Source organism: Arachis hypogaea, chromosome 14 (assembly GCF_003086295.3).
Source record: "Arachis hypogaea cultivar Tifrunner chromosome 14, arahy.Tifrunner.gnm2.J5K5, whole genome shotgun sequence".
NCBI classification, from domain to species: Eukaryota; Viridiplantae; Streptophyta; class Magnoliopsida; order Fabales; family Fabaceae; genus Arachis; species Arachis hypogaea.
The window spans coordinates 13,652,757-13,796,935 of record NC_092049.1 but is presented as its reverse complement, the minus strand read 5'-3'; the positions used below and the strand labels follow the sequence as shown (position 1 = coordinate 13,796,935).

At 31.7% G+C, this 144,179-nt stretch overlaps 3 protein-coding genes, 1 long non-coding RNA gene and 1 other non-coding gene across 6 annotated transcripts; 1 reads left to right on the top strand and 4 right to left on the bottom strand.

Annotated features, from left to right (window-relative positions):
- Nucleotides 1-9,816: 9,816 nt before the first annotated feature.
- Nucleotides 9,817-13,609, bottom strand: LOC112741608 (transcription factor MYB78). The gene is made up of 4 exons (XM_072213793.1): nucleotides 13,268-13,609; nucleotides 12,546-12,675; nucleotides 12,162-12,448; nucleotides 9,817-10,520 (listed from the first exon to the last, which is right to left on the bottom strand). The coding sequence occupies exons 1-4, from the start codon at nucleotides 13,425-13,427 to the stop codon at nucleotides 10,090-10,092; spliced, it is 1,008 nt and encodes a 335-aa protein (XP_072069894.1). The 5' UTR covers nucleotides 13,428-13,609; the 3' UTR covers nucleotides 9,817-10,089.
- A 54,392-nt stretch (nucleotides 13,610-68,001) lies between these two features.
- LOC112742268 (uncharacterized mitochondrial protein AtMg00810-like) lies at nucleotides 68,002-68,451 on the bottom strand. The gene has a single exon (XM_025791505.1). The coding sequence runs from the start codon at nucleotides 68,449-68,451 to the stop codon at nucleotides 68,002-68,004; it is 450 nt and encodes a 149-aa protein (XP_025647290.1).
- Nucleotides 68,452-70,983: 2,532 nt separating this feature from the next.
- On the bottom strand, nucleotides 70,984-71,970 carry LOC140178485 (uncharacterized). The gene is made up of 2 exons (XM_072215581.1): nucleotides 71,544-71,970; nucleotides 70,984-71,243 (listed from the first exon to the last, which is right to left on the bottom strand). Exons 1-2 carry the CDS (start codon nucleotides 71,968-71,970, stop codon nucleotides 70,984-70,986), a joined length of 687 nt encoding a protein of 228 aa, XP_072071682.1.
- Nucleotides 71,971-97,815: 25,845 nt separating this feature from the next.
- Nucleotides 97,816-119,078, top strand: LOC140178263 (uncharacterized). Of its 2 annotated transcripts, none has more exons than XR_011870654.1 (2): nucleotides 97,816-98,168; nucleotides 110,698-119,078. It is a non-coding gene; the product is annotated as an uncharacterized lncRNA (long non-coding RNA). The 2 variants fall into 2 exon arrangements; XR_011870653.1 differs by lacking the exon at nucleotides 110,698-119,078 and adding an exon at nucleotides 100,138-104,159.
- LOC112745507 (small nucleolar RNA R71) lies at nucleotides 111,307-111,412 on the bottom strand. The gene has a single exon (XR_003173432.1). It is a non-coding gene; the product is annotated as a small nucleolar RNA R71 (small nucleolar RNA).
- Nucleotides 119,079-144,179: the final 25,101 nt, after the last annotated feature.

Genomic DNA, 144,179 nt, shown 5'->3' with positions numbered 1-144,179 from the left:
TGGCTTATAAACTTTATTCCACAAATTATGGTAAAAAAATCACTTTTGAGAGGCATTGGAACATGCTTCGGTTGGAGCAAAAATGGAGAAGCCAACTACCTACACAGAATGGCGGCTCAAAGAGAATCAAGGTTAGTGCAACTGGAGCATACTCATCCTCATCAAACCCAGAAACACCGTTGGCTGACGAGTCCGGTGTGGACTCTCCCATTCGTCCACAAGGATCAAAGAAGAGCAAGCGAAAATGTAAGAGAAAAGCACAAGTATTTGAAGATTTTAGCGAAAGAAAATCATCGGTTGTTAAAAAATTATCTCTCATGGAAGATATTAAGAATGTTAGAGAAAAGGAACTAATGGATAGGGAAAAAGAAAGAGAAGAGGAGAAGGAACATAGAGCAAAGATTATGGCTATCAAAGAGAAGGAGTTACAAATTCAAGCGGCAATGAAAGAATAAGAATTACAAGCTCAAGCGGCAATAAAAGAACAAGAATTACAAACTCAGAGGTATGTTAAAGAAATGGAGATAAAAGCAAAAGAAAGGGAAATGGAAAGGATGGCCAAGGAAAGGGAAAGTGAGATGGATATGCAAATACTTAATGCTGACATGTCTACAATGAGTGAAAAACGACGAGCTCTTCATGAGATTGCATGTGAGAAAATAATCGCCAAGTGGTTTACTTAATGGTTCCTTGTATTCGTAGAGTTATGTAGTATGTTCTTATTTTTATTGCGTATTACTGGTATGTGATGTAGTTTGTTTTATTTATTTTTGATGTTAATTTTTAAATTAGTCAATATTATTGTGCCGTTATTGTTCATGAAAGTGACCGTTGCAAAACTAACCGTTGCAAAACTAGCCGTTAAGGTACTTATTGCAGACACACTTATAAATATCAACTATCAATGACTTTGCAACTCCACTTTAACTCTTGTTTCTCACCTCGAAAGAGAACTAAAAATTACATTTCTAGATATGGCTAGAAATTTTGATGATATGTTTAATGAAGCTTTGTATGGCAAAAGAAGACGGCAAGATAACACACTCATAGATAATTGGATCGATGAGTATTTACTCAAAGATTCAGAAGAAGAAGATATCGATAGAAGCTCTATCCCAATTACTCGTAGATGGATCAACAGAGATCGAGAAGCAGGACATGATCGCCTTTTCCAAGATTACTTTGCAGATGAACCGGTGTATAATGCTGACATTTTCTGACGGAGATTTCGAATGAGAAGACATGTGTTCCTTCGGATAGTAGATGCTCTCTCAAACGTCTATCCGTATTTCCAATAGAGGGTTGCTGCAACTGGAAGAAGAGGCTTGTCGCCACTCCAGAAATGTACCGCTGCGATACGGATGTTAGCATATGGAGTAGCAGCTGATGCTATTGATGATTATATGCGCATAGACAAGAGCACTACAATTGAATGCTTGGAAAAATTTGTTGAAGCTGTCATTTCGGTGTTCGAGGATGAATACTTACGAAAATCCAATCCAAATGACGTACAACGCCTGCTACAAATGGTGGAGGATCATAGCTTCCCTGGCATGTTGGGTAGCATTGACTGCATGCATTGGCAATGGAAAAATTGTCCAAAGGCGTGGAAAGGTATGTACATGAGTGGTTATCGTGGGGTTGCAACCATAGTACTTGAGGTTGTAGCATCTTCAGACCTTTGGATATGGCATGCGTTCTTTGGAGTTTCTGGTTCAAATAACGATATCAACGTGTTAGATCGTTCTCCAGTGTTTGATGATATTCTAAATGACCGTGCTCCGGAGGTAAATTATACTATTAATGGTAATAATTATACAATGGGATACTATTTAGCATATGGTATTTATCCTGAATGGGCCACATTTGTCAAATCAATCTCAAAGCCACAAGGGGAGAAATGCAAGTTATTTACACAATACTAAGAAGGGCAAAGAAAAGATGTGGAACGAGTATTCGGAGTGTTGCAAGCACGCTTTGCAATTATACGTGGTCCAGCTCGTTTTTGGGAAAAGAAGAAGCTTGCCAACATAATGAGAGCTTGTATTATATTGCATAATATGATTGTTGAGGATGAAAGAGACACTTATGCAGGAAATTTTGCTCAAGGCTTAGAGTATGATGATGTTGAAAATGGCTTATCACAACCTCAGCTGGGAGAAGAAGATTTTGCACCATACCATCAATTTCTCCAAAGAAATGCCCAACTTCGAAATAAGCAGCAGCATAGACAATTGAAAGAGGACTTGATTGAACACATATGACAATTTCACAATGCTTGTCGTCAACTATAGAGTTTAATTATGTTTTTCTTTGTATTAAGTAATTTTACAAATTAGTGTAACCCCGAATTATATATTGTGTATTATTGTTATATATGAATTTATTTAATATTAATATCTTTTAATAGTGAATTATTTTTAAATTTAAATATTTAAATTACATTATTGAAAAAAATTAATTACATTAATTTCAAATATTTTAATTAATTAATTAAGTGGGACCATAACAGGAACTAAAGTTAGTTCCTCCTAATGGAGAAAAGAGAGATGCTTTGAGTTTCTATTTACTATTTATGACGCAAAAGCTGATGTGGAGTTACTTTTTATGACAGGTGGGCCATAAACAGGAACTGGGATGAGTTTCCTACTGGAGATGGTCTAATAGCCTAATAGACTTAGCTTTGTGTTGAGTCATTTATCCGTAAAAAAGGAAATTGATGGATCTAAATGAGTCATTAGCTTCCATACAATGGAGACATGAGGGTTTATATATCCGCAATAGACCTAAAATGAATTAAAATAAAGTATTTTAGACTTCTAACAAGTAATTTTATGTTTGAGTTTTAAAAACTAAAATGAATTTTTTTTTGAAAAACTTCTATTTTTTAAAATAGAAATTTAGTAACACAGAATCAAATTAATCATATTCTTGACAAAAAGATTTGGATGTTGATGCTTCAATTTCATAATATATACCTGTTCGGTTTGTCGGGTACTGAACGGGTCGGATGCTCTGTGTATGTGAAGGAGACTGGGGACCTGAATCCGGGTTGCTTACACGTGATTGGACCTCCTAAGCAGGCGCTGGAAGGAGAGGGATGGAGCTTCACAACCTCCCGGGTTGTTGGAGTGGTGAAGGGAGAGCCATCTGCAAAAGGGACTCCGACGCTCAAGTCAGAATCCATATATACAAGGTGGCAGTAAAGGTGGGAGTATGGTGACGTACCTGGGGGAGGGGTAGGGCCCTCCCCTTATATAGTCTGACACATAGGGCGGGTCCCACAGGAGCAAACTCAGCTTCCAAGAAACTTCCCTCCCCAGCTGTCATGTGCCTCGCAGGGGGAGAAGTGGTGTGTTGGATTTCTTCCCAGTCCGAGTGTTGCATACCCGTAGGGTCGGTCAGCCGGGTCGGTTGCCTGACCATATGGGCTGGGCCGGAACAGTGCCCCCAACACGCCAAAAATGGTCGTGACGTGTGCGCCGTTGTTGGCGCGTTCCATTCTACCTTCTCTGCGGTTGGATCCTCGCGGGGTCGGTCGCTCGTGATGGGGCGTGTCCCCTACGCGCGAGTGCGCTTTACAATTTTGAGAGAATATCATTCGTCGCCTCGTTCTCCGCACTTGTCATTTAATGCCATTATGGCTGATTTGAAAGCTTGGAAAAAAGTCAGTTTTACCCCTGACTTTCGTGCTTCCCGATAGAGGCAGTTACTCCTTAGTGTCCTCTTTCTTTCCCCCATTTTCACGTTCCATCTTCTTATTTCTGCCTTTTGCTCTATTCCTTCTCATCTTTTCCCTCCTACTTTCTGGATTCCACTGCCATTATCTACTTCTAATTTGATTGCAACTGCATTCCCTCAAATTTTTCCAGTTTTCTTTGACAACAATCTTTCTGGTAAGTGCTTCTTTCTCAATCCTTTGTAAATGAATGCTGCTATTGCTATTGTTGCTACTTCTTTGCTTGGTAGTTCATAGGTTGTGTGCGCTTTTCTACTTGGATGATGCCGCTGTTAGTTAGACTTTTAGGGCCGGGGGGGGGGGGGTTACCACTATATCTCTATTTTTTGTTTTTATTCTTTGCTTAACTATAGATAGGCTTGCTGTAATGCGCAGTGCTAGTTCCGGATTAACCGATTTTTTGACCTATCGAACTCGTTGACTAAGTGGTGCCCCCACTGTAGGTATGGCACAACGTCCTGTTGCGAGGGCTCCCGTAGACCGGTATGCTTGGGTGACCTCGGATGTGAAGGAGACTCCTTCGCGAATAACTTTGGAGGAGCTCACGGAGTTTCGTCAAAACGACCAATTGTGCAGAGGGGATCCCAAGGAGGATAATTATGACGTGTTTGTTCCCACGGACCAGAAACGAATATGCCACCTTAACTTAAACACTCTCCGGATTGCTGATTGGATGTGGTTGTACAAAGCTATGTTTACCATCTTGGGGGTTCGCATCCCCTTTTCTCCCTTCCAAATGGCGCTACTAAACCGATGTGACGTGACGCCGTCGCAACTACATCTGAACAGTTGGGCCTCCATTCGATGCTTCGAGATGGTCTGCGAATATCTTGAGCTACCGGTCTCGATGGAGGTGTTCTTGTGGTTCTTTGTCTTAACGAATCCCTCCAAAGAAGGGAGAGCCAAGAAGGGATATATGTCTTTCCGGGCAGCCCAGGGTAGACGGATTTTCGGGTTGTTCAAAGACTCCTTTTACGGTTTCAAAGAAAAGTACTTTAAAGTGCGGCCTGTCGAAGGTTGACATCCATTCTGGTTGACTTTAAAGGGAGAACGCCGCATCCCAACTTATTGAAACTTTAAAACCGGGGCCAATGTATTCACAAAGGTGACTTACAAAGATATGACAACCCTTTTTGGATATATAATAAATACTAATATATTTTAGAAGAATTGGTTTATGTCGTATCTTTAAAAAAAATAATATTTATACTATTTTTAGTGTATATATATATATATATATATATTATAAAAACAAAATTTTAATTTTACTTCATTTTTTTATCAATTAATTTTAGTATCAAAAGTACAAAAATAATACATATATTTCTTCTTTATAAAAAATAGATAATAAGTGTGTTTTTTACGCTCACATTTCATTTTTTTGTTAACTTTAAAGCATAGTTTCATGGCAGAGATGGAATGGGGAGGCGTTTATAGATGGTGTTTGCGCTTCTACTCAATAATTTTGATGCATTAATACTATAAAACTTTTTATATAATTATTTAATCGTATTTGTTTTTTGATAATCAATTACGTGATCAATATAAAAGGTATTTTTTCGGCTAATCAGAGAAGTGTTACACATACAAGTCATTTTGGTTTACAAGTCATATAAATTGGGTCAAACCCAACAAAAAGGACGCTCACCCATACGAGCGTGTTAACACGCGCGCTACTCAATGGTTTCCATAGCGCGTTTCGCGTTCCTCCTCCTCCTCCTCCTCTTCTTTCTTCTTCTCCTTCTTCTTTGCGTTTCTCCTCCTTTTTCTTCACGTGTTTCATCTTCATCGTCGTTTTTTACTACTGTTGTTGTTGTTGCATTTTTTTCCTCATTCTCTTTCTATTAATTTTGTAACATTATGTATTTTTTTTGTTTGATTTTTTCCTCTCAAGAAGAATGATGAGAATATGAAATAAGAAGATGAAGAAGAAGAAGTAGTAGAAGATGAGAAGGAGGAAGAGGAAGAGTTTTGAATTATGCAGAATTTATCAGAATAAAAATACACCCAAATATCTTCGTGTTACATCCAAATTTGCTGCAAATACAGAAAAATATTTCCTCTAATGCTGCATTTTTTTTCTTCTTTTTTTTCTTATTTCTTTCTTTCTTTTAGTTAAATGAATGTAAGTTCATCATCTTCCAAGTAATTTTGTAGCATTATGTATTTTTTCTTCTTCTTTGTCTGATTTTTTTGTTTTTATTCTTATTAAGAGAGTAAAACAAAAAGAAACTTGAGAAGATAAAACAAAAAGGAAAAGATGAATAAAAAAAAAAGAAGAAGAAGACGGTGATAATGATAAAAAAATAAAAAGCAGTAAAAGACGAGGAGAAGGAATAGGAAGAATTTTGAATTATGCAGAACTTATCAGAATAAAAATACACCCAAAATTCTTAAAATACATCCAAATATCTTCTTCTTGCACCCAAATATCTTTGTGTTACACCCAAATTTACTGCAAATACAGAAAAATATTTTCTCTAATGCTATATTTATTTTCTTCTGAATTGAACCATACCTCAGTCACTTGATTGGATTCAAAACAATAATCAATTTCGTTCTGGTTCAATTGACAATCTGAATAAAAATTATTCATTATCTTCAACAACGAGATAGCTGATGATGGAGGAGAAAGAGAAAAAGAAAGGAGGAGAAGAAATTCTAATAAAAAAAGAAGGAGGAAGAGGAGGAGGAGGAGGAGGAAGAGGTGGTGTTGATGACGACAATAACAAAGAAGAAGAACAACGTATAGTAACAAGAAGAAAAAGAAGAACGTGCAGTAACGGTATGAAGCGCATGAATATAAATGACTTGTAAAGACTTGTATGGGAAAAACGCTTGTATGTGGAGAATAATTCATGTAACCTTACGTAATTTGATGCACATGTAAAATTAATTTATACCGATAGTTGTATCAAATTGAATTTATATATATATATATATATTATATTTAGTAGTTTATTATGATTTATTAGAATAAATTTTGCTATTTTTATAGTACTGAAAAAGCCTTAAATTCATAATACTATTAAATTTATTAATTATATTTTGCTAATAAATTACAATTTTACATCTAATGATCTACATGTTAAAAGTCCAATTTTTTTTTTTAAAAAAATCACTTGTTCTACATACATTAGCCACTCTTTTTTCGTTTTTAAATTTGAAAGCTCACAGATCGATTGAAAACCTTAATTGAAAAGGAGAATGAATCTTGTTAATTTTTTTAAACAAATATAAAATAATAAAAGATCACATTTAACAAAATAATTAAATACAAAAAATTAAGATAATTTTTTTTATGCACACGGTATTCTTCAATGCGATAAGTCAATGACTAGTCATCGCAGATCTAAATTCTATTTAAATGTCTGCTTTCGAATTCACGATATTTATTTAAACGAACGAATGAACTAACCGCTCGACCAATTTAAATCGGTTAAATTAAAAGAATTTATTTCCAATTAAAAAGTCGCATGTTGGGGTTGTGGAGTCCAGTTATATACGCTTGTGGATTACTCAAGTTGTGGTGGAATACATTTCTCATACGTATCCATACTATTTTTGCTGCAAACAATATTTCTGACTTTAGCTGAAAAGGAAATGGGAAATCGTCTAACTTAATTAATTAATCTCACAAAAACGTTATCATTATTTTTTCTACTTCTCATTATAAAAGAGTTTGAAAATCGATCTCTGTCACGCATATTTAAGAATTTTCAAAATTAACAACTATATATACGACATCAAATCTTAAAAAGTAAATGAAAATAATTAAATATAAGCCGAAATTCTTTTATCCTACTTAAAGTTACAAATTTATTTTGAAAATAAGTGATTCCGGTTTATTTTTGTTTATGTATTTGTTCTTTTTATGGTAAATTCTTAACAATACCTAAAGAATTATATATAAAAAATTAAGTTTATTATTTTATTTTCCTAAAAGAATCTGATTTAAATTTAAAATATTTAAAATAATTGTCTATTTTAAATATGAATATGATATTAACAATTTTTTCAATAACACATTTACTTTAATTATAATAATTGAATAAACATTAATTATATATGTTTATTATTATCTATTTAAAAATAACTTTATTTATTCATACAATTTTAAGTATTTTCAAATTGCATATATATTTAATATGTGAATTATTTATTTTGAAGACTTATTTCACATTAGACAGAGTAGAGGGAATAAAAAAATATTGGAAGTTCTAACTCATCTTTTTATTTTTTACTTTTTAAATAATAAAAATATTGAATTTTTTATATTTTCAAAAAATAATATATATTAAAAATGTTACTAATTTAAATACTATGATAATAATTAAGAGGATAATTAGACCTACTAATTAATACTCGGGAGTAAAATAGTAGGAGTTTGTCAATTCTTGAATTGGTGCAATTAAAGCATCTGATTAACATAACTCTCCTAATTAAGATATCTTCTATTTTTAATACTCTTATTTTTCGGCTCCTTTCTTCCCCTTAAAACAAGTCATCAATTTTCTTGCAAGGTAACACGTGGCAGCTTCTAAACACTTCATGCTTTGTGGGGACCACTTAAAATAGGTTCTGATATAGGCACGCGGCCTACAAAGATTCCCCGCCGCCATAACCATCTTCCCCTTTCTCTCTCCAAACTATTCATTCTCTCACGTTTTCATACTTCCTCTCCTTCGGCACGTGCGCTGTGTGGAAGTTACCATATTGCCCTTGAAATCATGTGGATTAGGTTGGTGTGGACCAAATTTATTTATTTATTTATTTTGATATTTTTGAATCTGTGTGTCCGTACTAAATCCAACAAGGCGTGATAGAAAATTTTAGGGTAGGGCCTTTGGAATTGTACTTAGGTGACAAAGATTAAGCTTAATGATGATGATAATGGTTAATAGAGGATTGATTATTTGTGTTTTTTTTTGTTTGTATCAAGTATCCATGAGGTCAGAAATGATTAATTTCTCGAATACTGTAAAAATATAAAATGGACAACTTTTTCAAAAAAATAAATTTTATTTTATTTTCATGGTTCAGTGAATATTAAATTTTTAAGAATTAAGAATTATTTATATTCTACCTTTTGAAAATTTTATCCTTATTAATAGTCAACTTGAACTTAGAGCTAGCCCACCAATTATACATAACCATGTGTCTAAAATTACAATTGATTTTTTTTAAATTAATTTTTTTAAAAATAAATAGTAATAATACGATGACTTATTATTTAATATATTTTTTATATATAATTTTTTAATTATTATAAAAAATTTTATATTAATATTCAATTATGTAATATTATATCAATAAAAATAACTATTTTTATATTATTTATATAAATAGTTATCTAAAAAATAAATGTATTTAAATGATAAGATAAAATACTATATATTTTTAATATATTAAAATTAAACTTTTATTATAAAATAAATTGGGATGGATGGATATTCTCAGTTTAACCAACCACACTCCATTTCATAATAATATGATTAATTTTAAATAAATTACTAAAAAATATTACAGAAATGTTTCATAATGTAAATTATAAGATTCTAGAAACATAAAACATACACTTTTTCCGGGTTATGGTTCTGGTTCAGGTCCCGTGGACAAGATTTCAAAAGTGGGAGTATTAATTAATGGCAACTACTCCCATTAAGATGCCAAAAACATCTTCTCATGATGATCTTTGTTTAAAAAATGTAACTTATTTGTTTAGCAACATTTTGAATAAAGGTAACATTTTTACTTCAAATAAAAATCAAGCCCTACAATCTATCATCCAATGGTCAAAATGAAATATCTTCACACGATGACAATCATAAAATCTTCATTGGAGTAGCCACCTTAATTAATTAATATAATAACACAGTTGTAATATAATAGGGACTTGGCTAATGAAAAAGGAGATAGAATGTTTCTGTGAGATCAATTATGAACACGTCTACAAATTATTATTTAATTGTACGATACCATGCATCTATATTGCACTCATTATTATTACTCTACTCACTAGTTTTGGAATTAAGATGAGAAGCAGAATAAATAAAAATTTAAACAAAGTTTGATAATTTGAAAGAATGAAATCTTATATTTATAAAGAAACCTTAAATTACATCTATTTCCCACCCACCCCCTCTAAAAAAAAAGAAAATTAAATAACCAAAAACTACAAACTGAGAAATAATAATTCACATTTTAAATCGGTTCCTATGTGTGTTATCCTACATATAAAAATTTATTTCTATTTAATAATAATTTTGTCATATTCTCTGATTTCCCTTCATTTTTTAATTAGTAAATAATTTCACACACTATAACCGTTTCTCCCTCATCACAATAATTCACATGTTGTCACCACATCCTAGATTTTGTAGAAGCAACATGTTTTCATCATTCCAGAAATTGCTGAATGTAGAGGGATTATTAATCCAAGGGGTGTTTGGTAATTCCATGGCTTGGAAATCCATCTCTTGATGAGGGAACAATGACATGGAGGATGGACTAGTGATGCAATCCATGAAGCTAACTTGGTTGTTGTTATTTCCTTGTTGATGGTAATAATCCGAACTAGGGTCACTGTTGTTGTTGTTGTTGTTGTTGTTACCAACATGAACATTATTATTATTGTTGCAATAATCTTGTGTGACAAACGAATCCGATGATGTTCCTGTGCTACTATTCTCTGGAGTAGCATAACCAAAGTTGTTGTTGCTCATATTCATAATGTTTCCACTATGAACCTCCAAGTTGTTAAGGTTGTCGAAGTTGTATGTGTTGGGAATAAGACACAATTCCCCCTTGAGAAAACACCTTTGACAGAGAAATAAAATAGACACAATCACAACACAAGAATTTAACGTGGAAACTCCAATTACCGGAGAAAAAACCACGGCCGTTGTCAAATGACAACCAGAGAATATCACTATGTGAAAATTGTTACAACACATAGACTTCTTTCTCTCACCGGCACCCCAGTACACCCACACTCTTTCAAAGCAAATATCTAACTACACCTCACAACACTCTCTAATCAAAGAGTACAGAGGAAAAGAAAAATCAGATACAAGCTTAAAGTGTTTCTGACTGGTGCAAAAACAAATGGAGAACTTAGCCTCATATTTATAGCCTAGGCCACCCACTCCATTTGCTATCCTAAGCAATGTGGGACTAATTCAACCAAATCCTAACAATCTCCACCTTGATTGAAATAGTCACACATCTTCAGCTTCCATTGTCAACACCGACAATTCTTTGCTGCCATTGTCTATACCGACAATCATAGTTCAGAGAACTATCATACTCCACCATGAAAGTATACTCACTTGGAATTAGACCACTCCAAGAATTTCACCTTGGTACAGATCGAAACCTTGCTGAAAATTCATGGTGCAACTTCCAAATTGGCTTTTCCTGGAAGTTCTTCAGCCATCGACCTAACTCCGCCACACACCTTGCATCTCAACGCCAACCAATGCCCGTGTGCAATTGTGGACCCGATTGCCACAACTTATCCTTATCCATGGCAGTGCGGTAATACCATGAGGATACTTCTTGTCTTCTAGAGAACATCATCTTCTCTCATAGAGAGAGCAACCAGAGATCTTCTCCTTCAACGCCTTGTGCAAACCTGATTGTATCAACACATCCTTGACTTGTACTTGCCACAAGCCAAAATTGATTCTTCCATCAAATTTCTCTATTTCAAGCTTCACAGCACTTGAATATCCTGACATTGTTGCAACCGTATACTGGAATATTATAACTCAACTGTAGACCGTGCACTAGGAAGGGTCCCCAGGAAAGAGAGGTGGGTCACAATGGACACACTTAAATACCAAGTCTTTCCTTAGCCAGAACCTTTTCCAAACTGCACTCTCACAGAGTCACACTGCCTTCCAGCAACAACAACAGCAACCAAAGAGATTAGACTAGGCTGCAACCACAGAGCATACTAAGAATAAATCCCACCGAACCGAAGCTCTGATACCACTTGTTGGGAATAAGACACAATTCCCCCTTGAGAAAACACCTTTGACAGAGAAATAAAATAGACACAATCACAACACAAGAATTTAACGTGGAAACTCCAATTACCGGAGAAAAAACCACGGCCGTTGTCAAATGACAACCAGAGAATATCACTATGTGAAAATTGTTACAACACATAGACTTCTTTCTCTCACCGGCACCCCAGTACACCCACACTCTTTCAAAGCAAATATCTAACTACACCTCACAACACTCTCTAATCAAAGAGTACAGAGGAAAAGAAAAATCAGATACAAGCTTAAAGTGTTTCTGACTGGTGCAAAAACAAATGGAGAACTTAGCCTCATATTTATAGCCTAGGCCACCCACTCCATTTGCTATCCTAAGCAATGTGGGACTAATTCAACCAAATCCTAACAGTATGCTGTAGTAGTATTATTATTGTTAATAGCGACTGATTTAGTAGCTGATAAAGTCGGAGAATTGGACGACGTGGCGGTCGCAGCAGTCGCAGCAGTTGTAACCGTTGCTGCGGCCGCCTGTATGCGTTCCACTAGTCTTGGCATCCAAAGGAAGCGCATGGTGTCTTTGAATTGCTTGCTATTTACATCACATTTGAGTTGTTTCGCATGTTTTTGAACACGAGTTCTCCAATAGTTCTTGATCTCGTTGTCAGTTCTTCCAGGTAGGTATTGAGCAATTTTCGACCATCTAATAAATGAATTAATTAAAATTAACAACTTAGATGACATAATTTAAAAAATAATGTGAATTTTTTCTGAATAATTTAATTATTATTAATTATTACCTGTTTCCCCAACTAGCATGGAGCTCAAGAATAAGAAGCTGTTCTTCAAGAGTGATGTTACCACGTCTAACATCTGGGCGCAAATAATTCAACCATCTCAATCTGCAGCTCTTCCCGGTTCGTTTCAGTCCTATAAATAATGAAAAAAATAAATAAAATTGCTTAATTTGGTAAAGTTATTGCGAAAGATGAGCAAAATTCTATTTAATAAAGGGGAAAAAAAATAATGAGCATTTTTATCCATTATTGTTGCGGCACTTTTGTTTTTGTGAAACACACATAATGATTTTGAGTTGTGTATTCTGTTCAAGTGTTCATATTTCTTTTTCTTTCTTTATTATCACAATAATTGGAGATGCCTGCCTCCAAGCAATTACCTATAATTATAACTATATTATATATTTCATTTCATGCCCCCACCACACACAAAAAATATATTAGTTTTTATATATTATGCCATTAATTAACTTAAAGTCCATGAACATATAATTTCTCATTCATGCCGTTCTTGTATATATTTATAAGAAAAACGTAAATTTTGGCTTTTCTACCCTGAAATGGATTGATGATTGAACAAGACGAGAAATAGTGGACGGAGCTTTCACACCACAAAATAATAATAATAATAATAATAATAATAATAATAATAATAATAATAATAATAATAATATTGTGAAGATATACAAAACTAAGAAGAAATAGAAATAAAAAGAAGGACATACCGGCAGAGCGGGCAAGAGAATTCCAGCGACCTTCGCCATGATTGGCAATGTAATTGATGAGGGTAAGGTCTTCGTCGACGGTCCATGGACCTCTTCGGAGGTCCATGTCATCGTCGTTATTGTCATTGTTGTTGTTGTTTAGCCTTCGTTTCATATCCATGGTGGATGTTGTGTTAATTACTTAATTAATTAACACCCACTTTGGATAAAGAGGTATGTAATACAAGCTTTTGTATGTTTGGGTTTGAGTTGAAAAGAGGTGAAGAAGAGAATGAGAGAAAGAAAGAAGTGAAAGAGAAAAGAGTAAGAGAGAGTTTTGGCTTGTTACGAAGGAGGAGGTAGAGAAGGGTAGGGGCCTTTTATAGATATTTAATTAAGGTAGCTAGCTCAAGGATGGGGTTGTCAAATTAATATTTAAAACAAAAATTAAATTATGGTGGAAATCAGAAAGCGATTGGAGTTGGGATCGAAGATAGAGAGGAAGAGGGAGTGGTAAAAAATTAATGATTCAATTAATTAATTAATTAAGAGAAATGAGAAATTTGGAAGAGTATTAGTGCAAATAGAGTATTATTTATACTATTATATATACTAAGGAGGAGAAGCCACGACACGAAGTTTGACGACAGATTGACTTTGTTGGCTTTGTTGTGCCCGCGCGTGCCCTATGTATGATGCCATTTGTGGTTACTCTCAACCCACCATTTTGAAAAGAGGAGAATAAAAATAACTTCATCACTTGTTAATTCAAAGATTAATAAATTTTTTATTAATTAAAAATATAAAAATATTTTTATTTTTTTAAATTAAAAATATTTAAGTCTTTTCATTTAAAATATATATGAGAACAAATATCTTTTAAATATATCGTGTTCTAAAATATAACACTACAAGAAAGTTTTAGAATAGCAATCGATTTTAGCTACTAATAAAATCGGTTACTATGAACGACAATCAAAATTTTCTAAAACAAAAAAAATAGTTGTTAAATCAGTCGCTAAATTTCAATTAGCGATCGAATTAGCAACTGAAATAAAAAAAAAGGCATTTGGAGTCTGTTAGTGGCTAAATCGGTCGCTATTTTTAATTTAGCGACTGATTTTGTGATCAATATAAAAACAAGCTTAATAATGCATGGTGGGTCGCTGACTCGGTCACTAAGAAGTTGGTCGCTAAATCGGTTGCTAAGTGTTAAGATAGCGACCAATATAAAAATAAGATTAATAATGGTTAGTTGCTAACTCAGTCATTAAGAAGTTGGTCGCTAAATCGTTTGCTAAGTATTAAGATAGTGATCGATTTAGGAATCAACTATAAAATATTGGTTTTAAAGCAGTTGGTCACTAAATTGGTTGCTATTTTATAATTTAGTGACCGAACTAGTTAGCAACCAACAAAAAAATAGGCTGAAAAAATAGTTGGTCGCTAAATCGGTTGCTAAGGGTTAATATAGCGACCGATTTTAGCGACCAACTATAAAATCTTGGCGTTACAGCATTTAATCGCTAAATCGATCGCTATTGTAATTCTTAGCAACTGAATTTGTGACCAACTAAATAATAAATTATAAATTAATTAGTTGCTAAATCAGTCACTGTTTTAAATACATTGAATATGAACAAATTAGATTCCAAAATAAATAAATAAAAGACATAACTTTTCTAGTTTTCAACCCTAATTTATCCCCGTTGAGTTAAGAAATTAACTAATATGATTAATGATGACAAATATTATTTTATTGGGCTAATTATCCAATTAGTTTTGATGATTTTGTTTAAAGTGTTGCAGGCCAAAATTCACACTTGCAGCAGCCCAAAGTAATTAAAATAAAAATCAGAAGCCTCACAGTGTGCAACACTTACAAACAAGCCCAAATTAATTTAGAATAAAGAAATTAAATGGGCTGAATGGACAAAGCCAACCCAAGCCCAAATTAATCCCTTATGCCAATCCTTCCAAAATGCTTTCACCAAAAGCAATGTTCCTTTTTCATTTTTGGTCAGAACTCAGAGAAGAGAGAGAAAGATTAGTTCCTAAGTCATTCACTAAAGAAGAAAGAAAAAGAAGGATTAAGCAAGAAAGGTTGAGGTCTAATCACCCAAATCAAACCACATCAAGCTAAGTCAGAGGCTAAAGGTGATTCATTTCCTTTTACATGCATCTTACTTTCTTCCATCCTTCTCCAACTCTCTGCTACTTCATTTTGAGATATGGAAAGAGTGATTTCTGAGATACACTGTTATGAATCAAAGGCCAAGATTGTTTCTTGGAGACCAAGTAGTATCTCAAAGGGTTCAGATGTGGAATTCCCATTGAAAACCTTTCTTCTTTGCTGTTCTGAGGCATTCGGTCAAAAGAAAGAGATCTGTTTTAAAATTCCCATTTGGGGATTAATGGAAGAAAGTGAATGGCTAAGTTGGTAGCACATAGCTCGAGGAGTTAACTTGGTAGAGAGCAATTCAGCAACATGCAAGGAGATACAAAAGACAATTTTTTCATTATTCTGAAGCCAAGGAGAGAGAACCAGTATTTGAGGTTTATGTTTTGAGAAGAGCTCTCTGAAGAAGTTCATCAACTTGGACAGTGTTTCCTAATCAAAGGAGCATTCTTCCAGAATGAGAAACTAAATCAGAGGCAAGCAAATCTGGTTCATCACATAGCAAAGAGGTTGTTGAAGCATTAATCTCCTTCATATTTTACAGATTGTAATTTCATTTTTAATGTATATCTTTTTGTAATTTCTTGAGTGGTAAAAGGCTGAAAGAGAGAGCTTAAGAAAAAGCCAAAGAGTGAAAAAGGCTGAGTGATACACTTGAGTGAAAAGCCTAAAGTGATTTCATATTTCTTTAGGTTGGTTTTGTGTCTTGTATCTTGTACCAGTGAGGTATCTCTTTCTTAGTTGGGTAAGCACTAAGAGTGAAGAGTTAGGTATTAGCATAACCAAGTCAAATTAAGTTAGAACTTGAGAGTGAAAGGATTGTGTTAATCCTATGGAATTGGTGTATGTAATACTTTAACTATAGTGAAAATTCCACCAATATTGTGGTGGAGACTGGATGTAGGTTGCATTGCACAAGGCAACTGAACCAGGATACATGATGGTGTCAGCTTCTCTCTTCCTTTCTCTGTTCTATTTTTTGATATTCATGAGACAAAATGAAATTGTCTCATAAGTTTTTCGCTGCTGAGTTCAAACAGATTTAGACTGAAAGTTTGTTTTAAAAGGGTTATTTCATTAAAGCAAAAGAAGGTCATAGATTTAACCCCCCTTCTCTAAGCCTTCTACAACCTTCAACCATGAGCTCTCTCCTCACACATACTGTCCTTCTCGCCACCTCCCTCACTCTCAGGCGGAGTGGAGAGAGAAGTCACTTTCCGTCGAGTCTTGGTCGACGCCGTTCTCATCGGGTGCATTCTCGTTGGTGCCATCATTCCTCCTCGAGTCTTCATTGCCGTCTGCCCCTTGCCGCGCTCTTCCTCTGCTCGTTCTGCCATTGTCACAGCTCGTCGCATCCCCATCCAAATCTGCCGTTGCTTGCACCGCGTCACTTTTTTCTCAGCACCGCCTCCTATGGTAACTTGTTCTTCGATAACGACAACAACAACAACAATCTTCCGGTTAAGCTGATTTTCTCCTTCAGTCAAGATACTTCATCTTCGTATCTCTGATTTTGATTTCTCACTATAACTCAAGAGAATTTCTCAGTATTTTGATTTTGATTTTGATTTGGTTTCATCTATTAAGATATTAATTAAGCCTCTCTAATGTGCTGTTGCTTATCTATTCCTCTGTCCTTTTGTCTATTATGTGCTTTAATTTTAAATTACTAGCTTTGTCGCAGATCGTTGCATCGCCGTCCAAATCCGTTCTCTAGATCCACCATTTTTCATCGTCCAAATCCTCCAGTGAAGTTGACAGGTATATAATTTTTGATTTTGTATTATTTTCATTGTTCTTCGCTTTTGGCACTGTTCGTTTTTGTTTAGTAGTCAAACTTGAGAAATTAAATCTCTATAATTGTGTTCGTTTTGGTCATATCTTCCTTGAATTGCTGTTGTTGTTCACTTTTGCTTAATGTTCGTGTCACTAAGGTTCTTCTCCATTTGTATCACTGCTATTGTTCGCTTCCGCTTGATGTTTGCTGCTTTGTTGTTCATTGTTTCATTGTTCACTATGGTTCTTCATTGTTCATGGCTTTCCTTTATCAATCAAGGAAAATAATCGCTGTTTTTTTAGTATATGCTATCTTAATTTGATTATTCTAGTTCTTTAACATGTTTTAATATGTATTTATACCATTTAACTAATAATAAAATACTGAGATTTGGGATATTAAACTAGAGCAGAGTTATATTGTTCATAAATTAGAGAAGAATTGTTCATCCCAATAATCAAGTTATGTATATAGTTTTTGGCCTAATAATATCGGGTTTGATCTAATACGATACATTATTTTATTGCAGGGCTCGTTAATTTGCATGTCTTGTTTAGCTATGATTCCAAATCTGATTTCTTTCAAGCAAGATAATTAGTGAAGAATCGTCTTAATTGTCTAATACTGAACTTCTATTATAATTTACAGTAAATGGAACATATATACAAATGGCGTATGATCAATTTCAAAGAGTAGTATTAATATATTTGATTTCTTTGGGTTTTGATGGAATGATAAACTTATTGATTTGCAGATAATAATTATGTGATTTAGTGAGAATGAGAAACATGTAGACTTGCTAATTTTGCTGCAATCTGATTCATGAAAACCTTTTTGGCAATGAGAATGTTGCTACTCTGTTCTATGGAGACTCTTCCTCCTTCTCTTGATTGTCGGGTAAATAATTAAGTTCCTTAATTTTAATTTGTACTTCATTTCAGGTTATTGATTGCATTGGTGATGCTATTCCGAGGTGAGAATGAAAATGATCACTGCGATTGGTGCCACTACCTTACATGTGTTCAACTTCTAAATGGAAATGCAATGACACTTAAACACACTAATACTAGCAATTTTCTTTTCTTGTATGTATAGTCATAGCCCATAACTCTTAGATACTACCTTCTCTTACTTATTTTTTTGTATTTTTTCCATGTCTAAAATTTATTGTATTTGTGTGGATTTATTTTTATTTTCTTTTTTTTTCTCAATACATATATATAGTATACATAAATATAAATTTATTTATATTAGAATCTATTTTTCATTTCATTTTTATATGATTTCTCTTTGTCTTCATTTTGGTTTTTAATAATTATTTACTTTCGATTCTAATAAATAGTTATCTATCTTTGACTATTTATATATTTTGTTGAATTAGAATTATATTTGAAAATTAAGTTTTAATAGTGATATATGCAAAATTTAGTTAAAATTTATAATTAGGAAAGCAGTAACAGTGACTGATTTAGTGACCGATTTTGAGATTTTAAATTAAGATATTAGCAACTGATTTAGTGACAAAAAATTTGTGACTGAAATATTGGTCGTCACTTAGTGACCAATTTGGTTATCAACTACTTTAGCGACCGAATAGTTAATTGTCATTTAATGACCAATTTTGTTAGCAACCGATTTAGCGACCGATATCGTTTGTTGCTGGTTTGGTGGCCTTGGTTGAAAATTGGTCGCTCATGGTTAGCGACCGAAGTCGGTCACAGTTTTCAAATTTAGCGACCAAAATTTTTGCGACTACCAAAATCGGTCACTATTCCAATAATTTCTTGTAGTGTAAAAAATATTTTTATATTTTTAATTAGTTAAGTAATTATTTGTCTTCTAATTAAAAGATCATGAACCTATTTATTATTTTGTTTTTTAAAAATTTGGATAGAATCATTTACGAGCTTAATTTTTGGGAGAGTTGATCCAAAAAGAATATGGTCATTGAGAGTTAGTTCTTTTATTAAACTTATTAAGGAAGATTGATTTATGTAAATTATTCTTGTAAATAAATAAATAAATAAATATCTTTAGTTTATCTTTTTATTTGTTTTATAAGACATGTTTATCCTGCATTTACATTATGCACTTTTATCATAACTAATCCCAAGCTGGACAACAGAAGAGGGGTGCGTTAGACTTTCGACAGTTAATACACTATAAAAAATTAGTCTTTTGCCATGCTTTTAAAGCGTGTTGAAAAATGTGAAAAAGCGTAGCGATAGTTTTTTGTCATATTTTTTGAGCTATCGACACGTTTTTTAAAGGGTCACATCCGCAAGTGTGCTGATTATTCTATCGCCACGCTTTTGTTGATCTATTGGCACACTTATTTTTTGCCATGCTTTTATCTATTGCCACACTTAAAAACATAGCCGTATGTATAAATCTATAGCCACGCTTTTAAAGCATGCTAAAAAGTGAACATACAACCACACTTTTAGAAACGTGCTCATTGGGTTTGTTTTGGCTATGCTTTGAAAGCGTGTCTATAGAAAAAGATATGGCTACAGTTTTTAAGTGTGCTAATAAGGAAAGATATGGCTATACTTAATAAGCGTGGCTATTAATGATTATAAAAAAATATGGCTACGCTTGAAAATCGTGCCAATAAAATACAATGAGTTCTAGACAATGAATTCTGTACAAATTATGCTGTATTGAGTTACACAGCATTTATATATCATATTTTTAAAATATTTTAGCTAACATTTTTTTTTATAGAATAAATGAAATGTACAATAATATTTAAGTAATAATCTAATAATAATATCTTAAAATTAAACTCAATATCTTGACATCTCAGCACTATCTTTGTCCTTTACAAAAGTCAATTATGTATTGGGATAAAATTGGCTTTTTTGAAATAAAGAGATATTAGCTCCTTAGTATGGCAGAAATGAACCAAACAGGTTAACTTTAATTAAAGAAGGAGACAAAATCACGAAATGCCTAATAGATGAAAAAGATGAGTTTTAAATTCCAGTGAGTTCAATACTCTTTGATAACTTGCATCTCATATATGTAGCGCTCTTTGCTAACATATAATTACATAATATGCATGCAGTGAATCTATATAGAAGTATCATTTAGCCATTACATTTATTTTTAGGGGAAAAAAATCAAGTTCTGTTGAAAATGCCATAGACTTGAGCCATATTGATTCATGTATTCAAATCTATTAAAGAATTTATGTTTAATCGACTCTGATTGTAAAACTTTATGCAATTAGAAATCAGTAGACAAGAAAGTACACATTATAGCGTTTGTTCCCCTGTAAAAATAAAAGATATTGATGGTTGACTGATCATGTAAAAATATTCTAAAAAATAACCAAAGCCTTTTGTTTGGACACTATTACTTGTCAAGTTTAATACAACTACTTGCTGCAGATACATAAGGGAAATATAACTATTGATTTTGACAAATTACCAAGGCTTATAATTTGTAGGTCGCCTACTTTGAAAGAAAATTTAATATTTTCTAGTGCTGTTGAAGACTCTTTGTCACTCAAAGAATCTTCTCCTTAATCTGTACACTGTCCATCCTCTCTAGTTACATTTTTACAATCATCAGTTGTACATCTTTTTTGCAACTCTAGCATCTCTGAGGAAAGTTTTTGTTCATTTAAATACCTGTTAAGTCAAATTAAAAACACAAATCTGAATTACCATGTGAACATTATTCAATTTTGAATACCAAAGCAGAGTATGTAAGAAACTAAAGATCGAAGATAAACATTAAGAATTCAGAATTGCAAAAAAAATGCTAAGTGGTCATAACTTTGACCATTAAAATTGAAATAGCATTTGCTCTCAGTTTTTGATATTATAGTTTCCAAAAGTGAGACCTAATGAACATAAAAGGGGGAATGGTTAACATTACCTTTTTGCCTCTTCCATACTGTTAACAAAACTGGTTTTGTTGCACTTTGTGTATAGCTCAGTAAGAAGTTCACCTACAAACAATTTCACCTGCTGCAGTCTAACCTGAAAAACAGCAAAAAGTAGAATGAGTCTAGAGTAAAAAGGCAAAAGTCTCACATTGAACACAAAGAACAACTTTTTCCCATTAATTTTAACATAATACTAAACCTTGCAAAGTCATGGGTGCAAAAAAACTAAACAGGAACTGAGTTTCCTCCCAATGTTGTCTTCAAACCCTTGCACTTGCATGCAAGTGATTCATCCAGAACAACAGCTGGCCACATTGCATGGCCTGCAAAACAAACAAACTAATATGATACAAAGTCATTACAAAATAACATCATCAACTAGTAACATATAATGCAAGAACTAAACAAACAACATGGATTAGACATCACATGACCTCCCTAGAATACAGTTTGAGGAAATAAGTGAATACAAGAAAAAAGGTAATTTGAGCAAACCTGTTAGCTTAGCCCATGCAATGTCTAGGTTCAAATTGTTGACAATCATTCAAACTTGCAACCATCAGAAGCATTTCTTCAACATCACAATCAGAGACATTACTGCCATTATTCTATCTCGTGCCATAATACCTCCATCAATGAAACAAATTTTTGGCAATCCGCAAGATATTGGAATGTTAAAAGCTTATAAAATCCTTCTCATTCAAATAAACTACTTTTTCTTTTACTTGTTTATTTCACATTGTTGATTAGTTATCCTTTTCATAGTGTTGCATACTAAATTTACAAACAAACTTAAAAAAATTGAAAACCCTAATGCTGGAATAATTAAAAATAACACAAAAAATAAAATCACAACAACAAATTATGATAAATAAACAAAATTTAAAAATAGAATTAAAAAAATAAGAAATGGGTACGCTTTTAAAGAGTGACAAAAACAAAACAAATGGTCATGCTTTATAAGCGTGCCAATTGATCTTTTTAGGCCACGTTTTTTAAGCGTAGCAATAAAAAGCATGGTGACAGGACTTTAAAAATGTCACTGTAACGTAATTCTATTGGCACGCTTTAAAAACGTCACCTGTTGCTCTCTATGGCCACGCTTTCGAAGCATGGCAAAAAAAAGTATGGCTAAATCTCTAATTAATTGCCACTCTCATAAAAGTGTGACCATTGACCCCTTTCGGCCACACTTTTGAAGCATAGAAAGAAAAAACGTGGCAAAATCTCTAATCAATCACCATCCTCATAAAAGCGTGGCCATTGACCCCTTTTGGCCACGCTTTTAAAGCGTGGCAAGAAAAAAGTGTGGCTACCGTCCTTATTTCTTGTAATGATATAAAAACTTCATCTAATTTTCATAACATAAAACAAATATAATATTATGCTAAAACTTGTTCGTTATCCGAAAGCAAGCCACTATATGGTTCAAGTACACTATCAAATGATAAGAGCCAATGCATTGGTGCTGATGTAGTGCAAAATGTGCAAGAATTCTAATGTTTTCATGAATGAACGGGAGAAAATAAGTTTTGTTACTAAATAAAAAGTAAAAGGAGATGTAAATGTAAATGTAAAGATACAGGCAACAGAAAGTTACAATTTAGGACATAGAATGTAAGCACATTAATAGAAAAAAATCAATAGAAATGGTCGATACCATATCATACCAAAACAAAGAGAAATGTTAATATTATGTGCCATCAAGAAACGAAGACGGCGGGAGCGAAGGCAAGGGAGTTGAATACTTCTAGGTTTAAGCTTTGATATACGAAAAAGGTGAAGAATGAAAATGTGGTAGACATTATTGTGGATAAGAGATGTGGTATATGTCAAAAGCATAAACGTTCAGATCATCGCTATAAAATTTGTGGTGGAAAGTGTTAGTCGAAATATTTATTTTCGAAAGATTAAGCTAATTCGAAATGTTGGTGAAGTGTCGAAAGGGGAGCAAAGGCCAAAAGGACACACGTGCAAGCGTTGAGTGGAAATCATTTGACATGGACTCGATTTCAATACTTAGACAAATCGAGTAGTTACTCGAATGAAGAATCGAATAGTTTCCCGAATGAAGAGACAAGCGGTTACATGAATGGAGAAGTCGAAGGTTTTCTCTGAGTTAAGGATTTGTTGGTAACGTTCATAAGCAAAAGAATAGGAACGGTTACCCAGAAGTCTGCACACAAGGCAGCATCGTGCAATTAATGGTCGGTTATGGAAGTGAGTTATAAATATTAGTAGGTCTTAGGAAATCAGGGTTGGAACTTTACTTCAAAAATTACTCATACACACTCACATCCTAGCGACTTTCTGAGTCTGCTTTGAGTCAAATTTCTGTAGGGTTCCTTCCACTTGTTTTTATTTTCCATTTATAATTCCAACAAAACTTTACTTTTCGTGTTCAATTTACCTTTCAAGCAACTTTAATTTCATTGTTAAATTTACATTTCAGTATTTTTACTTTTCATGTTGAAAGTCCTTTGACCTAGTCGGAGGCATTTTAATTGCTTTATTTACAATTCAATGCAAACCATTTTCGATTTCAGTCAGTTTTACTTTTCGAAATCTTTATTTTGCACTTTTTTCAGTTCTTTGCACTTTTCGAACTCAATTCTCTTTTAATTCTCATCTAATTCGAGGACCTTTGATGCACTTATAGAAAAAATTGGTACCTGCAAAAGAGGAATAGGTTTCGCTCCCAGACCATTAGAATCGAACCATCATCGATTTGTTAAAAATCGACAAAACAGAAAATGATACTTTTCATGGGATTAGCGAATATACACCACAAATGGGTTTAGAAAAACACTAATACTCCATAAAGCAAGATTTTGGGAGGAAGTTTAATCCAAAACATATTATTAGGAGATAAGATTTTTTTAGGGATGCTTTTCTTCAATTAGATTTTCTTATTACAGATACTTGCTTTATGAAAAGAGATGAACATCTTATTTTGTGTGACAAAGTCTTAAATTGATTTTCTTTTGTTAAAGAGAGTTGACCAAAACTTTAGAACAGATTGTAAAATTAATTTGGGAGAGAGTTTGACAACATAACATATGGTGTTCGTCATGAATTTTTAGGCTGAGCGAAGGGTGAGGAAAAGACATCAAGAAAAGAACTTGGAGACGAGATGGTGATAGATGAAATATGAGAAATAAAAAAAAATTTCCAAAGACGGGTAAAAGAAGAAGTAAGGTGGAAAAGAAATAAAATAATAGATAAAGATAAAATATTTTAAAAAGTGATCTTTGTGTCACATTGCTAAAAAATGACAAAAAAAAATAAATATAAAATGGCTAAGAAAGAGACAAAAGTGATAGTAAGTAAAATAAGAATAAGGGCATATGAGGGTTTTTATCAGTCTTTGAATACAAAAATATGAAAAAGATATATATATGAAATCGCCCAGAGTCAAAATAGAAGAATAAGAAATTTGGATCAAGTTAAATACATAAAAAATACCAAAGTTTTAGTCTCAACTTAAAGCATTAATGAAATATGGAAGAATAAGTTATTCGACTTATTTAATGAAGGATATGCGACTTTCATGCTTTGATTGGTTATATACGAGAGAAGAAGATAAACATTTATCGAACTCAAGACCTTTCGGACATAGAGCTCTGATACCATATCATGAAATCACTCATCCGAAAAACTTAAGTTGATAGAAAAAGACAACATTAATGATTATATCTCTAACACAAATGAGACTCTAAATCAAATGAAGAATGGAAAGAATTGATAATATTCTGATTGAAGTTTAAAAATACTTAAAAAAAAAAAGTATCGATTGGTTAACCGAACTTTTCAATGAGATTTTAATCCTTAAAAAGATGCTAGACGAGTAGAGGAAAAGTCCTTTTCTACAAAAATAAGCTAAGGAAAATATATAAAATTATAAAAACGATAAAATGATTAACCTTATGAGTCATAGTGTAAAATTGTAGAAGACTACACGTTTTCAAAAATCCACCATTTTACTTTTATATATATAATCTCTTCTCTTGATTTCTAGCAAAATATATTTTTAAAAAATTCATTTTAATTCTCTTAAACAATCTCTTTAAGATATGTTTTAACCAAATCCTTAAAAGAAATAAACAAAGAAAAAGGTGAAGAGAAAGAATATTTGATCATATACCCAATAAATTCCTGTAAGCATCTAGAAGCCAATTTGTGGTGCCTAGCAGCTATCATTTGTAATGAAAATGGGAGTAGAATGTAGTACATTTTATTTTATTTTTAGTGAACTTGTAATGAAGACATTTCTCTAAATATGGATTACTATAATAACCTTCTTGATCATCAATAATTTATCATCAAAATGGGGAAAGTCGTCTTCTTCTATGTTTGCCGTAAACTAGGACGGCTTGCAATAAAATTTCCATTTAATTCTTTGAACTTTATGTGAGGCCCCGAGGGACCATGTTTCCATTCTCATATATGACATTTTTCACCATGTGCATAATCAATTCATTAAATTTCAATTAAACTATATTTATTTGAGTAAATATTGAACTTATTAATCTTCAAATTTTATGTTTAAATCAATTTAGTTTTATTTTTTAATAATGTAGCTGGTACTTGATATATTTGTTTTTGGTGAATCATATTAATTTATACTACAAACATTTTGATATTATATTTAAATTAAGATTGAATAGACTTAATTCAATCCCAAAATCTAATGCAAAAATGAACTAAAAAAGTTTGCTTTTTAGATTTGTAAACGTGAAAAAAAAAAAAAAAACATCATTTACATAAATATTCACTCAAAAGAATAAAATTTTGTTTTATTTTATTTGATGAGTACTATTTTGATAATGACGACATGCCCTATATTAATGACATTTATTATTATAGATCAAAAGAAGTATGAATTATGTCCCACTATATATTATTAAAAATAAATTAAATAACACCCTTATTTATATACAAATATATAAAAAATTAATTTAGTAATGAACTTTTTTTTTATACTCATAGCCTTTTTATAACATTCATGCCCTTTTAACTGTTTTCCCTGTTCACAAGCCTCACACTTTTCACGTCAATATGCTATATACATTTCATATCACTAAGAAATTAAAGAGTAATGTTAATTAACTATAATTTAAATGACATAATTTTTTAATATTTATTTAGAATTTGTAGATTTGAGTCTTTCTATCGTTAATTAAAAAAAAAAATTAAAGGGCAATGATACTATCACCATATTGCCTTACACTTCCATAGTATCTTACCCATCTTCTCTGAATTCCTCCATATTTTGTTTCACTTATTGTGGAGAAAAGAGGACTTAGTTAGTCACACTTTTGCAAAGACTAATTTGTTTCAAATTCAAATTTAAAATTGTATGGACTAATTTGAGTATTTATTTGTATTTTTTTATAATTATATTATATATATATTAAAATTTAGTTACTAAATTAGTTATTCGTATAAAATATATATTGAAATAAAAAATACATATTAAAAATAAATTAAATAATATATACATAATGACTAATTTGATGACTGAATTTTAATATGTATATATTATTTTTTTAATTAGTAAAAAAGTAAATTTATGAAATGATATATAACGGCTTACATGTATAATCAAGTGTACTAATAAACCACGTTTAAGTTATATATTAATAAAATTATTTTACGTCCTTGCTTTAAAATAATTCTTATTTGCTACCATTTTTTCAAAAAAAAAAGTATTTATAAATTGTCCCAAATATATAAATATATTGAGAAATAATAATAGGGTACATAATTTCTATTTTTTTTCACAATATTTTTTAAATAACTCAACAGATTAATAACTAATCTACTAATAATAAAAATATTAGCCCCTAATATATCTCTTTTCTTAATCTTTTCCAAAGAGAGCAATGCCATGCATCACCAGGCAGAGTTATCCACAGTGAGTTGAATTAGTTTGCTTTTGTTATTAAAAGAATGCAACTGATTTCCATTAAGTAGATAATACCACCTACTTCGTTTGTTGTACTCTATTGGATTGGACCACCTGCATAATGGTAAATTGTTTAAACTAAGTTATCTTAATTAGCTCGACCATATGCCTATATAGTTTGGTCCCATCAAGTAAAATATACACTAACTATATATATCATATAGTTATTAAAATCAAAGCGGACATTAATTCCGTTGAGGTTAAGGGTTGAACCAATGGCTTGGGTTAATTAATGGTTAAATTTATTAGGTTTTAAAAATCAAATCCATCATCAAATCAATAAAACTAAAACAGTAATGTTACACATCTAAATTTTTTTATGAATTAAATTTAATTTAATTAAATAATAAAATTTAAAATAATATTAGTCGTAACTAATTTTTATTATATTAGACTAACTTAATTGGACTACTTAATTAATAAAAAGATTTAGATGTATAATATTATTCAACTAAATTCTAATTCGATATAATAAAATAATATATTTATATATAAAAAATATTAAAAAATGGCTAAAAATCGAACTAATTCGATATTCTATTATTTTTTATTTGAATTTAATTTTGATGTACTAATAGTGTAAAATATTTTACACAATCGTATAATCATATCTGTTCTTTTAGACGATCATTCACACAGTCAATATAAAAAAATAATTACTTTATACTTAGTACATCAAAATTAAATTTGACCAACAATTCACAAATAGACAAATTTTATTTTAAACCGAATCGATTTAGTAAATAATTTTCGATTAATCTAATTGAACCGATTAATCGTATCAGATTCTAAGAATCATGGATTGAACCGTATAATTAACTATATATAATGATGCAAACATATGCAAATTACAATATGATTATTCAAACCGATTTACAAGAACACTTTTGAAATTCTTTCAGAATTTCACACTTGACCAAATATTTGAACTGACTGAATCGAATAAGATCACACTGATTTTGTCGCAACGTGGGTTTAATTGATGTATTGACCAGCCAACCGTGTTACCGGTTTCCGGTCCAGCCAATTGCATATGGCCACATGAAACATATGGAATCAATTCATGTATATGCCGACCAGGAGCATGCATGATTGCATTCCATTAATTTAATGAAAAAGTTTTTAAATCCTTTACAAATAAAATACACTTTCTTGATCATTTTCTATTAGAAGTCTCATATTATTATTTATTTATTTATTGTTAAAATCATATCTATGCGAAATTAACCATCAATCAACTATCTATCTATGAATATATATAAAGTTACCTCATATTCCCAATTATAATTAAATTTTATAAAAATAAAAGCAAGTTATATCTAATTTATAACAACCAACCATAAATAATTATATTAAACTAGATTCACATTTATAATTAAAATATGGATACAAGAACCAAAATCCATGACTACTTTTTCTTATTCAACAAATGTTTTTTTTTATTATCCTGCTGCAAAAAATTAATTAATTTGGTGATTAATATTCTATTTATGGAAAAATATGTGAAACATATAAATATATACACAAATCTGTGCTGAATAAATTTTAGTGTTTAGAATGCATTTTTGTTGAAAGTACATTTATTATTATTATTATTATTATTATTATTTGAGGTAGTCTTTTTTTTTCTTTTATTAAAGATAGATTTTTTTATTGATATGAAACAAATGGTACAGATAAGACCACTTGAGCCAACAGTAACACGAAAAAGTGAGTGTTCCCAAATAAAAAGTTTACAACGGAAAAAAAAAATAACAGAGTCTGTAAGAAAATTAAAATTAAAATCCAATAAAAAAAAAGATCGGAATTACTATTTATTTATTTAAGGAAATTAAAAGGAATATGTTACCTCTCTAATCTCTATCAAACCAATGTGCTTATTGCACTTCCTTAATTCAGAAGAAAAAAAAAAAATCTAAATTAGCGTTTCCATATACCTTCATATCATATCTTAATTTAATCCGAAATATAGTGAGTGAAAAAGAAATCGTCTGCAATTATTCCATTGAATCTCGATGACTGGAATTACGTATTGGGGATTTGTGGCATATCTCAGTATAAAATAACACCATACTATAATCTCAGATTATGCTTCTTACATATATAAAATTATAAATATTGGGCTTTGATCGGGACCACCTTTATGGTTATCTTTTACGATTATTATTTTTTTTCTAAAAAAAAGAAAAATGATTCTGGAAATAATGTTTTATTATCTATCCTTGTGATTCACCCACTAAATTTCCTCGAAAATACTTAGATTTCAGAAAGCGTTTTGGGTCTTCGGATAAGAATGTATAGTTTGAATGAAAAGCTACAATAATAATGGAGGTATCTTCTATCTATTGCTTGGATTAGCATGCATATTTTGTTTAATTTTTCATCATTATTAATTACAAGAATCGAATATACATATACGGCGTATTAGTATAATAATCAAAGTAGTTTTAACTTTTAAACAACTAGTCTTCTAGGATATATTTTTTTATCAACTGAAGTAGAAAACTAACACTCTATCAACCAATTTTAATCAACAAACAAAAAAAATCCACTCATTCACATATTTATTTTTGAAATTACCTTTTATCTCTTCTTATTTCTTCTCCTTTAATTTTTTCCAACAACATAATTTAACCCACTACTACCAATCACCTATCACCGTTGTCAACAGCCTCCAATCACCGTAATTTATAAAGTTTAAATTCTAAATTTTAAATTTTAAATTTTAAATTTTAAATTATAAACTATAAATTTTAACTTCTAAACTCTAATTTTAAAATCCTAAATTCTACATTCTATACCCTATATTCAATTTTTTTTAATTGTTGGCTGACTTTTAAATTAGTTGGAGAAAATAATGTTAGTTTTCTAGACTTTTTCTTTTACTATTTCTGTCGTTTATTTGCCATTTATATTCTCCTTCAAATTCATGAAGTTAGGTTCAAACGATGTTGCCAAAAAAAAAAAAATTCCTTAAATAAGACTGGTTTAAAGGCTGTTAGAGATTCAAAATCATTTGAGAACTAAAATTTGAGGACTAGAAAGATATAGCCTCACTTATTTATAAGGGTAAAAAACTCAAATAAACCAAGCTGAAAAGTTTATTATTCAAATCAGCCAAAACAAAAATTATTTCAGTAATCCACCAATGGTCATTTATATATAATTCGAATCAATATGATTCGAACTACAAATACATGTAATTCGAAACAACTTGCTTCGAATTACGTTTGAATGAATATGCATGTAATTCGAATCAAGTAGATTCGAATTAGAGAAGGGTAAATCGAATTGACTCGATTCGAATTAGTAGGCTCATGTGACTCTATGAAGTTCGAATCATATTGATTCGAATTATTCAATGTTGGTGACACTAGGTAGTTCGAATTAAGTTGATTCGAATTACTAGTGAGTTGCCTGTATAATGCTACGTTAGTTGGATATATATCAATTTTTTTTTTCACATTCTTACTTGGATAGTTGGATATATATCTTATAATTGATACAAAAGATATTTACGGTATAATTTTATTTTTCTAAAAATATTATATATATATATATATTGATGATTACACAATTTTAGAAATATTTAAAAAGTATTATTAAAATTAAAATTATATTTTTTATTATTTGACAATAAAATTAAAAATTAAAAATTAGGGAGTAAAATTAAAAATTAAAATATTTATGAGCTATCAATTCGAATTCCATACAATACTCTTCTGTCCATTCTTGATAGCTCATGAATATTTTTTAATAAATTTATTTAAATTATACCACAAAAAAAATATTTTATTCTATGCAAAACAATTTAAAAAAAAGGCTTAAAAAATGTTAGGAGTACTATAAAAATTTGTAATGTTCTAATGACTTAGGTACTCAAATTTTAAATAAAGTACTCTACATAGTCAATAATAATTTAGAAATTAAAAAAAATATTTTATTCCATACAAAACAATTAAAAATATATTTTATTTATTTTTCCACACATATTTCCTAGTCATTATATTGCCATTGGAATCCTCGTATATTTCTAATTTCTCAACCTAACCTTCACAAATTCTAACACAATCTTCATATAATTTTACTTGAGATATGTGTCTCATTTTTTGTGATTTGTATAAGTGAGTCAATATATATAAATGGGTAATAGAAGTATCAGTACAAGTTTTATTATTGACTAATGATAACTCTATTTATATTAATATAGAGAGTAAATCAAATAAATATTTAAATTATTGGTCTCTAAAATTTGAAAAAAAATATTATTCTTCGTTATAAATATGTTTATTATATTTTTTTTAATTTTTAAAAGCTGTTTTACCAAACACAATTATAGTACTTGTGCTTATTAAAAACTATTTTTAATGTGATTTTACCAAACGCAAGTGCTGTAGCTTTTTAAAAAGTCGTCTTTAAAAATACAGCTTTCTTAAGCTACTCTTAAAAAGTAAAAGTTTTACCAAACAAAGCCTTGTTCAAATTATACGGTGAGCAATTCGAATTTTATACAATACTCTTCTGCCCATTCTTGATAGTTTATGAATATTTTTTAATAAATTTATTTAAATTATACCACAAAAAAATATTTTATTCTATGCAAAATAATTTTAAAAATATTTATTTTTTTAAAATTATTTTGCATAGAATAAAATATTTTTTTGTGGTATAATTTAAATAAATTTATTAAAAAATATTCATAAACTATCAAGAATGGGCAGAAGAGTATTGTATGGAATTCAAATTGATAACTCATAAATATTTTAATTTTTAATTTTAATCCCTAATTTTTAATTTTTAATTTTATTGTCAAATAATAAAAAATATAATTTTAATTTTAATAATACTTTTTAAATATTTCTAAAATTGTGTATATATATATATATATATATATATATATAAAATATTTTTAAAAAAATAAAATTATACAGTAAATATCTTTTGTATCAACTATAAGATATATATCCAACTATTCAAGTAAGAATGTGAAAAAAAATTGATATATATCCAACTAACGTAGCATTATATAGGCAACTCACTAGTAATTCGAATCAACTTAATTCGAACTACCTAGTGTCACCAACATTGAATAATTCGAATCAATATGATTCGAACTCCATAGAGTCACATGAGCCTACTAATTCGAATTGAGTCAATTCGATTTATCCTTTTCTAATTCGAATCTACTTGATTCGAATTACATGCATATTCATTCAAACGTAATTCGAAGCAAGTTGTTTCGAATTACATGTATTTGTAATTCGAATCATATTGATTCGAATTATATATAAATGACCATTGGTGGATTACTGAAATAATTTTTGTTTTGGCTGATTTGGGTAATAAACTTTTCAGTTTGGTTTATTTGGGTTTTTTACCCTATTTATTACTAAGCAAAATTTTGAGGTTAAATGTTTTAAGAAAATAAAATAAAGGATAGAATGTAGAAAACAAAAATTTGTTTAGCTAATTATTTACTTTAAATTAGATATAACAGGGTTTGAGCCGTCTAAGTTGAGTTAATTGGTTAAACTTCAAACTTTATAATTTAAACATTTCTAGATAAAATTTGGACTCGAAAAACTATTTATAAAAAGAGAATGTAATTATTTTTGGGAAAACGAATCCTGATGTTATAGTTAATTGTACACATTCAGTGACGGATTTAAAAAAATTTTACAGTGAAAGACAAAAATATAATAAAATTTAAATATATATATATATATATTTGGATTTAAAAAATTTTTACAGTGAGGACAAAAATATAATAAAATTTAAATATATATATATTTTGACTTCTCATCATATTCAACAAGTTAAAAATTAATCCGTTATTAATTTGAGTTCTATTTAAGAGTTTATTGGATAATGAATTATTACTCATATGAAACAGAATTTGAACTCCCAAAAATTATTTAAAGCCCCAGAAATTGAAAACGACATAATAAAAAAAGTGCTAAAACCAAGCAATTATAACATTGTACCTATCTACTGGTCTTTAGCTAAAGCCTTAAGTTTAAGAAGTGCTTTTCTGTTTTATTTTATTTCTTTAGTCAATCTGTCAAAACATGTCACCCACATAGATTAACTTAACTAATATACAAAAATTTGTATTACCCATTAGTTTTTACTTTACTATCCCCTCCAAAAAAAAAAAAACTCTCGGGCCAAAATAAAGGAAACACACATAAATTCACATTAGGTTCATCTTTATAAGTAAATAGAAAAATGATTCCATATATTATGACATAAGGTCAAGGATAATGATATTCAAAATCTAGTATTTTTTCCAAATTTTAACAGATTTTGAACAAGACCATATCTAAAAGAAACAAAGACATTTGAAAAATACTATATAAAATAATAAAATAAAATAAAACAAAGTTATACAGTGTTACACACTGTACATAATTAGCATTGAGTAGTAATTTCCAATTGTTTATATTAAAATTAAGAAGATTGTTTGCGATTATATGAGAAATAAATTACACACTAACCATATATACATTATGATTTAGTCATTTAACGTTGGCAAAATTTTAGTTATATGAGAAGATTGTTTATATTAAAATTAAGAAGATTGTTTGCGATTATATGAGAAATAAATTACACACTAACCATATATACATTATGATTTAGTCATTTAACGTTGGCAAAATTTTAGTTACCTCATGGCCTTAAAAAATACTCATTATAACGCACTAAAATTTCAAACTAAAAAAAGTGGTAAAAAGTAATCTTCCATTGATCCCTTTACAGTTTACTAATAGGCTTAGTATTTACATCTTACATTATTAACAATGACGGATCTAAAAAAATTTTACAGTGGAACAAATATATATATATATATATTTTGGCTTCCCATAATATCCAACAAATTAAGAATTAATTTATTATTAATTTGAGTTCTATTAGTCTGCTGGTCAATAAATTATTACAGAGACAAAATTCGAATTCCCAACATTTATTTAAGCGAACGACTAAGTTGTTTATTCGATCAATCCAAATCGGTTTAGATATATTTAAAATTTTAAATTAAAACTATTAATACATATTGATAAAAACTAAAAATATACCCACAATCACTTATTATATTATGTAAAATAATAAAAAATAATTTTACACACAGTATAATATTTAAAATAATAAAAGTAATAATTTATAATGACTTTTTTTTTATTTTTAATATGACAATATTATTTTTTTATAGATATTCTTAAATAATTATTTTATTTTTTATTATCTCATATTTAATTGTTAAATCTGCTTATTATATTTTTATGGTATAAATAAAATTTTAATTAAAATAATTACTATAATTAAGATCATTTTAATAATGCATATTAATATAGTATATTAATATGTAGATAATATATTTTTTATCTTAAATAATTTTTTAAAAATTTACTAATAATTTAAGTTGTATTTAGTTAGAAAATTAAGTTTCAATTTAATTATTAACTAATTAATTAATATAATAAAAATTATCACTATTTTTTGAGTTTATTTATTATTTATTATTTATTATTATACTAACTCAAATTTAATAATAATAATAATAATATTATTATTATTATTATTATTATTATTATTATAAATTTAGCAACAAAAAAATTAACATAAAACACAAATGCCCCTCTTTGTTACGTGTGGGTCCGTCTCTGCACACACTTGAGTCAGTCTGAAGTCTGAACTACTTTACATTTTTACCATTGTAATTCAAATTGTAAAGATCTTTGTATATTTATATTAAGCGAATCTATCCAAATAAAATAAAAGATACTAAATAAGGCGAATGAAATTTTATTTGGGTAACAAAGTAAAGATGAACAAAAGATTTTGAGTTTGAGTTTGGCGAGGTTATGACATCTCTTTAATAGCTCTTAATCTCTTATTATGTATAAGTTTTTTTTTTTTTTTTTTTATCAATGTATCATCCCCCCATATTCTCTTTTTTCTCTATCATATTAGAGTATTCGAATATTTTTATACCTATACGTATAGCGAAAAAAAAAATCGTATTTTTTTTATAATTATTAATATTATTTGCGTACGAAGGATGATGACATAAGCACAATAAATCAGAAACAATCATGTTTCTTAACAAGACAATAATCATGTGGTATCAAATATAAAGCTAAAATTTATGAGTGATCTGTCTACTGTATATGTATGAGAATAAATTGGTTTATTTAAGGTTTAATTATTTTGTTGGTCTCTATAGTTTCGCAAAATTTTTAATTAGGTTCTTATATTTTTTTTCTCTTTTAATTGAGTCCTTGTACCAAATTTTTTTTTAATTGGGTCCCTACACTTTTTTTTCCTTTTATTTAGGTTCCTGTACCAAGTTTTTGTTTAGTTGGGTTCATATAAAATTAAGCTAATTACCACTAAGAGGGACTTAATTGAAAAAAAAAATTGGTGCAGGAACTCAATTAAAAAGAAAAAAAGTATAGGGACCTAATTAAAAATTTCACGAAACTATAGGAACCAATAGAATAATTAAACCTTTATTTAATTTTCCGTAACAAGGGTATCATCAAGATATAGACCAATATATAAATATAGTCCAGTTAAATTACGAGAAAAACCGAGAAATATATTATTAAAATTTTGTTTTGCGATATAGTTACAATTTTATTATAGTATTTTTTTTAGAGATATAATTATTCATATTATTTTTTTATTAGTTTAAATTTTTAGGAGAAATGATTTCATAACATGGTATCAAAATTTTTTATATCCAAAAAAATTAGAATTTGATCCTTAGAGAATCTCGAAAGAAAAATTTATTAAAAGATAAATAAAAAAAGACATATGCAAAATTCAAATCGAAGAATATCAGGCTCAAGCAAGGAAGGGAGTAGAAAGAGAGAAGAGTTCAAGAATGAAGAGAGAACGAAGAGAGAGTAAGAGCAGAGAGAGAAGAAAAAGAAGGTTATGAGTAATTTTCAATTGAATTGGTAAAGTAAGGTTGATCTCACAATAGTTAGCTCTAACCGCTTATAGTAGAGGAGTTCCAACTATCACAAGCTAAACTAACCACTGACCAACTAATTGACATGTGCTTAATTACAACTAACTAACTAACAGATTGATCACAAGCTAACTACTCACTAGCTAACTAATTCTGTTTGCACTAATTTAACATCAACTAGTATATCTATCATGACCCTGCTGCTTGGCTGTTCTGTTTCTGTTTCCATATTCTGAGTTTTAAAGGAGTGCATTGGTTCTTCATCATGACTGCTACTTCTTGCACTTCTTGAGTTTTTAGAATTTTCTGGTTTTTCTTTATAATCCAATCTGCCGAGCCTGTTTTTATCAGTGGATGTCTCCAAATCTTCAACCATCAGTCCTGTCCTGAACTCAAGAAAGGCACCACTGGGCAGTAATTTTGTCAACACATCAGCTAGTTGCACAGTCCCAGGAACATGACTTACTTGAATAACCTCTTTTGTAACATATTCTCTTACAAAATAGAGAACAGTTTCAAAATGTTTTGACTTAGAATGCAAAATTGAATTAGCTGCCAGCATCACATCACTTAAGTTATCACAGTAAACTGATGGGGCTGTTGAGAGTTTTGCTCCTAATTCAACCATAAGGTTCTTAATCCAAATTAGTTCAGTAACTAAGCCAGCCATAGCCCTGTACTCTGCTTCAGTACTAGACCTAGTAACAACACCCTGCTTTTTTGAGCTCCATGAGACCAGCTTATAGTACTAGGCCCTTGGTGCCTGCTTCATACCATATAAAGCCTTAGTGAGTTTTCCCACTAGGGTGCCATTCCCAATTTCATAACCCTTTGGTTGTTTCATATATACATCTTCAACCAAATCACCATGTAGAAACGCATTATTCATATCAAGCTACCTAATTCTCCAATTTCTTGATAGTGTCAAGGTGAGAACAATGTGAATTGAGGTTGGTTTCACTACTGGGCTATATGTTTCAGTAAAATCACATCCAGGCCTCTGAGAAAAAGCCCTGAGATACTAGGTGAGCCTTGTATTTTTGAAAGCTTCCATCAGAGTTATATTTAACTCGAAAAATCCAGCGGCTGCCCACAGCCTCACTGTCTTGAGAAAGAGGAACTAGTTTCCAGGTTTGGTTTTACATAAGCGCGGCATATTCAGTATCCATCGCAAGTTTCCATTCTAGTTTGGACAAGGCATCATTGACAGTTCTTGGTTTAATACTAGCAAGAAAGGATCTAAGCTTGAGAATTCTACTCTTGCTCCTTGTGATCATGGGATGAACATTTAGGTTGGGTATTGCTGAAGCCGAGTGATCATCATCAAAGGAAAGAACAACTTCCAGGTCTGAGATATGAATTGGAATGGGTGTGGCTGATGGTGCTGTAGGTAATGGTAAGGATGAGGTGGGGGAGGTGATTGTGATAGACAAAAAAAAAAAGATACTGACTCTAGAGTGCTTGGTACAGGTTGTGGAGGCCTTAACTTTATGGTGTTGTGTGAGGGTTGAGGTGGGTTCATATTTAGTAATGGAATGGTTAGAGTTGAGTGAAAGTCATGAGATAGATCAGGTTTGGGTGTTGAAGAGGTTACATAATTTTTGAAAGGAAATTGTTGTTCATCAAAGACCACATTGCTTAATATCACTATCTTCCCTTCTGCAGTAAGGCACTTGTAACCTTTGTACGCTGCACTGTAGCCTAGAAATATACATGGTGCTGACCTGAATTCTAACTTGTGCCTATTGTATGGTCACAAGTGTAGAAAACACAAACAACCAAAAACCCAGAGACTTGTATAATCAAATTTCTTTTGAAACAGCTTCTCAAATGGTGACAGGTCTTGCAACACTGATGTTGGTAACCTATTTATTAGATGAACTGCTATTATAAAGGCTTTTTCTCAGTACTTAATTGGCATGCCTGCACCTGCTACCATAGCTAAGCCCTTTTCAACTATATGTCTATGTTTCCTCTCAACATTGCCATTTTGCTAATGCTTATGAGGACAAGAAAACCTGTGCAATACACCTTGTACCTGTAGATCCTTAGCTAAGCTCAAGAATTCAGCAACATTGTCAGATTGAAGCATTTTAATTTTTGTGTTCAATTGCAACTCAACCATTTGCTGGAAACAATTAAAAACTTATTTGATTTGAGAGCGAGTTTTAATAAGGTAAAACCAATAGTATTTACTATAAGTATCAATAAAGACAACAAAGTAAAAGTGTCCATTTAAGTCAGGAATGGGATAGGACCCCAGATATCTGTGTATATTAGTTGTAGTGGAGCAGTGTATAAGGTATTTGAGGGAGGATACGGGAGTGTGGGAAACTTTCCAATACAGCAGGAAGCACAAGAATTTTTATTCAATGAAGCAACAATATTACAAGATTTCAAAATAGAGGAAACAACACTATTTGCAAGGTAACCTAATCTGTTTTGCCACAAGAGAAACTTATCAACAGCGGACACATTTGAGGCAAAAGTAGTTGGTTTATTTGATGAAGTGAAAGACGGAGTGAAGTTGAGAAACTTGTACATTCCCTTCTCAACTTTTTCATGTATATAAATCTCTTTAGTTTTCTGAGATTTAACAAAACAACCATTAGAATAAAATTCAAAATAGACGTCACTGTCACAGCAGAATTTATATACACTAAATAAGTTCTTTGTGATGTCAGGCACATGTAGTAATTTGTTCAACAAGAATTCTCTATTACTCAAATCAGTTTAAAGAAAGACTTTCCAACAAGGTTAATATACAAACCTGATCCGTTGCCTACAATTACTTGGTCTGTACCTTCATACTTCTCCCTTCTAATTAGATTTTGCTGGTATGAGGTCATATGGTGTGTAGTACCTGAGTCTGGATTCCAGCTTTGATCTTGCAGTGTTACAGGTATAGCCAATACATTGCTCAAATTGGCTTGTAATCCTTGCAAAATCTGAGTTTATGCCTTCATATTGATTTCTGGAGCCTTCTGGTGGATCATACCTATACCAGCATGCCTTGACAGTGTGTCCAGGCTTATCACATACTTGACAAATGGGTTTATCACTATTGATTATTCTTGAACCACTATAATGTTGCTGCCTTTTATTATTGACCATTCTTGCCCCGTCAGCACCACCAAAACTTATATTATAAGCTTGAGTTTCAAATCTGGAGTTGTTCTCACCAAATTGACCATTATAGAAGGTTTTGCCACCTCTCATTTATCTGCCACCACTTCTGATTCTATTGTCTCTTCTAAAACAACCTCTGAAGCCACATCTTGTGTTAAAATTCTGAAAGTAACCTAGTGTACTTTGTGCTATATTTGCTTGTATGAATGACTTTGATTTTCGAAACCTCTCCAACATACTTTCATGAGTTAATAGCAGAGCCTCTAGTTCTCCAACCGAGATGGTCACTGGCCTTGCCACTACTGAGGTTATTACCGAGTTATACTCTTCAGTTAACCCATTCAAAATAGTATTTACATGATCACTCTCACGCATTGGTTCTCCTACTAAAGCTAAAGCATCAATTGTTCTTTTTAGAGCTAATATATACTCATTTACTGAATTTCCTATCTTAATACTGCTCAATTTGTGTTTTAGTTGCATTATCTTTGCTTTAATTTGTGAAGAAAAGTGGTCTTCTAACCTTTTTTAGATCTCATACGAATAGATGCATCCTACCATTTGAGTGGTGAACAGCTTGGTTATTGAAGCAAGAAGCCACGATTTGAGTAACGAATCTTATCTCTTCCAAGCAGCAAACTCTGGTGTTACTTTTCCCGATTCATCAAGCCTTAATGGGATTCCTTCTCTAGTGATGTGATGAAGCAAATTGTGGCCCTCAATTGTTGATTTGGCATGGTCTTTTCACTGCAAGAAGTTGTCATTGTCGAGTTTCATAGAAATGGGGAAGATGTGAAATTCGGAGCTGTGTTTGACTAATTCATCGTGTTTTTAGATCTCTGACTTTCATTTGCCATTGAATTGAATGAAGAAGAGAGCTCTGATACCATGAAGGAGATCAGGCTCAAGCAAGAGAGGGAGTAGAAAGAGGGAAGAATTCAAGAATGAAGAGAGAACGAAGAGAGAGTAAGAGCAGAAAAAGAAGAGAAAAAAGATTTTGAGTAATTCTCAATTGAATTGGTAAAATGAGGTTGATCTCACAATAGTTAGCTCTAGCACTTATAGTAGAAGAGTTTTAACTGTCACAAACTAAACTAACCATTGACCAACTAATTGACATGTGCTTAATTACAACTAACTAACTAACAGATTGATCACAAGCTAACTACTCACTAGCTAAGTGATTCTGTTTGCACTAATTCAATATTAACTAGTATATCTATCACAAACAAATAAAAAAAATCTCTTACTTAAAAAAAAATATAATGATATAACTATTTATATTATTGCTTCCTCTTATCAACTTAAACTTTAAAAAAAAATTAACATTCTTTAATTTATTCCACTATTCTTATTTTCTCTTGCATCTTCAAAATTAACATATTTAAAACTCTAATGTAAAAATGTTAAGTTGTGAAAATGGATAAAAGTTTGAAACAATGTCAATACATCATCATCATTGTTTATTAATTAATTAGAATATTTTATAAACTAATATTTTTGTATATCATAAAATTATTTATCTAAAAAATTTAAATCGATTAAAAAGACACAAATAATTGTCAATGAGTTATAGTTCATATAGTAATATTTATGCTCCTCCTCTTATAAAAATTTCGGATTTGAGCCACTCCTTATATAACAAAAAAAAAAAATACATAAATAATTATATTTTTAATATATTTTTTTAAGCAAAATCTTCTTTTTGAATTTATATAATATTTTTATTTATTTTATACTAAAATTCTATTAATATACAGAAAGAATGTCCAAATTTCACCTTTCTTCTTTTTAAATTACTCTTTTTTGCATACTAAAATATTATAACATATATTTCCTTTTTATTTCTAAAACTCCAATACAAGATTTAAGAAAATAAAATAAAATATTTATCATTTTGATAAATTACATAATTCATTTTTATTACGCACATTCAATAAGAATAACGGTGAATTAAAAGAGAGTAAACTCTATACTTGCATTGCTTATTAATCAACTAACAATCTAGGACCATAGTATAAGTAAGATAATATATTATTTTAATCTAGATATTGAGAAGATTCAAATTACTTTGTTTTTATCGTTCTACTTTGGTTTATTAATATAATAATATTATTAGAAACCAATTTTTTCAGTTAATATTAGCTATTTTTAAAATTATTTTATTTATTTTAAATTTTAAATCATAAACTATTAACTCTAAATCTTAAATTATAGTTGTAAATCTTAAAATTAATTAATGTTAACTAATTAAAAATTAGTTTAATAATTTTTTTTTATCAATAATGCTTTCTCCACTTTTACTGGTATATATGATGACTAGACCCAAATATGCATTAAAAAGGACATGGTATTTAGCTATCTAGCATTAGACTCTGTTTAAATCCCATTAGATGCTCTCAAAAGAAAAATAGGATTCCATAAAGTTGATGGTTCATTATTAATTGGTTCTTATACCTACCACAAAAAAGTTCGATTGGTTCTTATTCTGCCACAACAAAAATTCAGTTATTCAACATAGTAGTAATATATAGTGGTTTAAATTTACTAGGTTCACATTCACATGCCTATCTAGATTTGCACTCATCTCATCCAATCCAATTAGAGAGCAATGTTAATCGTTCTAGAAACCTTTCCCTCTTAGGTGGGTTTTGGATATTGTTAATAAAATATTAATTAGTATAGAAGAAGAAGAAGCAGCTAGCAAGTATGAAGTATATAATGTTTTTTAAATTTCACTGCATATGTTCCTATTCTTTTTGGCAAATTAAAGTCCCTTTTTGTTAGCATAAGTCCAATTATCATATAAATACAACTTAGCTCAAAGCTATTTGGTAGTAGTTGTTGAATAATATATATTTATATAATGTTACAAGTGGTGCACGAGTGCAATAATTATATGATTTTGCCTTTGTCACGAAGCTTAGAGGCGCATTAGTTATAATAAACATTAGAGTTGTAATGTATAAAACCTAATAATAAAGGTAATTCGTCTATCTTACATGGTCAAGTTTAAGTTGCATAAGCAACATACAGATTCGCGAGAGGGAATTAATAAATATACGGGCCAGTAGGATTAACGTAATCTCCAAATCAGTACTTAAAGATTATGCATGAATCAATCAATCTATCTATCTATCTATTCTATCTATTCTATTATATAAAAATCGAATTTCTGCACTTAATGATAGAACTGACGTGACATGCTTCTGAGAGTATTTCCCGATTTATTTCTTTTAACTCATTAAATACAAATTGTTACGATAAACTAATTATATCAACTAATTGATTTGATTAGATATTTAAGTATTATATAATTTATATCAATTTGATTTGGTAGTATTTTCTAATTTATTTCTTTTAATGTTCTATTAGTATTTTTTTAATTTATTTCTTTTAATTTATTAAACCAAATTTATTGTGTGTACTAATTAATTAATTTAATTAATTTATTAGTCGTTAAAATAATAAATCTATGAATAAAATAGACAACTGAAATATTTTTACCTAATAATTAAATCAAATTAAATCAAATCATATATATTGAGCCAAACTCAAATCATACGAATTAAGGACTAAATTAAAATAAGATGATTTCTTACCTATTCAAATTAAATGCAATAAATACAAATTAATTTTGTTAGATAATCATAATCGTCTGGTCTATTATATATAGATGACCACACAAAATTATAAGGACCATGATTTTTTTCGCAAATACTATTTCAACTCTTCTTTTCTTTTTTTTTTTATGTATATTTTTTTATGTATAAATGTACCCAAAATAAAAAAGTACGGATGATGTTTTACTGATTGTTTGTTTGATGAATATATTTCAATTTAGACATTCTATTACTGTGGATGACAGTTGACGACCTATAGTAATTCAAGAAAATCAGTATATTTTTTTATAGTATTAGATAGAAGAATATTTGTTAAAATAAATATACTCATTGTAATGAATTTTTTTTTAATTATTAGACTTTTATGCCAATCGTATAAATTCTTTGAAAGCACAAGATAATAAAATAGGTTGACTTTAATATCATTAGAAACTAAATTTAGTGGTTCAAGTAAGCAGCACTACTAATTATGTTAATAAAATAATTTTGTAATACTAATATGAGAAAGGTTTGAAAAGTGCTAACAATACAAATATTTTTTATTTTTAATACCCAATAATAAATATATAAATTAAAACTAATATTGTTTTTGTACAAAATTATAAAATGTATATTATACTTAAAATATATATAATCCGTATTAACTATTATTCACTACAAGAAAAGAGAGCTATTTTAACATGATTTTTTTTAACAGTCATAGCTAAGTGTAAAAATTAATATATATTTTTGACAAATATCACAAATGTCAAATTTTCTATATTTTTTTATTTATAATTTGATTGTAGAAAATTATTTCTCAATTTTGACACTCATTTGTTTTCAACATACTCCATTATTCATTTTTTCGCTGAGCTCCGTCAATTTTAGCATCACACTGCTCTCAGTTTGGGATCATACTACTCATTCTTCATCTTCAAAATCTCAGTTTATTTTTCAGTTTCAAGATCTCATCTCATTCTTTGTTAAAAACTTTTTGTTGAGAATTTTTTATGGTCAATAAGTGTCAAAATAAATAGTATTTTTAACGATTAATAAGTATCACCAAAAATATATTCTCAAATTTTTCTAACAAATTATTTTTGATGGCCAATATTTATCAAAATAAGATTTAAACTTTTTTTATAATTACTTATATGTTAAAAATACTATTTTTAACAAAACTTTTATTAACATATTTTCATAATTAAAATAATGTCAAATTTTATTTTTTTGACGAATTTTAATTATTTTTTACACATAATAATCTTTAAAAATAGTCTATATTATTATAGTGATTATTTATTAATTACGTTAGGATAAATTTGGTTATTAAAAAAGATTAAAATTAACTTAAATATACACAATATTATTCCATGCCTTTTATTTTTATTTTATCATCATAAAAAATCATACATATTATAAGAAAATATCATTTTTTTACCAACGGTTCTTCCATTCAATAGTTTCTATAAAGAACAGATGGATGCTTTTGTTATTTTCAGTTCTTTGATAAATATGGGCGACGCATAATAATATTGTGTTTGATAAGAATATATAAGATTTTAAAAGGTTGAAGTATAGGTTTTAGTCCTTAACATATTTGTAAATAAAGTGCTGAGTAGATAAAAAGATAGCTATTAAAAGAATAAATGGCTAAAGCTTCCTCAATGTTAACCGTCATAGTGTATGACAGGTGTTGTATAATATTTTTGGATTTGATTGTTTCTATATTATCATATGTTGTTCTGTTTAATTTATACTAAAAAGACTTATGTCATCTTATCGTGGTAGTGTAAAAGTTGTAAGTGTTATATTTATTTTGTATGCTCTTAAATCTCATATTTTTGATGAATATTTGTGACTGAATAATTATTAAAATAAATTGGTTAAATATCTATTATATATTTTATTTAAATTATAATAGTGAGTAATTTTTTTTTCCAAAGTAAATAATGCAAATTTTTTCATAAAAATAACGTTTGAATAATCGTGAAATTAGATTATACTACAGATGATGATAAATATCTTAGTATTAGATCTGCTATAAAACAAACTTCTAGAAATATTATCTTGTATTATATAATTTAATTATATTTTTTCTATTTTTAATCTAGATTATTTGGATTAATTGACATATTTTTAAAAAGGGTTATTCAATTTTTTTTAAATTATTAAATCTGTAGCGACCCTCAGTTTTAAAAATATAAATATAAATAAGTTATAATTTATCTCATAAATTGGAGTTCTCTATTTTTAGAAATTATTTTATTATCAGTAATTAAACTAATTTTATAACTATTTGAATTCAATCAAATATATATTCTTTTATATATATATATATATATATATATATATATATATTATTATGATGAAATATTTTACATAATTAAAACTATAATTCTATTAACTTATAAGTAATGAAACTTATATGTATATTTTAATTTGAGTAATTGATATTTTAATTAAAAAAAATAGAGGTTAGTAGTTAATAATATTATTATCGAGTTCGATATCCGCCGATATGAGTAAATATCAGTACTCTTTGCTGAACTTAACTTTACTAATGCTTCACCAAATACCTTTCACCTTTAAGTTACTAATGTCATTTAAATTAGTAACTCATATATTATTAACTTTAAATATAAATTTTTATTATTATCGTTATTACAATTATATATATATATATATATATATATATATATATATATATATATATATTATTCACTGAAATTCGTTCCTGTATTTTTATTATTATTATTCACTATTTAACCTAATACTTCAATCATTATATATATATATATCCACTAAAGTTAGTTTATCATTATCCTTATGTGTATATATAATAAAGAAAGCCTAAGGCGGCATATATATATATATATATATATATATATATATATATATATATATATACTGTAAGAAAAGAAAAGAAGAGAGAGAATAGCGTAACGAAGAAAAAAAAAAAGAGAAAAGAAAGAACGTAAATCCTTTCGAATTTTCAGCTTCGATTTCTTGCAATCCGTAATTCCAATAAAAAATCTAATCCGGTAAGATTATTCGTAACTTCTTCTTCTACACGTTGGCACCATTTTTGATTAGTGGAAATTGACAGTGACATAGCTCATCTTTTCTTTGGGTTTGGCCAACGGAAATTTTAGGAGGCATAGACGATTCTGGACATTTTTTTCTTCGATAGCTCAGTCAGAAAGTTTCTCCGGAGCTTCGAATATTTTGATTCCGTACGAAGGTATGGTTTTGGTTTCTCGTAGTTAATGTTTAATGTCACATGAAAACTTAGGCTAGAAGACCTTAAGATAGGAATGAACTGAAAGAATAATTGATGGATTGTGTATATGGTATAAAATGTGTGGTTTAGCTGTTGTCAATAATTTACTGTTGAAGTTGGTTGATTTTGGAAAAAGATTTAATATTGGTATTTGTTTGATTTTGAAATAATTTGTTACTGGAAGTGATTTGAAGGACTGAGAGGTATTTGATTTGATAGTTGGGACCCTTGAAGGGTGGCAGAAATTCGAGCTTTAGAGGAGATACTGCCAAAACTTCTATAAGAATTGGAGTTTTGATTTGAGGTGGTATTTTAAGAAGAAAGAGATTATTATGTGGCTTGTGTATTAGAGACTATTTGTTGACCCTGTGTCGCAAGATGTGACCGGGCACTTTAACTCCCCGAATTTCCCCATGGGCAAGAACTCCAATAGAAACTATAGAAAAGAATAGGATAATTGTTTTACAAAACTCAAGGGAATCATAAAAAAAACGTAAATATTGTGTTATGTTAAAACAAATTCAAGTCGAATTAAATTATGCAAAATTTGTGAAAATAAAAATTAGCTAGGTTAAAGATGAAATGTTTTCTTGAAAATCTTGAAAGATACCGTACATAATCAATTAAGGATTTGCATAAAAACAAAGCAAGGTTGGTAGGAAATCAAATTGTTTTGTTTTGTTTTGTTTTGTTTTTTTTTTTGTTTTCTATTTGCATTTTGATTCTCCCTTCCGACATACTTTATGACTTTTAACCATTCTTATTTGTTGGTCACTTCAACTATTCCTTCATATTTTTGTGAACCTTGTACTCCTCTGATTTGGTTTTAGTTTATTTTGATCTAATTTACTACTACCTTTCTCTTGTACCTCTTAGAGTTCCTAAATTAAATATTTCTTGTTATGATATAAAATGACTCTTTTCGAAATGTTTTTTTTTCGTACCTGTACATCATTGCTTAGTTGCAATCTTACACCTCCTTCCGAATTCATGAGAAACGTAATTTTATTGCTTATTTTTCCCTTCTTGCGAGTTGTATCCCTTTAAATGTACTTGTACTCATCTCAGTGTTCACGTGGTCCTTAGTGGTAAAAAAACGGATGTGCTAGCTCTTTAGGGAACGACTAGTAGAAGAGAAAATTTAATTTTTCAGTAGCTCAATTGAAAGTTTGTTCGATGCCTTATGTCTAGTTGATCTTGTTTGAACTCCCTTGATTTAATATCCTTTTTCATATGGCCTGATTTCTTTTTAAGTACATCTTAATATTCCTGAATGTTCTTATGAGATGGCAATTTCATTTTGATATGAATTTTTAAAACAAGTTTTGGATTTTCTTCTTAAAGGGTTAAATCAATTTTTCTTGCTTGAATTGAATTCATAGCTATTTTTTTTTTAAAATTGACAAAGTTATTTTGAAGTTGGCATGTACTATTTTAAATAAGGTTTTGAAACCGACTTATAAGCAAATTTTTATTTCGGAATTCTTTTCTAAATAAAGTTTAACTTCTTCTTCCATATTTGCTATAATTTTTATACACACTTGATTGAATATAAACCTTTAGAATTTTTAAACAAACGTTTGATTTTCTTACAACCTTGCCACAATTTTACTGTATATCTTTATTTGATTGAATACCTAAATGTCTTTTAAGATTTCAAAAAAAATTGTTTTGGCCTTAACCCAATTAACTTTCCCTTTTTAAACCTCGCCTATTTCGTCTTTAACTTGTAAATTATTTTGACAAGAGGCAATTTGATTTCCTTATGAGTTTTATGCCTACTTTTGGTTAAGTGATGCACCTAACTATTTTTCTCAAATATTTGAGCGAATATTTTTGTTCATAGCCACATTGGTATTCATTTTCTTTTAAAATTCTACATAATTTATTTCAACATGGAATTGTATTAACGTAATGCCACAAATATACTTTTGTTATTTCTTTTACAAAGTGTTTGATGCGCACATTTCCTTTGAAAATGTGAAATAATTTTAGAAATTTTTTTCATTCTCTATGAGCAATTCATTCGAAAATATTCTTAATTCTACTCGAGACTTATAAGCCTTGTCTTTGGTCTTAGACATTCTTTTCTTTAAACCTCATATTCTTTGACTCGACTTAATTTTGCTTCAAACTACTGCACTACTTTTCTTTTTGTTATTTCTATCGGGTTTTGTTGATTTGGTAATCATTCTTGAGATTGCCAAACTAATTTTCTGTCTGACACTCTTCATTTTTTATGCATTCCTGATTACTTGTGATTTCAACAATCCTTTCAAATCCTGTCAGATTTTGTCGCTTGTCTTTTTTCAAGATCTTGTATTCTTTTGAATAAACTTGAGGATTACCTTAGAATCACGTATGACTTTTAGGGATAGCAAACGAAATTTTAAAAATGTTGTTCGTAAACGTGAAAGATGGATTGGTAAGTATGCAACGTTATGAGGAGTATATCAGTTTGTTCCTCGTAAAGGTTTGCGGATGTTAGAATTATGACGAGTTATGGAGATGTGAAGTGATTGATAGAGTTAGAGAGTTGAAGTTCTGAAATGGGTAAGAGATCTGTGACCGAGCATAATATCTGTTGTGTTATACCAACATGTTTTATAGCCCTTTTTGCCGCACATGCTACCGTTTTGCTTTGTGAACGCCTATCTTAATTTCCACCCTATTTTATTTCTCCAAGCTTTTGTAAAGTTTTGAACATTTATATATGCATACTAAGATTTCATACTTTTCTATGAAGTGTTTAAAAAGTAGAGTGCAAAGACTACGTGTTATCTTATATATTACTTTAATTTTCGAGGACGAAAATTTTTATAAGGTGGGTAGGATGTAAGACCCATAATTTTCGAAAAATATCATTATGAGTTAATTTCAATTTATTTATTTATTAAAGACTTTATTTTTAAAAATTATTTTATTAAAAGTAATTAAATCAAGTTTTGACAATTAAATTAGAAAATTCTGCTTAATTTTATAGTTATTGAATAATTTTCTATATATAAATTATACAGCTTAACAGTTGCAAAAGAATAAGAATTTTATATAATTTAGTTAAATAATAGAAATTCTAGAATTTAATATTTTAATTTTTATAAACAGAAAATAAATTATATTATTTCTAATTTTTAAATTAGAATATTTGATTAAAAGCTGATTAGTAAATTGATAATTAAGTAGTATTTTTAAGTAATTTTAAGAGATAATTGTTGGATGAAATTATATCTATGTACATATCCTTTTCTTTTAGAGGCCGTAATACCTTACTACCTCTGCTTTACGACTTAAGCGTAAGGCTCTGTGTGGTAGGGTGTTACAAAATCAAATCCGTTACAACTAATTAATTAAGTTGATTAAATATATAGATATTTTATAATTTAATATAATTTAATTTATATAGATACATGATTTTTACAGTTTTACTATTTATTGTAATAAATTTTAGAGATAATTTTTGTAAGTTATAATTTAATTTTTTTATCTGCATATTCAACTTTTAAGAATAATTTTTTAATTTTTTATTTATAAATAGATTATTTTTTACTTTAATATATAATTTTTTTATTGCGTAATTCACTTTAACAAAAATAAATAAATTTATGAAAATTTAAATTTAAATATATCATCTATAAAATTATATAAGAATTTAATTATATAAAATTCAATAGTTTCTTTCAAAACAAACTTAAATATATTATCTATTATATATAATCATTAGGATAAAAAAATAAATATAAATTAAATATATAATTTAATTTTAATTTAAATTAAAAACTAAATGAATGATCAGAAAAATTGCAACCAATTTTATTTTTAATTTTTTTATAATTTTATTTAAAAGTAAAAATCTCTCTATAGCCACTAACATCACCGATAAAAAAATTATAAATCTCTATAAAATAAAAAATTTATAAGATAAATAACATATATATAATTTTAAAGTTATTAATCGTAGACTATGAACAAATTTTTAAAACGAAAATCTTATGGATCAACATGTAATTTTTTATTTTTTGATTTTTTAAAAAATTTTTCAGACTTACCAATACTTAAGTTGTCTATACATCACTTCTCAAAATATTATGATTTCACAAGTTATAATATATGATATTAGTTATTGTTATATATATGAAAAATGTGACTTATTTACGTATTGTTTGGATTAGAAGAATTTGTAGAAAAATAAAATGTTGGAGAAAAAAATGAAAGAAAAATCAATTTTTCATTGTTTGGATCAACAAAGAAATTGAATGAAAAACAAAAAAGGTGTATGTGGAGCTCATGTAAATTTTTCTCTTCAAAATTGGAAAAAAAACTAATGGAGAAGTGCAAAAATGGGTAAAAGTATAGAGTTACCCTTTGAATTATAATTTATATATAATATGTAAAAATATTACTCGTGTTTTAGAGTTAGATGGGGACCTGTGAAATCCTCACAATCTGCCACGCGAAAATGGACGGGGATTAGGGGTGGCAAACAGGCTGAAATCTGTGGGGTCGGCCCGCGTAACCTACCAAAAAGGGCGGGGGTGGATTAAAATTGAGACCGCCAAATTTAAAAAGTCCGCCTACCCTGTATCGCCTAATTCATGGGTTTTGGCGGGTTTCGGTGGGACGAGGCGGGGAAGGCTTTCTTGCTAGGCCAAGCGTTTTTTTTGTCAGGACCATTTTTTTTACAAATTTCAATGATGTTATTGATCTACAAAAGAATAAAAATGAGAATTGAAAATATTCTAAGTTATATTTTGGATTATATTTTATGTTTGATTGATTATAAATTATTTGAAGATGTTTAATTATATGTTTGGGACAATATTTGCTTTACTTTGGACAATGTTAGTTTTATTATTTTATTTTAAAAAATTTAGTTTATAATTATGTTTATTACATATTTATAATTATAAAGACTTTAATGTTTGTAAATTTAGAAATTATAATTTTTTATATCTTTAGAAATTATAAATTTATTGAAATGGTTGTGAAATTATATATATTGTTTAATATTTAATGGTTTATAAAAAAAAAAAGAGATTTGGCGGGATTGGCCCACCAACCCGCCAACTTACCATTAGATGGGACGTGGGATGAATTCAGGACCGCCTCACTAGGCAGGGCGGGGCGGTCCAATCTGCCAGATGGCAGGCTTTTGGCGGGGAGAGACAGACTTTTCCGTTTGCCATCCTGAAAACACGGATATAAGTACCTGCTTCATGAAACCTATTAAATACACGCAAATATAAAATTATGAATTTATCCTAATTTATATATAAATAAATCAATTTCTTGAATTTTGTAATTGCTTGCATTGAGGTCTCACTAGACCCAAATATATCTTAAATTAATATTTTGAATCATTATTATAACAAATACTATACTATTTAATATTATAACACTTAATATATGTAAAAGTTGGATATATTTATAAGAAAATTTTTAAATCAAATTAAAAATATTAATTATCTTTTTTTTAGTTTTAAATATTATTTACTAATATAACAAAAAATAAAAATAACAATAATCACTCACATAATTAAAATAAATAATCCTAATATATACATGACACTATATATATCAAAGATTATTATATATGATAAATAATTTTTTCTTTTCTGTAATGACTATTTATATAATTTATTGAAATCTTTTTTATCTTAATATTTAATGAATTTAACATTCAAAATATTATTTAACATACAAAATAAGTAACTTAAGTCATCATCTAAGATAATAAGTATAGTAGTATAAATACCTACTTATTTATTAATAATAAAAAATATATAAATAGTATAAATTGATATTTTTTTAGTATAAAAGCAATAATAAATATTATTAATTAAGTTAATTACATAATTAAAAAATTATGAATATTTTTTTAAATAATAATAAAAAATAAGATCATTATTTTTACGTATTACAAAATTTATGAAAAAAATTTTGGATAATAAATCAATCCTCAATAGATTATACATTAGTCCTGTCACAATAAATAAATAATTAATACATTAGATATTAGTATTTACTTACTAATATAATATATATTATCGATTATTAAGTTTATAATTAATTTTTAACCCAATTTTTGGTAACTAAAATTTAAATGATTGAAATTATTAAATGGTGAATATTTGTATCTAACCAATTTTATTTTTGTTATTGAAATTAAAAAAGAATGAGTTGTTAATCAATTCTAAATTTAAATTTAGATTTGAGTAAGAAAATAAAAATATTTCAAAATTTTATCTCATTAACTATAATTAATGTCAAGATAAGAAATTATTTTGTACATCATATATATTGTAGGATAATATGGTTATTTGCTATTTTTTAATGATAAATAATATTGTCAAATAAAATGGTGTAAGAAATTAGAAGGAAATGTATTTAACAGTTCAAGAAATATTAATTTATTTTTTAATAGAATAAATTATATATTGAATAACAAAAGTTGTTATTAGTTTTTCTTCACACTTATTAATACTCAACGATGGTGTTTCGATACATCATGTTACCAAGAAATATTAATTGATCTAATAACTTTTGTAATGGCATAAGTTTATAAATTTAAAAATTTAAAATCATTTCATAAAATGTGAAGTTTCAACAAGTAATAATGTTGATCATATTATTTTGACTTCAAAAATGAATACGATATCAATAAATAAAATTGTCCCAGGTAAATTTTAACAAAGACAAAAATCTATAAATAATACTATTAATGAGAAATTAATCTATTTTAAAAATAAATACAATTTTTTTCTTCAGATTTCCTAATTCGAGAAGTCGAGAACTAATTCACCACAATTGATGCTCTATTTATTAAGGGTATGCCGTTAACTAATGGATTATTATACATACAAAGCAAGATTTGCGCTCCAAATATTTACTTAAGTGAACAAATGAAATGACCATTCAACCAATCTAAATTGATTAAAACAAATATTAATTATTTTTAATATTTTTAAATTATAAAATATTTATAATAATAATTACTATATGTTTTTTTATTTAATTTTTAAAAAAAAATTTATATAATTTTATATATTATCCCTACACTAGTTTAATTTCTTAAAAATTCAATTTGATTCCCCAATGTGAATCAAGTTAATCATTTTGATAATGTATATTATTGTTAAATGTTGTGACACGTGTCAAATTTACTAAATAATTTGGTTTATAACATAATCAAGTTAGTCAGGTTTATATATTTTACTTATTGAAATAAATAATTTTATAACATAATAAATTAAAATTTTATAAGCAAACAAATCTAGAAATGATCCATATTGGCTCATGAAATATCATCATAAGCCCTTTGTTGTTTAATATAACTAATGAATTTAAAATAGATTTTGTTAGGTAGACAATAATTTTTGTGAACAATGTGAATAATAAACTCTAAAATTGACCTAATTAAAATAAAAATACACTATACTCCTAATTTTTCCCAAAACACTAATTTTAACCATCCTAATCATCCACCCCCTCTTTGACCTAGCAGTAAACACGTTTTTTCTAGCCCCAATTTGAAGGAGCAGCCACGGAAGAGAGTCCCAATGCCAGCGTTGCATTACGAACCCCCTACTAATCCCGCTGCAACCTGAACAGCCGTCGAAACCCAACAACTTCTCACCGCCAGATTGCATTCTTCCTGTCTCTCCGCTGCTGCCATCATCTTGAGCGCCTCCCTCGTATAGCCATCGAGCGTTGGTAGTCGTGTACGAGCTCCCCGTCACTGTCGCCTGGCCGTCTCACAACCGCACCCTCGCGTCGTCCATTGTCGCCCCACACTCGCCGTTGATCGCTGGGTCTTCTTTGTGCCGCCTGTGGTCTGCCGTGAACAACCCTGACGCTACCGTTCTGTGTGCCTGATTGCTGCTAACAAAGGTCAATTCAAGGCTAGCTATTTTTTTACTGATTAGATGTTCATAAAAGTCTTTAAGTGATGGTTGTTTTGAACAGTTGTGCTGCTTGTGCGCATCGTTGAATTTGTTTGAGTTCCGAAAGTGATGTTGAAGAAAATGACCAGTTGTTGTTGCTGAATTTCCTTTTTTTTCGTCTTGTTTTTTTATGGTTGACTGAATTCAGGTTTGTTCTGTCCCCGGGTATTAGTTAGTCAGCAGTTAGTTTTGACTCACATTTTTAAAATTAGTTGCCATATGAATTGTTTATTCATTGTAAGACGGATGGTTATTTCACCAGGTGCATGTATGGTTGGATTAAACTCAAGAATACAAAATTTGTTTGAGTCTAGTGACCAATTTTTTCTTCCATTAGTTCACCTATTTGTGTGTTACATGTGATTTACCATGCAATATACCCGTTAGGTATGTTTGGTTTTGTAAAACTCTGGTTTAAGTGGTTTCATATTTTTTAGCTTCAGAATAATGTGCAAGCCAAATTATAATGCGACAAAACCTATCTGTATATGGTTCTGGAACTGGGTTGGGTTTGTTTGTTTGTTAGATTTTTAATCACACTTGAAAGTGTAATATGCTTATTCTCCATACGACTACTTGGTAATTTTGTTACCTTTTGACCTTGGATGTTCAATTTTGACTGCTTACTTTGCAGCAAGATTATTATACCAGGTTTTTGGTTGTTTGCCTGGTTAATCACATTGCTCACAACTGTTATTGTACCCTTGTTGTTTTCCATTTTTTATTCATTGTAACACGGATGGTTATATTACCCGGTGCATGAATGCTTGGATTAAACTCAAGATTTTGAAGTTTGTTTGAGTTTAGTGACCAATTTTTAGCTTGCTTTAGTTTGTGTATTTGTGTGTTACATGTGATTTACTTTGAAATTTAACCATTAGGTATGTTTAGTTTTTTAAACTCTGTGAGACAAACATGTGAAGGCCTTTTGTGGTGGTTTAACTTGTTATGTATTAATTCGCTTTTTAATATTATGGAAGCCAAATTATAATGTCAACAAAACGTATATGTATATAGTTCTGGAATTGGGTTGGTATTATTTATTTGTTAATCACAATTAAAAGTGTAATATGATACTTCTCCACACCTTTACTTTGTTAGTATGGTACTTTTTGACTGTGGATGTTCGATCTGGACTGTTTACTAAGCTGGATGATTATTTTACCCGGTGTTTGGTTGTTTGCCTGTTTGTTCTAGTGGTTGATCGTGTGATTGATTAACTTTTTTCCGTTGGAATTCATCATTGGTTTAATTAACATTGCACAACATTAGTTGCTCTGGTTATGTGAAAAGGCATTCATAATTATTGGTTATGAATTTTAATATCATGCTGCTTTGTGTGTCGTGCTCTTGGGGTCGTTAGAGTTCAGTGCCACTGAGATTTTAAGCAAGAATGGCCAAAATAACTCACTAAATGGTGTTGCTGTTAAAGGTGTTTGAAACTTTATTGGAGACTCATTATTACACTATTTTGGCCTCTTATAGAGTTCAGTGCCACTAAGATTGTTTAATTGATATATAACTCTTTTAGATAAGGAATAGTTCTTTATAATGACAAAGAACTTATAACTATTAGTTGTAATTTCTTGCATCAACTCAATTCAAGTCCCTTGATCTCGTTGTTTTAAAGCATGAAACCTTTATGATTCTTGTCAATTATGCAACATAGAATTTCTAGAATTAAGATTAACAAACAAAAGTTCTAGCAACACCAAAGTTGTATGCTTTACATAAAATTTAAAAAAGGGTCACATCAAATTCTACCCTAAGCAAGCTACTAATAGATAATTTGAATATTGAGGCTAAGGTTTTTTATATGTGCAGATGAAGATAGCGACTAGCCCAACACAAATGCCTCGCCAATCATAAAGAACACACATCAAGGATTTTGATACAAAGAGGAACTGCAATAGCATCACATAATTTCAACTAGATACAGCAAAATAAAACTATGTGATTAGACCAATCGAAAAGCACTGCCAATACTATTTCTCGGATGTTTAGTTTACTATGTATACAGATGGTTGCTTGCATTCAATAAATGGATGTTTGTTTTGGTTATATAGTTGGTCTTTTAATTGATTCACTATGTGGATTGTGAGTTAATTAAATAATTGGTTGAAATTTATTTTAGTTGTGCTAAAATCAACCTAATTCTATATGTTTTTCACTTTGGCTTTGAATTTTAAAAAATAAATAAATAAAAGGTACAACTCAGGTAATTGGCATTTGTTGAATTAATATTTTTGGTGAATCTAAAACTCAGGTAGTGTGCATGGATGTTCGATTGAGAGGTTATTTGGATTTGTTAAATTTATGTTGTTCCAGGCACAAACGTATGGATGCTTCGTTCTTTTTTCAACTTGGATGATTTTATTGTTGCAAAATCAGTTAAAATTATGTTAAATTAAATTCAAATCAAATAAACATCCAAATTAGAATGAAAACAATCATCTGCCTACCCAGTAAAATGAACACCCGACCTATTTTGGATTGACCACAAGTTCTAAACATACCGATTAATTTTCTCATTTATTAGACACTTGATTTAATAGTGACATATATTTTATAATTTATTAATTTAAATTTCAAGAAAATGTCTAACTTAAACAGGATTAAGGGTGTCTGTAAAATTCAGTTTATAATAGACACCATGCTCATAATATTTTTTATCAAAATTTTTTTATCAGGCAAAATTATGTTAAATCTAATCCAAATCAAAATAAACATTCAAATTAGAATGAAAATAACCGTCGGTCTACCTAGTAAAAAGAACATCCGACCTATTTTAGTTTAATTTTTTGTTTACATAAACACAGCAGGGTAATAAATTATACTACAAATGGTATACCCAAAATAACCATTCACTTTAGAATGGAAAGAACCATCTGCAATCATAGTAAAATGAACATCTGCCTCAGTTTAAATGACTTCAAGTATAGTACATGATGTATCTCAATCCCTATGCAACTTGTTGTTATTGAGCTCTCCCACATCATTCAATACCCTCATGGATCCTGCAACATTTTCAGACCTTGTTCTCTTAAGGGTCTCCGAGAAAAGAATTCTCAATAGGTGGCTGTGGCATAGGCTGCTCCTTGAAAGACAAAGAAGATTTTGATACATAAAGTGGTAGGGCTGCAACATTGAGTGAATTATTCCCCAACATGGCACTAACAAGTTTGGTACTTTTCTGCATTGGTGGTGGTGCTGGATTTATTGTTGTATGTTGGAATTGATGTTTTCATCGACGAATTCATCCTGTGCTGCTGCCTTATTGTTCATCTATGATGACATCATGCTTGTATGATGATCTTTACAAGGCTGCCAAATTGATGATGAACCTAAGAAAGCCTCAAAGAGTCTTTTCTGTTCAGCAAGAAACATTTATTTAGCTATTGAAAACAATCATCAAATTTCAAAACAACCTCCACATAAAACTTGGCTTACCTTGAAAAACTAGATGAATATGTACATATCTCAAAACATAAATGATGTATTTTTTATACTATCTCTATATTTGTGTCCTAATCCACCTGCTAAGAACAACAATATAATTATAGACTTTTTTTTAATTATAAAAAATAGGGACTATTGCTTATTATCATGTGATCTGTCTTCTAACGTATTTGTCTTCATGTACAAACACTGGGTCATGGCTAACCTGAGTTGGTATCTGAGGTTGTCCCATGGCTATGCCTCCATGATTTGGATACATGGAATCACAAGAGTTGTTACAATTTTTTTCCTCAACTAAGGTAACATAATAGACAATACCAAAGACAACATTTGCAAAGGATAAAATTGCACACCCTGCAAACACTCTAGGCTTCACGATGTAGCAGTAGTAGTTGCCAAAGCATATGCTCTTTTCGCTGTGTTGATCATTCAGTGCCGGAATAATTAGCAACAGAAGAAACGTAAGGGAGACGAATGGTGGACGCGGTGGGCTGCGGGGGGCCTACACATTGGGCGCGTTTGTGGGCTGTGCGAAGGACAACTTGTACACGAATGGGGGGCTTGTTCGGACGTTGCCGTAGAGGTATGTGGCGTCGGCTGCGGCTGGGCGGCGGTGGCTCATGATTTGGACGGCGACGGTTTGGGGATAGTGGGAGACAATTAGCGGCTGGTTGAAGAACGCAATTTATCAATGCAGAACGCGAGTTAGAAGTGATTAAATGTGTAACTGTACAATGTAAAAATCCTAATTTTTTTTAAATTTAAAATATGATATTATTAAAAATTAATTAATTATCTAATTAAATATTTTAATTTTAATTTTCCTTCGTAATCCCATTATTCACATTATTTACTAATATTATTGTCCACCAATACTTCTTCATTCAAAATACAAAACAAATCACTATTAATTACTTCATAGATTACAAAATTATGAGAGTTAAAATATCCAACCCAATTTATAAAAGTAAAAACATCAATTAATAGAAGTTCAACACAAATATTTCTAACAACTTATTTATCTATCTAGTATCTACACAACTTATCTATTTATCTATCTACAGAGTAACAGAGGCATACACATACACATGTATATAAGAAAAAAAAAGTGTCTTCAGACACGTATTTCCACAATAAAAGTAGATATCTGTCCCGATCCAAATTATTAATAATGTCACGTAAATTGCTTAAAATAACCATAATATTGTCTTGTTTGATTCAATAAATTATTTATAATTTAAACTACTAAAGTGACAATCTATATTGCTTCAAACAAAAATGTTATATACACATAAAAAATCAAACATTATATATATTTATTATTTAATTTAATTTTAATATAATTTTATATTTTAACATATATTTTATACAAATATTACAACAAAAAATATATATTACTATATTTTATAACATATATTTTTACGATAATTGTATATTTGTCATTATTACTATATGTTATAATTATGATTATATACTTTTTACAGTCATTAATAAAATTTTTAGTGACAATTATTTCTATCAATAATTATATAATTACTGCTAAAATCTCTTAATGATAAAATATAAGATGATTAATGTTTAATTATAAAAAAAATATATTAAATAATTATTTTTATTATTACTAAAAATAAAATATATGACCATTAAAAATAATTTTTTTAATAGCGAAAAAACTGATTAATTTTTTTTATATACATATAATTTGATTCTACTTTAAAAGTGGCGAATAATTTGGTATTGTCTCCATCAGCTCTATTTATATTATTATTTAGGTGATGATAATAACACTTTAATTTTTATTTTTACCACTATTGCTCATTTTTGTTATCACTACTGCCACATCCGCCACCACCATGGTCATATTGCCACAGCCATTATGATAATAATAATAAGGACACCATGCATTATTACATTAATTTCCATAACAATATTCTTTATAATATATATATATGTTCACCTATTAAGTGGTGCGCACGCAAAGTAATAACCTCGTGAAGAATTAATAATGCAATGTGAAAAGGGGTTTCCAACTAAAGAGACATCAAAGAGCTCTTAAGATGAAAAATTCCCTACTCCCCACAAGGAAACTAAGATTGCAAAAAGCGCATAACAATATAGAAATATCAAAATTAAATTAAGTATTATAGTACTTGGTACAAGATAATGGTTATCCCTACAATTGGCACGTGCCTAGCCAACTAGCCCACCATATTTTGAGTAGTCCTTTGTCAAGGAATTAGAAATAAATCTGATCTAGAATATCAAGAGGGTCAATTAAGCCCCACCAATTACAGGTTCATGAGCATTATTATTGTACCCATTTTGATTTTTATACATATTATTAATAATTACATTGTATATATGTTAGATATACAATAGTAGCAGTACTAAAAATGGTTTCTTGAAATTATGTTACTCATTCTCATTCACATTCTGGAATGTTCACCAAACTAGCTTAGAGTAGTGAAGATATAACGAACACATATGATATTAAGATAAAAATCAAACCTAATCCAATGTTTCTATTATATCTAATGAGTTCTTCCTTCAAAGTAAACATATATTTAGAGCAATGAATTGCGGCAAGTGGCAATTGGTGAAGATCATACAACAAATTAAATTATATTAGAGCAAGTTAATTAATTAATTAATAAGGCGGAAAATAAAACTAACTTTGGCTTGGCCTAGTATTAGTTTATTATTCCATTTAAGTAAGTGTTAATAGTCTAAATTTCGCTTCATACATAATATAATAATTAATTGGCCAACGATAAATAAATTTTGATTCATAATCGATTAATTTTTGATTTATTGAGTTGGAAAATAACGCAAAAATAAAATAAAATAGGAATAAAATTTCTCATACATTGCAAATAGAGTTTGACCACTACTAATTATTCCAGAAGAAGGCATCTTTGAGTATTCTAGTTGAGCAATAATTATTTCTGCAATTTGGGAAATTAAGATTTCATATATAACGTTATTGGGATCCATGTCACTTAGCTTAACTTGGAATATTTTAGGGTACGGTTCAATTGACAGAACCATCCATGGTTTATTTCTTAGTCTTAGTTATTATTAGTCAAAAGAAACCCGGGTTTTGAGGATTTATAGCGTTGAAATTTCCTTTTGGACGGTGTGCAAAATTATATTATTACTAAAACACATACTATCACTGTGTATGCTTATTATGCAAATTTTTAGAAAGAAAACAAATATCTCTTGATATATATAGTAGGTTGATGTGAAATTTTAGTTAATATTTTTTATTATCTTATTCTTAGCCCTCTCTGAAGCGTCTTTGACCCAAATTGTCTTGATTTGTTTGTTATATTGTGACACTTTCGACTTCCCTATATTTTGACCTATACTATATAGATTTGAATAATTGAGGCAACCTTGTGTTTTGTCCTTCTTATGAACTAAAAAAAATAAGAAATTTACTTATTATATATTATTATTGTGTTAGGTAGTATACGTACAAAGGTGTAGAAAATTAAAGTATGCCATGAAAATTGAACTAAATCCATTGTATTATTCCCTTAATCTATTTACTTAACTTCTTGATGAAATGCAATTGTTTATAGAGGATGTCATTTTATGTGATGTCTTGTCGTAAAACAACTTTGATTATTATTGGAATTTCTTATGCATGCCAATATACACTATTGACTTGTTTCTAATGATATATTGATCTGATATTTTACTAACTATTGAAGCGAAGAAAATTGTGCATGTATTATCATCGTTGAATATAGATCTATTTTAATTTGGCTTATTTTGTAGCTAGATTAGTAGCTAATTAACGTGTCAAAGAAGATGCAAATTATTAAAGAAGTTTGGTCGTGAAGTCTTTATATAGTTTCACTACTCAATTTCAATTGGAAAATATAGGAAGACAATGATTTTATTGTACAATGTGTACAACAGTCATAAAAATGAAATTAAGATCAAATGATAATTAATTTAATTGATTTTTAATATTTTTTATTTTAAATTCAAACAAAAATAAAAATTTTAAAAAGGGCCAATTACGTATCTCCCTCTCTCCGTATGTGAGGTCAGTGTTTCGGAGTCTTCCTACTCCCATTCTCTTCCTATCTCGCCGGTCCGTCGCCGCTAGAAACACCAGTCACCGCTCAGAGCATTAGCCGACGCCACCTTGTCCACCGCGAACGTTTGAGCACCCTCTTCGCGCACGTTGCATATTCACGCAGCCCTCTTACGCGCCGGCCGTGCAGTCCCTAGCCTTCTTCGATGGCGTATCGGATCCCTCGACAAGCCCTTCCTTTCTTCCCCGTCGCCAAGGCCACATCCGGTTACTGCACAACCGACAACCGTTCAACACTGCACTCCCTGGATCCCGCCGCAGCCGCAACCGGTCACCGCTAAACCCCGGTTGGCACACCGTGGTAGCAAATCCAAGAATACAAAGTCCCTCTCTTCTCCTCACGCAAGCATGATGGGTGAAGAAAATTTTGCTACACCATCATCAATAATCATTTATGATTATATTCCTTCAAATGGCAATTGTGCTTTACAATTCCCACAAGAGACCAACCAGGTACAAAAGTGAAAGTCTTTTTTTTTATGTGGATGTTCATTATAGCAGGTTGGCGGATGATTATTTTTATGCCTAATATGGATTGTTATTTACGTAAGTACAATTAAAATAATCTAAATGTTCAATGCAGTAGATATGCAAATGGTTGTTTTAATGAGCATTTGGATGATTATTTTATTAGATTTGGTTGAAACATAAAGACTAAACATTTTGAGGGGTGATCAGTTTTATATGTAATCGGATGGCTATTTTAATTGGGGGGAGGGGGTTCATGTGGCGTTGTTGGGGCTGCTGGGGGAGGTCACGGCACTGTTAGGGCTGCGGGGGGTCACATTGTTAAAATTTGAAATTTACCCTAAATTCAAAATCTCTCATTCAGTTATTTCACATCAAATGTCAAATTTCAAATTTTAACAATGTGACCCCTTGTAGCCCCAACAACACCGTGACCTCCCCTAGTAGCCCCAACAGCACCATGAACCCATTCCCCCCAATTAAAATAACCATCCGGTTACATATAAAACTGGTCACCCTCAAAATATTTTGTCTTTATGCTTCAACCAAATCTAATAAAATAATCATCCAAATACTCATTAAAACAACCATTTGCATATCTACTGTATTGAATATTCAAATTATTTTAATTGAACTTACATAAATAACTATCCGCATTAGGCATAAAAATAACCATCCGCCGACCTACTGTAATGAACATCCGCATAAAAAAAACTTTCACTTTTGTACCTAGTTGGTCTCTTGTGGGAGTTGTAAAGCACAATTGCCATTAGATGGAATACAATCATCAATGATTACTGATGATAGTGTAGCAAAAATTTTCTTCTCCCATCATGCTTGCGTGAGGAGAAGAGAGGGGCTTCCTATTCTCGGATTTGCTACCACGGTGTGCCAACAGGAGTTCAGCAGTGACCAGTTGCGGCTGCGGTGGGATCCAGGGGGTGCAGTGTTGAACGGTTGTCGGTTGTGCAGTAACCGGACGTGGCTGCGGCGACGGGGAAGAAAGGAAGGGCCTGTCGAGGGATCCGATACACCAATAGAGAGGGCTAGGGGCTGCACGGCCGGCGCATAAGAGGGCTGCGTGAATACGCAATGTGCGCGAAGGGGGTGCTCGGATGTTCGCGGTGGGCAGGGCGGCGTCAGCTGGTGCTCTGAGCAGCGGCTGGTGTTCCTAACAGCGACAAACCGTCGAGATGGAAAGAAAATGGGAGGGAGGAAGGCTCTGAAGCACTGACCTCACATGTGGAGAGAGGGAGATACGTAACTGCCCCTGTTTAAAATTCTTATTTTTGTTTGAATTCAAAATGAAAAATTATTAAAAATTAATTAAATTAATTATTATTTAATCTTAATTTTCTTTTTACCTCTATTGTACACATTGTACACTAAACTCATTGTCTTCCTATACTTTCTCTTTATTTATATAATTCAATTAGAGTTTATGTACGGGATATGGTAAGTTTATGATTAGTGGACAATTTTAAATATTTTTATTTAATAAATACAAAATAAATGCATTAAAAATTTAAATATTTTATATTTTCAATGAAAATTTCTTTTAATTTGTAAACCCATAGGCCATAAACCATAAATCTATATAATTATCACTAGACAAAACGGCATTACCTACAGTTAGCCTGCAAAAAACAGTTAACAAAAACTTAGCGACCAACAAACCGTCAATAAAAATGTTGTTGGCAGTAATAATATCTAGGCAAAATTTTTGTTCAATGTTATTAGCAACGGTCACATATTAGCGCAAATGTTACTTCCGATGAATAAGTGATAGTTCAGTTGTCTCTAATTTTTCAGATGGTCAGGTCGTCGGCAATGATATATTAAATTATATTAATTAATTTTAATTTAAAAAATCAAGTACTAAATTCGTGGCGGAAATAATACATTAATTGAAATGTTTTAATTTTTTAAATTTCAGAAATAATTTACCAACACACATACCAGAGTTGTCGGTAGCAGATTTAATTAATTTTATTTAATCTTTTACATGCACATATAATTTTTATATATATTTGTGATAGAAGAATTGATAGATAAATAATATATATAGTTGATATTTTTTATACATAAATTATAATTCATTAATTTATATAGAATTATAGACCATATGTTCATGTTATATAAATTAATTTGTGAACTTGAATAAATTCGTGAGTTTCTGATGAATTGAGTTTAAATTTTACAAGTAAATAAGTCGAATTATAGAAGCTAAACTTAATTTTTATGAACTGAATTTGAGTTTAGTATAATTTGATTGAGATCGATTCACTTCTACTAGTCCTAGAAGAAATCAATATTTAATTTGATTCCTTGAGCACACGCTTGAACATATAGAACTAAATTAAATTATGTAAATGAAGCTAATGAAACCATAATATTGTAATCCGATCCTAATTCCTAAGCACGAATTAGGGTTTACCCACAGTTCATTTGTTTGCCATTTTTATAAAAGCATACGTAACTCTGTTGGTTTCTAACTCCATTTTTATTGTGCAGCTAATTAATTAATAATGAGTGCTTCCTCTTTATCATTCCCCTCGTGTGGTGTTGTTTTGTTGCATTGCACCCACTACACAATTAATAATAAGGTCCACCATAATCATCATCATAATTACTATATGTATAATGTAAGCTTTGCTTTGGTCAATTTAATTTAACACATTCCATCTTTCTTATACGTATTTATTTGTTTGAAAATACTCATACTCTTCAAAGGCCTAGAAATTTGAGGGTTTACCATTATCCACTTACCTTTTCAAGTTATAGTTCCCATTACGGAAGTTTTCAAAAGCTTCCACTAAAAAACCCGTCACAAAACCTGTTTAAAAACTTTCCATTAAGAAACCGCCACAAAACACTAATACAGAGTCCCTACTCCCTAGAGACAAAAGCCCACCACTAAATGGAATTGTGGCGGTTGAAAAAAAACTATTACAAAAGAGTTCGTGACACATTAAATTTTAAGAGTTTATAGCATCGTAAAATTTTTTTGTTGGATTTTAAACTGCTAGAATAAAAAAACCATCATAAAAGTAAAATAGTATTAAACATTGTAGTGATTCTTTATAGAATTACATACTACTTTCGATCCATTTTAAAATGAAATAATATATTAAATATTTTGTTAATATATATATATATATATTCAATCTATTGTATAAAAAACTATATATATTCTGAAATGTGTTTAACTTATATTAAGATCTATAGCCGCTAGCAAAGTGTTCGATGGCTCCAACATAATTCAAATACATGTGGTGGCATTAAGTTGTTGGGGATCATCATCATATTGAAATTAAACTTTTGGGTCATTGTATAAGACTTTCATTTGGACTTTGGTCATAACTCATAACATATTCTAAGTTGAAAGTTTCAATTTATTTAGAACCAACGAGTTATAACTCAAATGACATAGTTTTTCTATACATTTAAAAAATTGCGAGTTCGAATCTTCCTATATATTTTAATGCGTTTGGTATTTTTCAGATGGTAAAAAAATAAAACAAAGATATTATTACCGTGTCAAAATTAATGCATTAAGATAAATAATTTTAAATATAGCATTTTAGTAGCATCGAAATCACTCCTCTAAAAATTTAAACTGTCTTTATTTATTATATTTAAATTCTTTTTCTTTTGGAATAATAAAATTGAACATTTAAATGTTTTTATCATACAAATTTTTATGTTATATCATAAAATTATTTATTTATTTAAAAATTTTACATCATTAAATAATGAGATAACTATTTATATCTCTGATAATTAAATAATTTTAAAATAATGTGGGACAATTCGGCTCAGAATCAGACAAATTATACACGTGTGTATGCGCATGCGTGGTTTTAATATGCTCCAATTAAATCATTTTAGAATAATAATGTGGGACAGATTGGTTGTTTGATTTTAATATGCTCTTACTGTTAATTAATTATAAGATTATGAAATTAAAGTAGCTAGTCAAACTATGCTACTATACTGATTATGAAACCTTATTAGTTTATTAATTTTTTTACGTAAAATATCTTCTAATCTATTAGATTAAAAATTAATTCGTTACGAATTTAAGTTTTATTTATAAGTTACCGTATATACAAAATAAAATTTAAATTTCTTAATACTTATTTAAATAATTAAACTAATAAATTAATTATTAGATTAATCTAAATTAATTGTCTTATTAATAAACAGTAATCTATGGTTACGTTCTCATGTGGAATTTTGAGCAGCACATACATACAAATATAAAAAATATTTGGTAACAAAAAAAAATTAACTAAAAATAACCATAATTTATCTTATTTAATATTTATTAATTATTGTGATAATTAATTAATACTAAATAAAATAAATTTTGACTATTTTTTTTATCTACTTAGCATTATCCAACAAACATATGGTAACTATCACATTTGTCATTTTACATGCATGCGCGGCCACGTCATCACCACACTTCACATCCTCTTTTGCTGTGCACTTCACATTCTCACAACTCACTACATTATAATACTTAAAATTAAAGCCACTAATATAGGATCTTATAGCATTAATTTATTTAATTCTAGTCCCATGGTTGTGATGCCACTGTATAGTAGAAATAGAGAAAATGAAAGTAAAAGTGAATTGCATGTGCTTTGTATAAGTGAAAATTATTATTGTGCTTGCTTTACTTTTGTTTTTTCTTCTTCTTAAAATTATTGGCTCCCAATAGTGGGGTTGTTTTAATTTTTATGACATCTATGGTGTATATGTGTCTGTTTTTATACATATAAAATTACGATTTTCTTTTAAAATATATGTAAATTTTTTCTTCCTAATATGTTTACAATATCAGCTATTTTAGATGTAATTAATTACTAAAGTTAATCAACAGTGAATTATTAATATAAAATATATATTAAGAATAATTTAAACTATATATATTTATACGTAAATATATAGTGATTTATTTTAGTGATTAATTTTAATATGTCTATAGTATTTTTGTTATAAAATATATAGTTAAACGTAGAAAATTAATTGATAACAACTACAAATATGAAAGGAAAAAAAAAAAGAAAAAAGAGAAGTGGTGAAAAATAGTTTATGGCTTCAAATTAGGGTATAGATATGACTATGGAGGTGACGATAAAAAAAGACGAAGATGATGATGAATTGGTATACGTAATAACAACAGGTAGTGATAAGAGAAAGATTGGGAGATAGTGATGTGTGTGAAATTAAAAAAACTATGATGAGAAAAATCACTTGGATTTGAAGAAAGATGAGTCTATTGTCTACATTCAATGGAGCCTATCAAATTAATTATGTCCAGGTTCTTAAAAACGACCCACCTTAATCTGAAATAACAAATAACTTTTGAGTGCAACTAGCTTGCCACTATTAGTTTTTAGTTATATTATTTTAATTCTTCACATTTATATTCTCCATTTTTTTAATTTCTTTTTCTTTGCTAGAACTACAACATCACTAGCAGCAACTCTTTATTGAACTTGATTTGAGAAAAAAATGAAAAGACCTCGTTCTCATTGAGTTTGATGTTAGTATATATATATATATATATGTATAGCAATATAAGTAGTGGCTTAACTAATTTATTAATTGTACATTTGGTATGGATTGGTAAATATAATTTTAATACTAACTATTAATTCTAATATCCCCTCAAGTTTGGCATATAGATGTTTAAAATGCTAAACTTGGCTATAAGACTATGAAACTGAGCTGCTGAAACGAGTTTGGTGAAGATGTCGATTCGTTGGTGTTTGGACTTAACATGTATCAATTTGATAAATTTAGTAACTATTCTCTCTCGGATGAAGTAGCAATCAACTTCTATGTGCCTTGTGCGCTCATGGAAAATCGGATTGGTAGCTATGTGTATAGCTGATTGAGAGTCATAAAATAACATGGAAGAATCAATGATGACATTGAAATCAAACATCAATCTCCTAACCAACTAAGTTCATCCGCCACTGCTGCTAATGTCCTGTACTCTGCTTCAGCTGAGGATCTTGATATTGTAGTCTGTTTGCTTGATTTCCAGGATATTAAAGAGTTTCCAATGAAAGTGCAATAGGCTGTGACACTGCGTCTGGTATCTGGACACCCTGCCCAATCTGAATCAGCATAGGCCATGAGCCGTATGTCGGAGTTAGCTGGAAAACACAAACCTTGTCCTGGACTTTTCTTCAAGTATCGAAGGATGTGATGGAGAGCATCCATGTGGGACGAGCTTGGACTTTTCATGAACTGACTCAAGGTGTTAACTGCATAAATGATTTCAGGTCTGGATATTGTTAAGTACATTAGTCTGCCCACTAGTCTTCGATATAAGGATGGATCACTCAAAGGGGTGCCATCTGTTGAGCTCAACTTCAGGTTAGGTTCCATTGGTAATGTAGTTGGCTTACAAGTTGTGAAATTAGTGTCTTGCAGTGGGTTGAGGGTGTATTTTCGCTGACATAGATGGATGCCATCATCGGATTTAGCAATTTCTAGACCAAAAAAGTATTTCAGATCTCCAAGAATCTTGAGTTTAAAGATGGATTGAAGCAATTTTCCGAACGTTTGACAGCATAATGGAAGAAGCACTTGTTAGGATGATGTCGTCTACATACACCAGTAGATAAACTACATCTGTACCAGACCCATAAAAAAAGAGAGAGTAATCATTTTTTGACTGTTTGAAGTTATTCTTTAGCAAGGCAGTTGAGAACTTGAAAAACCACTGTCGCGAAGCTTGACGTAGCCCATATATAGAACGATTTAGCTTGCAAACAAGTCCTTTATTTTTGTCCTTATGTCCTAATGGCAGCTCCATGTACACCTCTTCGAAGAGGTCTCCATTTAAGAAGGCGTTGTTTACATCCATTTGCCACAAAGACCATCCTTTGATAGCTGCTAAGGATAGGAGAACTCGAACAGTGGCAAGCTTGGCCATTGGGGAGAAAGTATCACGAAAATTCACTCCAGCTTGTTGTGTGTACCCTTTTGCAACTAGTCTTGCTTTATACCTATCCACAGTGCCATCATCCTTGCATTTGATTTTGTACACCCACCTACATCTAATGGTGTACTTGTTTGGAGGTAGTTGAGTCAGGGTCCAAGTGTTATTATCTTTCATAGCTTTCAGATTTTCATCCATTGCTTTTCTCCACTCTGAAAATTTTACTGTCTGATGGAAGTAGGCTGGTTCTGGAATGGCTTGGACATTTCCAATAAAAGCAGCATATGATGGAGTTAAGTGTCTCTCAGTGTCAAAGTTACAAATAGAGTTGGCCTGGTTGCATTGGTAGTCAATAAGGTAACTAGGAGGTTTGCTTTGTCATTGTGATCTCCTAGTAGTTGTTGTTGTTTGGTTTTCGAAAATGTGAGTGTTTGTGGTGGTTGGGACAGTCTCAAAGTTTGTTATTTCAGTAGTTTCTATTGGGATTGGTTCGGTATTGGTGTGTGTTAGGGTAGGGTCAGTGAGTGCGGGTATGTGTGGGTCAGGGATGGGTGAGGGTAACACTATGTCAGGAAATTCTTGGATGAAGGAATGGTCTAAAGTATTGATGGAGTGGAATGGGAATATATTTTCTGAGAAACTTACATCTCTAGAAATAAAAATCTTCTTCTTCTCTATATCATACACCTTGTACCCTTTATAGCCAACTGGGTAGCCCAGAAAAATAGCCTTGATAGCTCTTGGAGAAAATTTGTTTCGCTGAGATAATAAGGTGGATGCATGGCAGAGACAGCCAAACACTCTCAAAGCTTGGTAATCCAGTTGCTTTTGGAAAATTCTTTCATATGGAGTTTGAAATTAATAATAGGGATGGGCAATCTGTTGATGAGGAATGTGGCTGTGAGAACGCACTCTCCCCAGAATTGAATTGGTACCTTGGACTAGAAAAATAGGATGCGGGCTACATTTAACAAATGTTGATGCTTGCGCTCCACAACAGAGTTCTGCTCAGGTCTTTCAACACAGGAGAATTGGTGGAGTATTCCTTTGGATTGTAGGAAATCAGTGAAAGCTAACTCCTTAGCATTGTCTGAACGGATCTGTTTCACCTGTGCTTTGAATTGTATCTCAACCAAATAAATAAAATTGATCAAAGAATTTGTTGCATCAGATTTATGCTTCAGTAAGTAAGTCCAAGTGAACCGTGAACAATCATCAACAATTGTAAAAAAATATCTCATTTTATTATATGTAGGAGTCTGATATGTCCCCCCAAATGTCACAAAGGATCAAATCAAATGGAGATTGACACAAGTTGTTATTTGCATGAAAAGACAAACGTTTAAACTTTGCTAAGGGACATACCTCACATCTTGAGTGATCAAATTTCAAGGGATTATTTGAAAGAAACTGACTCAATTTTACAAACACATTTTCTGACACATGACCTAATCTTGCATGGCAAGTATAACTATCTACATGACAAACTAAAGAATTGGAGTGTTTGACAGAATTGAAGAGTTGATGGTGAGGAGATTCCAACAAGAACATACCTCCACACTCATCACCTTTGCTAATCACCCTCTTGGAAATCTGGTCCTGTATTGTGAAAGAAAGGTCAGAGAAGTTGACACTATATTTAAAAAATTTTATTAAACTACTGACTGATATGAGATTGACTCGAAAAGAAGGAATGTAAATGACATTATGAAGAACCAAAGACTTATTTATGTGAATGGTACCCATGGCAACAACACATATTCTGGTATGGTCAGGTAATGAGACATAATGGTTTGACAATGGTTTTGGATTATTAACTAAGGCATAGACATTGGTTATATGGGTAGTAGCACCTGAGTCAATTATCTATGAATGTGTCAAAAGATTTGGATCTAAGTAACTAGTTGAGAAAATTTCACCTGCACATATCTCAGGATTGTCATTACTGGAAAGAGTTGGTTGAGACTGCAAAAGACTCATGAGTTGTTTCCAGAGTCTTTGTCAGCTATATGCTCCTTCTCTTGCTCAGATATTGTTTCAGCAACAAGATTCACCTGATTCCTTTGCTTGTTCTGATTGTACCCTGGTGGATATCCATGGAGCTTATAGCATTTATCTTGTGTGTGACCAAGTAGACCACATTGGGTGCAGAGCGGACAGTCTTGGTTTTCTTTTCCTCTGTATTGATTCGCTGGCTGGCCTCGATGTGCTGTAGGAGCGGGATTCACAGCAAATGCTACTTATTGAGGTATCGCAATAGAATTTGCCATGCCAATAGCGCGTTGTCGCTCTTCTTGAAGAACCAAAGAGAAAATCTTCAAGATAGGTGGAAGGGGGTCCGATAACAGAATTTGACCTCTTATGTTGGAGAAGGAATCATTCAAGCCCGTTAGAAAGAACAAGACGTGCTCTTGATCAAGATGAGATTGGAAGGCTTTTACTCCTCCACATGTGCACATTGCAAGCGGCCAAAATGTGTTAAGTTCTTCCCAAATTATTTTTAATTTGGTAAAGTACTGAGAAACAGAGAGATTACCTTGAGTTAGGGTAACTAAAGCCTTTTTCATCTCAAAGATTCTTGGACCGTTGCTTTGAGAGAATCTTATTTCTAGGTCTTGCCATAGCAAAGCTGCAGAACCAGCATAGATCACGCTAGCAGCAATATCCTTTGAAATAGAGTTTAGAAGCCAAGTTGTAACCATATCATTCGTGTATTGCCACGATTCAGCAAGCATGGGGTCGATTGTTGAATCTGGTTTAGTGATGGATCCATCTATGAATCCCAATTTTCTCTTTCCCCTTAATGCTAGGCGAATTGACCGACTCCAAAATGCATAGTTATCTTCTTGTAATGGTTGAAAGGTCAGTACCAAACCAGAATGATCACCAGGTTGTAGTGCGTAGGGATCTTGAACAGAGGATCTCATCGATTGAGAGGCTTCCATCGATTGAGGAACTTCCATGGATCTTGAACAGGAAATTGGGAAGCGAACCGGGAATTGGAAACAAAGGGAGAAAGTGGTTTGTGAAATTGGGAATCGGGAATTGGAAATTGGGAAGAGGTTTTCTCAAGAAAAATTAGGGAAAGGAACGTGGCGTTGCGGAAGGGAAGGGATCGTAAAACGTGGCGTTGCGGAAGGAAGATTAGTAAAATATCATTCCATCTGATACCATATTGAACTTGATTTGGGAAAAAAATGAAAAGACCTCATTCTCATTGAGTTTGATGTTGGTGTATATATATATATATATAGCAATACAAGTAGTGGCTTAACTAATCTATTAATTGTACACTTGGCATGGATTGGTAAATATCATTTTAATACTAACTATTAATTCTAATACTCTTCAGTGACTTTATATGCCAAAAAATTAAAATAAACAAAAAATAAAATTAGATTGAATATTCAAAATAAAATATTCTAAACCTAATACAGATCTAGAAATTTACAAATTGTCAAAATACAAATTTGAAATGAAGAATATCTAAATTTCACTAAAATTAAATACTAGAAGAATGAAATTCAAAATCTCACCCAAAAAAAAATTAAAAAGTGAAAATTCAAATTAAACTAAAAATTTAAATTCACCATCATACAAATTAAAAATATGAGGAAAAGAAAGATACTTACTAAAACAAAAAGAACAATAGCAATAGGTTATGAACAGGGGCGGAGTCAGAATAATTTTTTGGAGGGACCAACATAAAAAAAAATATTACTTTAAAAAGAGAGAAAATATAAAGTTAAAAAGACTAATGTAAAAATTAAATGAGTATATACATAAAAAATTTTAAATTGAGGGACCATTCCCCGCTTAACATGTATGGGGCTCGGCCTTTGATTATGAAAGTATTAGATATAGGTTGAAAAAATGAAAGATTTAGAACAAAAAAGAGAGGAGTTTGGAAGAAAACAAGCAAAGCAAACCTTTTTATTCATGTATAAAAATACATTGAAGGTATAAAATTATTATTCCTCTAGCACTGTTGTAAATATATTACTATTCAGAAATAGAATTAAACTTATGACTTTTAAATTTTGAAATTTGCTACAAGAAAAATGTTGAGTACTGTCGGATTTATTGTTGGATTTATCAGTAGAATAAATTCGACGGTATAAATTTCGTCGGTAACTATTTATTGATGGATTTTTCTGTTCGCCGCTAATTACTGATGAATTTAGCAGTGGATATAAATTTTCATTTGGCGAAATTTTTGAACTTATTACCATCGGATTACACTACAAAAAATTACCGGATACCGTTGAATTTACTGGCGGATTTAGTAGCTGAATAAATTCGAGGATATAAATCTCACCAGTAATTGTCTACCGGCAGATTTTTTCATCCGCCGCTAATTACCGGCGGATATACTTTTAATTGGCAAAATTCTAGAGTTTGTTACCGTTGGATTTTTTCCTAGTAAACTTAAATTTTAATTTTTTAAAAAAAAATTATTTATAAATTCAATATAAAATTTTAAATATTTAAATTTAATAATTTTTAAACTAACAAAATTCAAAGTACAAGATGATGGCTGGCAATCTACAGTAACAACCAAAATCTTAATTAACAAATCATATGGTTAAAAATCTTAATTTAAATGCACACATCACATGTTCATCATATTCTACACATACCCAAATACCAAACATTCTTAAAAGAACCAAATATATCCAAATACTAAACATAATAATGACAATCTAAAAACATAATCTCATGATTTTTTTCTATACAGCTTCCATTATAATACATAATTAAATAAAAAAATCAACTAGTTTCTGATATAGAGCGCTGGTAAGGAGCACGATTCTCTACGACAAATACAGAAGATGGAAATTAGAATAAAACTAGAAGTTAGAATAAAACTGAAAATTAGAACAAAATTTTTTATCTTACCGCACTCTCGTCTTGTTGGAAGTAAACGAACTCTTAAATATAATTACGTTCCTTTAAACTGATACCACCATGATACCACTCTATCATATTAGTTTCAGACTGTAGCAAAAAAAGAGATAATTGATTCCCACCAAAAAAAGCATCATAACATCTCCAATAAAGAAAACAAACTTATGTAGTTAACTATCTTCTATCTGAACAATTAGGAACAACAAGCAATACTACACATTTTAAATACTGAATAGAAGAAGGAATAATTTACAACTGAAAAATGGGTTCAAGACATTCATAGTATCCCGGACTTTAAAGTTGGAATAAAGCAATCCGTATACACACCTGAAATTTGCGACGACGAAGACGGCTTTCCTTCTAGATGACAATGAAGAGCGGCGAAGACGATGACGCTAATATGACAAAGACGCCAAGTGGAGCGGGAAGGCGAGGGGAGAGAAGTGTGGCAGATGGCGGTGAGAGGAGAGGTGGACTAGAGAGAATTACTGCCTTAGGGTTTCATCAGATGAAATTGGGAAGAACCGAAGAAGAGAGGGAGCGATGGCTAGGGTTAGGTGAATCACATGTATATATACGAAGGGTCAATTTTACCGATGGCTTTACCGTTGGAAAAATCCGCCGGTAACACATAGCCTGTGACCAAAACGGCGCGTTTCATTTAATTATTTTACTGTTGGATTTTTTCGACCCTAAATTTGACGGTAATGATCACGCCAATTTTTTTTCCCTCTAATTATTACTGGCGAATTTACCGTTGAAAAATCAAATCCGATGGTAACTTTTTTACCCAACGAATTTATTGTCAAGTTCACCAATAAATTTGCTGGTAAATCTTATGCTAATCTCCGACGGTAAATTCGACGATATTCAACATTTTTCTTGTAGTGTTAATCTCTCAGTAAATTCGAATGTAAATTTAAATTTAAATTTTTTTAAAAAGAATTTGAATGGTAACACTTCCTTAGATGATAACATATTTTTTTTGCAATCTTAACACCCAAACAACAACACTAAATTACACTTGTATTCTAATATAAAAAGGAAAAGAAAGTACTTCCATTTTATTTATTTTCAATGAAACAAAGCTTCATTTTTTCTCATTAGCTCACTCTCTATTAAATAATAGTATGAACTATATGTAGGATGGTTAAAATAAAGCATCATGAATATATTTTTTTATTTAATTCTTTGTCCTATATCTAATTACTAACTTTGTGATATTATATTATTACTCATATGCAATTGCTCTTCTATAAATGAGAGAGTCACTAATCAAGTAATGTTTATGGTAACTACATACAAATGTGGAAAAAATTAGTGCTTAATGTTAATCACTATAGCAACAACATTAACTTATGTCATTAAAAAAAAAAAAGAAAGCAGCAAGCTCACACTTGTCAATTCATTCAATTTATTTGTTTAAATTAGGAGAATTTTTATTCTTGAATTCCAAACTAAAGTAACCTGAATCTTCCTGAAACAGTATGAATAAAAATAAATTATCAATAATTTATTTAACTCCGTTAGCAAAATAATACCAATTCAACTTTTTTTTTTATATAAATGACATAATTCAATAGCAATAACAAGAAACCATTCGATATCTTTCCCTATCTAAAACTTCAATTGTCAATTGAACTAAAAAAACTAACATATTCAATATTATTACGTACTGTTTATCTGAACGTATCACAATTCGTTAGTACTCTGATCTTTAACATATGATTCAATATTCAATTCAACAATACCTATACGACATTTAGAAACATACCAAAAGAACTTAACACAAAACTAAATAGTTAACAAAAATGACAAGAAATTATCATGTCTAAACAACTCAACAGCAACATTAATATTAGGATGATGAACTGCCCAAAAAATCACAATACACAAACAACATACTTAGAATAATTTTATGTCAATAAATAAAAATATTAAAATAAAATTTATTATGATAATAATAAGGAAAAAATCATAAATACAGATTAATAAAACAGAGCCAACTGAAGAAAGTAAAAATGGGATTAGGATTAGGATTCAAAAGGGGATTAGAATTTTTTTTTATTTAAAATGAAGTAAAAATGAGGATAAAATAGGGAGAGAGATGGGGGCAACCTACCTAAAGGAGGGAAGAGAGATGTAGCTCTGGTGACAGAAGGTGCAGCAGTGGCAGCGGCACCAACAACGGCGGAGACAGAGAGAGAAGTTCTGTTTTAAGCAACAAAACATGATCAAGGCGAGTCCACGAAGTCTTTAGAGAAGAATGTAGGTAGCCGCCGCTAGCAGAGAGTAGCTGGAGGGGCTGCCAGAGGTAGAGAGAGAAAAGAGAAGGAGAGAGAAGAAGGTTAGAGAGAGAGAGTGTGTGTGTGTGTGTTTTTTACTTTTTTTTTTTTAAAATGAGGGGGATGTTCGCTTTTGAATTTAGGACAAGTTTACCGTCGGATTTACCGGCAGATAAATCTGACGGTAATGTATTGTGGGTCACCAAAATGCAGCGTTCCACTAATTGGGTTTACAGACGAAAAATTCCCTCGGTAAATTCTACTCTAAATTTCGCACCTATTTTTCCCATTTTTCCTCCAATTATTACCGACAAATTTACCGTCGAAAAAGAAAATCTGTCGATAATGGTTTGACCTGACGAATTTGACACATAAACCGTCAGTAAATTCGCCGGTAAAACCAACATTAATGTGCAACGCTAAATTCAATGATAAATTCGACTAACATTTTTCTTGTAGTGATCCCACGTCCATACACTACTTATCTTGTAATAAGTTAACCCTAAGTATATCTTTAGCTGTTTTTTCATGTCAATAGCTTACTCTTATCTTTATTTTGGGCTTAATAATCAACTTTACTAATGATCATGATGATGAAGACATGTGTGCAATGTAGACGCATCCTTTCATTAAACTTTCTAAGAACTAACCAGACATGGATTATTATTACCACCCACCTTAGTGATGAATTTCTTTGTTTGTACAATTACTTTTCCTTTTTGGTCTCAATGCTTTGAAAAGACACAACACAAACGCGAAACATAGGCGATAAATGTTTAGGAACCGTCCATAATACGACAATATCTAATGATCTATATTATTTATGGCACTAGCTAGAATAATATGCGAATCAAAGCATGCAATAATTATAATAAATTAATAATCACTACTTTTCATTAATAATAAATTATACAATAGGAACATACATAGAATCTAGCTCACGGGTGAGTGATGACAATCTTTTGGAGTTCGAATGAGCAACATTATTTCCTCCAAAGTGGAAGGCAAAAACCAAAAAGCACTTTTTTTCATCACTATATTTGGAAGAGTATGAGGTGGTATTGTGGTAATGATTTTAATTATTTGGGAACCAAGAACAACAACCTCCCCCTCAAAAACTTGCTAGTCTTGGAGTTTGGAGTAGTACTAGGGGAACAATATTAATGTCCCTTCAAAGTGGAAAAACCAATAGCACTTGAAAGTTGTAAGCTACTTTCTTGTGGAAAATCCTTCGGCTTAGGGTACACGTGGTTTCGGTAAAGCCCAACATCATTATACTCTTACTCGAATCAAATTCATTAAAATTAAACTTAGTTATGGTTATGCTTTTCTAGTTCTTTATTGCTAATAATAATATTATTTGTACATCAAAATCAGTCATAATATATTTATATATAAATATATATATAATTTAACTCATTTTAATATATATTTTATATTAGTAACTAATTTTAGTATGTATTTAGTATGGTTTATTACTAGTAAATTAATTAGGAATTTAATTAGAGAGTAAATTACTAGCTCCCAAATCCTCTAAAATTGAGATCAGATATACAGTATATGTGATATATATCTTTATATTTTATAAAATATGATACTAAATATTTCTACAAAGAAAGATAGTATTAATAAATTTTTCTTAAAAAAAAAAAGTATTTGTTAAATTTATACTTGCATTGTACAAATAAAACAAAAGTGAGTCGTATTTAATTTCGTCACCAACCTAATATTTGTGTTTTTTTCCTATGTTAAAATACATATAAAACAATTAATTTCGCTACGTTTATGCTCTTTATAATAAACACCGTTTTAACATTAATATTTTTTAATAATCAAATACACATTTTTTGTTTTGTTAACTAAAAAAAATTAAATATATAATTAATTAGTAAAAACTGTAATTTTATACAAGTATGATACAGTATTAAGAGCGAGTATTCAGGTATTAATAGTATTTTTCTAAAACAATAATATGTTATATTCTTTTTTTTTTTATGCCATAATTAATATGTAAATATTTGTAAAATAATAAGCATGCACTTCCCATGCATATTAGGATGATTGAAAAGAAAAATATTGGAAATCAATTATCTTTAATTAATAATGTCTAGAACACTTATCATTTTCTGGTGCTAAACTATGAGAAGTATTGTCATTAATCTAAAGTTACTAATATAATAATATAAAACATGCAATCAAGCATGCCATTCTTGTTTTATTTTTTCACAATAGATATATAATTTTTTATAAAAAAATAATAATAAGGAAGGGTTAATTTTTTTTGTTATGGAAGTAGAAGTGGTAATATACCTTAACATTGTAATTTTTGGTGTTTTTTAAAATTGTGGAAAGTATACAAATCGGAGGGTTCGATTTCTGTACCTCAAATTTTTTAATTTTTTTAAACACAAATCAGACGGTCCGATTTGTGTACCTCTCATTCATAAATTGGACGGTCCGATTTCTGTATCTCTACAAATCAGACGGTCCAATTTATGTACTTCTATAAATTGGACGGTCCGATTTCTGTACCTCTAATAAATCGGACGGTCCGATTTCTGTTTCTCTAGTTAAACAATTTCACATTTGAGTATAATACCCCAACAATCCACATTTTAAAAAATTACCACTACCACTCCAATATTAAAAATAAAAAGTTCAGAAGTAGAACCTTATATATAGCAGACTCAATCATGCTATGCAACTCTAAAAGTCTCAATGCATGGTTATTAAATATTGTTTAGTAGTTTGTCTGTTTTGTGTGTAATATATATATTTTATTAAAAGGCTAAAACTCCTAGGGGACATTATTTTCATAAAATGATTAAGCTAATACATATATTGCTGTTTTCACACCTATAGTCCATGAAACACACCATTCGTGCGCTTCATAATAGTGTTTAATTTGTCAACAAAATGAGGCTTTAATTTATATCATGACTATCATATCATTATTCTATCAAAAGCAAGTTTATGAGTCAAGTTAAACACGTATCTATCACACTTAGCTACCTGCTATTACAAGAAATAATGGTACTAACCAAATAAATAAATAATTAATATTGAAAGCTATATCTTAAACCTGCCACTTGATTCACATTATACTGAAAATATTTAATTTTGTCTCTAATAATAACAATTTTCAACAAGGTTAGCAGGTCAAAAACAATGTTAAGTGCTAAACCGAAGTAATAATAAAGGAGGAAAAAAAAAACGGTCCTGTTACCAACAATATTTCTGCCAACTCTTATTTATAACTATATTTAATGGAAGTGTCTTCGTGGATGTGTTTAATAAAAATGTCTTTTTTATGACTGTATTTAATAGAAGTGTCTTTATAGATATATTTTCTGGATGTATTTCTTTATATATGTATTCAAAATAAAATAATTAATTATTATTGACAATAAATTGATAAATAATATGTTGATACCTATATTTTTCCAAAAAAAAAAAAATACCAGAAAAAGGGTCAATGACTCAAAACTTTAAGGTCAGCGGTCAACTGCCAAAATATCTTCTTACATTGTTGTAACGAATTAATACTCCTGATTAAGTGGGGTTTGTTAACTACTGAGTCAGCTAGGTAAGTGTGTGTATATATATAAGTGTTTCGCGAACGAATGACTAGTTTATATTAATATTCATTGAATCAAAAAAAAAAAAATTGTAAGGGGTCAATATTTTTTAATTAAAAAAAAAAACTGGACTAATATTAGTTCGAATGTAAGACAAAAATAATAAAAAAGAATTGGTCAGTTATATTTCACATGGATCAATGCTAGAAGAAATTGAGTTTTAACCGTTATTTTTGCATTTATACCTAATAATCTTTGACGTTCATCAACAATTTCTCATATTCATCTACTCCTCTAAAAGAGAAAAGGTTAAATAGGCATTTGACTTTTTAGTCTCACATTTAAATTTCTAATGATTTGAAAATATATTTAAATTTTTTATCTTCTTAAAATTTAGAAACATTAATTCTTCTGTTCATTTGGTCTGGCAGACCTAACAAAAAAAAAATCAAATATAGCTTTTATTGTATTGGGCTGACCAATATACGAATGCACACGTGTGAAAATTTTTAAAATAAAACAAATTAGACTCGAAAATCGATATGTCCAGATTTTGAAAAAGTCAGAGACTTAAGTGTATTTTTAAATCCTCAAGGATATAAATGTTCGCGGACCAAAAAGTCAATGACCTATTTGTCTTTTTTTTTTCTAAAATATAATATCCACTAACTATTATATATGTTTTGGATGAAACAAACATCTTTATTTTTCAAAAATAGTCAACAGGTAGAAATTAAAGAACCATACGAAACATTCACAAAAGGCCAATTCTATGGTACCTATGAGTTGGTGTCTAAATTTTGCCTAACTTACTTTTTGTAGTAAGTTTTAATTTTTTAAAAATAATTTATTGTTATATCTTTTAAATTAAATATTATTTTTTAACCTTTTTAAGTAAATAGACATCACTTTTTAGACACCATAGCATTCACCTTCACAAAATCGCAAGTTTTATTGTATGACATTATTTCATGCATTATAGAGAGTTCCTTTCCTTTTTCGTGTGTGAATGTATGATTTCTACAAGAATTTTCCTTGAGAGCCCAGCCCTGAAAGAATACACTATTGGGCTTTTGTTTGCTAATTTAGATTTTCTCATTTTTCATTTTGCTCCAGGGCCCATAGATTACTCATTCATGTAAAAAACACTAGGGAATAAACCCAAATAAAGTTTGGCCTTATATCTTCGGCTTAGCTGCTGTTTTTGCATTCAACAATGGATCTTAAGGGGATTAAACATTCTCAATAGGAGAAAATTCTCTCGCAATAGGAGAGTTCTTCTAGAACACCAGGTTCTTCTCCAATAGAGAGTTGTCATTGATCTTCATTTACACCAATATTCTAACTAGTTTAACAATCACCTATCTTAGTATTACCAACAACCTAACTAGTCTTATAATCCGAACTGATCTCAAAACCCAAACTGAACTCATACTCTTACACAGGCTTCTGCACCAATAAAAAGACACAGATATAGAACCTACAAGAGAGAAGCAAAAGTAAATGAGGGTAAAATTAGAAGGATTTAAAGTCTCAACAAATTAGGGGAGTTAGGATTTAAAGTCGATTGTCTCAACATAGTGAAAAAAGTTATCTCTAATAAAGTGATAAATTACAAGGCATGCAGAAATGTTTTATTGGAAATGTGGGACAATCCACCAGGTGTAGCTGTCATTGAAATAGGAATAAAGAAGATACTTTTCAGCTTCAAAAACAAGAAAAAAAAAACTGCAAATACTTCAGAATGGACTGTGAAATATGAGAGGCAATCTGATTAATCTTCAGCTTTGGACAGAAGGTAAATCTGTGTTTGAAGTTAATCATGATTTTATAGAATTTTGGGTTCAAGTTCGTGGTATTCCTGTTGATTACATGAGCAAGGAAACAACCATTCATATTGGGAACATGTTAGGAGTTGTTGCTGAAGTATAAAACCCAAAGGTGGATGGAGTTCTTAGGAGATCTTTCTTGAGAATTAGAGTAAGTATCAATATAACGAAAGCTCTTCCAACAGAATTTTGGTTAGCAAGAGAAAAATCGTCAAACCTATGGGTATATTTTCAATATGAAAGGCTACCAGAGTGTTACTGCTACAACTATGGCATCATTGTACAGGAAAAGAAAAACTGCAAAAACCCAACAGCAATGTTTGGGATCCGACAAAGCCTAGATACTCAGCAGGTTTGGGAGTTAGAGCCAGGTTTGATCTACTACATCCATGGGTGCAAGAAGGATGGAAAGAACAAGATGTGAAAGAAACAGCGTGTGGACAACAAAGCATGAGAAGAGGGAGTAAGGACAGACAAGATATTGAAAAAAGTATGATCAGAGATTAGCAGAATTTGCAGCATGAATTAGGGGAAGAGAATTGTTTGGAAAATCAATTTAGAGAGAGAGAGAGAGAGAGAGAGAGAGAGAGAGAGAGAGAGAGAGAGAGAGAGAGAGAGAGGGGCAAAAAAACACAAAATATCCCAGATTTTCAGGAAATGAATGGTGACCTAGAAGAATTAAGGGCAGTCTATATAATAGATAGTTTAGCAATGGAGATCAGGAAAAATAATAATAAGGGAATAAAAAGACCAGCCCAACAAGAAGAAGCTGATGGAGAGTTACAAGATAGGGTAAAATTTGGTTAAATATTGACATAAGGCCCAATAGAAAAACAACTCATGTTCAACTAAGCAAACAAGATGGAAGGAAACCTAACATTAAAGGTCTAACTAATTGGATCAGGAAAGAATTAACTCAAAGAAAAAGAAAGAGTCTAGATCAAAAGGAACATCACATATTTGAATCAAGCTATGAAGCCCACATTCCAAGGATAACAGAATATGAAGTTCTGATTTGCAACAATTAGACAGACGGCAACAATAGAGAAGTGCAGGCTCAAAAAATAACTCCAACATTATATAATAATTTTGAGCTGATACACACACGCTGGAGTTATAGGAACAACAAGAGAAAATTGAGTGAGAACAAGAAAGGAAGCAAGAAAGAGAAGTACAAGCAAGAGTACAAAGCAGAAAGTGGAGACATATATTATGTTGAATTAGCAAGCAATGGCAAAGAGGAAGGAGAAGAGATAGTGGAGAATAATAGAAGGTCATCACGGTGAAAAATATAGCTAGCTAATTGTATGCAACAAAGTTTGAAACTTAAAAGGATGAGAGAGGATAGAGCATACTGCAAATAGTTGGAACAGTTTGGGAGGATGATAATGAGAAAGATCCAATGCAAATCAGCAAGAAAATCAAGAATTATGAGGAAGGGGCAGCAAAATGAGATGGAACTGAGGAAGGAACAGTGGAATGGAATGCAGGTAACAACAACAAGGCTGAGGAGGCGGGCCTAAGCATGCCCCAAATTCAGCCATGAATCTTTTAAGTTGGATTTATCAAAGAGTGGCGACATCCTCGACAATGGCTGAATTAAAAAATATTTACAAAATTAGCAAGCCGTTAGTAGTTTTTTTTATGGAAACTAGAGCTAAGGAAGGTAGAATTAATTCTATTAGAAAGAAGTTATGTTTTGATAAATTCTTTTGTGTAGAACTCCGGAGCTTGTTCGGAGGCCTATGTATTTTGTGGAAATCAAATGTAAACATTATTATTTTGTCGTAGTGTGATAATTTTATTAAGACTAGGATAAGTATAAACAATGGTAAATCTTGGAAATGTGTATTTGTATATGGTAATCCAATTTTTAGGAATAGGAAGAAGTTATGAAGGAATTTAACAGCCAATAACTAGGATCAAGAGGAAGCACAAATATATATTGGAGACTTTAATGATGTTCTAACACAAGAGAAAAGGGTTGGTTTACACCCAAAGCCTAGAGAGAAACTTGAAGAGTTCAGGAAGTTTGTGAATGAAAATATGCTCATGGATTTGGAACTTAAAGGAAATAAATTTACTTGGTTTAGTAATCCAAGAAATAGGTTCATAACTAGGGAAAGACTTGATTGAGCCCTAGCAAACTGGCCATGGAGGGAGAAGTTTGAATATACTATTTTGGAAGCCCTGCTAGCTCAGATCATTGTCCATTAATGTTGTCTTCTAAATTGAGGAATAAAACGAAGACATATTTTTTAAGTATGAGGCATTTTGGGAAGATCATGAGGAATGCCGCAATGTTATTAATATGGGATGAAACAAAGAGATCACAAGAAGAACTGCATGGACTAATATTATTCAAAGGATGAAGAATTGTAAGGAGAAACTGAGAAAATGGAACAGGACCACCTTTAAAAGGACTGACAAGAAAATTTTAAAGATGAAGGAGGAGCTTAGAAAACTACAGAACTTAGAAGAAATTAAACAACAACTAATTAATCAAATAAAAAAAAGAATTTTAAAAATGTTGAGGCAAGAAGAAAAATTCTAGGGAACAACAGTCAAAGTTAAAATGGCTTAAATGAGGAGATAAAAATATTAATTTTCTTCGCATTACTACTATTCAGAGGAGAGATAGGAATAGAATAGAAATTTTAAAAAATTCAGCAGGACAATAGGTCTAAGGTGGTGATGAAATATTAAAACTAGCTGAAGAACATTTTTCCAAATTGTTTACTTCTGAAAAGAGAGGAAGTTTATAGAAGTACATCAGAAAAATACCGAAAAAAGTAACCAACGAGATGAATGAAAAGATCCTAGGAAACATAAGGGACGATGAAATAAGAGCTGGAACCTTTAGTTTGGAGAGTTTAAAGGTCCCAGGACCAAATGGACTCAACGAGATGTTTTACCAAAAGCATTGGGAGACCATGAAAGAAGAGGTATGCGCAGTTTTAAATTTTTTTTTGAAGAAGCCATTATGCGTAAGAAAATTAGTGAAACTACTCTTATCCTTATTCCAAAAACAAATAATCCGAAAAACCTTAATTAGCTAAGGCCTATAAGTTGTTGTAATTTTATATACAAAATAATATCTAGGCTGATGGTGGTAAGGTTGCAGAAGATCTTAGACAAGATAGTATCCCAATGCAAAGTGCTTTTGTTTGGTGGGAGGCTCATTCACAATAATATAATCATTGTATAAGAAGCCTTCCACAGGTTGGAAAAAAAAAAAAGAAAAGATGGAGCCAATGAACTAGCGATCAAGCTAGATATGAATAAGGCTTATGACAGACTTGAATAGGACTTTCTTAAGAGGTGCTTAAGGCCTCCAATTTTATTGAAAAGTGGGTGAAGTTGATGATGGGATGTGTGAAGAGTGCAAATTATAAGATGAAAATAAATGGCAACATGTCCAAGAAGATTAAACCTTAGAGAGGTTTGCGACAGGGAGATCCGTTATCACCCTATCTATTTATAATGGCAGCAAAGGTCTTTATTATCCTAATGAATGAAGTTCAACAAAAAAATCTAATCTCTATCATTAAACTTGCACCAACAGCCACACTTATAGCTAGGGGTGACAAATGGGCCTAAACCCGCCGGGTTGGCCCGCATAACCCTCCAAAAAAGTTGGGTTGGACTGAAAAATTAGGATCGCCAAAGAGAAAAAGCCCACCTAACCCGCATCGCTTAAACTGCGGGTTTTGTCGGGGCGGGGCGAGCTTCTCCGCCGGGCTTAGTTTTTTGGCAAGGGAGTATTTTTGTAATTTTTTAGCCAAAACTCAAGTTTTTCCAACCCAACTTACAAGAGTATGAAGATGAAAATTGAGTGTTTTGTATTATGATTATGTTGCTTTGGAGACACTATTTACAATTATGTTTTGGATTATGTTTATTTTTCTTTGGAGACAATATTTATAATTATGTTTTGGATGAAAACTTGGTTTATAATTACGTTTATTAGATATTTATAATTACAAAGACTTTAATATTTGTGAATATAAAAAATGTATTTTTTTATGCCTTTAGAAATTATAAATTTATTAACATGGTTGTGAAATTATATATATTATTTAGTAGTTAATAGTGAAAAAAAAGGAGCTTCTGACGGGGCGGGGTGGGATTCTAGGACCACCTCACTAGGCGGGACGGGGCGGGCTTCTAACGGGGCGGGGTGGGCTTCCCCACTTACCACCCCTACTTATAACACACTTTTTTGCTGATGATTGCATTATTTTTGCTGAAGCTAAGGAAGAGGAGGTTTATCAGATTATTCAAGTCCTTAATCAATACACTAAAGTCTCGAGTCAATGTACAAATTTGGAGAAATTAAGTATTTCTTTTGGAAGTCTTATTCCTATTCAAACTATAGAGGAGATCTTAGGAATGGCAGCTTGGAAGAACCTTGGAAAGTGTCTTGGATTACCAGCCAGATGGGGAAGATTAAAGAACAAATCATTAGAATGGTTGAAGAAGAAGGTTATTAACAAAATAGAGGGATGGAAGGAGAAATTGTTGAACTAAATTAGAAAAGAGGTTCTTATAAAATCAGTGATTCAAGCGATTCTCGCTTATATCCATGAATGTTGTGAAATTTCCTAAAAACTTCTGTAGGAGGCATAGTGCGAGAGTGGCAAAATTTTGGTGGGCATCCTCAGAAAAAGAGAGTGGTATTCATTAGAATAGTTGGGCAAAAATTTCAAGGAGCAAAGAGAATGGGGACTTAGAATTTAAAGACTTTGAACTATAAAATCTAGCCCATTTAGCAAAACAAGCTTGGAGGATATTAACTAACCCAGAAGCCATATGGGTGAGAATCTTAAAGGCAGTATACTTCTCCAATAACAATTTCTGGAAAGTTAGAGCACATAGAGGTGCATCATGGGTCTGGAGAAGCATTTTAGAAGGTAGGAATTTTCTTAGACGAAAAAGAAGCTGGAGCATTAGAGATGGATTTGAAGTAGAGGTTTGGAGGGACAATTGGGTTGAAGAAAAACACATATTGGAAGCACTAGAGAATGCGAAAAGAATGAAAGTTAAAGAGTTGTTAGTTGAAGATTAAGGATGGGATGCTAATAAATTTTACACCCTTTTTTCAAATTACTTATCTACTGAAAGAATACTAAGAACACCTGTCAGCTTAGTGAATAAGAAGGATAGCTTAATTTGACCTTATAAGATGGATGGAGATTATACAGTCAAGATAGGGTACTATGCAGCAAAATAGGAGAAAAGAAAGGAAGAGAGAGAGAAGGCGTCAACTAGCACATATCTTAAAGCTCTTTGGAAAGAGATTTGGAGAATGCACGTTTCATAAAAAAATAAAGTTTTTTTTTCTGGAAGGCAGCACAAAATATAATAGTAGCCAATTCCAATCTGACTAAAAGAAAGATTGCAAAAAATCTTAACTGTAGGATATGTTTAGGGGCAGAGGAGACAATGGAACATGCTCTTTTATTATGTCCTTGGACCAGAGCAGTTTGGTTCGGCTCACAAATTCAATGCATACCAACACCAATCTCGATATCCTATTTTGGAGAATGGTTCCTAGGAATGATTCAAAAATTTTAGAGTTAGAGGTGAAAGGCGGGTAGAGAAAGAAATAGCCAATTTAGGTTTCCTATGCTGGGCTGTGTGGAAATCCAGAAACCATTTTGTTTTTCAAAACAATGAAGTCAATCCTAAAGCAACTATAATCATGGCGAAAAGAATAGAGGCAGATTTTAGACAAACCAGAGACACACAGCAAGAAATACAAAAACATAAGAATAATAGAAGAGGAAATCAAATTACTTGGAGGCCTCCACCAAAAGAATGGCTAAAAATAAATGTTGATGCGTTATTTTGTAGAGAAATGGGGGGAAGCAGCTTCAGTTGCAATAATTAGAGATAACATGGGAAGCATCATTACAGGATCTACATCAAGTTTCAAAGCCAAATCAAGCCTAATAGCAGAGGCTACTGCACTCAGAGAAGCTATCATTCTGAAAAAAATTTAATGCTTGGAAAGACTAATATAGAATCAGATACCTTAGTTCTTGTTCAAGCAGTAAAATCAAAAGGAAAAATTTGGAAAATTGATGCAATTCTCAAAGATATTTTCATGCTTTTGAATGATTTGCAGGATACAGGGTTCACCTAGACGCCGAAAGAAGAAAACAAATTAGCTCATGAGATCGCAGCCAGGACATCGATGGAAAGCTTAGGAAACCAATGAAGATTTAACCCCCCCCCCAAATCGGAAATTATAAGTATTGTGAGAAGTGAAGCGAGAGTCAGAGCATGTTGAGCAAGCTATAAGCCTACCCCAAAACAGACTTGGTTGTGCTGCTACTTTACCAAATCAGAGGGGTAGCATGTGAACCAAAGAGAGGATTTAATTTGAAGAATAGTAAAGGCAAGTTATAGAGTAATGAAGGCCCATCAATTAGATCACCAACCTGAGAAGCTCCAACCATGATTACCAAAAGTTCCTTCTTCATCGACGAACTCACATACAGGACGGTTGTACTGGCGCGACAGAGACATGGTCACCATTGTCATGGAAGATATAGTTGTATAAGGGGCAACAACGGTGAAGCAGCGTTGTGGCAAAGTTTCCAGCGGCTAACGTTTCTCCGACAGCTTTCTCTTCGGCGGCTTTCGGTGATGACGTTCTCTGTTATTATAGCAGCAAGATTCAAGGGGTGAATCTGCTCCGAAACCTGATGCTAGAGTGGCCTTAATATGCCGTCACTGGCGTGGCAGGCGAGGAGAGTGACGGTGGCATCCTTGCTTCGATTTCATCATCGGAGAGTAGCAAGGATCCAGTGGAAGGTGTAGGAACCTTGTAGAAGATCATCCAAGTAGCTAGGAGATGCAGAACAGGACGGTGGAGATGCATGCGTCGATAGCAGCACACACGAGCAAGGAGAGACGAATCAGGCGCATCTGGGAGAGGGAGAATCTTCTGGTCGTGTCCATTGATTTAGGGATTCGAGTTTTGAAGATGCTTCCGTCCACCTCGCCAAAGGTCTACCGGTCATCTAGTCGTGGTAGCAGAGGAAAGCCGCTGCAATGAAGGGTATAGATTTTGGTCTCTTGCGCAAGGTTAAGAGGAAATCCCAGGTTTAAATTTTGGGTCGGGTTGCGGGTCGGGTTGGGACTTGGATATTCTACTTTGGGTCTGGGCTAGTTTTGGCCCGGGTACCTGACCCAAAAAAGTTGTTAATACTGGCCAATGAACTATAGCTTACACTACAAAATTTATATTTGTTTGTGGTAGTTTTTTAATGGGAGTTACTAAAAACCTCCATAATATATTTTATTTGTGACAAATTATAAAACTCCCTAAATAATTAATAAAAACTCCCACTATTATAATACTCTTAATTCAATTAATTAAAAAACAAGCCAAACCAAACAAATATTCACTTAGCCCATACAAAAAAAAATCAAACAGGGCTTTGAGAGGGAGAAAACGAAGGAGAGTGAGATCGAAACCCTACAATCCACCGCCACCGCCATCGCCACCGCCACCGTTGCCGCCACCGCCGCCACCATTCATCTCTGCCATTGTTGCCGTTATTGTCTCCTTCGTCGACACGTCACCGCTGGAGTTATGAATGAGGGACAAGGTGATCGTGGAGCCTCTCCTCTGCTTCTGCGTCGTCTTCCCCGGCAGGTTCTTCCGCTGGTTCTACTTTTGCTCCGGTGGCTTGAAGAACTCAGAGCGCAGTTTCGATGCGAACGCGGTGGCACTGGCGGAGCAGATCTAGAAGGTGAGCGAGCGGGAGTCTCTGGAAGCTTCGATTGAAGCTGCGATAGTGTGATCGAAGCTATCAAATCTTATGGAACTAATTCTCATGTCGTTCTGAGTCACTGAGGTGAGGATTTGTTCCTACTTTGTAAAGGTTTCCATGAACTGAACTAGGATCTTTATTTGTATGAACTTTTTGACAATTGAGCTTTCAGTCTTATTGAGAAATCAAATTTTGAGGTTTCATACTCCAAAGAATATAACAAGAAAAAGGGGAGTATGAATTCCAACTTAAACTTAGATTTGCTTGATATTGAAAAGTTAAAATGATTTATGCTCCATTTAGCATGACTTGCAAATTTGTGGCTGCTTTCTCAGATTTCTCTGGTTTGATTTGGTGATTGTAGAATAGCGTGCTTTGTCATCTTTAAAGCAAATTTGGTGCTTACTCCACCAAGTTTGTGTCGGAAGATCACTAAATCTCCATATCATCTATATTCATGAGATTCTATTATATTCATGTTGTAATGCTGGGGGGATAAATCTTTTAATATTAACTCTTTAGCTACTGCTTCTTTTGCTATGTCATTATATTGCTCTGATTGGTTTGTTACATTGTAAATTTTATTTTATTTTTTGAATGAATTATGTTTTGTATTTATTTGGATCTTCATTTTTTTTAGATGTTAGGGGCTGGTGTTAGTCAGGTTGCTGTATGCGCATTCTTCTAATGAATAGGATACTTTCCTTGCTGTTTATCTGTACCACTAAATAATATGAAATTTATTTCTAAAACTACTTTTGCAGGGCCTGCTATGGTGTTTTGAGGTTTGTTATGGAAAATGGCGCCAAGGGATGTGAGGTTTGTTCTTGATAGCATCTGATTTTAGGTTTCCTTGTTGCTATGCTTAGGTTGCGATAATATTTTGATTCTGCGCAGGTCATTGTTAGTGGCAAGTTGAGGGCTCAGTGCTAAATCCATGAAGTTCAAGGACGGGTACATGATTTCCTCAGGGCAACCAGTCAAGGACTACATTGATTCTGTGTAAGACATGTACTCCTTAGGCAGGTCAGTATATACTCTTTTAGACAAGTCTTCCTTTGATTGCATTGATAGTGTATGCATTTTGTTTGAATTGAAGAGTCATTACAACACGTTTAAATTGAAGATAATTGAAATCCTCTGCTTGCTTTATTTGAATTATTTTTTAACTGCTATGCGAACTGTTGGTCTAATTCTTCTCACGATTTGGTAATTTCTTTTATTGATTCAGGTTGGAAGAGTTTGCTTGTTGTAACAGATTAGCTTACAAGAGAATTGTAATTATTCAATTTTTAGGTATGAATTAGGTGTTAAAGATCTACTTGTTATTTATTTCTGATTAATCAATTAATTAATATGCAAAACTAGTGTAAAGATCTCAAGTTCTAAATCTGGTGTAAGAAGTTGCTTAGGATTTTGATGTAATGATAATAAATTTGGTGTAATACCAGAAAATTGCTAGCATTAGCCATTCACACGCAATCATTTTCCTTTTGTAGTGAATCAATGAAGTTTGTGATTTTTATGCTAGAGTAATATATTATGTTTCTGTTGAATATGCAGAGCAAAAGAAGCAAAAATTTTTTGGTACCACTGATTTTAGTCTAATGAAGATAGATGATAAAGGAAGGATTCTCTCATTCAGTGAAAAGTCCAAAGGAAAATTATCGTACTATAGAGAGAGCATTCAAATAAAGATTATTTTTATGGATTTGTTTTGCTTTGTCTTTGGAGGTGAATTTGTTTTTAATGATGGTGTTTTCTACTTTTATGTCAAATTCTTGTACTCATAACTGTCATGATAGATTCAACTATATAGACCTTTATCTACTGAAGATAAATTTTAGAGTATACTTCATATAGAACATACAAGCTTCTATGCTCCTGAAATCTTTTATGGACCTGCCATATAATTTGGCATAAATTTCTGCACTCCTTTGTTACTCTACGGAACCAAGTTATTATTTATTAGGTGATTCCTTTATACTTTCTTTCATTGCTAGGCATAAACTTCAAAAATCTTGGCCCAGAAATTGACCATTGTAGTAAGTTATCTTGCCACACACATACCACTATATCTTACTCATCCAGCCATGCATAAATGAGGTAATGAACCTAAAAAAATTCCTTGCAGGCCCTGCAACATATAAGACAGATTGCACAAGAATCTAGCAGAGAAATTCAGTATGGTGGCGGACGCCAGCCTACTGTGTTGAGGACATTTAGCCAGAGACTCTGCCGGTATGGCGCAGCCTTTTTATTCTGTCAAGAATCTATTCATAGCTGTACATTTGAATTATTGACTTGATGTACATTCGGTGTTTAATTGTAACATTCTAGATAAAATTTGAGTCTTTTTAATTACTGTATAATTAATTGAAATTAAACTTCTTAGGGGGTTCAATGATGCTGTTAATGGGTTTGTGGAGGATGGTTGGTCACTGCTAGGCAATGATGGGGTAGAAGATGTGACTATAGCTATAAACTCATCTCCCAACAAATTTTTGGGGTCCCGGTACAATTCATCAATGTTCCCAGCTTTTGGAGGTTGGGTTCTGTGTGCCAAGGCATCCATGCTGTTGCAGGTACTTAATGAAGCAAACAAATTTCATGATCACCTATGGTACAAAAGTAATATTCTTGAACTGCTTTTAATAATGGTGTTTTGCAGAATGTTCCTCCGGCTTTGCTTGTTCGATTCTTGAGGGAGCATCAGTCTGAGTGGGCTGATTATGGTGTTGATGCATACTCTGCTGCATGTCTTAAGGCTACTCCTTATGCTGTTCCTTGTGCAAGACCTGGTGGTTTCCCAAGCACCCAGGTCATTTTACCACTTGCTCATACTATTGAGCATGAGGAGGTATTAATCTTAACTTTGTTATAATCTTAATCTTAATTAGTATTATTCCTATAATGGAACATAGTATATTATTGTGTGCTAATTTACTGCTTACTTTAATTCGTGCAGTTCTTGGAGGTAGTTCGCATAGAGGGTCATGCATTTTTCCCTGAAGATGTTGCATTGGCACGCGATATGTATTTGCTTCAGGTAAAGCTGTGCATGTTTTATTATAGCCAATATACATCTTTTTGTTTTCTGTTACACCTAGATTTTGCTAGGCATGAACTTCAAATATACCGTGGACATTCCGATCCAATAGTACCTAGTTAATAATCCTTGTTATGTTATATGCAGGTGAAGACAGTGGCTCGTATTGTGGAAGGTGATGCAGGGAAAGTAATTTGCAGGGAAGCAGAGAGGATCAAACATATGGCTGTAGTTCTGGGATCAAGAGGCAGAAGCTTAATTCAAAGGTTTGCCTCTCCATTCCCTCTGCAGTTATCTAATACTGTTCTGAATTTCTGATGCAAGAGTGTGTTTCTTCTTTGTTCAGTGTGCTACAGGAAAGTGTTGGAGAGTACTGCTTCCACCACTGCAAAGCAGCACCTGTTGTCATCGTTTCTGGAAAAGGTTTGCAGTGTGCCTCTGTCTTTTTTTCAGGGTTGTATTCTCTTGTAATTGAGTATTAAAATCTTGAAAGAGTTTCATTTTCTTGATTGGCAGATGCTGGAGATGCATCAATATTGTAGTGAAGCTTTGTACGTATATCAATTGGCCTTGTTAATATATTTAACAGTCATGTTTAGTGAAATGAAGATTGGTTCTGACTCATTTTCACCAAGAATAGAGATGTTTTCCTTGCATATGTTCACATGTTAACCACTAGCATGTTATTAATTCAATGGCTTAGTAACTCATTTTCTCATTGTGCTGTTTAGACTGTCTTTGATGTTACAAAACATTTGGACGGCTTTATTTTTGGAATAGGTTTATTTGAGTTGCTGTTAGATTTTAGTGGTATAAATATACTATTCATTTGTAGTTGTAATTAATGTGATTGAAAAATGATGGTAGTGTACTATATTTTGTTTTAAAGTAATTTTTTATTTTAATTTTTTTCTACATTTTTAATGTCTTGTTTAAATGTTTCTTTTTAATAATAAATGATCAGTAGTGTAACAATAATGTAAATTAATTTTTAAAAATTATAGACAGGTTTGTGAAGGTTTGAAACCTCCACAAAATAGTTGTTATTTTTAAAATAGAAAAGTCTTTTTGTGGGGGTTTTGAACCGCCACAAACATTGACCAAGAACTGCCACAAAAATTTAATATAAAACCCCAATAAACACGCACAAAACCCCGCTGAATAGATTGTGGAGGTTTTTAAAAACCCCCCACAAAAGACCTCGTGGCACCTCAAATTTTGGAGGTTTTAGAAACCTCCACAAACCATTTGGTGGGGGTTATAAACCTCCACAAATAAGAGAAAAAACTGCCACAAATAAATAAAAACCTTGTAGTGTTAAATGGTATAATCTCTCCTTCCTCATCTAGAGGTCTCGAATTCGAGTCTCACCGGTTACAACTGATTAAAAAATCTCCTAGCTATTACTACAACGTATGATAAGTGTATGAGGAGTGCGTGCGTGTGTTATATGATGATACCTAAGATTAGAGATTCTCCAATCATTTGAAAAAAGAAAAGTTGTTAATACCAAAAAGGAGAAGATAAGTATGACTATACTTATGACAAAAAATATATACCTATCTAAACTATTCGACCAAAATAAAAAAATCAAACTATCAGATATTAACAAATCAAACTATCAGATTTTAGGATAAAAAATTGTTTTGGATTTTATATTTTCTGAATATGCAAATTTACCTTCAAATTTGTGTTTTACTAAATTTAAACACAAATCTGATTCTTCGATTTATGTTCTACTAAATTTTAAATTTTTGCCTTTATAAAATTTGAGAGTTAGATTTCTTTAACAATTTTATTATTTTTTAAATTTAAGGGTCAAATTTTTTAATTAAAACTAAAAAAGATTAATATCCATGTTACAGAAAACACACCAAATTAACATTACAATGAATTATACACAATGTTGTTCTATTTTTTTAAAAGATAAGCTAAATTTTACGTTAATTAGCAAGAGTTTCATTTTGAAGTGGCAGCAAAAAAATTTATATGATATTTTTATTAGATTTATGTGTTTATTAGATGATATTTTAAGTAATAAATTAAAAAATTAATTATTTTTAATAATACAGTAACATATAATTAATTAAATAAAATTCTTTAACACTGTAATACAGTATATAAAAGTTAAATTTTATCAACAATCAATTAATAAAATAATATATGAATAAAGGTGAACGGTTTGAATTATTATTGTAAGTATAAGAAATAAAATTAAAAATAGATTAACTAATTGTTTACTAAAAATTATTTTCTATTTTTAATACAAATTAAATATAATTTGATCAAATAATCAATTCTTTAATAAGATACTTAATAATAAAATAGGAAATGGATTAAAAAAATAAAAAAAAATTAATATAAATAAATAAATTGGTCCAAGAAGTCGTACATCGCAAACTTGTTTATCGAGACCATAGAAAATTCTTCCCAATTGTCATCAGAATGGGACTGGTGAAAAGAGAAGCTTATTAATATAAGAAACATTTCAACTGTAGCGGGGAGTACCGGTGCACCAGTTGTTTTAACAGTTGATTTCAATTAATATATATTATATATATTTTTTATAATTCAGATCAACGGTTAAAATAATTGGAACATCGGTACTCCCGGTGCACCTGAAATATTTCCATTAATATATAAAAAGTCGTTGAATGAGAGTCAACATCTTGAAACAAATAATAATGCTATGCATTTATGCAAACCAACTAAGCTAAGCGCTCTCTAGCTGGTGCCCTAATAATTATTGAGAGAGACTTGTGTATGTACCAAGCATCTAAGAAAAGATTCTCATTTTCTATTATTCACAAATCATCCATTATCTTTTCTTTTTCGGCCCATAGCTGTACACTTTTTCAGTTCTTGAAAATTAGCGGAAAAGAGGAAGAATAATATATATAATTCATGATAGATGGTCAATTGGTCATAAAGCTTCACACATACTAAAAATTACAATAGGTCACAATTAAGTACTACAAATAGTGTTGGATAATTAAGGCCAGCTTATATATATTTAGTAATGTACGTCACATTATTATTAGAATTTTATTTTGATGTATTATTGGTATAAAATAATTTTAATTTATACGTCGTACATTCAATTAGATAATTAATCAGCAAAATAAATAACACATTAATTATATAAATGATTATTATTAAAATTATTATTATTATTATTATTATTATTATTATTGATATGCATGATTCTAGGCCATTTATTTACTTCTATTTTATTTATTTTATGTTAAAGAATATAAGCTATGATTCTAGGACTAATGTGGGCACCATGGCGTAGCTTAAATTTGACATCTGATCTACAATAATATGTGATTATTGTTGATGCAAATGCAACGGACTCTCAGATAAAAATTTAAAAGGTGATGGAGATTGAAGAGTACTTGAATTTAGCAGTGGGTTTGGTGTATAATCTACTAGATACCAAACAATGAACACTTCAATCTCCACTAATGCATGTGAGCAAAGTGATATTTCATACTTACTTAGGAAAAAGAAGATAGGCTTGAAATTTTCATCTTATCTTTAATTTTGTACGTTGAATTGAAAGAGTGTTTCCACATGCATTATAGTATAAACTTATCTATATTGAATTCATTTGCGACCAAATTCTTTTCCTTGTTCGGGAATTTATAAGTATCATTCAACATAATGTAATTTCACACGACACGAATATGAAATGGCATAATAATGATAACAATAACAATAAAATTTAGCCTAAAGGGAAGTCAAACCAAAAGGTGCAATGTAGTAATTATGATATGAGATTATTATTATTATTATTATTATTATTTATTAACATGAATAAGATGACTAATTTTTTTTTATATTGCAAATATTTTTTGTATGCCGAGTGTATTTCTATCTTCAGTGCTATATACAAATATTAGTCCCTCTCAATTCAGACCAACCGATTTTATGGTCAGAATTTTTTGAAATTTGTAAAATTAGAAAAAGGACCATACGATTAGAAAATGGACAGTCTGATTTTTAAGTTAAAAATTTTTAAATGTGAAAAAATAAATTAGATAGTCCAATTAATTTTTTTTTAAATTAAACCATATAAATCGATAGTAGATTCGATTTGTTATTTTTATAGCAGCGAATTAACACATCTCTGCCTCGTCATCTTATGATACACACATAACTACGTAATATTAAAAGCGTAATTCTCCACATTCAAACAATTTTATATTTAAGTTTATTAAAGTAATTTGAATTATGCATTTTTTTGTTCGTTTTTTTCCTTCTCCTATTTTTTTATTATTTTTCAATTTCATTACCGTCATCACCAACAACACCTCTTCTTCTTCCTCCTTCTATTGGCATTTCGTCTCCTCCTTACTTTTCAACCTTCTCCTCCATCATCATCATCATCATAATCATCATCATTATTGTCATTGTCTTCTTCTAATACGTATTGTCGTTATCGTTATCATCGAATTCGAATTTATATAATGGACAATTTTCAGTTCATTTGGTATTATACAATTGTTTCGTTTTGATAATATTTTCGGTTCATTCGAGACGCAGGTGTTTTTGAATTCAAATTTATATAATGGACCATTTTTTATTCATTTGGTATTATACAATGGTTTCGTTTTGATAATATTTTCAGTTCATTCGATCACCACAGAAAATCAAAATCAATAGAGATGTTAGGAAAATATTGGTGTTGTTGATGATGACGATAATGATGATGGACGAGGAAGAAGAAAAGGAAGGAGGAGATAAAAAAAATTCAAATAAAAAAAATAGGAGGAGGAGGAGGAGAATGAGGAGGAGGAGATGGATGTGGTGGTATAATGGTGGTAACGATGAAGATAATGAAAAAAAAGATGAAGAAAAAGCAGAAGGAGAAGAAGAAGAAAAAGAAGCAGGAGGAGGAGAAAGAAAAAGAAGACGACGAAGCCCGAGCGTAAACTAAATGACTTGGATGAACTTGGATATAAAATTGTTTAGATGTGTAGCAGAGCTCATATTAAAAATAAGAGAAAAGGACAAATAGGTCTCTGACCTTTTGTCCCGCGAACATTTTCGTCTCTCGAACATTTTCGTCCCTGACCATTGAAAAGTACTTTTAAGTCCCTAAACTTCACAAAACTTGGACGAATCAGTCCCTCCGTTCAAATGCCTCCGTCAGAGATTGATCCGTCCAAATGTCTCCGTCAGGGATTGATCCGTCCAAATTTTATGAAGGTCAGGGACTTAAAAGTATTTTTTAATGGTTAAGGGCAAAAATATTCGCAGGACAAAAGGTCAGGAACCTATTTGTCCTTTTCTCTAAAAATAATAAGTGGAAATAAGATATATATGTGAGAATAAATGAAAGAAAGAATGTTGGAAAAAGTAAATGATTGTGAATAGCTGAACCAGTCACATGATTTATATTAATGCATGATTGGAGCAATATAATTAAGAGAAGTAGTTGAGTTAAATTGGAATAGCTGAACAAGTCACATGATTCAAAGAGTGCTCACTGACACACTCACACCAACTCACTCCCTCCCCCCTCTTAATTCTTCTTCACCTAATAATAACAATGGAGAACCCAGAAACACTTTACTAAAACAAACAACATCTCTCTGCTCATTTCTTCCTTGTGTTTTGTTGAAGAGGAGAGAGCTTATTGTAATTGCTGAGAAAGAGTTGGAAGCGTTCGTTTGATAATTCTGATCTGAACTGAGCTCACTCGTGTATACTTTTACAGGTAACTTCCTTCCCTACTTATGCATGTTAATGTGAACCTCGTAAAATTACTACTATGTTGAATAACTGCATAGATCTAGTCATATATACCCTTAAAAGTGGAGAAAATATTATTCATAAACCAAAGTAGAGAAAAACGTTGTTTGTATCTTTTTTATAACAGTAATGTTAGAAAAATAATAATTTAAAATTATTTTATTTAACTTAATTAATATTTATAATTATATATTTATATATAATATTTAATGTTACTCAATTATTTTAGTAATAATTAAGAAACTCAAAATAAAATAAGTGATAATTAAGAAATAAAACAAAAATAACGTAACTTTATATTGTTTTAATCTAATTTTTTATTGTTTTTTAAACAGTTTTGTTCTTATTAAATGTGTGTAATAAAAATTAATATATAATTTATTAACATGATACATATTTTATTTTCTTAGATCATTGGAGTTTTAGAAATAAAAAGAAAATATTTGTCTTATAAGATATATATTATAATTATTATACTATGTTAGGGTCTTTTAAGAAGAAGAATAATTGTGTACTAACTCTTTCTTATGTTAGTTGCACTATATATGACGATGATATATACCATTGTTACAGGAAACTAAATAATCTAAGTTAGTCTCACACACTAGACGCATAGGTTTTTAGCTTTACACCTGACGCCACATGATTGTCTTGTTAAAAAAAATTAATAAATTATTTGTTTCTGATTACAATCTTGCTAGAAAACCAATAACGAGTACTGCTACCAACTGCAGTCCACTAATATATTTTTTTTAATTTTAAAAAAATATAAATTTAAATTATTATAAAAAATATTCAAAATTTAATAAAAAAATTTAAAATTAAAAAAAAACATCTAAATTCCAATAATAACAAACATTCAAAATTATTATAAAATCATTTTAAATATTTAAAATTAATTTATAAATTTAAAATCTTCTTAAAAATTTTTAAATTTATTTTTAAAATTCTAAAATTATTTTAAAAAATCGTAATAAAAAAACATCGGAAACATAACAAAAAAAACATCTAAAATATAATAAAAATAAAATATCTAAAATAATTTTAAAACATAATAAAATGAGATATCTAAAAAATTAAGAATATTTAAAAATTTAAAAAAATCTAAAAATATTAAAAAAGTCTAAAACCCAAAACATAAAAAAAAAAAAATCGAAATACAAGTTAATATATCTGAAGTGTCATCATCACTACGTACGCAAACAAACATTAATTACTAAATAAGTAGTATACGATTTTTTCCCGCAAAGTATAAAAATACTAGAGAAAAGTATTTTTAAACGTAATTAACAAACATTCTACAAGAAAGTGATTTCTATAATATTAATATTATAATACGTTTAATATGAAAGTCCTTAAAATTTCATTCTCTCTTTCAATTTGTTGTCCTCTTCAGGGCTTGCTAATTAAAATTTCATTTCTATTGCTCCAAATAAAAAATAAATTTACTAATCATAAAATATTTATTTTTAATTTTTAGAGGTTCAATAAAATTTAATATTTATATTAATAATTTTATATATTTAAAAAATAATTAATTTAAAAAGAGTGAATATAAAATAAATATAAAAATAATATTTAATTAAATATTTTAAATTATATATATTAATTAAAAAATATAATATATAGTTATATAATATATTAAATAAAACATAACATACAACAAAAAGCTGTTAAGCTGCTCTCCATCCGTCAAGTCTCCTATTCAAATTTCGGCCAATACAAAACTTTTAAGGCAACTACTCCTATGAAGATGCCAAAAACATCTTTTTATGATGATCTTTGTTTAAAAAGTGTAACTTATTTGTTTAGCAACACTTTAAATAAAGATAACACTTTTACTTTAAATAAAATCAAACCCTACAATCTATCATCTAATGGTCAAAATGAAATATCTTCATACGATGACAATCATAAAATCTTCATTGGAGTAGCCACCAACTTTTAAATAGTTACGAACCCGCACGCTGACATATTAGAGGAGCAAGGAAACTCTGGAGTAGACATTAGTGGAAAACGATCAAACTAGCGATAAATTCAAAAGAAGCTGGCGACGGAGCTCAAGCGAGTTCAAGCGCGAAATTAAATGTTGTTTTGCCACCAACAATAATGGAGTTGTGCTATTGATCGAGTTCAGGAGCCGAGGGAGAATCGGATTGCAACTAGCTAAAGATCCTTCTGGAGTAAGGTTATTTTCAAGTTGGCAAAGTTAGTTTCAAGTTGGGTTTGTTGACATAGTCATTACAAAAAAACAAAAACAAAAAAAATCATAAAAAGAAAGCTTAGTTAATATATCTGAAGTTTTTATTTTTATTAGACATTTTTTTTGCATCTAGATTCAAATTTTTTATGCAAGGAATAATTTAGCAAAACACAAATATATGATCATGATGATAATGTTAAGATATATTACTACATCCAAAGATTTGATCATTTTAATTATAATCCTAAAAATTATATCATTTTTTAACAAAGGTACGTAATAAATTTTAAGAATTGAGGTGGTGTAAAATTAGGTGCCTCAATCTTTGCATGGCTAAATGCTGAAGATTCTTGAAATCATAGAATCAATGCTGTTGGATTTTTCAAAGATAATATTTCTCATTTCAGTATTCTTTTTCTATATTTTGAGCATATGTATTATGGAAAATTATTTCTATTTGAATCATATAAAAAAGCTTTGAGAAATACAAATACCATGGAATATTTGAACTCAACGCAAGTGTTAGTAAACCATAATGCTATTTTTCTACACATCTAAAAAATTTTTAAATGCTCATAATTCTTCTATACTTGTTTATGGAGACTCTTATGGTGAAATGCTTGTACTATTGTTTTGTCTAAAGTATCTTCATATCGCTCTTAGTAATTTGGCTTCGTTAGCACCAATTTTTTATTTTAATAGAAATAAATGAAAGGTACTACCGTACTATACAAATTTTGGTATAAAATTGATAAAATAACCAAGAAGCCTCTTGGTCTCTATATTCTCAATAAGAGATTTAAAATTTGCAAAAAATTAAAAAAAAATTAAAGTTATGAAAAATTATTTGAATCATGTGTATTGCATTATAGCTTAGTACAATACACCATTAGTTGAGAGGATATATAGTGTCATTGATAGAGTATCTAATAAAACATATGATTAGTCAAATATTTAAAACTGTTATAGTTTATAATCATTATAAAAAAAATTCATACCATGATATAAATAGATGTAATGATCCAAACAAACAATTAATCTCTAGATGATTTGATATAGATTGATAAGCATGTAGCAAGCTGTTAGTCCAATTAGTATTTATAAGAATAATTTAATGTTTTAATTGTATCTTTTTAATAAGAAAGATTATAGCAATTCATTTGAGCAAGAATATGGCATAATTTCACTACCCTATTGGCTAAAAAACATATTATGGGGTCAGGATATAAAACTGATTTTCAAGTAATTTGCTAGTTATATCGTTTTTTTTAATGAATTGAAAAATTCATACAGTTCAATCTGAGTGTTAGAGAGTTTATCAAATAGTCTTATTGGTGTTATAATTGTTAATGAGACTCGTTTCTTAGACGTACTCTTAGCACAACGAAATGATCCGCAATAGTTAATTAATCAAAGACACACTGAGATCAATATAATTATAAGTTAGATTGCACATCATCAAATTGATCAATTAATTGGTTAATAAATAAATAAATTAGTAATGATAAAAAGCTTTTATCATTATTTGTTTATTTATTTATTTTATTAACTAATTAATCGATCAACTTGATGTTGTGCAATCCAACTTGTAATTATATTGATCTTAGTGTATCTTTGATTGATCAACTATTGTGGATTACTTTATTGTGATGAGACTATGTCAAAGAATGAATTCCATTAATATTGATAACAGTAATAAGACTGTTTGATAAGCTCTCTAACACCCTGACTGAGCTGTATGGATCTTTCAATCTATTAGAGAAAACGATATAGTTAGCAAATCGCTGGAAAACCAATTTTATATCCTGACTCCATAATATGTTGTTACCTAATGGGACAGCAGAATTATGCCATATTCTTACTTGCATGAATTGATATAATCCTTCTTACTAAAAGGATACAGTCAAAACATTGAATCATTCTTATAAATACTAATTGGACCAACATCTTACTATATGCTTATCAATCCATGTTAAGTCATCTAAAAATTGTTTGTTTAGATAATCAGATTTATTTATATCATAGCATGAAGAATTTTGTAGTGATTATAAACTATAACAATTTCAAATATTTAACCAATCATATATGTTTTATTAGTTGCTTTATTAATAACACTACATATTCTCTCAACTAATGGTATATTATACTAAACTATGGTGTAATATACATGGTTCAAATATTTTTTGTAACTTCAACTTTTCTCAATTTTTTGCAAATATGAAATCTCTTATTCAGAATTAAGAGGCCAGGATATTTTCTGGCTATTTCATCAATTTTATACCAAAATTTTCGTATAATATGGTAGTACCTTTCACTTGTTTTAATAAAAAAAAAAAATTGATTTTAGCAAAGTCAAAACACTAAGAACAATATAAAGATACTTTAGACAAAACAATGCTCCAAGCATTTCACCATAAAAGCCTCCATAAATAAGTATAGGAGAATTATGAGTATTTAAAATTTTTTGGATGTGTAGAAGAATAGCATCATAGTCTACTAACATACACTTGCATTGAATTCAAATATCTTATGATGTTTGCATTTCTCAAAGCTTCTTTATATGATTCAAATGAAGATGATTTTCCATGATACATATGCTCAATATATAGAAAAAGAGTATTGAAATGAGAATCATTGTCTTTGAGAAATCCAGCCGCATTAATTCTCTAATTTCAAGAATCTTTAGCACTGAGACATGCAAAGATTGGTACACCTTATTTTGCACCACCCCTATTTTTGAAATTTATCACGTATCTTTGTTGAAAAGTGATATAACTTTCAGGGGTTATAATTAAAGTGGTCTAATACTCTAATCTTTGGATGTAGTAATATATTTTAACATAATAATCACGATCATATGTTTGTGTTTTGCCAAATTACTCCTTGCCTAGAAAATTTAAATCTGGATGCGAAGAGAATATCTAATAAAGATAGAAATTTTAGATATATTAACTAAACTACATTCCTCCTTTTATGATTTTTTTTTTTTCATGAACCATGTCAACCAACCCAACCCAAAACTAACACTGCCAACCCAAAAATAACCATTTCCTAGAAGGATCTTTAGTTGTGACCTAGTTCTCCCCCCCTCCTAAACTGGATCAATAGCACTACTTCATTGTTAGTGGCAAAACAACATTTCACTATAAGAATATTAAAAGAGGTAGTTGCCAATTAGGAGTTGTTCAAAAAGACATTTTCTAAGAAATTCTTTCCATCCTGAATGACTAATTGTATAAGGAAAGAAATTTCTAGAATCACTCAAATGCATGAAGGGACACTATAAATATTAGTAGAGGTTTAAGAAGCTTTGTTCCTCATGCCATCAAATTAAAAATTTGTACTTATCAACTACTTTTGCGAGGAGTTACATATGGAGGATAAGGCTTCGCTTGATGCATCTAGTGGAGCAGCACTTGCCACAAGACACCGAAGAAAGCATAGCAAGTGATCTCAGATTTAGCAGAAGCAACATGACACCTCAAGACAAAAACTTCCTATTCAAGAGCTATTGTTGAAGTATCTTTATTCGACAATTCGCCTTAACAAGAATTCTTGGAGAGATCAGATGACCTCATTGCTTCGACAAATCCATCAAGATCAACAAGAGTTCCCTCGAATTTAAGGATCAATACCACCTTTTCAACTTAAAGGATTGCTTAGAGTGTATGAAATTTATGCATGTAATCAACTCTTATTATATCGATGAATGTCCACAACTACAAGAAGATGGCGAGACAATTTTAAACAAAAGTGGGACTAATCCCAACAAAATCAACCTTACCAAACCCAAATTTACCACAATCAACCATACCAAAACTAACAAACCTACCAAAATCCAACGTACCAACAACACAACCAACCATAATTTGAAATAGCAAATAACTTTTGAGTACAACTAGTATGGGATTAATTAATTTTTAGTTAATTTTAAAAATATTATAATTTTTAGTGTACTAAAATATTTTTTGTGGTCCATGGTATTTCCTAACCCGACAGACTAACGACTAATCTGTTGCGGATCGAAACTTTATTTAAAGATCTGTCATTGGCCAATGAATTACTGTATGGACGAGATTATTATTTTTATTCTTCACATTTACAACATCCTAGCAACTATTCAGTAGCCTTACGCCAATGAGTTAAAAAAAATAAATAATTAATAAAATTAGGGTAAATATTTAAAATTAAAAAATTCTAAACCTAATACACGTTCAAAAAATCCAAATAGTCAAAATGAAAAACCAAATGAAGAATATCTAATTCATTTATGTTAAGTTAAAACATTAAAAACTTTAGAATTCAAACCATCATAGTGAATATCCAAAATCAAATACTAGAAAAATGACATCCAAAATCTCATTAAAAAAATATCTGAAAGTGGAATACAAGCTAAAAATCCAAACTCACCAATATACAAGTTGGAAACATGAGAAAAGAAAAGAACAACAATAGTATATTATTCCAATTTCCAAAGTCCCACCAACCATCGGTCAGATTTTGAAAAATTTATACGTCTATATATTTAATCATCTAAAACTACGAATTAAAATTGTTGGGTTAGAAACAAGAGATTAAATTGAGAAAAGTATATGTGTATTTTTAAGTGAATTGAAAATGATACAACATACAAGAGTATATATGTACTAGAAGAATTAAGATAATAAAAACATAATATCATACAATAAATAGATATGCTAAATAATTATACTTGATGTTAATCGATTCTAATTCATCTTAATTATACTCTAACACTTTCTCCCCCTCAAACTCAAGTGGGAGTTAACGATACTATTTTAAGTTTGGATACTAGAGTCTGAAAATGAGTAGGATGATGAGCCTTCGTGAAGATATTAGCAGTTTAATCCAGAGTCCCAACTGCTATGAGACGAACAACATTAATGAGGAGACGTTGTCAGACAAAGTGACAATCAATCTTAATGTGTTTGGTGCGCTCATAAAAAATATCATTATGGAAAATCTGAATAGCACTGCGGTTGTCACAAAAAACATCAGTCGGGGACAATTGAGGAGCACCCAAGTCTTCAAGAAGCCAACGAATCGAGACAACCTCAGTAGTGGTATCAGCAAGAGCACAGTATTCAGCTTCGGTGCTTGATCGAGCAGTGAATGTTTGTTTATTGGCTCACCAGGAAATGAGAGAGTCACCAAAAAACAAACAATAACTAGTAGTAGAACGACGATCAGTGGGATCACCAACCCAATCAGCATTTGAGTACGTCTGAAGGGTTAAGAATGAATGGGCAGAAAAATGAAGACCATGAAATAGAGTGTCTTTGATGTAGCAAAGGATACGAAGAACTGCAGCATATTCAGTAGTACGAGGAGCTGACAAGAACTGACTAATAAGAACATGAACTGGATAAGCGATGTCTGGTCATGTGATAGTCAAGTAGACGAGACCTCTAACTAACTGTCGATAAAGAGTAGGGTTATCCAAAACAGTGCCATCCATAGGAGTAAACCGAACATTAGGCTCAAGAGGAGCAGACTCAGTGCGACTATCTGTAATTCTGGTTCGAGCAAGAAGATCATAAGCATACTTAACTTGAGAGAGATAGATGCCATCATCTGAGGATATCACTTCAAGGCCAAAAAAATAACTGAGAGAACTAAGATCTTTCATCTCAAAAGTGTGGTGAAGGAATGCTTTAAGATTAGAGATACCATCAACATCATCTCCAATAATGATCATGTCATCAACATACAAAAGTAGAAGAACAACTCCATGTTCACTTTTACAAATAAAGAGAGCATTCTCATGAGGACTGCAAGTGAAACCGAGATTGGATATACTGGTGCTGAACTTCTCAAACCATTCACGAGGAGCTTGCTTAAGACCATAAAGTGCCTTAAGAAGGAGACAGACTTTGCTAGAAGGGAAAGGATATCCCAAAGTTTGTTTCATATAGACATTATTTTTCAAATTTCCATTAAAAAATGAATTCTTCACGTCCATCTGACTGAGAGACCATTTTTTGACCGCAACAATGGCAAGGAGATTGCGATCAGAGGTGAGACGAGCAACAGGAGCAAAAGTCTCTTCATAATCAATACCATACTCTTGTGTACATTCTTAAACAACTAATCGTGCTTTATAACGGTCAATAGAACCATCAGAGCGAGTCTTGATCTTATATACCCATATGCTACCTACAATTTCCTAATTAGAAGGAGGATCAACTAAGTCCCAAGTGTGTACTTTTTCAAGTGCTAGGATTTCTTCCTGCATTGCTTACTGTCAATTTGGATTTGTGGAGGCTTTTCAGAATGACCGAGGTTTATGGTGATGAAGAATAGTAGAAAAACAATGATAATCAACAAGATGATGAGGTGGATTTCTTACCCTAGAAGAACAATTGGAGGGAGGAGGCATGACAGCAGGAGCAGGATCATCATGCGGTATGGAATCATCAGGAGATAGAAAAAGCGGAAGAGTAGGAGGCTCGAGGGGTTGACTGGAGATAGAACCTGTAAAATCATCACTGGAAAAAGATCAACAGTAGGGTTTGTAAAAAACGGTGACTAAGTAGAAGGAATTGACTCAAATGAAGAGAACTTAGAAAATATGTGATGCTCCCAGAATACAACATGACGAGATATATGAATACGTCTAGAAAGAGGATCCCAACAATGATAACCCTTGTATTTAGTGCCATAACTAAGAAAACAACACATGCGAGCCCGAGGTTCAAGTTTACTATATTTATGAGGTTGAAGAATAACAAAACAGACACAACTAAAAACTCGGAGAGAACTGTAATCTAGAGGAGTATGATAAAGATGCTCAAAGAGAGTAATGTTACCAAGGACAGAAGAAGGGAGTCTATTAATAACATGGACAGCAATGAGAACAGCTTTACCCCAAGTAAGCTCAAGACACGAAGAAGAAATAAGCATTGCACGAACAAAGTCAAGAATGTGACGGTGTTTGTGCTCAGCTCTTCCAGTTTGTTAAGATGTACTAGGGCAAGAAAACTCAAACAAAGTAACCTGCTCAGCAAGAAAATTTAAAAGTTTGGAGTCACGGTATTCTATAGCATTATTACGTCAAAAAATTTTAATGACCTTGGAAAATTGAGTTTTAATCATAATGGCAAAGTTAATATAAATCTGAGGTAGCTCATGAGGATTAGTAATCAAATAAACCCAAGTAAAGCGTAAATAATCATCAACAAAAACTATAAGGTATCAAGCCCCTCCCATAGAAGCAGTGGGAGTAGGGCCCTAAACATCAGAGTTGATAAGATCAAAAGGAGAGCAAGCAAGAGATGGATTATTGTGAAAAGATAAAGCAGGTTGTTTGGTAGTTTGATAAGAAATGCAATCAAAAGACTTATTAGTAACCTAACCCAAAACACCATTTGACACAATAGGACACAATTTTCCTAAGGAGCTGTGGGCAAGACGGTGATGCCACAAGTGAATGGTAGACGGGGAAGAAACAGCACAGAGATTCGAGCTCAAACAACCTTCCGACCCTTACGTCCAATCTCGATGATATGTCCTATCCAACGATCCTGCACACGACAACCAGAAATTGAAAAATTGATCTCAAAACCGAGTTCAGCAAGTTGACCAACAGATAATAGATTAAAATTTAATTTTGAAATAAAGTAAGTATTAGGGAGATTAAGATTGGAATGTGAAATAAAACCCTTATGTGTCACATGCAAAAGAGAACCATCAACAATGTTAATAGAAGGTGCATTTGTGGTGGTAGATAAAGACGAAAAAGGAAGATGCAAAGGAGACATGTGGTTAAAGTAACCAGAATCAAAATACCATTTAGAATTACCTGGAGAAGTGGAAAGAATAGTAGAGGTATTACTAGAAAAGGAGAGAAGCACCTTAAGAAAAGACACAATGTTGGATGGAGAGATAGAATGTGGATTGAGAGAAGCAGAGTTAATGGATTCAGTAGCAGCAGCAGTAGTAGAAGCAGGTACATTCTGATTAGTGTAGTTGGAACTAGACTGATACTTGTTCTGATATGAACATTGTAGGTGAATAGGACAGGTAGTAATCAAATGACCCAAAAGCTTGCAATAATGGCATAATAGTGTTGGACAATTGTAGCTAATGTGACCTTTCTGTTTACATTTGCGACATTCAATAGAGGGTGATGAAGGACATGTCGAAGCCATATCATCCAATGAAGGACACGTGGCAGTGTCTGAATGGAGGAGGAAAACACATCAGCGATGACGCAGCGGAGCTAACAAGCGGACCGGATTGGGTCGAGGCACGGGTCTGCTGATGCGTGAGCATCTTCTCTATCTTTTCCTAGTGAATTTGCATTTGAATTACTAAAGTTTGATCAAGATTTAACATATTTTAGCTACTATGGACGCTACTTTGAGTTGTGTGCAATTCTGTTTATTTAAGGTAGCGTTATGGATGAATTTGACAGAGTTGGAGCCAAGGACAGGCAAATGAGAACTTGCTGCCACTCCCATGCCGAACTTGAGTTTATTCAAGTTCGGCGTCAAAACAAAAATTCCAAGAAAGACACGCTGCCTCCTCCACACCGAACTTAAAGTTCTTTAAGTTTGGCGCCAATCAAGAAATCCCAAGAAGAATTCACTCTGCCTATCCCACGCTGAGCTTGAAGATCTCCAAGTTCAGCGCCAGCTTGAAGACTACAAAGGGGAGTTACGCACATCAATCCACGCCGAACTTGGATTTTTCCAAGTTTGGCGTCAACTCGTCTAACCCAAGTGGTCCCCAATTCGTTCCAAAGGCTGCACGGATCAATTAAAATAATTTTGATTTAAACTTTTATTTTATTTTATAATTAGGAAAAGATATTATTTAGTTTAGGAATTATATTTTGCATTAATTAGGATTAGATATAAAAGGGAAAAGAATCAGCCCTTCGGGCTCTTCTCTTCTCTTCTACCTCATTCCGTCATTTACAGTTTTACATAATCCTAGTTTTCTCTCTGAACCATGAGCAGCTAAACCTCCACTGTTAAGGTTAGGAGCTCTGTCTATTGTATGGATTGATACTATTATTTTTCTATTTTAATTCATGTACTGATTTATATTTCAAGAATTATTTTCGTTCTTTATCTTATGAATCTGGGTGGAACGGAAGTATGACCTTTGTTCTAATTGAGTTCTTGTATAACTTGGAAAAGCTCTTTACTTGAACAACAGCTTGAAAACATATTCTCCTAAATCTCTAATTATCTGGACTTAACGGGATACGTGACATATAATCATCTTATATTTGGGTAATTAGGATTTCTATGGCATATAAACTAGAATTGAACTTCACCCTCTAATTGGAATTAAGTGACCAAGGAATTGGCGGTTAATGAAGGTTAGAGGAGAATAAAAAGGTCTAAGGAATTAGGGTTTAGTCACTTATAGTTTGCCATGAATTAAATCTTGCATGATTAAAATAGTTAGTAAGAAAAGTCAATCCGGAAAATAGATAACTCTAAAGCCTTAACTGTTTGTCCATATATTATTCACTACTTGTTTACTACTTGCTTTTTTGATTCTCTGATTTACTGTTTAATGCAGTTGAACTTTCAAAACACCATTTTCTATTTGTCTGACTAAGTCAATCACTCAATCATTTTTGTTTGATCCATCAATCCTCGTGGGATCGACCCTCATTCACTTGAGGTACTACTTGGTACGAACCGGTGCACTTGTCGATTAGTTTGTGGATTGTAAATTCCACACCAAGTTTTTGACGCCGTTACCTGAGATTGACTGTAATTGACAACTATTAGTTGTTTGATTGTCTAGATCAAATAATTTTTCTTTTTCAATTAATTTTCTTTTAATTAAAAATTCCAATTTCATTTTCTTTTCTTTTTCTAATTGTTATTTAGTTTAAACCCCCCTGTCTTCGTGCTCCATTGTTTATTTCCTTTTAACTTTCATTTTTCTTTATTAGTTCTTCAAGAGTCTTTAGCCATTTCGTCCACTTTAATTTTCCTTTGTTGTCGTTGCTTTTTTTTATTTATTTTGATTTCTTATTGTTTCATTGTGTTCCAGACACAAATTTTATTCGTTTATTTTATTAGTTATTTGCTTCTTAGCTTTGATTTTTTTTTTCATCAATTAACTTTTCTTTAATCTCTGAAATTAAGTTTGGTATCCCCTAGTTAATTTTATTTATTTTTTTATTTCTCTTAATTCTTTAAAATAAATAAATATATATATATATATTTTATTCCCAATCTTTGTTCAGTGAATTTTAAATTTTTGTTTTAGTTGTTCAGTTTATTTCATCTTATCTTTTACACAGGTTACTTCACTGGGACTTCTCTACATTCTGACGTAGAGAATCCCATTTTTCTTGTCTTCTGTCTCTTTATGAGCAGGAACAGAGACATGGAACCTCTGTTAGACTTTGATCCTAAACCTGAAAGGACTTTGAGGCAGCGTTTGCAACAAGCAAGACTTTACAAGGCTGCAGAGTCCACTATGGATCATAATAATGCTGCTAATGGCAATATGGCAAATCTGAGTAGAAATGAGCAACCTAGAAGAGTGCTTGGCTCTTATACTGGTCCTAATCCAGATCTCTATGGCAAAAGTATTGTGGTGCCTCCTATAGCGGCAAACAACTTTGAACTGAAGCCACAACTAGTTACTCTTGTGCAACAAAATTGCCAGTATCATGGACTCCCTCAGGAAGATCCAAATCAATTTATTTCTGATTTTTTGTAGATTTGTGATACTGTAAAAACTAATAGAGTGAACCCTGAGGTGTACAAACTCATGCTCTTCCCATTTGTTGTGAAGGATAGAGCAAAGCTGTGGTTAGATTCTCAACCCAAGGAGAGTCTGGATACTTGGGATAAGGTTGTCACTAGATTTCTGACTAAATTTTTCCCACCTCAAAAGCTGACTAAGCTAAGGGTAGAGGTTCAGACGTTCAGACAAAAAGATGGTGAGACCCTTTATGAAGCTTGGGAGAGATTCAAGCTACTGACTAGGCAATGCCCTCCAGACATGTTCTCTAGATGGACTCAGCTGGATATCTTTTATGAGGGCCTATGTGAAATGTCCAAGATGCGCTTAGATAATTCTGCAGGTGGTTCTTTACACATGAAGAAGACACCAGAGGAGACTATTGAGCTTATTGAGTTGGTTGCTAATAACCAATACTTATATTCCTCCAACAGGAATCTTGTGCACTCTAAAACTTTCCAGAAGAGAGGTGTTTTGGAAATAGAAGCTGTTGATGCTCTTCTTGCTCAGAACAAACTTTTATCTCAGCAAATAAGTCTAATTACTCAACAGTTGAGTGGAATGCAAGTTTCAGCTGTCAACACTCAGAATGCACCCCAAGAAGCCTCTTATGACATGATAGGTAACTTTATGCAAAATGAGAATTATGATTATACTTAATCTTCTTCTGAACATGCCAATTGCATGGGGAATGGTCCTAGAAATCCCAATAATGATCCATACTCTAAGACCTACAATCAAGGGTGGAGAAATCACCCAAATTTTGGGTGGAGAGACCAATCTCAGAGATCTTAAAATTTTAAGAATAATTCTCAAGGCGGTTTTCAGTAGAATAATCATAATAACTGCCAATTTCAGTCTCATCAACAACAACCACCTCAGCAGGCAAATTCTCAGCCCTAATAGAATTCTATTTGGGAGACAATGATGAATAGCTTTATGCAGGAAACCAGAGCTTCCATTAGAAATTTGGAGGTGCAAATAGGCCAGTTGAGCAAGAAAATACCTGAGAGGTCTTCAAGTACATTTTCTGGTGATACAGTGGTGAACCCAAGAGAAGATTGCAAGGCTATTGAGTTGAAAAGTGGTAAAGTAGCTGGTTCTGAGGCCAAGGTCAATGATGACCTAGTTGAAAAAGAAGCTCCAGAGGAGAAGAAGGAAGAAGTAGAACACGCCCCTCCAAAGCGTGCAAACAACCCATTTTCAGACTCTCTTGACACTTATCCTACATTGCCCAAGGCTCCTGAGTACAAGCCAAAATTATCATATCCTCAAAGGCTTCAGAAGGCTTCCAAGGACAAGCAATTTTCTAGATTTTTAGAAGTCTTCAAGAAACTGCAGATCAACATTCCTTTTGCAGAGGCTCTTGAGCAAATGCCTCTCTATGCTAAATTTATGAAAGAATTATTGACCAACAAGAGGAATTGAAAGGAACAAGAGACATTGGTGTTAACCAAGGAGTGCAGTGCTATTATTCAACATAACTTTCCTGAGAAGATGCAAGATCCAGGGAGCTTTGTCATTCCTTGCACCATTGGAGATATCACCATTCATAGAGCTTTATGTGATCTTAGAGCTAGCATCAATCTCATTCCACTTTCAGTGATGAAAAAGCTCAAAATTGAGGAGATAAAACCCACTTGTATTTCTCTTCAACTTGCTGATCTTTCCATTAAATTTCCTGTGGGTGTTGTTGAGGATTTACTTGTGAAAGTAGGACCATTTATTTTTCCTGCTGATTTTGTTATATTAGACATGGAAGAGGATGCAAAATCCTCTATTATTCTTGGTAGACCCTTTGTAGCTACAGGTAGAGCTTTGATTGATGTGCAAAATAGTGAATTAACCCTTAGGGTTAATGAAGAGCAGGTGGTCCTTAATGTATTTGAAGCTCTCAAACACCCTAATGATTCTGAAGGATGTATGAGAGTTGATGTTGTTGAACCACTAGTTTAAGAGGTACTGGAAGCTGAGGTACTTAATGATATTCTGGATCCTATTTCTGAGTATGAGTTAGTTGAAGTTGATGATTCACCACCCCAGAAAGAGCTGAAGAGCACGCCTATAGTAGAGAAGGAAGTCCCCAAGCTTGAGCTAAAACCTTTGCCTCCTTCTCTGAAATATGTGTTCCTAGGTGAAAATGAGTCATATCCAGTGATCATTAGCTCTTCCTTGAAGCCTGGAGAGGAAGAGGCGCTTATTGCAGTGCTCAGGAGTCATAAAACAGCTCTTGGGTGGACCATTGGTGATTTAAAGGGGATTAGTCCAACCAAGTGTATGCACAAGATCCTTCTTGAAGATGATGCTAAACCGGTTGTGCAACCACAAAGGAGACTCAATCCAACTATGAAAGAGGTGGTCCAAAAAGAGGTAATGAAACTATGGGAAGCATGCATTATTTATCCTATTTCTGACAGCCCTTGGGTAAGTCCTGTGCAGGTAGTTCCCAAGAAAGGAGGGATGACAGTGATCAAGAATGAAAAGAATGAACTTATTCCTACAAGAACAGTAACAGGATGCAGAATGTGCATAGACTACAGGAGGCTCAACACTGCTACAAGGAAGGATCACTTCCCCCTGCCTTTCATTAATCAGATGCTTGAGAGGTTAGCTGGTCATGCTTTTTATTGTTTTCTAGATGGATATTCTGGATATAATCAAATTGCAATGGACCCTCAAGATCAAGAGAAGACAGCATTCACATGCCCTTTTGGAGTATTTGTTTACAGAAGAATGCCATTTGGACTTTGTAATGCTCCAGTAACTTTTCAGAGGTGTATGCTTTCTATTTTTTCTGATATGGTTGAAAAGTTTATTAAGGTATTTATGGATGATTTTTCTATTTTTGGTAATTCTTTTGAATCCTGCCTTAATCATTTATCTCTGTTCTTGAAACGGTGTCAAGAATCAAACCTTGTTTTGAATTGGGAAAAATGTCTTTTTATGGTTACAGAAGGTATTGTTCTTGGACACCGGATTTCAAGTAAAGGAATTGAAGTTGACAGAGCAAAGGTGGAGGTAATTGAAAAATTACTACCACCAGCTAATGTTAAGACAGTCAGGAGTTTCTTAGGTCATGCAGAATTTTATAGAAGATTTATAAAGGATTTTTAAAAAATTGCTAAACCATTGAGCAATCTATTAGTTATTGATGTTCCTTTTGTGTTTGATGTTGAATGCCTGCATGCTTTTGAAACTCTGAAAGCAAACCTTACCTCTGCTCCCATTATAGCTGCCCCTGACTGGGATTTACCATTTGAATTAATGTGTAATGCTAGTGATTTTGCTATAGGAGCTATTTTAGGACAGAGGCATGGCAAGCTTATACATGTCATTTACTATGCTAACCGTGTGTTAAATGATGCCCAAAGGAATTATACAACTACAGAAAAAGAATTATTAGCTATTGTGTATGCTGTTGATAAGTTTAGGTCCTATTTAATTGGTTTTAACTTTATTGTTTTACTGATCATGCTTCTTTGAAGTACCTTCTAACCAAACAGAATTCTAAACCAAGATTAATCAGATGGGTGTTGCTCCTTCAGGAGTTTGATGTTGAGATAAAAGACAGGAAAGGGTCAGAAAACTAAGTAGCTGACCATCTTTCTAGAAATTGAGCCTGAGGCAGGAGTACAACCACCCACAGCTGTGAGACATTTCCAAATGAGCAGTTGTTCCTCATTCAGCAGGCTCCATGGTTTGCAGACATTGCAAATTACAAGGCCATGAATTTTATTCCAAAGGAGTACAGTAAACAACAAGTGAAGAAGCTACTGACTGATGCAAAGTACTACATTTAGGAGGAATCGTACCTTTTTGAACGATGTTCAGATGGTATAATCCGGAGATGTGTTCCAGATGAGGAAACACAATAGATTCTTTGGCACTGTCATGGTTATGATTATGGAGGCCACTTTGGTGGTGAAAGGAGAGCTATAAAGGTTCTTTAGAGCGGTTTCTACTGGCCGACCCTCTTCAGGGATTCAAGAGAATTTGTGAAGCACTGTGACAGGCATGAAAGAGCTAAGAATCTCCCTGCCAATCATGAGATGCCATAGCAGGGAATACTGGAGGTTGAGTTATTTGATGTGTGGGGTATTGATTTCGTAGGACCTTTCCCACCCTCATACTCCAACAACTATATTCTAGTGGCAGTTGATTATGTGTCCAAGTGGGTGGAAGCTGTGGCTCTGCCCACCAATGATGCCAAAGTGGTGATGAGCTTTCTTCAGATATATATTTTTAGCCAGTTTGGTGTCCCAAGGACACTCATTAGTGATGGTGGAAGTCACTTCTGTAACAGACAGCTGGACTCACTTCTGCTGAGATATGAGTCTGCCATAAAGTGGCAACCTCTTATCACCCTCAGACAAGTGGACATGTTGAGGTTTCCAACAGGGAACTCAAGAGGATTCTAGAGAAGACCGTCATCTACCATGACGGATCTCTTAATGCCTCACTTATATGCCTTTTACCACCGAATAGAAATAAAGAAAAATACAGCATACAAACAGAATATTCAATAATAAACCATGAAGGAGATGATGTAGAATAGCTCTGAAGCTATAAGATGAACTGGATTCAGCACTCTCAGATGTAGCTCTCTATCTTGGTGGAATATTTCTTTTATGTAGAAATACTATCCAAAAAATTTGAGCAAGAACAGTAGAGAAGCTCTCATGAAACATGAATTCTGGTTCTCTCTCCTTACTTGCAAACTGGAGTGATTTTTCTTTTTGTATGGAGTCCTGTAGCCACGGCTAGGGTTTTCATTCCTAAGTCAACTCCTTGAATCTTGAATTAGCTGAAGTCTTCCTTTCCTTTTCTTCACTCAAACCAAAAAATCAGGGATTTAGAATCAGAGTTAAGCATAACAGTAGAGAGATGACCAGCATCAACTTGCTTTCTTAATGAGTTTGCCAAATCCAAATCCTTAATTTTGTTCTTTGGCCCCAAGTTTCATTATTAGTCATTGATTCACAGCAGAGTAAAGTAGGCACCACTTTCTTTATATTGCCTGAAATGGTTGTGCAGAGGAAAGGAGAAATCAACAAGTAATTGACTTGCATATTAATGGAAATAATTTATCTTTTATCTTCTGATTATGCTTAATTTGTGCCAGTTGATTTTGATTTGACCTAACTTTCTTGATTTACTTTTCTTTCTTCTGATTTGGTGCTTAATGAAAAAGTGAAACACCTTTTTCTTCTTTGATGCTTAGTGAAAAGGTGAACTTTTCTCTTTCTTCTTGTGCTTTAATTACCCGAAACACCATAACACCACCAGCTGGTGGTTGCTTTTCTTTTTCTTGAATGGCAATGGGCTAGATTATGGACTCATCTCTATTTAGCAGTCTTGGTTGTATTTCGTTCATCTAGTTGGGTTGTTTGTCTTCTTTGTTTAGGCTTCACAATGAAACATGGGCTTGCAACATTAAATGCAAAGATCAAACCCAATTGGACTTTTAACCCAACTAAAATCTATGTTTGTCATCATCATTAATTTTATTGTTTCCTAAACTCAACAACCTCTACCTGTCATCATATCTACAAAGAGCATACCAATTAAAAATATGCAAAACATATTCACAACATCATTCAAAATGTTTAATCAAAATAAACTACGTTGAACTTAGTTAAAGAAATACATTATCTGTTGAAATCAAATAAAACAAAAGAGGTAAGTGTACATTCCAACTTCACAAATATTTAGTAATATATATTACTACATGTATAATTTTGTCCATATACAAAGAAGAAGTCATCCTTAAGTCATTTAAAATGATCTCATACTTGATTTTTTTTTTAATTTACTGTCATTTTCACTCTTAAAACATATGAAACATTAATATAACTTATTATCAAAATCCTTATTCAACTTATTGACTATTGACTCATCCAAATAATAATAATAATAATAATAATAATAATAATAATAATAATAATAATAATAATAATAATAATAATACCTTAACACAATAAAATATAATATACATTATAACGGATAATATAACATAATTAATTGCACTAACTATCATAAAATAAAGAACTACTAGAATGATAGAAAATTAATTATTTAATTAGACAGATAAAATTAGTTTAACCAAAAATTGACCTATATATAAGTAAATTTAACCAACTTCAGAAACATTTAGCAATATGCCTATTTGAACAGAATAACTTGAACTATGTGAAGTATATGCATTCAAATTTGAGCATCACTAATTAACAAAATTCAATTTCAATTCAAAACCAACAGCACAACTAACAATAACAATATCACATTATTACAGCACTAAAACTCACAAAAGTCTAATAAACTAATCTAATTTTATCTTCACCATGTAAATTCACTAAACAGAAAAATTATTTCTAACTAAATCAGTATACTAATTAACAACTAAAACTAAAATTAATCCTAAATTTAACGAAATAAACAAATTTTATTTACCGAAGAATGCAAACACAGAGGTGGACAGAAAAATATTGGTGGTGGCTGGCACTATTGGTGGCGGCTGGCAGAACTGGATGGCGGCGAGAGGGTGAGGGTTAGAGAGAGACGGATTGAGGAGGCAGCGGTGGGGCTGACGGCAGGGTTAACGAAGCAGCGGGGAAGGAGAGGATTAGAGAGAGAGGGAGAAAAAAGGGTAGATATATATATATATATATATTAGAGAGAGAGAGAGAGAGAGAGAGAGAGAGAGAGAGAGAGAGAGAGAGAGAGAGAGAGAGAGAGAGAGAGAGAGAGAGAGAGAGAGAGAGAGAGAGAGAGTTTGCGCTTCGAATTTATGACAAAATTACTGTCGAATTTACCGTCAGAAAAATCTGATGATAAACCAATATTGTGGGTCACCAAACGCAACGTTTTAACTAAATGGGTTTACCAGCAAATTTATCCGACGTTAAATTCGATACTAACTTACTCGTCTATTTTTTTGTTTTCCTCCAATTATTACCGGTAAATTTACTGTCAGAAATGTAAATCTGCCGATAATAATTTAACCTGAAGAATTCGAGTTCTTTACCGCCGATAAATCTATCGCAACTCTGCAATGATAAATTCGACAGTACTCAATATTTTTCTTATAGTGAGTGATAAACCCATATTTTATGATATATTTTGTACTTAATCTGAGTGATTTATTCAATCCTTCACCCACTTATTCATATTAATTGCATGGTTTTACTTTTCCTTTCTTATTATGTGATGTATGTGAAAAACATGTTTCCTATGCTTAAAAATAATTATTTTGATTACCCTTTACTTCCATTCGATGCCGTGATTCGTGTGTTGAGTAGTTTCAGATCTTCTAAGGCAGAAATGACTTAAAGAATGGAAAAGAAACATACAAAAATGGAAGGAAAGCACAAAACAGAGTTTTTGAAGAAACTGGCAGCCACACGATCGCATGGGCGACGCGGCCGCATGCCAGCGCGAAAAGGCATTGACGCGGCCGCATGACTGACGCGACCGCGCGCCTTGAGCGAAACACATATGACGCGGTCGCATGACTGACGCGACCGCGTGACAAGAAAAACTCCGAATGACGTGACCACGTGACCCACGCGGACGCGTGACAGAGGCCACGCACCAGAAATTGCAGAAAACACTCATAGCGAATTATGAAGCCCTTTTTTGCCTAAATCCAAGTCCAGAAGGCATAGACCAGAGGTTATGAATTGGGGGAATGCATCCATTCAAAGAGAGTCTCCAATTAGTTAGTTTTCCATGATTTAGATTTAGTTTTGAGAGGGAGATTCTCTCCTCTCTCTTTAGGATTAGGATTTAGATTTAGGATTTTATGCGCTTTCAGGATTATCTCTTTTTATCAGGTTCAATATTCCTTTTTATTATTTTTCTAATTTTATTTATGGATTCTTCTATATTACAGATTACTCTTTGAATTAATGTTATTTGAGGTATTTCAGTTTATTATTGCTTTCTTTTATTTACATTATTGTTATTCCCATCTGAAGACATTTTTTATTCCAGTAGATTTACTTTTCTCCTTTTGGTCTTGGTTAAGAAATCAGTAACTCAGGAGTTATCAAACTCAAGCATGATTGATAATTGTTATCTTTGCTAATTGAACTGAACTTCTATAATTCCAATCTTTCCTTAGAGATTAACTAGGATTCGAAGATCAAACTAATTAGTCACTTGACCTTTCTTTACTTTAAGTAAAGACTAATTGAGTGGAATTGAGATTCAATTTTCATCATCATTGATAAGGATAACTAGGATAGGACTTTTAATTTCTCATATCTTGCCAAAAGTGTGTTTTACAGTTATTTATTTAAATTAGAGTCTTTTACTTATTTTAAATTGCAATTTAAATTACTTGTTCCCTACCTTCAAAACCCCAATTTACAATCTTCATAACCAATAATAAGAACATACTTCCCTGCAGTTTCTTGAGAAGACGACCGAGGTTTAAATACTCGGTTATCAAATTTAAAGAGATTTGTTACTTGTGACAACCAAAACGTTTGTATGAAAGGACTTTTGTTGGTTTAAAAACTATACTTACAACGAGAATTTATCTGCAAATTTCTAAACCACGCAAAAGTTCTCTCATCAGTGAGTGCTCATATCTCCAATGATAAAGTAGTGACATAAGTAAAGGGATTGATGAAGAGGAGTAATGTGGGGAAAGGTGAAAGAAGGTTATAGTTAACAACGGTGAAAAGTAGTCGGAACAAGATCAAGATAAGCGAGTGATTGATGAAAAAGAGTGTGAAAAAGGTGAGGAAAGGTTGGGTTAACACTGGCAAAGGATGATTAAGATTCAGCGAGTGATTTTTGAGGAAAAGTGTGAGAAAAAGAATTAGTTTTTGTTTGAGTAAAGAGCGTATATGTAAATGCGTTATTGCATCTGGACTCTTTTGTTTATGAATAAAATATGTTGAATATAATTGTTAGCTAAATATTGGCCTAAATTAATGCAAAATTATTAGCCCTTTAGTATTGTGTAAATATATTAATATTCAAAAGTAGATTTAAACTTTTGAAATTTTGATACCCCACCTGCACTACTTGTAATAAATTAACCTTAAATATATATGATACGGAACAGAATCCAAAATAAACTAGAAAATCAAAGAAAGGGATTTCTCTATCTTAATTTGATTTTCTGATCCAATAGTTAAAGGAATCATTCTACTTCACCTGTTTACACTCAAATTTCTCAAAGAAGCTCAAAGATATTTTTATTTATCAAAAATTGAAAGAAAAAAATGGCTACCAAATTTTAGAAGATTTTTATACCTCTTAAATTTAAAACCCTAACTCATAAGTTCACTAAAATAAAAATGGGCCAAATCATAATTGGGTCTAAAACAAACAAAATAAAATAAACATAAAATAAATCTTAAAATAAATACTAAAAAAGTGATGCATATTTGATTCAACTTGACTAACGAGAGTCTTCAATGTAACTTGTAAATAGTAAGACATTTGGCTTTCCATAATCGTTAATTAACTATTGCCTTGTCCAATTCTTGATGCATCTCCTGAACAAATAATTTAGCCATGTTTGCAAAATCTTCTTTTATTCTCTTAGTTGTTGCTCTTGTAATTGGACCAATTGGCATATGACAATTCACAGTTTGTCTCATAGAACTCGTATCATTCCTTCCCTCCTGAAAAGGATTCGTCCTCGAATCTGTATCCAAATTAAAAGGAGATAGGTCAGAAACATTAAAAGTAGCTGACACATTATACTCACCTAGAAGGTCAATCTTGTAAGTATTGTTATTGATTCTTTCGAGCACCCGAAATGGACCATCACCCTAGAGTCTAACTTGGATTTTTTTTTAGTAGAAAACCTCTCATTTCTCAAGAACCCGTACCCAATCACCAGGTTCAAAGACAAGTTGTCTTCGACCTTTATTCACCTTTTGAGCTATCAACCTGTTTTTCTTTTCAATCAACTTATGTGCTTTCAAGTGTATTGCTTTAACTTTTTCAGCTTTACCTTCTGCATCCAAGCTAACAAGATCACTCAAAGGCGAAGATAATAAGTTCAAAACAGTTAAATGATTAAAACTATACACAAGTTCAAAAGGAGAAAAACCTGTAGAAGAATGAATTGTTTTATTATAAGCAAACTCAATAAAAGGTAAACAATCTTCCCAAGATTTCAGATTCTAACCAACAACAGCACGTAATAATGTCCCTAATGTTCTATTTACTACTTTAGTTTGACCATCAATATGAGGATGAGAAGTAGTAGAGTATAATAATTTTATGTCCAATTTATCCCATAACACTTTCCAAAAATAACTCAAAAATTTTACGTAGCGATCAGAAACAATAGTTTGGAAAATCCCATACAAGCACACAACCTCTCTAAAGAATAAAGCAGCAATATTTGTTGCATCATTCATTTTATGGCATGCAATAAAATGAGTGATTTTACTAAACCTGTCTGCCACAACAAAAATAATATCTCTACATTTCCTAGTTTGAGACAAATCAAGAACAAAATCCATAAAAATATCAACCCACGGATGCACAGAAACAGGTAAGGGAGTATACAAGTGATGTGGTAAAGACTGAGATTTAGCATGTTTACATGCAATACACTTAGCACAAAATTTTTCAACATCTCTACACATGTGTGGCCAGTAAAAATGTTCAGATAATACATCCAATGTCTTATGCACACCAAAATGACCCATCAAACTCCCATTATGTGATTCCAGAATAAGTAAGCCCCTAATAGAACAAGCAAGCACACAAATTCTATTACCACGAAAGAGAAAACGTTCATGTCTATAAAATTTGTTAAATGTACCATGTTCACAAGATGTATAAATAGCAGAAAAGTCAAAATAAATGGCATACAAATAAGTGGCAGAAAACTCAAATTTTAGCAACTTAGAAGTATAGTAATCAAAGCATACCTCCTAGATAAAGTATCAACAACTACATTCTCTTTTCCTTGTTTAAAGACAATCACAAATAAAAATGTCTCAATGAATTTTACCCATTTAGCATGTTGATAAACCATTATTTTATGATTTAAATTGTGTTTAATTGAGTGGTTTTATCAAGTCTTTACCCACTTATTCATATGATTAGCATGATATTACAATTCCTTTCCAAAATTATTCCATGGTTAAAAACTTACTTTCTAGAGATCTTTTAATTATGTATTTTAACTCTCTTTTATCCCATTCGATGCTGTGATATGTGTGTTAAGTGTTTCATACTTCATAGGGCAGGAATGGCTTAGAAAATGGAGAGGAAGCTTGCAAAAATGAAAGGAACACAAGAAACCAAGGAGATGACCAGCAAACAATGACGCGAGCGCATGGCTCACGTGCACGCGCGAAATGAAGAAATCACAGCGACGCGAACGCGTGCCTGACGCAAACGCGTGGAGTGGAGTCTGCATGAATGACGCGAACGCGTGACAAGAAAAATTGCCGAATGACGCGAACACGTAGATGACGCGTACGCGTGACCTGCGCAATCTGCAAAAATAACAGAATACGCTGGGGGCGATTTCGAGCCACATTTTGACCCAGTTTTCGGCCCAAAAATATAGATTAAAGCTAGGGAACATGCAGAAACTCGACACGCATCCACACACATTCAGATACATCGATATTAGGATTACTTTTAGTTTTAGATCTGAATCTAGATTAGCTTTACATTGGTAGTTTATGCTTTTGCTTTGGATTTTGGATGCTGAAGAGTCATTACCTTAGTTTGTTTCCCTATTCCTTTACTCTCATTAGTTGCTCATTGACCCTATTTAATTAAGTATGTTGCATTTGGAATTTATTAATATATATAGTTACTTTTAATTTTAATTAATTTTAATTCTCTATTTTATTTAATTTAATTTATTATGTCTTCTTATATTTTTATGAATATTAATTCTATGTCAATGGAGTAGATTTCCTACTTGATATGGGGGTTGATTAAGAGGAGACACTTGAGTTGGAATGCTCAAGTGCTTAGTTAAATTGGACGTTGTTGGCTAATTCTGTACCTACTAACGCTAGACCTTCCCCAAGGGAGAGGACTAAGATTTGCGAGTAAGAGTTAGCTCAATCACTTGACTTTCTTTTATTTAGTAAGGGTTAACTAAGTGAAAACAATAACCTTTTTACACTACACTTGAGAAGATTCCAACAAGGATAGAACTTCCAATTAATCATTCCCTCAGTCAAGGCCTTTTAATATTAATAATAATTCTTAGTTCTATTGCTTTAATTTACAATTATTTTTACTCATTATCAAAACTCAACTTTTCTGGAAAACTTCTAGTTAATAAAATAGCACCCTTTCCTGTAACTCGTTGGGAGACGGCTTGGGACTCATACTCCAGTATTTTTATTTCTAAAAATTGTGACAACCCCTTTTTAAATTGGTGAGGCAGACTTTAGCTGGTTGAGAGCTATACTTGCAACGCATTTCTCTTATTAAGACTCTCTTAGTTGGTCTAACTTCTGCCACGCATCACATGTCTTTTATCAAGTTTACCTTGTCCGTTTAGGGTAAGATTCATGATCCATGTGAATCACAAACTTCTTAAGAAAGAGGTAATGTTGCCAAACCTCCAAAGCTCGAACCAAAGCATATAATTCTTTGTCATAAGTTGAATAATTGCGCTGAGCTAAATTCAGCTTTTCACTGAAGAAGGCAATGGCGCACTTTTCCTGCAGTAAAACAGCACTTATACCAATCCCAAAAGCATCATATTCAATCTCAAAGGTTTTATCAAAATTAGGTAAAATAAGAATAGGGACAGAACACAAATAATCTTTTAGTGTATGAAATGCAATTTCTTGTTCTTTTTTCCATTTAAACCCAACATCTTTTTTGATAACCTCAATGAGAGGCATAGCAATGGTAGAAATTTTTTTATAAATCTCCTATAAAACCCAGCTAACCTATGAAAATTTCTTACCTCAGAAGCATTCTTGGGCATTGGCCATTCACGAATAGTCTTCACCTTTTACTCATCAACCTCAATTCCACTCACACTCACAATAAAACCAAGAAACACAACTCTATCAATACAAAATGTGCACTTTTTAAGATTGACATATAATTTTTTCGAAGCATTTTCAAAATAGCTGAAACATGTGACAAGTGGTCATCCAAACAAGTGCTATAAATGAGAATATCATCGGAATAAACATCAACAAATTTATCTAAAAATTCTCACAAAATATGGTTCATTAGACGCATAGAAGTACTAGATGTATTAGTTAGCCCAAAAAGCATTACTAACCACTCATATAACCCATGTTTTGTTTTAAATACAGTTTTTCATTCATCCCATGGTTTTATTCTAATTTAATGATACCCACTTTTCAAATCAATTTTAGTGAATATGCATGCACCATATAACTCATCAAGTATGTCATCTAACTTAGGGATAAGATAACAATACTTTAACATAATTTTATTGACTACACGACAATCTACACACATTCGCCAAGTACCATCCTTCTTTAGAACCAACAAAACTATTACAGCACATCATACTCTCCCTGATGTGTTGGCTAATAACTCATCCACTTGCTTTGAAGCTTTTTTGTCTCCTCATGACTACTCTTATAAGCTGGTCTATTAGGAATGCTAGCACCAGCAATAAAATTAATTGTGTCCAATCCCTCGTAATGGAGCCAAATCACTTGGCACATCAGTAGAAAAGACATCTGCAAATTTCTGTAACAAAGAGACAAAATTATTTGAAAAATTTGGGTTAAGTTCAGTGTCAGAGAATAAAGTATTCATAAATCGAACTATAATCAAAGCTTTTTTGCCTATTATAGCACACTTTAAATCTCTCTCTTTTGCAAAGAAACACAATTTGCTCTCAACTCTCCCATTTTTTTCTGTATTCGTACTATTCTCATGACATGTACTATTTTCTTTCTTTTCTCTCATAGCCTCTTTTCTCTCATATTTTTCTGTGATCTCACATCCCATTTTCTCTTTGGTATCCTGTTGAAGGTTCAACTGGTCAAAGTAAACCTCCTTAGGTAATAATGGAGCAAGAGTGATCTTACGACTATTAAAACCAAAAGAGAACCGATTCGTGTAACGATCATAAAATGCTTGACAGTCAAACTGTCAAGGTCTTCCCAATAATAAATGACAAGCTTGCATTGGCACCACATCACACAATGTCTTATCAACATGCTTTTCAACAAAGAATGCAACTGTCACATGTTTGTCAACCTTGATCTCACTACTGTCATTCAACCACTGCTACGTATATGGTTTAGCATGTCGAACACATGTCAAACCCAATTTCTCCACCATAAGTGTACTAGCCACATTAGTTTAACTCCCGCCATCAATAATCAGACTACACACCTTTTCACCCACCAAGCATCTAGTGTGAAAAAGATTTTGGTATTGCTCTAGACTATCTTCTTTCGCCTGTAAATTCAAAGCACGTCTAACAACAAGAGATTCACCATGGATTACATACTCAACATCACCATCAGAATAATTCTCCAAAAGTGGCATACTATTATTATCAGAATCATCACCATGATCAGAATTAGACACAATATCATCTCCTCTAATAACCATCATCCTCTTATTTGGGGCAATTACTAGCATAATGACCTATACCATAACACTTGAAATAATTTAATATCTCTGTGCCTAGAAGTAAAAGAAGAAGAGTTAGAATTACCTTTCTTTTTTGTAGCATCAAACAACTCATTGGGTTCAGCACCCTTAGTCTTTATTGTGTCAGCACTACGAGACTCCCACTTTGGATTAGCATGAGACAATTTCTTTGATGCTCTTTTTTGTTGTTACCTATCCACCTTCATTGTCATACTAACTAAATCCTCCATCTCTACATAATGATGTAACTCCACCACATCAGCAATTGCTATATTCAAACCACCTACAAATTGTGCCATAGTAACCTCAATGTCCTCTTCTATGTTGGCAGTGATCATAAGCATCTCCATTTCTTTATGGTAGTCTTCAACATACTTGGAGCTTTGAGTCAGCTGATATAACTTCTTATGCACTTTCCGATAGTAGTATGAAGGCACAAATTTCTTCTTCATGAGGCGCTTCATAAGATCCCAAGTCTCTATAAGGTTATCGTCATTCTGCCATTTTGTCTTCACTAATTCTTCCCACCAAAATAAGGCATAGTCAAAGAATGCAACTGTTGCCAAACGAACCTTCTTCTTTGCCTCAGAATAATTATGACAAGCAAAAATTCTTTTTACCTTACGTTCCCACTCCAAATAAACTTTAAGATCATTTCGCCCTTTGAATTGTGGTATTTGCATCTTGATAGCATTGATATTGCTATCTTGACTTTTGTGTTGAGGTGTTGAAGCCCCATTAGAGTCATCATCAGAAGGTAGATGATGCTGATGCCGATTCCGAAAAGTTTCTTATTTAATAGTCTTGGACAATGTATGTGTCACCTCCTACCTCCATGTTTCCAATTCATTAAAGCGATTAGTTAATTGTTGAATGGTCATTTGCATCATCTTTATGTCAACTAAAGTATCTTTTAAATGAGTCGTCATAACAATGAACATGTAACAAAAAGGGATAAGTACTTTTTTCGTCCCCAAGGTCTGGGGTCAAAATCGATTTCGTCCCTAGCCTTTTTTTTTTGTTAAAATCATCCTCAACGTTTAAAAACGCTTTAAAATCGTCCTTTTCTATTTTTTTGGACCAAATTACCCTCATCATCATCATTCTCCTCTTCACCACCACCACCACCACCACCACCACCACCACCACCACTCCCTCACCCTTCCGGTAACCCCCACCCCCCACCCCCTCACCCCTCACCCCTCACCTTCCACTCCTCACCGCCTCCCCTCACCGCCTCACCTCACCCCCCACCCCTCACTGCCTCCCCCTCACCCCCTCACCTCATCCCCCACCCTCACCGTAACCCCCCCTTACCTCACCCCCCACCCCTCACTGCCTCCCTCTCACCCCCCACCCTCACCGTACCCCCTCACCCCCCACCGCAACTCCCCCCTCCCACCCCTCACCCCACTCGGTCATCATCATCATCATCATCATCATCATCATCATCATCATCATCATCATCAACAGATTTCATCAACAACAACAAATTTCATCAAAAATTTAGAAGTTTAAATTTCACCAACAACAAATTTCATCAACAACAACAAATTTCATCAAAAACCACAGAAGAAGAAGAAAAGAATAAGAAGCAGCAGAAGGCAGAAAGCAAAAACAGAAAAACAGGGGCGGCGGAGGGCTGGACGCAAGGGCGACGGCAGGCTGGACGCGGGACGGCGACGAGGGGCTGGACGCGGGGCTGGACGCGGGGCGGCGTGGAGCTGGACGCAGGGTCGGCGGCGGGGGGCTGGACGCGGGGCTGGACGCGGGGCGGCGTGGAGCTGGACGCGGGGCGGCGGCGTGGGGCTGGACGCGGGGGCGGCGGCGGATGGCTGGACACGGGGCGGCTGCGGGTTGGGGGTGATGGAGTGAGGGTGGGGGGTGGGTGTAGGAGGAAAGGAAAATTGTGTGGGGGGGGAGGAGAGAAACGAAGAGATCTGATGGGGGGAGGGTGAGAGTGGGTTTTTTTTTTAATTTTTATTAATAGTTAAGGGTAATTTGGTCCAAAAAAATAGAAAAGGACGATTTTAAAGCATTTTTAAACGTTGAGGATGATTTTAACAAAAAAAAAGGCTAGGGACGAAATCGATTTTGACCCCAGACCTTGGGGACGAAAAAAGTACTTATCCCTAACAAAAATATTATAGAAAGGACCTCACAATCACTCTCTCACGTGTTTCACTCAAGGATAAACACTCGTGTGTACTCTTAAAATTGACTTTAAACTTCTATTAAACTTACCACTCTTGCCTTTTATCACTCTTGAATCTCTTTGATGGTTGCACTTTAGAAATCAAATCAAATAAAAAAATAGAGAAACTCAACGCAATGATAAGAGAAAAAAAATGACTGAAATAAAAGACAAAAGACACCAAATACAAAAAAATAAAAATAAAAATGATAATAAATTATCTAAAGATTTTTTTTAGTTTTATTTTTTTATTTTTTTTATTTTTTGAGATTTTTTTTATGATAACAAAACTTTTTTTTTTGTGCACTGAATGTTTTTTTTTTTTTGTCTTGTTTTTTTTTTTTTTTTTACTGAATTATTGTTCATTTTTTATTTTTTATTTTTTCCTTCAAAATAAACCTAATGCTACGGGGAAGGAAACCTAATGCTATGGGGGAAACAATATAGAAACCACGAACAGTAAGAAAACAAGAAACAATAAAAAGAGACGATGATAAGAAGAAACAGAAAGAAACAAAGAAAGACCCAAAGATGAATAATGGACGACGCAGAAAATAACGCGAGTTTTTTTTTTTAATATACAAGAACACAAAGATGTAAATAACAATGGCACAAACTTAATGAATAAGAATTTTTTTAATTAGGATAAAAAATAATAAATATAGATTAATAAGAAATAATTTAGTACTTAAAATTTGATATCAAATGATATGGAACAGAATCTAAAATAAATTTAAAAATTAAAGAAAATGACTCATCTACCTCAATTTGATTTTCTGATACAATAATTAAGGGAATCACTCTAAGAAACTCAAAGAAAATTTTATTCGTGAAAAAGTTAAAAGAAAAAAGTGGCTACCAGATTTTAGAGAATTTTTATACCTCTTAAGTTTAAAACCCTAACTCATAAGTTCGTTAAAATAAAAATTGGTCAAATTATAATTAAACCTAAAACAAACAAAATAAAATAAAATAAATATAAAATAAGTCTTAAAATAAATACTAAAAAAATAATGCATATTTAATTCAACTTGACTAAGGAGAGTCTTCAATGTAACTTGTAAATAACAAGATATTTAGCTTTCCGTAATTGTTAACCATTATTTTATCCAATTTTTTATGCATCTCTTGAATAAATAATTTAATTATGTTCGTAAAATCTCCTTTTATTTTCTTAATTATTACTCTTATAATTAGACCAATTAACATATGACAGTTCTCAATTTATCCCACAAAATTCATATCTTGATCTTTTTCCATGTCACTTAGCTTTATTTTGGGCTTAATCAACTTTACTAATGATCATGATGATGAACACCCATGAGTGTAATATACACATACACATCCTTTCATTAAACTTTCTAAGAACCATATATGCATTGCCAATGAGTAATAGCTCAAATGGCATAATCTCTTCATACTCAATTAAGAAGTTGCGGGTTCGAGTCTCCTATCTTTCAATTTTAAGGATACCATCCACGCATGACCACTTTTATTGCATAATACACAGACCACACTCAGTCTTTTCTTTGTATTGACCCTTCCAGTCAAGACAAACCAGATAAATAATTCAACTCTTGGTGGAACTAGACCTTTCCAAACTGTCCTAGTAAAGCTGAAATTCGCTATAACTTCCGGAAGCAATTCCTGCACAAAGGAGTATTTCACAAAAAAACCATAGATGCATTATTATTACCATTTTGGGTGATTTCTGTATTTCTGTTTTGGTTTTTTATAATATATTTTAGTATAGTAAATTAAGAATTAATTTATCGCTGATTTAAATTTTATTTAAAAATGTATTGTTATTAGCTAATGAGTTGATGTATACTTATAGTAGAATTTAAATTTCTTTGTTTGTACAATCATAATTTATAGGGCACGGTGTGAACTTTTCCTTTTCGGTCTCCATGCTTTGAAAAGACAGAACATAAACTCGAAACATAGGCAATAAATGTTTAAGAGCCGTCTATAATACGACAATATCTAATGATCTAAATTATTTGTGGCACTAGCAGGAATAATATATGAAACAAACCATGCAATAATTATAATAATCACTTGATTAATTATAAATTATACGATAGGAACATACGTAGAACCTAGCTCACAAGCGATAGATGAAAATCTTTTGGAGTTCGAATGAGCAACATTATTTCCTCCAAAGTGGAAGGCCAAAACCAGAAAGCACTTTTGTTCATCACTATATTTGGAAGAGTATGAGGTGGTAATGATTTTAATTTACTTGAGAAACAAGAACCTCCCCATAAAAAACTATTAAATTAAACTAGCTAGTCTTGGAGTTTGGAGTAGTACATACTAGGCAACAATATTATATTATGGGAAAATTATCCCGTATGACACTGTACGACACGGGAATATCTTTTTTTTTTTTTTTCGTCTTGGGAAATGGGAATATTATATTCTTGGTACGATCTGGTTTACAGTTTTTTTATTAAAAAAAATGAAACAGGAATTGACAAAGATAACACGAGAAAAATACTGTTTGGACTTTGGAGAGTTGGCAGGCTGGCAGCCAAGCCGAAAGGGGTAGTTAGACAGCGGCTTATTTCTTGATTAGCTTTGTGGGCCTTGTGTAGTGGAGCAAGTCCCATGGATTTTAGTTTTTGCTGCAGGTCACCTCAATTTCTCATATTTTGTGGCTCTTTTCAATTTCTATAAATTGTCTAAAAAATTTACAAAAATAAAAGATTAATATTTTATTTTAGATTTAATTATTTTGTTACTTCATATAATTTCATTAAATTTATAATTAAGTCTTTATACTTTTTTAATAAAATATTTATGTTATTTTTAATTTTATAATTAAATTTTTATCAGTATAAAAAATATTAGAGTTAATAGAATATTTTTTGCAGATTAAAAGTCCTTACTGTTAAGAATCTAATTAGATCTTTGGTTACTACATATTTTTTAGTAGAAATATTCCGTTAATTTTAACGTTTTTTATACGAAAATAATCTAATTACAAAACTAAAAGTAGTATATGAATTTAATTGAAAAAAATTATAAAGACCTAATTACAAATTTAATAAAATTATAAAGACTAAATGAATAATTAAATCTCTATTTTATTATATATTAATTTATATATTATTCTAAAATATGTTAATCTGTCAATTTTTTTTGTTAGAGATTAATTTTATGTTCAAAATAAAAATTATTAAGGATTAATTTGAAATATATTACTAAAACAATTGATGACATACAAAATAGTTCCTTGCATTCTAAATCTCCAAATAATAAGATAATATTTAAATATTACATGAGGAAATACGTGAAGAATAGTTGTATTCTATTTAGGGTCGTTAATTGATAAAATTATACTTTTCAAAAGTTACATATATTTTTTAATTATTTAAAATAAATTTTCAAAGGTTATAACAATCATATTTGGTATAAGAAAATAAAAGCTACTTTCAATAAACATAAGTAATTAATACAGTAATTGTTTAGAGAAATTAATTTTATAGTTAATATAATAAATGTAACACGCTTATGGCTAGAATATCATACTTTCGATTGCGCCCTTCTGATAGCAAGAGTATTATAACAATCTATATATTCAATAATAAAATAGGGCCTTTAACTCGCAACAGTATCGACTTTTTTTTATTTGAAAAATCGAAAATACTTTTTCTTTCTTTTTTATAAACATGCATACATACAAACCAATCACAATACTTCATATATATATATATATATGAAATAAAAGTTCTTTATACCAGTAACTTACAAACATTACATATCATTACAATCACGACTCCTATTCCTCTTTACAAAAATATAATAATAATGGCGAGAGAAAACAATAACTAAGCTAATACAACAATATCGTATAACCAAAAGCACAATAATCTCTTCATAACTCATAAGCTTCTTCGTTCGTTTTCTGAAAAGATAAGGTTGTAGGGGTGAGAACCTAACCACATGATCTCACCAATTTTCATAAGAAGATATATAAAAAGAAAATTATTTTCAACCGTAGTGATCATTGCTCGTCTTATGAACCTTTTCGAAATCAACAATTAATTACCCAAAATTCATATTTATATTTTAATTATAAAAATCTTAAAAGTCACTTAAATTGTATGAATAACCAATATGTTCCAAGCATAGGCTCATTAAGTTTATGACGAACCAGATTGATTTTTCATACTTTGCTAAACCTCAAACATAAATCAATCACGGCCTCCGGCCTATCACGTAATCAATTATGGCCTCCGGCCCAAGCATAATCAATCAACACTCAAACCACTATAATCCGAACTAACCAGTCACAATCACAAGTAAAGAAGTTCAAACACAATCAAGAGTAATATTATAGCAAGTATGGCAATAGCAGTTAAACAGAAATATTCACATAGGCAAACTAAATACAAGATGCGCACCCAAACAATGTCACATAGATGCATATGATGCAGGCCTGTCCTACTAGCCATGAGTTCACGCGTTGGTTATCTTGCCAAACCCGACATGAGTAAGCGAGATTAACTATCGTCCTTACCCGAAGGTTCCACAAACAAGCAAGATTCACCATAGTTCTTTCTCGGAATACGCAAGCGGGATTAACTACCGACCTTGCTAATCGCAGTAAACCACGAGTAAGCGAGATTAACCATCGTCCTTACCGGGAACAAATCTCAAATCAGTACATAAACGAGATTCACCACCGTCCTTGCCAATCTCGGTAAACCACGAGTAAGCAGGATTAACCATTCTCCTTACCTGGGACAAATCTCAAATCAGTATGCAAGCGGGATTTACCACCGTACTATCCTTGTTCAGTGATCATATCTTAGTAATATTCACAATCAATCATGCTCAAAATCATAATCAAACTCAATTCATAATCATAATCGACCATAAGTCTTTATACTCATATTTATCACGATTCAAAATCATACTTAGCCAATTTACTTTCTGTAAAATTCGGTCTAATCGTAATTAATTAAATAATAAATTAAATAAGAGCGACTATGGTTAGAAGATTTGGCAACCGGAATTTGATAATTTAAATATGATATTTGGATTCAGTGAAATTTTCTGAGTCGGAAAACATAGTTTTCTGCATAAAAACGTGCACTGGAATTTTGACCGGCAGTACCGGTTGAGATCTATCTGGTACTGCAGCTGAGAAAATTGATTATAAGTAAATGAGTTTAAGAAATTAGGAATTTTAATTAGGGAAGGTAGAAATATTTAAAGTGCGATTTAGAGCGCTAATCTTAAAGGTTTTGGCACAAAATTGGGCCAACGGACAAAAATAAGTGAACCGAGCCTAAGTGGGCCCAAGACCCAATATATATAAACATTAGTTATGAGTATTTCAGCTCATTTATCCTAAAAATGAGGAAAGGGGCGCTGAAATGGTGAAGAGGGGAGAAAAGGAGAAAATCCTATCTCCTTGAAACTTCAAATCACCATAACTTTTGATCCGGAACTCCGATTGACGAGCCATTTGCGATCACATGTCGCTCTTCTCCTCTTCTACAATTCTATCTAAGTTTTGTGGTGAGTAATCTACTGTCCTCTGCCCAATTTTCATTTTTCTCTTTAAATTCGAATTTGGTTTGGGTTTTGAGGAGACCTTGTGATTTTGGTTGTTTAAGAGTGCTCTAGTATGAGTCATGGATAATATTCATCACAAACTTTAGTGGGTTAAGGTAAGAAGTGCTCAAACCCTTGTGATTTATCATTTTCATGAACCCTAGGTTAATGTATATATGTGAAATTGGTTATGTTAGTGTATTTGGTGATTTTGGTGCACCATTGGGAGATTGGTGTTGCTTGAGGAGCTTTGATGAGGCTTGGAGCTAAGGTTGGTGGAGACTTCCAAACAAGAGACTCAATTGGTTTGGCTACAAGAGGTACAATTTAAGTTTCATTTAAGTACCGTGTGGTGTGATGAGAATTCCTAGGCTAGATGCCCCTAGGATTAAGTTTGGATTGTGTGATTGGTTGGTGCTAATATGCATAGTTGATATGTAATGTAAATTAATGATTGGGTTGAGAATTGTGTGAATTTGTATGTTTGGTGTGTTGAGAATATGATGAATTGGATAATGAGTATTGGTTTGTGGAATATGCATTTAAATTGTGAATTTGGGCCGGAAGCTGTGAATGTTGGGTCGAAGGCCGTGAATTTTGGGCCAGAGGCCGGGAAGAGGTAAGAAATATAAGTTGATGTGTGTATTATGTGATGATATAAATGATTGGATGGATTTTAGATATCGAATGTGTGAACAATTGGGTTGGCTATTGAATAATAAGGTTTGGGGAATTGGAGTGTGAAATTTGGTGGTTTTGGGTGAAATTGTGTAGATAAGGTAGGTTTGGTTTTGGTTGAGAGTAATTATGTGAATGTGGTTGGGTTGTGGTCATTTGGATGAGTGAAAATGAATTTGGTTTGTGAACATCGGAGAAAATGGTGATTTCTAGTTTTGGGTAAAAACTGATTTTTGACCAACTTTGGCAGTCCGTAACTCGGTCCACAGAGTTTGGAATTTTTCAAAATTAAATTTTTATGAAAATTTATTCAACGATGTTTTCAACGGTTCAGAAATGGTTGAAAAAGGATTTTTGTAGAAGAAGTTATGTGTGTTGGAAGTTTGGGGTTTGAAACTGTGAAATTTTGCAGCTTTTTAACTTAGAAAAATTTTTGGCAGAAAGCACTCCCATGCGCAGGCGTGGCCAATGCACACGCGTTGTTTTCAAAGTTTCACTACCCACGCATGCGCGTGGCCCACGTGTACGCGTCGATGGCCTAAAATAGTTGCCCAGCCAAAATTCTCGAGAGTTGTGCCAGTTTTGTGCTTGGGGCACAAAACGCACCCACGCGTATGCGTGGCTGACGCGTAGGCATTACTTGGTTTTTCTCCCATCCATGCATGCGCGTGGAGGGACACGTACGCGTCAATGTATATTGAGGCATTCCACGCTTGCGCGTGGGCGACGCGCACGCGTGACCCTGTATGCCCTAAATACTTATAGTATGCCTAGCGATGGAAATAGGTTAGGAGATGTGGTAACTTGGGGACGAAGTAAGGGGAGAACTAATGATGAGTTATGATTAATGATGACTGTATGGGTGTTGAGGATGATGATGGAAGTGCGGTGTATGCTGTAAGCCAAAGGGCTGTATTTGATAATGATTATTGGCTGGTTATTGGCTATGCCATGAGCCGGATGGCTATGATAAATATTGATTTATGGCTGGAAATGAAAATATGGCTTTGAATTATTGTTTTATCTTGAGCTCTCTTTCTCAAAAGTGCGACCCCAGAGAAATGGAGGAAGGTGAGGATCCCCTTCCTTGTTCTTCCTAGTATTGTAAAATCGCCCCCAGCGAGATGGTGGGAGGTTAGGATCCCATCCTTGGTTCCTCCTGGGCATATGAGAACGTACCTCCTGGGTAGATGCAAGGGTTGTGGTTGCGTCTCACTTGCTCCAGGTTGGTTAGTATAGAGGCTCCCCGGGTAGTAGTAATGGTTGTGGTTTGTCCCACTTGCTCCGGGTCAGAGATGATAGCGCTTGGGTAGTAGTGGCAGTAGTGGTGATTCCACTCGCTCCAAGTTGAGCCTTTGAGACTCCTGGGGTAGATGCAGTGGTTAGCCCCCACTTGCTCCCATTTGAGTATGATTTGAGATTGAAACTATCTGAGTCTCGGATTTTCTTGGGTAGATGCAGTGGGTCGGCTCCACTAGCTCCAAGTTGAGATTCGAGGTTCTGCTGACCCTATGTCGTAAGTGTGGCCGGACACTAAAAGTTCCGGATGAGCTTGCCCCCGTGGATGAACACCAGTATGGGTGTTGTATGATTATGATTATGATCATGTTTATGATTGAGAATAACTCGAGTTGGGGATGCACGACAGAGGGACAGTCCAATGGTTAGCTACCAGGACTTGTCGGGTTGGCTATATAACCGACAGATGATATCCTCAGCCATAGGGCAGGTATTCATCATTTGCATATGTTTGAATTGTTTGGGTTTGCCTATTTGTTTTAGATTGCTATCTCATATATGCTATGTTATCTGATTATGTGCTACTTGTTTTACTTGTACCTTAATTGTGTATTACTTTCCTGTATTGCTTGTGTTTGTACAACTGAGAGGCCCCTCATGCTGGTGTCGGTGGACGTTGAGGGCTGTCCTTGATGAGATGAGTTAATGATGTGATCCAATAATGATGATTATTGAATGAGATGATTGAAGCTCCATGGGTAGACGCAGTGAAGTGAATTCACTTGCTCCAGGTGAGGATATGATGTATTGATATAGAATTGCTGAGACAGAACAACTGGTGATGGTTTTTTTTATGATTCTGATTCTGATTCATGGGAGAGTTAGAAAGTTAGGAAGCATGAGAAATATGAATTAGATTTAGCTTTCCCCTATGACAGTTGCCTATTCATGGATTAGCGAGAACCTATGATGGATATTTGGTGAAAAGAAGTTTAGCATGCTTAGTGAATTTTTATTGCAGTGCATTGTATTTATTTGGCACTTTTACCATACTAAAAACCCATGGGTCGGGGGTTCTCATTCCGTATATATCTCTTGTTTTTCGGATACAGGTCCAGGTGCTCAGAAGTGAGCTATGGTTCATCTGAGAGATGGCGAAGATCTTTAGATTCTCCACTTTATATATTGTTTAGAATCTCTCCACCTTTATTTTGAAAAGCTTTATTATGTATTGAACTCTTCTGAACTTGCCTATAGAGGCTCTTATGTTTCTTTTGGGAGAGATTAGGAGTTTTTGTTGTCAACTACTGTTATACTGTACCCTAGTCGGCCTAAACTTCGCGGGTCGCGACTAGTGGCTATTTACTTATGTTATATATCTATATACTGTCCTTCTCTTATTCTCCTTTATGACTTTATCCTTATATCATTTTCGACTTCACGCTTTATCTTTTAGTTGTCGATGCGTGAGTGATACGACTTCGCAATTTTATTTTACTCCTTTTCAGGCTTCTCGATTAATACTCCTTTCAATTATACTATATTTATGTATTAAAAATCCACCTTGAGAGTTGTACCACCTTATTATCCTTGACTTATGACTTGAGCATAAGGATTTGAATATTAGGCTGTTACACTTTCAATAATAATATATATTTAGTTCACATCATGCGAAATCACTTTTATTTCTCATTTAATCTAAAATTCACAGTCGGGTTTACATACCAGTTAGAAACAATCCATTGGATTTACCCACACTCATTTTCAGAGTTTAAAAATCAGTTATCAAACATCATATGGGGTTTACAGGGATTACAAGCTTGCTGGGAAGACTAAACAGTTAAAAACAGAATTCTTTCAAGAAAACAGGACGTGTACGCACACACATCTCTGTGCACGCGCACAGATCAGAGCCAATTTCCCGAGTGTGTACGCACCACCCTGTGTGTACACACAGCTTGCAACTTTTCCTTGGCGTGCGTATGCACCACCTCATACGTACGCACAAGCTTCACCATTTCCCTTGTATAGTGTGAACACCAACAAAAATTCTAGTGTGCTGCAAAATTTTGAAGTTTCAGTTTTAAAGCCCAGTTTTCAAACCTTCATAACTTGTGCTATAAAATCATTTTCCATCCATCCTTCGAACAGCATAAACTAGTCAAACCCTATTTTTATTTAAAATAAGTTTTACAAATTTTTTAGATCCAAGGGTCAAGTTATGACCCGTCAAATTTAGTCAGAAATCACTTTTCATCCAAAAGCTTAGCACATTCAAAATAAATCCTTTTTCAAATCATTCTTTTGAAAATAAGTTAAATATTCATTTCATCCATTACAAAACCTCCCCCCCCCCCCCCCCACTTTCCTTACATCACACCATTTAATACTTTTTCTCAAATCATTTTTCTTTAGAACTATTACCGCTTTTGTAACATTTTTAGGAACCTCCAAAGCAACTTCACTTAAAATCATTTCTCTTATATAAAACTCATTTTCACTTTAACCAAAATCCCCAAACAAACTTCAAAATTATTTTAAGTTTAAACCTCTTTCCAAAGACTCAAGAATCATCTTATTTACCAATTACAATTCTAATTCAAATAACATAATCATTTGTTCTTAATCAATCACTTAATTACTTTAAATCGGGATTTATTAATTAAACTCCACGGCAAAGTCTCTAGACTTTAGGGGGTGACAACTAATCTCATTTTTCTTATTATTCAATTTAGTTCAAACTTATAAAAATTTTGGCAGCACCTCCTTTAAAACTCGGACTTTACCACCCTTCAAGGGTTCCATTCAAACCATCTCTCAACCCTTTCCAACGATCTCAATACCGAGCCATTTCTCAATATAAATATACAAACCAACTTTCAAAAATCAAGCTTTCATTAACTACCACAACGCCAATTCAAACTCAAAGAAGTCAACAAAAACAAGAGTTTCAGCAATCAATCACTTTCAAACAATCAGGCAAACGATCCAACATTGTCATTTAATCTTTATTGCCTGAAATCCAAAATCACTTAATCAGTCTCGTTTATCCAAAACAATTTAATTCAATCCATAAGACTCACGTAATCACAAGAATATATTTTTCACATCAATATCTATTTATAGCAATTCCGGGATATAAAATATATTTTAAGAAAAGTCCCTACCTCAAATGCGACTCAACTATGTGACAAACTCTCCTTTATTCTTATTTTGTAGAAGTGACGCCAAACAAATTTGACCATCCCCGCATCAACAACAGCCATTAAACACAGCATGCAAGAACCGTAGCTCAACCCTAAGACATTAACGTCACCAAAACTTCAGTAACTTATAACAAAAAAAATAACGGTAAGGGTTTTGAAACAAGAGCTACTCATTGTATCAAAAGGAATGAAGGATACGAGGAAGTAGCACCTCCAGCAGTGCTTTTCGGTGACCACAGCGCAATTCTCGATGCCCAAAAATAAGACAACGCGATCTGAATAGAACCAGAAGGAGTGGCGGTAATCCCAAATAGTTCCGGCGAACTCCATCAGCGGTGGCCTTGACCACCACGACCCAAACAGCAGCGACGAGAATCACCGCGATGGCACCCTCCATCTCCAGCTCTTCGCAACCTCCATACCCACGTTCGTCTCTCTCTTCGAGCTCCTCGATGGCGTCTCTCCCTCTCTCATGCAGTGGCGGCTTCGAGTGGCACCAACGACGGCGGTGGAAGCTCCGGCAGTGACGAAAACATATATCCTTTCTTAATATAATCACATCTTATAAACTTTATATGCGCGCATCTGAATGCTCTTTCCCTAATTACTTTAACAATCTGGTCCGTTTCATATATTAGTTCTGGTATTACGGCAGCTTTTATCACACTACTATTGCGACAAAACCACAATGATTACCATACAAATATACTCAATGACATAAATTAAATTTGGATGAGAAAAGTAAAAAATTACACGCGAAAATGATCTTATGCATACTTATTTCCAATTGATCTAACTTTAATAAACTTATGAGATCATGAGTAAGAGGGAAAACAAAATTAAATACTTTATTTTTGTAAAAATATCTATATTCATAAATTTGTCTAAACCATATAAGCATCCAAATGCACACTCCCACTGAAATAATATATCATAAAATGATATGACACCCATATGAATAGTATTCATATGAAAGACCTTGGGTATTTGTTTCTTACTAACCAAATATTCATGCATTTGTGGAGTTTGTACTAACTTGCTCACAAAATACTTAAACATTATGAATTCTCTTATTTAACAAAAATTTAAAATATTATACTACTAACACACTATCACAAAATAATTCAAATAATCTTTTAAATTTATTTTTTATAATTTGTGACAAGTATTCATAGAGACCAAAATAGATGTCTTCAAAAGGTGTTTTATATTCAATTACTTTAGTATAAAGAATAATAAGTGTCTTCTTAATACCTTTTCAAAGAATTATTTCAATGAACAAATGAATATACTTGTAGTGGATCAAAATTATCTAGACATCTAATAAAGTTAGAATTTGAATACCAAATGATCTCTTACTTTAGTTTCTGACTTCATATGTGTGAAAATGTAACGTTTTGTTATAACAAAATTTGTTTATTTACTATTTAGTGATCCATTCTTAACTAACTCAAATATCCGCCAAAGATAGCAATAAAGTACACAATAACTGTAAGTATACAAATTCGTTATCCATCAGACTATTGCCGAAGCACAATAAATCTTATACACTTTTGAGCTTTATAACTTTCTTGAAGCATTTAATGAGATTATAATAATATATTTGTCTCCCTTAGAGTTGAGTATATAACCTTATTTGCAATTCTGCATATCACTGGAATACAAGAATAATAAAAATATATTTACTCTCACTGAACTTATATAAGTCATCAACCACATTTATCTCAAAAGGCCATATGAGATAACAATTAATTTGATGAAATATAAGTTATCAATGACAGAAAGTCTTCATATTTCTAATTGCAAAAAAAAACTATTTATAAAAATAGACTAACATTGACAGATATAATTCTAAAGCAAAATAATATATTCACACAAACTACATATTATATGAATAAAATTCATATAATGGTGGACCCATCACAAATACTCAGCACAACATTAATATTTAGTCGTTGGACAGAAATATTAATTTGTAAGTAGTATTTTTAATACAGTAATCAAGCATTGATAATAAATCCTGTCTAACAATAAGTCTACCTTTTTTTGTGACTTAAAAGAAAACAAACAACAACAAAGAAAGAAATAAAAATAAACAAGAAACTGCTTAAGAAAGGCAGTTTCGCTGAATACTACTCTCAAACTCCTTCCAAGGCAACAAAAGCTCCACTTGAGGAGAAAGGGTCCTCATTGCAGTCTTTGCTATGATGTCTTCTACTATGTTTGCATCTCTCAAGATCAACCGGAGATCAGCACGCCATTTCTAAGACATGATATCTCGGATTTTTAACACCAAAAGATCAATAAAACCAGAGCAATCCTGTAAATTATTGACAATAGTAAAGGCCTCCAAACAGTCTGTCTCACATATAATGTCTATTTGCTCCGAGTCCCATGCTAAAAAAAAAAACTCTCTAAATAGCAAACAACTCTCCTTGCAAAATGCTACGACTCTCAATTGTTCCCAGACAGCCTCGTTGCCACTTTCCCTTCCAATCTCTGCTAACACAAGTAAAACCAACTCAAGCACCATTGCCAAGATAGCTAGCATCATAATTAAGTATTACATATTTATTACCATAAATGCGCATTTAATTTGGCCAAGTACAGAACATCCTTTGGGCCGATCCATACCCGCATAAATTACATACACATAAATTTATTTAGTGCCGCTTACCAAATATTTTCAACAAAATTATGTCGAAGAATAAGCCTATCTTTGCATCAAATCATTGTTCACATGAAAACTTGAAAATTATACTTATTTATTATCGCATATATATTTTCTATCAATTGGTCAAACACCAACCTTTCTTTGGACCAATTATGGTTGCATAATTAAATAGAAAATAAACATAAAGTTCAATTTTATTATTTGGCCAAACAATAAACTTCGTTTAGACCGATTATTGTTCGCATAAATAATAAGTATTAATTTATTCTTAACTAGCTACCCAAATATATAAATATCATTGATATGCATATGTAACTCTACCAAATATAGACCTTCCTTATGGTCGACCAATATTCGCATGAGTTACATATCACCATATTTCTAATGTTCCAAAATAAATCAATTTTCACAAAAGAAGCTACTTTCGTAGCATAATGTTCAACCAATTTATTTTAAAATTAAACCTTATAAAATATATGGGTATAATATGATTTAAACTGTTACTAATTTCTTTATATAACAAATTTTAAATGCTTACATAACATAAAAAAATAAAATAATAAATCACAATATATAACATATTGATAACCAATGCTTTCTAATATATTATATTGAAAACAAATCTTGATTTTTGCACTTCAAATATTTATTTTATATACAATGCAACTTTATATAAATTTGTTACTGTATAAAAAAACATGCCTGTATTTGCAAAAAAAAAAAATCACATATTTTGTGATACAAAATTTTTGTTCTTATTTGCTTGAAATTATTCCTACACAATCCAATCAGTGTGTATATATATACAAACATAATCAATATATATATAAGAAAGTAATAATACATAAGATTAGGATTAAATTCTTAAATGTCAAACTCTTTAAAAAGAATACTGAATAAGAAAAATACATCTTTAATATTTTTTAATAATTCAATCATAAATAGTTTTGCTACTACTGATTAGAAATTTTTAGAATTTTTTAACCTCAAGACCATTTATGTTAAATCATTAAAAAAGAAATACTTGAATGCAGAAGCATACCTAATTTCATAAGCATGATTAAAAGAGTTTGGTTCTTTGATCTTCCTCAACCAAAGCCTTTTGTATTTTTAATAGGGTTAAATCGCAATTCCTCTAATGGAAAAAGAGTTACGGAGGCGGCTTTGATATGTTGGAGACCAAAACTCTGAAGTCACTATTTATATTAGAGTGTAGCCTAGCACCCACTAAACCCTAAAATCCAAATAAAATAGTATATCTGATTTTATTCTCATTTAATTCCAAATCAAAAGTAATAATGACTTATTCCATTAGAATTTATTACAATAAATGAGATCAACATTATATAAGTCATTTAATGTGAAATAGTATAATTTATTATTATAATTAATATATATATATTGTTCATAAACAAATTAAAAAATTAATAATTTTCTAACACACCATAGATCATTACGTGTTTTTAAAGTTAAAATTCCAAACTAATAATGCTTTTCTCTATAATTGATTTCAAAAAATATTGACAGAAGAACGATATTACCATTATCGTTCATGGGCAGTCATCAAGACATGTTCGTGGGCAGTCCTTCGTGGGCAGTCATTGACTTATTCCATTAGAATGGCTATTGTTCTAAAAGAAAGCAAACCAGATATTTTTCTCACTATGACATGCAATCTATCATGGTCAGAAATAACTTCATAACTGAATTCTATTCAAACTTCACAGGATCATCCAAATCTAACAACTAGGATTTTCAGAGTCAAATTTGAACAATTAAAGGAGAATGTTATTACCAAGAGTGTATTGAAAAATGTGAAAAGTTATAGTTATGTCACTGAGTTTCAGAATAGAGGATTGCCACACATACATATGTTGCTAGTCTTAGAAAGACAAGTTGAGTGATTCTGACCAGTACGATAATTTGGTACGAGCAAAAATACCATCTAAAGAAGCAGAACCACACCTACATGAGGCAGTGCTCAGGCATATGATCCATGATCCTTGCGAAACACTTAATTAATCTTCACCATACATGAAAAATGGTCAATATAAATGTAACTACCCAAAAGAGTTTGTAGCAGATACACGACGAGGTGATTATTCATATCCTCAATATAGGACCTCGACTCATATCCTCAATATAAGAGGTGATTTGATATTCCAATTCCTATAAATCTAAATGTCATAATTGACAACAGATGGGTATTTTTGTACAATCCTTGACTATTACTAAAATATGGTTGCCATATCAATGTAGAGATATGTAGCAGTATCAAGAGTATAAAGTATCTATACAAGTATTACTATAAGGGACTAGACTGTGTTACAATGGAGGTTCACAGAAGTTCTCGTTATGATGAGGTGAAACAGTTTATTGATGCAAGATGGATTGCTACTCCAGAGACATGCTGAAGAATATTTAAATTCAACATTTACCGAATGTACCCATCAGTTGAAAGGTTGCAAATTCATTTGCCAAATCAATATTAAGTGAGCTTTTACGAGCACTAAAATATTTCTGAAATAGTTAACGATGACTATTTTTCAAGAACAATGCTCACTAAATTCTTTGCACTTAATCGGGAAGATGACCAACAATCTAGACATCTTTTGTATAGAAAAATTCCAGAATATTATACTTGGCACAAGGAAAAGGAATGGCGTCGGCACAGGTCACAAAAGAGAGCTATTAGTCGGATCTATACTGTTTCACCAATAGAAGGAGAAAAAATCTATTTGCTTATTCTATTGTCAAATGTAAGAGGACCAACTGGTTGGAATGACTTGCTAACGGTGAATGGTGTCCAATATTTATCCTTTAAGCAATCTACTCAGCATCGAGTACTGTTAGAGAGTGAC

Coding starts and splice junctions, on each gene's coding strand:
- LOC112741608 (XM_072213793.1), bottom strand. CDS start 13,427: ATGGATATGAAACGAAGGCTAAACAACAACAACAATGACAATAACGAC. Junction 12,676..13,267: donor TTCTCTTGCCCGCTCTGCCG/GTATGTCCTTCT, acceptor CATTATTTATAG/GACTGAAACGAACCGGGAAG. Junction 10,521..12,161: donor CAATAATAATACTACTACAG/CATACTGTTAGG, acceptor TTATTCCCAACA/CATACAACTTCGACAACCTT.
- LOC112742268 (XM_025791505.1), bottom strand. CDS start 68,451: ATGGAACCTAACCTGAAGTTGAGCTCAACAGATGGCACCCCTTTGAGT.
- LOC140178485 (XM_072215581.1), bottom strand. CDS start 71,970: ATGGAAGTTCCTCAATCGATGGAAGCCTCTCAATCGATGAGATCCTCT. Junction 71,244..71,543: donor TTTAGTTACCCTAACTCAAG/GTAATCTCTCTG, acceptor CTCAATAAGTAG/CATTTGCTGTGAATCCCGCT.